This window comes from Carettochelys insculpta, chromosome 6, assembly GCF_033958435.1.
Source record: "Carettochelys insculpta isolate YL-2023 chromosome 6, ASM3395843v1, whole genome shotgun sequence".
Classification (NCBI taxonomy): domain Eukaryota; kingdom Metazoa; phylum Chordata; order Testudines; family Carettochelyidae; genus Carettochelys; species Carettochelys insculpta.
Window position 1 is genome coordinate 27,678,097 of NC_134142.1, and position 141,904 is coordinate 27,820,000.

General features: G+C 41.8%; 1 protein-coding gene across 4 annotated transcripts; it reads right to left on the reverse strand.

The window, feature by feature from the left end:
* Positions 1-54,336: 54,336 nt before the first annotated feature.
* On the reverse strand, positions 54,337-113,941 carry VRK1 (VRK serine/threonine kinase 1). Of its 4 annotated transcripts, XM_074996554.1 has the most exons (15): positions 109,384-109,420; positions 108,087-108,117; positions 106,106-106,267; positions 102,723-102,778; positions 95,207-95,276; positions 94,353-94,440; positions 89,453-89,561; positions 89,213-89,305; positions 88,051-88,183; positions 86,459-86,579; positions 81,060-81,118; positions 79,005-79,183; positions 67,197-67,308; positions 66,482-66,557; positions 54,337-55,741 (listed from the first exon to the last, which is right to left on the reverse strand). In XM_074996554.1, exons 1-15 carry the CDS (start codon positions 109,393-109,395, stop codon positions 55,654-55,656), a joined length of 1,389 nt encoding a protein of 462 aa, XP_074852655.1. In that variant the 5' UTR covers positions 109,396-109,420; the 3' UTR covers positions 54,337-55,653. The 4 variants fall into 4 exon arrangements, with proteins under 4 accessions (XP_074852655.1, XP_074852654.1, XP_074852651.1 ...); XM_074996553.1 differs by lacking the exons at positions 66,482-66,557; positions 109,384-109,420 and adding an exon at positions 113,853-113,941; XM_074996550.1 differs by lacking the exon at positions 66,482-66,557 and having other exon boundaries at positions 109,384-109,489.
* Positions 113,942-141,904: the final 27,963 nt, after the last annotated feature.

Consider the following 141,904-nt stretch of genomic DNA (forward strand, 5'->3'; position numbering starts at 1 on the left):
ATATGTATTTCTCCTGAGTAAGGACAGAGGAACTGAGAAAAAATATCAGGATTTTGTCCTTAAAGTAGAATTCAGTTTTTTAGAAGCAAACACAAAGAGGATTCAACCATTCTTACATCACCAAAACAGGATTTTTGGAAAAAATCTGGTAGAGTTCCCAACTAGGGAGATGAACTCATTTCAATTAAGTGTGAATCCCTCTGAACTTTTGGGCCTTTAGTAACTGAACTTGAATCAAATCTTATTCAAGAGCTTCAAAATTATCAGAGAAATTAGAGTGTTGTTTCGGGTTTTCCTCATTCCCCATTACCTCTAGGACTGGCACCAGAAATGCCAATACCACAAAACAGAATATTTTCATAGAATTTCTACCCATAAGTGAAAAAGTCAGAAATTGCACAGGAGAAAGTCTGCTGTTGTGAAATGAGTCCACTTTTTCAAGTTCACATGGGACAGACTGATTAGGTCAGCATCTCAATACTTTTCTATTTCTCTGAACTGAATGCTTAACTCCACACCTTGCAGTGCTTGTTTAAGTTTAGATGAGTTAAATGTGTCACGCAGGGGTACACAATGGAGTGATGGAAATAATGCCAAAGCTATGATATAATTTCTCTATTTCATTCATTTGCATTCAGACAGATGTGAATACTTCTGAGCCCAACATCCACCGTAATCTTTTCCCGAGACCTTTGCGTAAAGGAAACTATTGATTTTGGCTGTTGGCATTTTTACAGTCCCATTACAAAGCACTAAAAAAAAGAGATCACTAGAGAAACATTTCATATAATGTCACAAACTCCTTTTTATGAGACGAATATTTCAAACACCCATTAATTCTTGCAATATTCTAATTTAGGCCCTTTGATTAAAAAAATAAATGAAATAGGGGCATTCCCCATCTACAAAATCTTCAGAAAATAAATCTGTCTCAGCCAGAATCTACTCAGAATCTGCTCCATGAATCAGTGGTTAAAGTAAATCTGTGCACAACTGTGGGCTTCTTAAGGCATACCTTATGTGGAAATGAAGAAGGTAACACACAAGATCAGAGCTGCTGCTGGTTGCACTGGCACGGGACACATCTTATTAATCTTTCAGGTTTAAAAACTTAATGTGCTATTTGAGAGAGGAGGAGGAGGATACAAATAATAAATAATACCAATAATCGGTGGGAGTTTGAGGCTTTGATTTTTAGCAGCAATTAGCCATTTTGGTTGCCAAAACACCCAATGGTGGCCTGATTTCCAGAAGCAGGGGTGCTGTCTCAATATCTGGCATTTTTAATTTGTCCCAGAGTTGGACACTCAAAAACTGAGATATTCAAAATCACAAGGGAATAGCTTTTGAACAACGTGGCTGTATCAGAGCAGTAGATGAAGACTCAGCACTCACAGGTCCCACTCACAGCTTTCCCTCAGACTTTGGACAAGCCACTTAGGTCAAGATTTTCAAAAATGCCTCAGTATTTTGTGCCCTTCTTCCCCCACCGCAGTGGGGCTTGCCTTTCAGAAACTACCAAAGACCCATCCTCTGTCCCAGTGAATCGCTTTAAATATTCTAATCAGGAACCCAAAAAAATTATACCTTGGTTTCAATATCTCTGCATCAGATTCTGATATCCTAATTCATGTTTTATAGCACCTTACTTCAGGTGTTGTCACACTGATGTTGGTGGGACTTCTGGAGTAAGGTGCTACCCAGTGTAGTGGTATCAGAATTCATCCTTGTGTGTCTATACTTTCCACTTAATAAAATGGACTCAGTGGCTATCAGCCCTCACAGAAGTATTGGATATCTAACTCATGTGCTTTAAAATAATAGACCAAATATATTACATGTTATCCAAATACTGACTGATGTTTATCAAGAACAGTTCTAGATTTTTACCCACATTATCAGCAATCATTAGTTTGGAGCAACCATTTCAAGTGGGTCTGAAAACTATTTCTATCTGAAATGAGTTTTCATTGTTGGTTACTTTACTGTCTCAGCCTCTTTTAAGCCTCATTGTAATTATTAATAATTACACAATAGCTCACATCTTTACAAAGTCCGTCCAAAACTACCTTTTTGGTGGCCACAAATAGTTTGCACACCTCCCTAGGAACCGAGGAATTTGGAACTACATAACATCTATTCCTGCTTTTGCTAAACAGCAGGATTAGCAATGGGGAAATTGTCTTTGGTGTTCCTTTCTTCTCAACTGTTTCAGTGGCACACCCAGCATTGCATTGAGTCCCGGGAGTAACCTTGGGCAGTAATCTCACATGGCATCTGATCATAGATTGCCACATTTCTCTTGGCCACCCAAAGTCGCTTTGCCACCAAGTGGTCTCCCCAAATCACAGGAAGATCCAGAATCTCCTGGTGTGTCCATTTCGGAGCTCTCTTGTGACACTGGGAAGTACTAGGCAGATCACTACCCTGAGTGCTCATGATGGCAGTAGATGGCTAACAATGCAATGGCTATCAAGGCGGTGCAATGCGATGGGCAAAAGGGATTTTTCATAATGGGTGCCCTTTATATTTGCAGGGCTGGGGACTGCTGAAATCAATTCAAATTCAAATTCAATCATAACTTTGCAGGCTTACTGTGACCTTCTTCCTAAGCACCTGGGTGGCAAGCAGTGTGCAACGAAGTGGCCATTCATGGAGAGTCACCGTGTAGCTTTGTGGGATACATACGGAACATTACTGGAAGCTAATAAATTCTAATTAAGGACATGGTGCTTTCATACTAGCCTTGAATAGAGGTTTTAAATTTTAAATTGATGGTATACTCATCCCACAATATTGATATTTTGTTATTGCCATTAGGGCTCAATAAATCAAGATAATAGTATTAACTGTGAAGACAGTGACATTTTAATATCAAGCTAACTCCTTGAAATTCGATTTTATCTCATAGTGTAGACACAGTTACAGAGTCTAGATATAAAACTTCACCATTTTTTAAGATTTTGTGGTGGTGAAAAAAAGTGGCAGGCAAGCATTTATGATGGAGAAAAGGTAAGTGATAAAGTGCACCTTTAACATAATGACAGTAATTCAGTCCCAGACAGTGAATGCTATTAGCCCCCCTTAAAAGACTAGAAAAAGTCATAATTGAAATGACAATTATGAATAGTCCTCATGTAGTGAAAATTATTTTGAAACAAAAATCTTTTGTGCTGTGTGCATATTTACCGTACTTCAGTACAGTTCCACTCTCCTGTTTCTGAGCAAATATACAAGTATTTCTTCCTATCCATTTTGCTGGTAGAGCTGCTCTCTCCATTCACATACAGTAGATGATGATTCCATCCTTGATTAAAACAAAAACATTTGACTATTTAGATATGCAGCTCAGTCTTTTGCGGCTGACTTGATACCAGAGAGACAGGCAATCTCACAAAAAAGGTTAGTTGGATCGGTTAGTCACAGAATTCCACATAACCCCCATAGAATTCAGTGCATTTACACTGTTTCATCATAGCTCTAACAAGGAAGCTACTGCAAGTTTCCAACAGCACAGACATTTTACAAAGGACAATGAGTTACAGCAGACACTCTTGTAGCTGGCAGCCAATATATGGTAGGTAGCCTTTCATAGTGACACAAATTGCACAGAACACAGAAGGTCTGTACATACTGAAGTCACTAATAATAATGTTGGCTTGGAATTTTGAAAGTGTCTAAGTGAATTGGGCACCCAAAACCCATTAAAATGCAAAAAGCATTGAAGCCTCTCATTTTCTCATGCTGTTTTGAAAATTCTGGGTTTTTTTCTTGTTTGTTTGTTTGTTTGCTTGCTTGTTGGTTTTTTTCCTAATCAAGCATTCCCCAAGTAAGGCATTCCAATTGCACAGCTCAGGCAAAATGGGACACAACCCACACTCACTTATTCCTAAAAGCAGTCCAAGAGAAACAAGCAAAAGGATTGGGTGGGGGAGGGAAGTGAAGGAAACAATAAATGAGATCCCAATAAATCCTGAAATAAAAATCCCTTGGTGAGCTGAGCTGGATGATAAGTGTAAGGCCCAGTCCCCAATGCTCATGACAGCAAAAGCACCTCTGAACTAAAATGTAGCACATAGTATAAATGTGAGAGGTATCCAAGGACAAGTACCCAGCAGAACAGAGAAAAACATCATGGTCTGAAATTGTAACAACCTCAGAGGAGTAGCCATATTGGTCTGTAGCTTCACTAAAAATAAGCAGTCCTGTAACAATCTGAAAATCTGAAGAAGTGGGTCAGAGCCACAAAAGCTCATTACCTAATAAATAAATTTGTTGGTCTTCTAGGTGTTACAGGACTGCTTGTTTTTTGTCAAAATATAACCAGAGCCTAAAATGTTTAAGAGCTTTAAAAAAAAGCAACAAGACTAATTTAAGGTGCCGCTCAGGTCTAGCACCATAATTTACATATGGCTTTCAGGTCCTTGGGGATTAATGATATTATAGAAGGGTAATTTGAAACACTGGAAATCCAGTGTGTTCCAGTGGTCAGGGAACAGGCCTTTGAGTCAGGAAGCCTGCATGCTAATCCAGGCTCTGCCATTAGCTAGCTTTATAACCTGGGGCAAGTCCTGTAGTGCCTAATCCAATTCCCTTTGAAGTCAACGGAAAGGCAGACTCCTTTGGGACTCTAATGGAAGCTGGATCAGGCACTTAATCTCTGTCTCAGTTGCCCTTTCTTTAGATTTGTCATAATGATACTTACCACCCTACTCTGGAAAATTCTTTGAGGTTTACTTGTGAAAATTGCTATGTAAATGTTGTGAAATGTTCTGGTTTAGCTCAGAATTTTGTACTTTCTATTCTCAGCTGATTTCAAAGTGGAGAATTAATCAAGATCCTTTGAGAAAAGCCCTGAGAAATTTCCTAAGGCCAGAAGCTAGTTTACCTGTCATATCTGGCAATGGACTAGGAATATGTTATGCCTTTGCTGTGGGTTTGTAATTAGAACCAGAGAGAATGCGTGTGCAGGTATATATAGAAACATAGAAAGAGAGCAAGAGAGAGATAAACTTGCTTTATTGCAGAGCTTTATTAATATGAACTACCAAAAGTGGCTTTCAAATGGTTATTTCTTCTTCCACCTGACCTAGTTCTAATAATTTGCCATTCAAAAGATGCAGAACTTAGATCTTTGCAGGAAGTTGTTACAATTCACTGTGAACAGTGGCCTAAAAGGGTTGCCATATGTAGTCAGATACATTAGCACAGTAGGGAGATGTGATCTTTTCTAAGGCTATTATTCTAATCATTTTATCTAGTCCCTTGTCCATACATAATATGCACTGGCACAAAATTAATTTAATGCTCTTTTTTAAAAAATAAAATCCCTGCTACTGTACAAAAAGCCTCTGATAAAGCAGGATGTATTGAACATGTGCTTTTAGGAAGTCCTTCATTCCTTGTTAAATGCACAATGCAACTGCATCAGAATGGTCTAGATAACTAATTTTTTCTTTATCTGTGGCAATATACGCTAATAGTTGGAAGGCAAATGGGGGTAGATAGCTCTAACTTCCAATATTTATAATTACTGTGAAACAATTGCATATTTTATATATGGTCTACATCTGACAAGCTCTCCCTCCATCCCCCTTCTTAGGGCCCAATCCTGCAAACTACTCAACACAAAGTTTATTGGGCAGCACTAGGATCAATCTTTGAAGAATGAAGTCTTACTGAATATTGAAGTCTTAGACTGAAAAGCTGTCCAGGGTGAGGATCAGGTTCTCCTGTGTTCAGGTCTGCCAATGGGGGGAGGGGGCAAAATGGGCAATTGTCCAAGGTCCTTGGGTGATTTAAAAGGCCCCAGAGACCCCTTTGCTCTGTGCCATGCTTGGAAGCAGTCAGCACTCCATGTGGCCCGTAAGGGGTGTCTTCTCACACTGCCCTCACCCTGAGTGCCGACTCTGAAGCTACTATTGGCTGGGAACTGTGGCCAATGGGAGCTGAGGGGGAGGTGTCTGAAAGCAGTAACATGTGGAGACCTCTCCCCACCTAAAATCTACTTCCAGAGAGGTGTGCCAATTGCTTTTGGGAGCCACTCAAGGGAAGTGATACCCTTTCTCACCTCCTCCTGCATCTCAGTCCCCTGCCCTGGCCTAGACCCTACACTGTTACCTCCTCTTACACCCCAACCCTCCATCCAAGCCCAAAGCCTGCACCCGATATGCAAACACCCTCTCAGAGTCTGACAGTCTCACCTCTCCCATACCTAGCCCCCCTCCAATACCCTGCACCCTCACCCCTTCTATATCCAAACTCCCTCTCAAGGTCTGTATCTTCACCCCCCGCCCCACTCCATCCTGGGGAAAATGAGTGGAGGGATCCAGTGATGGAGTGATGGAAGATGCAGTGAGTAGGGGCGGTGCCTTGGAGAAGAGAACAGGACATAGTCTCAGAGAAGGGACAGGGCAAGGATCTTTGCTTGGCATGATCAGAGAGTTGGCAACCCTACCACCACTGGTATGTGCAAACTCAGGCGCAGTACCACCCAAATGTCAGGCAACCCACATCCACGCAGGCGTAGCTTGTATATTCATGGGACTCACTGATTGTTCTGACCTGGGGCCCAGAATTGCTGTCAGTAGTCCTACACGTGTTTGTGTACTACACAGTACAGTGGAGCCCATCATCATCAACCATGGGCTCAGTGCCCATTGGTGTCTGATGTCTCCCTCACTATTTCCTTCTATCTTTCCCTGTCCAGTGCAGAGTCGCTTAGTTTCTGTTGATTAGCTCTGTACCAATCTACTATATCGTCTACCCATTCTCTGTCAGGTCTTCCTCTTCTACTCAAACCGTCCACAGTGCTGAATGCCAGGATCTTGACTTTTCATTCGTCGTTCATTCTGCAGATGTGCTCGAATAGCTGTAACTTCCATTGTATAATCTTCTGCAGTAGGTTCTATTTTGGCTGTATCTTCCTATGTAATTCCTCACTGGTGATCTTCTACATCCATCCTATTCTCAGGATCTTTCTATAATAACACTCCTTTAGAATGCCAACATCCTTCTCTTCAAATATTTCATTATCACCCATGTCTCACATCCGTACAACAGGCAGCTGAATACACACATTTTCAAGATGCTCAGATTGGTTCCTAAGCTAATCACTTTGCTCTTCCAGATCTTATACATCACTTTCAAACTTGCTCTTGCTTTTGCTATTCTAGTCGCTATTTCCTTCTTACAGTCTAGATCATACTTTATGTTGTTCCCCAGATATGTGAACTTCTTTACATTCTCTAGATCAATCCCATCTACACTGATCTTCCTTCCTATTTCCTTATCTCTAAATACTATTGTTTTTGTTTTATCAATATTCATAACGAGTCTGTACTGCTTCCCTTTAGCACCTGCACCATTTTCGCTAGCTTCTCCTCATCTTCCTCAATGGTAACTATATCATCCACAAACCTCAAGTTAATTATTTTCCCGTGCACAGATATCCTTTCTACCTCTTCCTTGATCTTGGCCATCACTCTCTCTAGATGCATGATGAAGATACTCACCGATATCGGATCTCCTTGTACCATACCTCTACTCGTTCTAAACCAACTTACCAACTCCCCGCACACTCTCACAGCTGCTTCCGCATTGTCATTGATACAATTCAACAACCGTATCAGTCTGCTATCCACTCTGCACGACTCCAACAACACTGAAGTCACTTTCTGATCTATACTGTCAAATGCCTTCTGAAAATCAACAAAGCAAGTGTAGATGTTTTTCATTGAGCTTTCTCCGCTATCAATCTTAGTGCCAATATCTGCTGTATGGTACCTCTATCTTTCCTGAACTTGCTTGCTCATCCACAAGATCTTTTTCTATCTGCAATGTGAGTCTCTCCATCAGTATTATCAGCAGTACCTTGCCTAGATAATTCATTAGGGCAGTTGTTCTGTAATTCTTGCACTCCAAAGTACTTCCTTTCTTGTGTATAGTCAGTAGCACAGATCTTGTCCATTCCTTAGGTGCAATCCCTTCTTTCCATGCTGTATTACAGAGTCGGTGTATTTCCTGAATCATACTTTCTCTGCCGAATTTGATGATCTCTCCCATGATTTTATTTCCAGGGCTCTTATTCTTCTTTAGTCGTTTCACTGCTCCTTCTACTTCCTCCTTCAAAATATCAGTCTTGCTCTCAATGCTCAGGACAGATATCTCTTTCAATTCTTCAGTCAGGCTCTTTGAGACACTTGGGGCCAACTGTGCTTTGTATAGATCGATGCAACTTCTTGTCCATCATTGCACAATCTTCTCCTTGTTCATGAGCATCTCTTCGTTCTCATCTTTGCTCCTCATTGGCTTCAGCTGCCACTTCCTATTAATATTCCTAATCACCTTATACACCTCCCTGGTCTTACATTCAACATAATACCTCACTATATCTTCATAACAATGGAGCCCAGATCTCAACAACAAAATAATAATTAACATTTTAAAAGCATGAACTGGACATTATGGCCTAAATCTACTTTTATTTATGGCTGGAGTAACAGAATTTGGCCACATTTCAGTCTTTTTATTTTATATTGTTAAGTATAGCAAAGGAGCATAAAGCACAGTATTTTGCCACTCTGAAACATAGCCATACAGCATTTAAAGAGCAGATTAATAGATATCCTTATGCAGGGCCATCCTTAGGCATACACAATAGTGTAGGAAACAACTAAATAGGGGGCACCGGGTTGTCCTGTGCTGTGTTTTCTTGAAACCACCACCCGCCACGGGCAGCACCAGCCCAATCAGACTCAATTCCTCAGCCCTCCCCACCTTTGCTCTACCTCCCAGTCCCATCAGACCTAATCCCCCAGCCCTCTGCTCTGCCTCCAACCCTGTCAGCCCCGGGCCCCCAGACCTCGGTCCCCAATCCTCCACACACACTCCCTGACAATGCACAGCTACAGCCAAATGATGACCCTCACTTTGCCTGCTCCCCCAACAATATCCCAGCCCTCCTTCTGCCCACCCCTGCACAGCTCCTGCCCTCAGACCCCAGAGCCAGGGGCAGGAGGGTGCAGGTGCTCAGATACATAGCACACAACAAATCTTAAGGATGGCTCTACCCATATGAATAGACTCTGAATCAAAGGATTTACGTATTCTGAGCTTATACCACTCAAGAATGAAAAGCTAGTGAACACTACTACCTAGCACTAATACAGTGTTTTAAATATCCAAGGCTCTGTACAAATATTTAACTAATTAATTCAGACAATCCTGAGATGTAAATATTAGCCCCATTTTACAGATGGGGAAAGTGAGGTGCACAGGAAATGAGAGAGGGCCTGGGGCCCAATCAAATACTCATAGACATAAGTGCAGTGGAATACACCCTTACACATCAGACACAAAATATTTTATCAGTTACGGAAGTGAAAATTTAAGGTTTTATTCTTGCGGCTAGGAAAAAAGAGACCTGAATGAAGGATACAGATTAGTGCTGACAGTGTCTGTATAATTTGCTTCATCTCCGTGTCAGTTTCTCCATACGTAAAATAGAAAAGCCAAGGTTATGTCCACACTGCACTTTTGCCAGTAAAACTTTTGTTGAACAGGGCATTGAAAACTCAGCTTCAAAACAACAAATGTTTCACTGACAAAAAGCTTGGGTGTAGACACCATTTTGTCAGCAGGACACACTCTCCAACTCACAAAGCTACCACTCCTTGGCTATGTCTACACTACAGCAATCTGTCACCAGAAGTTACTGTTGGAAGACATCTTCCGAGAAAACTTCTGTCAACAGATTGCAGCCAGACAGCAAAGCAGATCAAAAAAGCAATCTCCTCTGTTGACAGAGAGTGGCCGGACTGCCTGACCACTCTCGACAGAGCATCCAAATGGAAGCACAGCAGACAGGGCTCCCCGGTGATCCGGAATCCCTGCCTTCCAACAGAGGGCCCCCCGGAGCGTCCACACAGCTTTTTTGTTGACAGATTCTGTTGAGAATGGCATTCTGTCTTGTGGGGGAGAGGCAGAAGGCTGTCTACAAAAAGGTCACATTGTGTTGATTTACTGTTGACAGAACACATTTCTAGTGTGAACACTGCGAGTTGTGCCGACAAAACACTCTAGCGTAGTCATAGCTCTTGTGGTTTTGTTGGCAGGAAAGAGCTCTCCTGCCACAAAAGTGCAGCTACACCATGTACCTTGCAGCATCACTGCTGTTGTGGCACAGCTGTGCCTCCATAAGGTGTGCTGGGTAGACAAGGTTTGACACTTCCTTCTACTTCACAGGAATGTTTCAAGCTAAGAGCAGGATTTTCAACAGCTTCTACGGGAATTAGGTGCCTAAATCCTATTGAAAGTTGATGGACAAGCATGCATAAAGTCATTAAGCCCTTTGAAAACCAGACTCTGAATGTTTATGAAGTGCTCAAAAATATAAAGTGATACAATAATTTTGTGTATTATTATTACATTACCTGCTCGATATTTTTTGCCAAAAGTGTTTCCAAATGAAATAGGAGATTTTGTCACAACTGATTTTTTTTCCCTGAGAAAATGTCAAATTTGACATTTTTTTAAAGCTTTTTTCTAGGGAAGGTTTTTATGAAATATTTCACTTCAGTTGAGAATGTTAAGGTTTTCCACTGCAAACTTCCAAAAATCAAAGTTTTCTGGACTTTTTGTTCTGCAAAAAATTTATGTATTTTGAATTTTTGTCTGGGCAAAATAAGTGTCTAAATTCTAGAACTTCCCCTGGGATAAAAATTCTGGTTTATAAGCAGCTTTAATCAGCACTTAGCTGCACACACCTATGTTTATCAGTTCAGTTAAAGATTTCATGTTAGAAAAAGTTTGGTTAGTCTTTGATATTTAGAATCCACTTCTTTAATTACCGCTTCTTCTGTATGTTACCTCTGTCCGAGATGTAGAGGTGCATATTAGTGACTTTAGAACAATAATGCTTCAAAGATAATAATTCATCTGCTGCTATCTGTATTGTGCATTAAAGTTCACAGTGATTAAACTTAATCAGAAAGATGCTTTCCTTACCATGTATCACAAGCTGACCTCAGTATAAAGATTTTACCTGCAAACCGTAAACAAACATTACATTCTATAGAATAGAGAATTATTTAATAAGATAATATGCTGATAGCAAAATAATTAACCCAAACAGTAATGAGGATTTGATGAGGTTTTTTTGCACAATTGAGGGAAGGACGCAAAAGCTTTATATTTGTAACCTACCTTGTGGCTAATGACCTCAGGTGGGAATATGAGAGTATTACATTTAAAAGCAAGAAACTCTAGAAATGAGTCCAAGTGGTTTTTTGCTGTTTTGCATTGTATGCTATGTAGAGAGACTGCCATCAGAACCATTTAGCCAACCCCCCAAACTTCAGTAGTTTTGACAAAGTAGGGCACAGCAAAAGGAAAAAACCAACACAAATTTCTAGTCCTATCTCTGATACTATTTTGAGTTAGCATTGCATGATTAAATCTATGTTAAAGGATGACCTGCTTGTTTAATTTAGCATTCACACTAGCTGTTCTCATAATTTTTTATTCAAGGGCACCAATCTTGCACGATGCAAAAACACCCAGTGTCTGTGCAGAAACCAACATCAAACAAGTCTGTCTACCTGTCTCCAACTGAAAGATCGGGGCCAAGTTTTGTTAAGGATAGCTTAGCCTGCTTTTCTTCCATTTAACTTTGTCTACACAAGAAATTGCATTTTCAGATTGATCCAACATCCTGGTAGCTTCTCTTCCTTAGGAGCAACTCACTGGTTGAAAATCACCATTAATGGCAAGTCAACTGTTATTGTTTTAAAAGTAACAGCGAAAACCACTTGCATAATTTTGCATTTGTATGCACTTAAGGAATGTCATTTTATTCAAAAATCAAACTAGATCCAATATATCAAACTAATCCTAATGATGTATTTTATACTATATGAACAAGTTAATATCAGTAAACTGACAAACTTGTCAATGAATGAAATTAATTTTTTTATGGTGCCACCTAGCTAAGCAGAATATTAATAGGAGTCTCTGGAATTAACAGGCTGCTCTGAGAGTTCTATAGTTGAGAGACAGTGAAATTATATCTAAGATCATGATTTAAAAAAAAGTATTATATCACAAGCAAACAAAGAAAATTGAGTATATTTAAATGCTGCAGCAAATCTTTTGTCAGTTTGTCTCCAAGACTCTTCATTGTTAAAGGCTAGAACTTCCAGAAGTTACTACTAATTTTGGATGTCTATCTTGAGACATCAAAGATCTGGTTTACTTAGCTGTTCAGCTCCTATTAACCTCCAAACCTCCTGACTGAGTGTTAGCCAGTGGCCGGGTAATGTGCGGTGAGGTATTCCCCTGGGTCCTAAACAACCCAGTTTTTTTTACTGTTAGAGCAGGGAGCTCCTAGCACTCTCACCTGTGGCCAGGCTGTGGTAACCAAACGGTTAAAGTTCTTTTTATTGTGCCGGCTGTGTTGGAATGACAAAAGGATAACAGCAGTCAGGCTTAGATCTTAAGTAGTTACAAGTTTATTTAAGCTACAGTTATAAGCGTGCGGTTACAAAAGGCTATTGTCTACTTCTTATATGCTAGCAAAGTACAGGTGTTAACAGGTTACATTACAATCCGATACAAAGATATCTGTTACCATCTAACACAATGATATCTTGATACAACGACATCTAGATACAGAGCTCTAATTCTTTAACTGTGCACAAAAAGAAAGGAGACCTTGCATGGGTATACCTTACTCTCTCTGCGTCTCTCGATACCAGCGTAGCCAAGCCGGATCGGTCACTCAATTCCGCGGAAAGACGAATACGAGGTTGGGCGTCCCCAGTTGCAGACCTTGGGAAGCAATCACCTGACCCGACCAGCAGGTAGTTGGTGGAATGCACTCAAAGTTAGAGTTCTGCTGGGCCCACCTTTATACCCCCTTAGGTTATGTATTCTCTTTCTTATCTATGGTGCCAGATCGTACTGGTCTGTCTTTTGTGACGCCAGTTTGTTACAAGGGCATTTTTTACTTAATTTGCACTTGTAAGACGGGAGATAAGCAATTTAGGAGTACAGGACATTCTTTTTGTGTGGGCGGAGACTTCCTCTTCTGGGATGGCTGTGTGGTCATCATATCCATCAATGCCAGCTGGGGTGATTTCCTGAGGTCCCCCCCCTTGTTGACAGTTAGCCTACTAGCCCTCTATCTGTACTTTCTGTTTCTCAGGGTCACGATAAGCTAGCACATCTGGGCCTCAATCAGAGGCATCAAAGACTGTGCTGTTAGCAGCTGTTTCCGTGCCCTGTGTGCTCCTCAGTGGGGGGGGGGCAGCGAGCAAGCTGGCTTGTAAGGGGGAGACTTTGTCTGGCTACACTGAGAACAGCAGAACTTTTACCATTACACAACCAAAAATAATCCAGTTACCTGATTGATAATTTAAAAACAAATATCACAGTTGTTCGATGTATTAAACAGCATGGGTAAAGCTATGTTTCATGAAACCCTGAAAAGAAGTAGTAACAGAGAGGAAGCCGTGCTAGTCTATACACTATCAAAACAAAAAGCAGTCAAGTAGCACTTTAAAGACTAGCAAAATAGTTTATTAGGTGAGCTTTCGTGGGACAGACCCACTTCTTCAGACCATAACCAGACCAGAAAAGAAGGAATAGGATCATAACTTAGCATAGCATTATACAACCTTAGTATTAGGTTTGGAGGGCGTAGAGGACATACACCTATGAAATCCTCACTCTTAAGTATGGGGAAAAGAAAGCAAATGCCGTTGAAGCACTGTTGGGGTGTTTTGCTGGTGAGATATTTGTTCTCATTCTGTTTTTGAAAAAGGATGAAATAAGTATAAAGGAAAACAAATTGTTTTTCCTTAATAACTTGGGTGTGAATTGTTTTCCTATTTACGTTCTGGACAACAAAGAATGGGATTTTCCAGAGAAAATACATTTTTATTTGCAGTTGCTTTTCTGCAGCTGAAATCAAGCAACAGGATTAGAAAGATCCTCTGGGACAGATGCTAAGGGCTGTGTTTTTCACCTTGGTCTTTTGGGCCATGCTCTTAATTGGAGCACAGTACCCCATTAATGATCACATCTCCTGGGATTTATATGACCATTTCAGCATTGCAGTTACTGCCTAATGGACTGCTGAACAGTAAAGAGTCCTTGTAGTCTTGTCCCAGAGGCCTCCCCTATTAAACATACAGCAGTCCTCAATTAACCTGATGTTTAAAAAATATAGTGGCATAATAGCTTTAAAGGCTATCTCCTTAGGAAGGTCCCGGGTCCAAACTGATATGAGTAAATTGTCCCCTAATGCAAACATGTCCATATGCAAAGACCAGCTTGCATGTAATACTAATAGTTGACTTCATGCACTGCTGTGACCAGGCTAACAGATTTCTATACCCACAAGTATCAGTTTCAAGGCATTAGAGTACTGAAATTGACCTTGATTGTACCACAGAGTTCAAATTATCTGCAATTTTAAAGAGAAACCACAATGAGTTCTTATGATGTTTGAGCCATTGCAATAGTAACAGAGTGCAGCCCTTCCCATGAGTCTGCAGGTCGGCTGCCAGATAAGCAGAGGATAAATTCCCTTATCTCAGCTACAGTGTGGAGAGATGGCACGGACACATTTTCATGTTCAAAAAAGATTTCTGAAGCTTGCACAACACATTTGTGTGACCCCAGGAGCTCTCCAGAAAGGATGGTGGGAAGGCCCAAAAAGCAGCTTTTATGGTCTGTTACATTCATACAGCTTCTACCCTTGAATCAGTTCTTAAGACCATATTTGGTCAGTCCTTAAGCCATTCAATCACAATACATTGGCTCTTTTCATCTCTCCTCAGCCAGTTCCTCCATCCCCCCATATCCCCAGTTACTTTTCTTGTTCTCTGAATTTTCATCAGTTTCCCAATACCTTTGCTTCAAAGCTTCCACAGAACCAAAAAGGTGTGGCCACATCAGGCCAATATTTATGGGTATAACTAGCTCCCAGCTCCATGATATGATTCCTCTGTATGCAAAGACCAACATTTCACTGGGCTTCTTTGCCACTCTCTCACATTGCAGTTTCCCATCTAGTTCAATGTCCGGTCTCACCTACTAGTACTGCCATGGTGCAAGGGTCTCCCCACTTAATACTGGGGGACTATGAGTAGGCTGAGTTTGTCATCTAATGAGATTATCCACTACAGGACTACATACTGGACTATCCCTTTAGGCCAATTAGCTAACCCACCGCAACACATGCATACAAGTGTATCACAGAGTCAGTTTCTGCCAGATAGGTGAGCGAAGAACCAAGAAGCGAGGTCTGCATTTGCAGATTGAAATATGACCCCCTCGTCACAGCAGCACACACATACAGACCTAATTCACATATGGGACTAGTCTATGGATGGAACGTGGGCCACCTGTGCAGGGGAGCGCAGAAATAAACGCCCTCCCATGCAGCCAGACTTACCTGTGAAGATGGTGTCGTGCAGTGATTTCACTGGCTTTGAAGTGTGCTGCACATGGATTTTCCCCAGCAGAACAGAGCCCTGAAAAATGTAGTTTGGGATCAGAGTCAAGATCTTATGGGTTAGGATAAATCTGTTTTCCTTGTTGCCCACTAATCCTAGCTCTGCTATTGTAGTGCCATTTGATCTTGGGGTAGCCCCATCACTGCTCTGCGCCTCAACTTCCCCCACTGTAAAACTCCTTTCCTCAAGAAATGTTTGAAAACCCCATATAAGAGCTAAGTACATGGGAGACCAGCAAATTCAGCACTATCACCAAGCACATTTCACAGTGAGACTGGAGCCACTCCAGGGAAGACAGACAGACAGACAGACACACACACACACACACACAGCTTCTGCAGCTGTGCCCCTTAGATCACTTTAGCAAATCCCACTGAGTAGAGAAAATGGCGTTTCACCCATTGTTGGAAATGCTCGAAAAATCTAAATGACCTCCCACTCAGCACTTTTAGAGAAAATGAATATTTGTGCTTTGTGTAGAAAATGTTAGTCGAAAATCAAAAATTTACTGACTTGGTTAAAAAAAAAGATTTTTTCAGGCAAAATATTTGATTACCTCGAACTATCCAACATTAAGCACAGAGGAAGACTAGCTTCTGTCTGAGGCTTTGGCCTAGCACTCAGGCAACCTGGATTCAATTCTACAGGCTTCCTCTATGATTTTTGGCAAGTTAACGCAATCTCTTTTTGCCAGTTTGCAGAATAGGCGTTATGTGGTACTAATGTGCATAAGGACTCTGGTCCTGGAGATGTATGGTGACATCAGAATATGTTTTTACATTCCAGCACAGTGAAGGAAAAGCTTGAAACCCATCCCAAGCATAGCTGTTGCAGAGTGCCCACCTGAGGCTGCAGAGAGCCTGAAACAATAGTTCTCAGTTGTGATCACCCCCATTCATCTTAGCAGTGTCTACACGTGCACACTACTTCGAAGTAGCGGCACTAACTTCGAAATAGCGCCCGTCACGGCTACACGTGTCGGGCACTATTTCATAGTTAACATCAACGTTAGGCGGCGAGACGTCGAAGCCACTAACCCCATGAGGGGATGGGAATAGCGCCCAACTTCGACGTTCAACGTTGAAGTAGGGACCGTGTAGTCATTGTGCGTCCCGCAACATCGAAATTGCGGGGTCCTCCATGGCGGCCATCAGCTGAGGGGTTGAGAGACGCTCTCTCCAGCCCCTCAGCTCAATGGTGGCCACGTGGAGCGGCCCCTTAAAGGTCCCCACCCCCTCCCTTCCTGTGCAGGAAGCTGAGAGAACGTGCAGGCGGCAGCCCAGACATGCAGCCAGCCTGCACGTCTCTGAGCGCCACAGACACGCACCCCAGCTGTGATGGCCGCATGGCAGCCCCCACAGCGCCCCCAGGGGACCCCCCCCCCAAGGGGAGCCAGGGCAGCCAGGGCTCCCAGGCTGGCAGCCAGGCCAGGAAGCGGCAGCGGGGCCCCTCCTGGACGGAAGCCGAGCTTCGTGATCTGCTGGGGCTCTGGAGCGAGGAGGAGGTGCTCCAGGTAATGGGGAGCAAGAGGCGGAACGCGGATGCGTTCGCTCGGCTGGCTGAGGGCCCGGCCGCCCAGGGTCGCCCTGCCCACACTCCGGATCATGTATGCAGTAAAGTGAAGGAGCTGCGGCAGGGTTACGCCTGGGCCCAGGATGCGGCTGGCCGATCTGGGGCCGCCCCCGTCACTTGCCCCTTTTACAGGGAGCGCACGGACATCCTGGGCCCCCGGCACACCTCCTCCCCTCTGGCCATGCTTGATACCTCGGCTGAGGAGCCCCAGCAGGCCCCGGAGCTGGAGTCCGCCCTGGAGGTAAGCCCCGCACCCCGGGGGACCCCCCCCTGGAGCCCACCCCCGGGGCACTGGAGCAGGAGGAGGAGGAGGAGGAGGGGGACTCCTCCTCTACTGACACTGGCCTGCACATCCTCCTGCCATCCCGGAGCAGCAGCCGGGTGTCCGCCCCCCGGGTGTACTCTGACCGTGGGAGTGGACCTACTGGTATGTACCCCCCCCGGTGTACACCCCCGGGGTTGGGGGGCGAGAGTAATAGATATGTGGCCAGGGCCCTCCACATTCCCAGATGGCCATGGCCCCAAGGACACCAGTGCCATGTCCCTCACAGGAGTGCATCAGCCCCTGCCCCCCCCCGCAGCACGACAGTGCCATGCCCCATCCCTGGGGCTGGGGGGAGCGGAACCTCTAGGGTCCCCCGGGAGGAGGGGGTGGGACTCCCCGCAGCAGCAGCAGCATGTGATGGAGTGGGGGGAGTGCAAATGTGAGTCTCAGGCTAGATATGAGCAACCAGCTGAATAGCTCCCAGTGGCTAAGGATGATCCTGGGGCTACAACTGGCAGGTTACACCTCTGCCCTGGACAAAGAGGAGGGAGGAGCCCAGCTGGCTTTGAATTGGGGGCCGCAGGTAGAGGCTAGGGGAAGGGAGAGCTGGAAGGCAGCCAGCCTGAGGAGGGGGAAAGCTACACCCCAGAGGAGCACCCCTCGGGGTCTTCTCCCCAGGACGGGTTGGAAGGACTGTGTCTGACTGCTGTACTGTCACTTCTGGGAGAAACTGGGCATCTGTTGCCTAAGAAACCTCTCCTGTCAGAGACCCTGCTGAGTGAAGTGAGAGTCACTCCTGCCGGGGGACGGGGTGCAGTGCAGGGGGACCCTTGAACCCCATCACAGCAGCATCTGACAGGGATGGGGAACCTGCATCACAGGGGTGGGGGGACAAGGGCCACGGCTCGGGGCCCACACTAACGCCTGTCTCCACTCTTCTTTCCCCCCTCCTGTGTTCCGCAGCTGCACCATCGGAAGGACTGGAGAGCGCCGGCGAGGCTTCAGTGGCCCTGGAGTCCCCTCCGGGGCCATCGCTCCAGGCCAGCCTCTCGGCGGAGGACCGACCGGCCCCATGGTGGGCAAGACGGCGGACCCAGCACCAGCCACCAGCGACAGACCCCCAGCTGCTGGCCCTCCACCGCCGGCAGGTGGAGGTCGCGGAGCAGCGCCTGCGGGTGGAGCAACGCCGCCTCCACCTCCAGGAGCGGGCGCTGGCCTGGCGCCAAGAGGCATGGGGGGCCTACATGGAGACATTCAACCACATAGTGGACTACCTGGCCCCCCATGCCACACCGGCCGCTGCTGCGCCCACCCTGACTGCTCCACCCGCCCCGCCACCCGCTGCTCCACTCGTCGCCGCGCCGTCCGCCGTCGCCCGGCCGAGGGAGACCTGGGGCCAGCTGACACTCGCCGGACGTATCTGCCAGTCTGCCCGGCCCCCAGCCAGCCCTGGACAGGGCTGTGGGCGAGGCGGGGCTCCCGGCCACCCATCCCCAGTGCCGGACTATAGGGGCATGGGGCCCAGGACGCGGCCCCCCCCTTGTATATAGTTGGTATTTATTTATTTGTGCCCCCCGTTTGCCCAGTCCCCCTCCCATGTAAATAGTTCTCCCCTTCCTTGTTATCCCTGGTTTTTTTTGTTAATATATATACGTACACTTTTCATATTTAAGTTAGTTAGAAGTTCCTGTATATAGTTTGTATTAGTTAGTTATAGAACAGAGTTGAAAGTAAACCAGTTTGATTTCACAAACAAGTGTCTGCTTTTATTTGTGCAGGAAAAGTGGGCGGGGGGTGTGCTGTTGGGTGCTCTGTGGTGTGGGCGTAGGGGCAGGGAGTGTTGTGGAGGATGCCGGGGGGCGCAGTGGGGGGCCTGGCAGCGTTCACCCCGCGGCCTCATCGAAGTGGGCCCGCAGGGCCTCCCGGAACCGGGTCCCTTCAGGGTCCACCTGGCGACTGGGGGCAGCAGGTGGCTGCACGTCGGCCCTGCCGGCCTCCACAGCCCAGCCCTGAAAAAAGGCCTCCCCCTTGCTCTCCACCAGATTGTGTAGGGCGCTGCATGCACCCACAATCTGGGGGATGTTGGTGGAGCCCGCATCCAGGCGGGTGAGGAGACATCTCCAGCGCCCTTTGAGGCGGCCAAATGAGCGCTCCACCACCTGGCGTGTGTGGTTCAGGCGCTGGTTGAAGCGCTCCTGGCTGGCAGACAGATGGCCTGTTTACGGGTGCATGAGCCAGTGCTGGAGGGGGTATGCCGCATCTGCGATGATGCAGAGGGGCATGGTGGTGTCCCCCACAGGGCTCTCCCGCTGGAGGATGTAGGTCCCCACCTCCAGCCAGCGGCACAGGCCCGAGTTCCGGAAAACCCGGGCGTCGTGGGTGCTGCCAGGCCAGCCCACATAAATGTCCTGGAAATGGCCCCGGCTGTCCACCAAGGCCTGGAGGACCACTGAGTGGTAGCCCTTCCGGTTTATGTAGCGTCCTCCACTGTGCACCGGGGCGCGGATGGGGATGTGAGTCCCATCGAGAGCCCCGAAGCAATTGGGGAAGCCCAGGGTGGCAAAGCCCGCGATGGTGGCATCCGGGTCCCCCAGCCTCACGAGCCTGTGGAGGAGCATGGCGTTGATGGCGCGCACGACCTGCAGGGGAAGCACATGGGAGAACACCAATGAGGGGTGAGCAGGTTGTGTGTGGCCCTCCCCTGCCAGGGCCCCCCTGCCCTCCCCTCCCCTGCCCAGGCCCCCCTGCCCTGCCAGGGCTGCCTCCCCCCCTCCCCCCATGGGCCCTCTTACCTCCATGAGGACAGCCCCGACGGTGGCCTTGCCGATGCCAAACTGCTGTCCCATGGATCGGTAGCTGTCTGGAGTGGCCAGCTTCCAGACAGAGATGCTGACCCATTTCTCCACTGGGAGGGCACGCCGCATGGCGGTGTCCTGGTGCCTGAGTGCGGGGGTGAGCCACTGGCACATCTCCATAAATGTCTGCCACTCATTCTAAAGTTCCTGAGCCAGCGGTCGTTGTCCCACTCCCCAAGCACCAGCCGCTCCCACCAGTCGGTGCTGGTGGGGTAGCTCCACAGCCGCCGGCGTGTGAGGCGGGGGGGGGTCGGGGTGCTGCAGGGTTGAGGGTTGAGTCCTCCTCCCCTGCGGGCCGCTCCTCCTCCTGTGTGGCAAGGAGGTGCTCAGCTGCCTCCCGCATGGCATGGAGCAGGGCGAGCCCTGCTCCTGCAGGGGCGGCTGGGTGGACCTCTGGCTGCTGCTGCTGCTGCTGCTGCTGCTGCTGCTGCTGCTGCTGGGGGTCCATGACCGTGTCGCCCGAAGTCTGCGTGCCTATGGCTCTGCAGACCGCCTGCTGTGCAGGCTGAGTGTGTCTGGAAGGGGCCCTTTAAGGGAGCGGCTAGCTGTTGCCCCAGAAGCGCTAGCCCGCCCTGTGACCCTGTCTGCAGCTGTGCCTGGCACCCCTATTTCGATGTGTGCTACTTTGGCGTGTAGACATTCCCTCAATGTGCCTATTTCGATGTGGTGCTGTGCAACGTCGATGTTGAACATCGACGTTGCCAGCCCTGGAGGATGTGTAGACATTATTCACATCGAAATAGGCTACTTCAATGTAGGCTTCACGTGTAGACGTAGCTCTTCAGGGGTTAACTCTGAAACCTACTGCTCTGAGGTGCCTCTACTGACAGCATGCCCTCAAAGCACTCCAGGGTTCAGTGTCACCATTCCTATTCCAGTTTTGCTGAGAGGGTGTCAGCAGTGCCTGCCTGAAAACAAGTAGTTCTGGAGCTGTGAAGGAAAAGGCACACATTTACAAAGGAGAAGTGCTAATGACTCCTCCACCAACCCAGAAAACGGCTCCAAACGGTGGTTTGAGAGTTCCATCTCATGGCAGAGCAGCCATTTTAGGGATTGCGTAGGGCCTATGGGTGTTTTAATGTAGACCTGCTCTAGGTTTTTGGTCTGCGAACTGGGCAAAATAGTCAGTTGTTAGTGTAGGGTGCAGAGTAAAGAGTAGGGTGAAACATTAAAGCTGGGTGTACACTACAAAGTTCTGTCTACAGAAGTCACTGTTGACAGAGTTTTGCCAATAGAACATGTCCACAGCTAATAGGGGCACCCTGTCAATGCCCTCTGTTGACAGAGAGCGGCCAAACTGCGCAGCCTTCTGTCGACAGAACAGCCACCTGGAAGCTCTGAAACAGGGCTGCCAGGTGAATGGAAGCCTTCTTCATTGACAAAGGTTCCCCCAGCAGCAGCTATACTGTTTTTGCGTCTGCAGAATCAGTCTGCAGAGGCACTATGCCTCAGACTTTCAAGACATAACTCTGCTGGGAAAAAGCTTATGTTCTGTTGAGAATCTGTCAACAGAACACATTTGTAGTGCGGACGCTCCCTAGTTTTGTCGACAGAAGCCTCTTCTGTCGAGGAAACTCTGTAGTGTAAACATAGCTAAACTGATGAGGAAAAGCTGTGTGGAACCACTGCCATCTTGACTGGGAAGAGGAGTTCTTGTTTTTAGCAGCAGGAGATACCTTATGCACTTACTCCTTCCATTACACTAACCTTTGCTAATACTTCCTTTGTCCTTTTGGTTATATTGTGAGCTTCTCTTACTAAGCTGTACTGAATGCTGATCTCTGCTGGGGGCCTCCATCCAAGGTATTTACACATTTTTCCTTTACTATAATATCTGAGTACCTCAATCTTTCATGTATTTATCCTGATAGTTTGCTTCTCCATCCTCTTGGGGTGCTAAATGACTTATCCAGGGTCACAAGGGAAGACTGGCACAGCAAGACTTTGAATTCTGCTTTACAAAGCACTAGGGGGTAAGTCCACACAGCAAAGTTATTTCAAAACAATAGCCATTATTTTGAAATAACTATCCTAGCCTGTACACAATGCAGCTGCTATTTCAAAATAATTTCGAAATAGCAGCTGGTTTATTTTGAAATAGTTAAACTTTATTCTATGAGGAATAGCACCTATTTCAAAACAGTTATTTCATAATGGGTGCTGGTAAAATAGGGAATAGAGCCTATTTTGAAATAAGCTATAGTGCCACCAGTGGCTCTGTTTTGAGTGTAGATGCTGCATATGTAAGTAGCTAAGTTAATTTTTCTGTGTAGTGGTGTGATTTTGAAATAGGCTATTCTGGAATAGCCTATTACAAAGTACGGCTGCTATGTAGACATACCCTAGCCTGGCACTCAAATCACTGGACACATTCTTCATCCAGCAGCTACTGTAATATAAACAACAAACAGGAATGCCTGTCAAACAATAAACAGAAAAAAGTTGCTCCTCCTGACTCTTGAAACCCCAATGGAGCTGCTAATGAGACATCAAAGAATAATGGTACAATTCAGAATCAAAGAATACAATCATGCAGATTTCCTCTCAGAGGGTTTAGATAGTCAACATATGTTGCTTTCCCTCAGAGAAAGGCTTTTATTATTAAACAATTTTATTATTACAGATTTTAAATAAAATTCAATAAATACAAGGAGAAAACAGCAAAAGATCTGTACTGTGCAAAGCCACCATTCCCATCCTCAGGATTTACAGCATGGAAAAACGTTTAAAAAAAATCAAGTGTACAAATTATCTGATGTTCCTTGTATGATATCCTGACAGTTATGTTAATGCTGTTAAAAGACATATAGGAGATTTTGTAGGTAATGTTGCTGGGTCACAGATTATTAGGGAGACTAGGCGGGTGAGGTAATATGGTTTGAGTCAATAAACCAACACCATAATACAGATAATACTTCATGGTACTTTATGTTAACTGTAGCCAGTCTCCTCAAATAGAACATGATTTTCTCAAAGCCATGGGACAGGCCACTCAGTTCTGTCCGTAAAGGCTTGTCATGTTACACACTAACAGGCCTGCCTGCAAGCCTAAAGGCCTTAAAGAGCAGCTTGCAGGCCTCAGGGAGCAAGAGCGGGAACTTTCATTCCTGTAGGACAGCCAAGTTCCCATCCCTGTGTTACAGCCTTAAACACTGCAGACATAAACACAAGATAGCCATATCAGCCCTCACACCTGTGTTTAGACATTGGAACCGAGAGAAACAAGTGACCAGGGCAGCACTGGCTTCAGCCCCGTGAGAACGTTAAAAGTCGTGTTGAGCCAGTGTACACACACACCCAGTAAACAGCCAAGGGATAAACATCACTGTAAGGTCCTGCTCCTAGCTGAGTTGCAATGGGAACTCTCCGCATCAGGGGTGCCTCAGTCGTTCCCCCCAGCTGGAGCAATGCCCGCTGCAGCCCTGATGTGAGGCACTCCAGGACTGGAACTCCCCATAGCAGAAAAGGGACATAAGCCTGCCAAAATGCCTCTTTGTCCAGTCCCATACATTTCTGCTGTACGTCTTTGCTTGCTAATGCGTACCTTGTGAATAATTTGTAGTAATTTGGAATAGATAAGCTTAATAAGGTACATTATCCCTAATCGGCCCTGTGTTGAAGTGAATCCCATGATTCTGTCCATCCTTGGCCTGTGAGTTTACAAGGCTGTTTGAGAGGTTTGTTTTTTATTTATTTATTTATTGTATGCTTGAAAATTTACTGGGGCTTGGGTCAAAAATCATGGCCTTGAAAATTCCTTTCTGGCAAATGTAACTGAAGCTAGAATCTCAGCTTCAATGCAGTGTCTTCTAGACCAATCAATCACTTTCAATTTTCTTATTTTTCTCAGAAGAATTACCTGATTATGAAAAGATGGGTTAATGCCCTGGCCTTTCACCTCTGAACTGAGGTTCAGACCTGGCTTTCTAAAGATCACGGGTGAAATGACTGGATAATTATTTGTCAGTGCCACAAAGCTAGTATACTATTAGCTATTTTAATATGATTGATAGTTACTGATCAAGATGGACCCTGGATTAGAATCTTACATGCAAACTCAAGTACACAGACAGATTGTATGAATTTGAACAATGGTTGTCCGCACTTCAGTAGACTATTTCCTGATACAACTTTCCTCTAATAGGAAGTAAAAAATGTTTGCTTAGAATATCGCACCGAAAGATCTATTTATAAAAAAAATCAAGGAGAGAAAACAATTTTCTTAAACGAGATGTCCATTCAACAGTACAAATGTTATATTTACATTGATTTCACTATTAAAATTTATTCCATTTAATGGGTTTTAAGAATTACTCTATAAACAGAATATGATTTTCATATAAAAGGGATGGTATATTTTTAAAATCAAGCCTGTAAAAACTCATCCATCAGTGGTTTATGAACCTGGAGTACACTGGTGCTTCAAGTACTCAATTAATGTCAGGCAATATGGATTTCAATCTGGTTTGAAATATATTTAAACAAATGAAGTAGATACAAATGTTTCCACTTTGGATATTTAGCTCTGGCTGGCCATTTTCTACCCCATTTATAATAAGAATTAATTTGAATGTAATTTATCTAAAGCAAAATATGTTTCCTAATTTTTGCATGTCACCATTACGTATAAATAATACATATCGTAGTGCACTTAATTGAAAATGCATGGTATTAAAATGCCAGGTTCCATCCTGCAAAAATAAAAACATTATTCTAAAGAACAACAGTATACTGGGGGAAGAATCTTTTAAAAAAAAAACAAACAAAAAAAAACTCTTTACGTGCAAATATCTCTCCCCTTTATGTTACATTAGATTTGTGTTCGAATGCAATTAGTCTCCCTCAGTCCAGTATTTCAGTTCAAATTACAAAATTCTCTCATCTGACTGTCACATTTCATGCTGAAGTCCAATTCTGCAGCGGAGTGACATGTCAAGGGTGACAGTGACAAATTGTCAATAAGTAAGGAATAACACAAGACAGGGTGTGCGGTCATAATGAGACCTATGCACGCCTGGAGAGTGTTGGGAGGCATGAGGCTGAAGGGCGAGTGCTCTCAGCGTTCCTAGATCTCATTAAGACTGTGCTTGCACTGGAATGGGAGTTTAGACATTACAAAAAAGATATCTGAATGAAGAAAAACACAGGATCAGGTTTTATTTTTATTTATTTACAGTAAGTTAGGTCCAAGTTTTTCAAGCTGGAGAAAGGGAGCGTTTTTCTCCTCACGTTTTATGTTGCCACCTACCCCCATTTAAGTTCTTTCTACACAAAATCAATAGCAATAGCAAGATCACTACTGACCATGGTGGAGTGTCTGGTCTCTCTCATTCTGGATTAACTTCACTTTGGGAATGTTACTCTCTCTCTCTGTAGGGGCAAAAAGATTTTATTTTTTTTAATTTTTCATGTTCTGTTGTGTTGTTTGGGGTCACGTTTAAGGGTAGAAGGGGACGTGTCTGCAAGGTGAGTGGTGTTCTCATGGTAGAAAAGCTTTAAACTTCACCTTTAGGATTTAGTTCCTTACAATTTTAAACACAGTGGCTACGTCTACACGTGCACCCAACTTCGAAATAGCTTATTTCGATGTTGCGACATCGAAATAGGCTATTTCGATGAATAACGTCTACACGTCCTCCAGGGCTGGCAACGTCGATGTTCAACTTCGACGTTGCTCAGCCCAACATCGAAATAGGCACAGCGAGGGAACGTCTACACGCCAAAGTAGCACACATCGAAATAAGGGAGCCAGGCACAGCTGCAGACAGGGTCACGGGGCGGACTCAACAGCAAGTCGCTCCCTTAAAGGGCCCCTCCCAGACACACTTTCATTAAACAGTGCAAGATACACAGAGCCAACAACTAGTTGCAGACCCTGTATATGCAGCACGGACCCCCAGCTGCAGCAGCAGCAGCCAGAAGCCCTGGGCTAAGGGCTGCTGCCCACGGTGACCACAGAGCCCCGCAAGGGCTGGAGAGAGAGTATCTCTCAACCCCCCAGCTGATGGCCGCCATGGAGGACCCCGCTATTTCGATGTTGCGGGACGCGGATCGTCTACACGTCCCTACTTCGATGTTGAACGTCGAAGTAGGGCGCTATTCCCATCCCCTCATGGGGTTAGCGACTTCGACGTCTCGCCGCCTAACTTCGATTTCAACTTCGAAATAGCGCCCGACGCGTGTAGACGTGACGGGCGCTATTTCGAAGTTAGTGCCGCTACTTCGAAGTAGCGTGCACGTGTAGACGCAGCTAGTATGTTTTATTCGTCATAAAACAATTCATTGCAAACACACTTCTAAAACCTGGGGAGACTGTTGCTAAGTGGGCAGTTTTAGGAAGAAAGTCAGTCTTGTGGTTAAGGGAGCAGAAAGGCAAATAAACATTCAATTCCAGCAGAGCCTTTTGAAATCAGGTTAAGGAGGAAAAAATGGAAAGGGATGCTCTGGAGTTCATTAGAAGGCTTCAGGCTGTATATCTAATTGACCTGGGTAGCTCTGAGCTAGTATAGGGATAGCTGCTTTACAAAATCCCGAGTCAGAAGTGTGTTCAAATCCTGATTCTGCCACAGATTTCCTGACTACACTTGGGTAAGTCACTTAAGCTTTCCTTGCCTGTTTCCCCATCTGTAAAATAATAATATTGCTACCTTTTGTTGTATTGTGCATTAATATTTGTGGCTGTTTAGCCAGTTCAGGCTCCTGGAAAGGCTCCTCCCCTTCTGGGTCAGTGGGTGGCCATCCCACCCTGCTGCCATGAGTCCCAACAACCCCCAAGCCGCCAATTCAGGGCGGGGTTCCCACCTTGCTGCAGGTGGAGGAGAGACAACAGTTCAAAACCCTCCTGCCTTACTTCAGGCAGGTGCTGAGGGAAATTAGCTCAGATCAGGACCTAGCCTGAGGTCCAGGCAATAGCAAGTCCACAGTCTTTGGCGGCCCACAGCCCTAGCTCAGGGAAGGGTGGCACATGTCTGAAAAGGAGCCCAGGCCCTGGTGCAAGGTGGGGCAACAAACAATGGTCTTACACCAGTCCATGCCCTAGCTCAGGGAGGGACAGCAAACCACAATTTCACGGCAGCCCAGCAGACACTCTGCCCATGCTGACAGAGAGGGGGAGACTGCCCTCCCGGAAAGTGAATGGCAGCAGGGGGGGTGAGGGCTCACCTGCTCCACCCCATCCTGGCCCAGGGGCCCTGGTTGCAGCAGTAGAGCCTGCTGGGTGGGTCAGCAGGGAAATCCAAACCACAACATGCTGCCCAAGGACCTTTAATGGTCTTCTTACCCCCTGGGCCACTCCCAGTCTCCCTCTCCCCCCACCCCCAGCACATACCCAAAGTCCACCTGACTTTTCAGGTCTCACAGGATATCAGGTCCAGCTGGCCCATTCCAGGCCTGCACAGCCTCTCAGTCCCACTTCCTCAGGCTGGCTCGGGGTACAGGCTGTGGCAGATACTCCAATCAGTTCCCAGGGTCCAGCTGGTCTCCTCTGTCTCACAGGTCATGCTGGGGTACAGAGGGTGCCAGGACCAGCAGGGATCCAGGCAGCCCAATCCAGGCCTCAGCCTTCCTCAGCCAGTCCTCCACCTTCCAGGCTGGAAGCCCAGAGCCATCCTCTGGCTTCCCTGGAGGTTCAGCCCCAACTGAGTCTTCAGCCTGCGCTTTTAGAGGCCTGGCCCCACCTCCTGACTTCCAGTCAAGTGACTGGGAGGGGCCAGGCTCTATACAAATGACTGACAGAAGGGGTCCTCCTCTTCTGGGTAGTAGGGTGGCCATCCTGCCCCACTACAGGCTGGAAGAGGCTGGCAAGAAGAATACAAATATAAAGCACTATTAACCCTATACATTTTGACTCATGAAGAGTTTGTCACCTAACTGAACAACTGCAAATTTGTTAAATTTTTTGTCAAACAGAAAAACAAAAAAACCTCCATGATTTTTCAGCTCCTTTTTGATCATAAGTAAGAGGAAGACTTCCCTCTCTTCCTCTCACCCAAGCAAATGCAGGGTGTTTATTTTGCTTTGCAAAACAGGAAAGCACTACGACATTTTCGTCATTGTCCTGTTAACCCCATCCATGAAAATTCTGGACAGGGCCCAGAAATTCATATCCTATGTTGTCACTTAAAATTTTTTTCAGGAGACTTTCATACTTTTCAAGCCAGTAAAATCAGACTAATTTAGTGGAGTGGGGTGGAAGGCAGCTCCCAAAACCAAAGCGAACAGGACTCATGCCTGGTGGAATGCCAGGAAGGAAAGATGCTGCCAGTTAAACAAAATTAAGGAGGCAAGTGATCTACTTAGTCTAAATACATTTTATACCTCCATAGCACCTGCCATCTGAAGCCCTCCCAGCACTTTACCAAAACCAATGAATTAAACTTCCCTTATCCGCCACATGGCAGGTTATTCTTAGCCACTGAGCATACAGAGGTACAGGAAAATTAAATGACTCATTCAAGTCTGTAGCAGAGGAGGAACCAAAATGCACAAATCTCCCAGACCTGGTGGTTTTCCCACCCCTTAGCGTTTCTAGATATGCAGAACTCATTTTTCTAAATACTCATCTCAAGGGTGTGTGGAATCAAACATAGCCCCAAAATCCTTTCAATGCTGATTCAGAATAAAAGGAATTTACAGATATCTGAGCCATGTAATTATTTACCAGAATCAGGAGAATTTAGAGGAAATGTACTTGGGAAATATCTAGAGCCTATCAGATTGGCATAAGGCCCCTGATTGTTGACTCAACCCTTTTATTTATGAAAACAAGTTACATGGTGGCATTTTACTTCCTGCCAGCATAGCGGAATGTGCTCTTACCTCTCATTCAGCACCTAGCCAACCATATAGGTCAGTGCCAGCCATCGGCCTCAGTTATCCAATTCAGACGGTTAAGTCACGGGCCTGCTGGATCATGGCACAACCTCTGTGCCTGGAGCTATAAAACTTGAAGACGCTTCTCTCTGCAATACATGAACTAGGCAAGTATGTACATTTAAATTACTGAATGCTTTTGAGGGATAGTTCCAGACCATATTATTTGTGGTTATTGCTCTGGTGATGGAGCCATGCAGGAGGCTTTAAAACCAGAATGACACCTGGCTTGTAGCATTTATAGGACTGGCCCATTTCATATATGGCACTCTAAGGCTGTGTAAGCACCTTTGAAGTTGAGCATCTACACACATCCTACTTTGAAGTAGGTCACTACCCCATTCCTGGGAATGAAGGACTTTGAAGTTAACTGTGAAGTAAGGGAAAACGTGTGTAGACTCTCTGCTGGCTACTTTGAAGTAGTGCCTAACTTGAAGTTAACTTTGAAGTTAGTTCCTAGTGGAGAGAGACTATACGTGTCCTACAGAAATATGTGTCACTGATGGGGTGATCACTGAAACAAACAGGGATGTAAATACAGTGTTGGAAGTTCTTATGCTTTGGAAACTTACCTATTTTAATTTTAGACTTCCTTGATGGCTGTATGGGCCCTTCACAGCCATGGCCTCTGAATATGCTAGAACAAGAGGTTTTTTTTTGTCATAGAACTATTTATACAATACTATTTTGCGGCGATACCTAGTCAAGAGAAAGGCTTCGGGAGTAAATCTCGAGGAAAAATCCAGAGATGGAGCCCCGAAGGCAGTTTGAGGTTGTGCTCAATCTCACTCTGGCAGCTCCTGCGACGACATCGGTGCCAAGCTCTACTGGCTTGCGCCTTTCCCTTGGATTACATCAGTGGCATGGAGAGGGGGAACCTGCTGCTGGGAATCCGCTGGTTCTTCAAACTTACTTGCCCAGGCCTGCGCCCTGGAGACAACACTCCGGCATCGCTTTCTGAGCGGTGACACAACATGGGAAGCAGCAGTTACCGGTATTAAGCCACTGCACTCGATTGGCGTAGAGTGAGGCACCAGGGGTTGCTTCTGACGGTGGGAGAGGTCTTCGGATCTCATTGGGCAACTACTGCCCGCCTCAAGCTGGGCAGCCCCCAGCCAAGTAGGTGCTGCCTCGCCACGGTCCACTTGCTCCACTGGGTGTGGGGGGCTTAGGGAATCACCGACAGGTGGATTGTTAACCTTACACCAGGCAAAACAAACAAGCAACAAAATAATCCAGCCTTCAGGCTGGGCACATGGAATGTAAGGACCATGACTCCAGGCCTTACAGAAGACCTACAGAGCATTAGTAACCCCCGGAAGACAGCAATCATTAACAATGAGCTGAGAAGACTGCGGATGGACATCGTGGCCCTCCAGGAAACAAGGCTATCATCCTCTGGATGTCTCAGGGAGAAGGACTTTTCCTTTATCTGGCACAGGAAGCCTCCAGAAGAGACCAGGGAACATGGTGTTGGCTTCACAATCAGAAACAGCCTAGTTGGCTCAGTCATACCACCAAATGTGGGAACTGAGAGAATGCTGAAAATCCAGCTTCAAACACCAGTGGGCATGGTCAACATCTTCAGTGTCTATGCGCCTACTTTAACTTCTGCTCAGGAAGTTAAGGACAAGTTCTATGATGAACTTAGCATTGCCATCAGTGAGGTACCTTCCCATGAGCCACTGTCCATCCTTGGCAACTTCAACGCCAGAGTTGGCAATGACCACCACAGCTGGCCATCCTGTCTGGGACAGTTTGGAACAGGGAAGATGAATGAAAACGGACAGCACCTCCTTGAACTCTGCTCCCAACATGACCTCTGTGTAACCAATACCTTCTTCAACATCAAACCCCAGCACAAAGTTTCGTGGCAACACCCAAGATTGAAACATTGGCACCAGCTTGACCTCGTCCTCACCAAACGCAGCCGTTTAGGTAATGTCAGGGTGACATGTAGCTTCCACAGCGCAGACTGTGACACTGACCACTTGCTCGTGTGTAGTAAGGTGCACATCCAGCAGCAAAGATTCTTTCGCTCCAAAAAGGAAGGGAGGCCGCACATTGACACTGGCAAGACTCGTGACGCTTCAAAAGTATGTGAGTTTGTGCAAGCACTTGAAGAGGCCTTGCCCCGCCTGGACAACACTGATATCAGCAAGAGATGGGAACAACTACAGGACACTATCTATAATACTGCGATATCTACCTTTGGGAAGAAGACAGTCAAGTCTGCTGATTGGTTTGAAGCCCACACAGAAGTGCTGACACCCCTGATTGAGAAGAAGAGACAGGCACTAGCTGCATACAGGTCCTCTCCCAGTGAGGTGAACCTGCAGCACTCCGGTCTGCTTGGAATCAAGTGCAGCAGGTTGCTCAGCGGTGTGCCAACGATTACTGGCTCCAACTCTGCTCCAAGATTCAGCAGGCCGCGGACACTGGTAATATGCGAGGAATGTATGACGGGATCAAGCAGGCCATCGGTCCATCACAAAGAAAGACTGCCCCACTTAAGTCGGCCACAGGCGAGGTCTTGAAGGACAGAACCAAGCAGATGGAACACTGGGTGGAACACTACTCACAGCTGTACGCCAGAGAGACCGTAGTTAGAGAGAGAGCCCTGAATGCCATCAAGCCTCTGCCCACCATGACTGAACTCGATGCTGAGCCCACCTTGGAGGAACTCAGCGATGCACTAAAAGCACTGTCTTCTGGAAAAGCCCCAGGGAAAGACAGTATTCCCTCAGAAATCCTCAAATGTGCCAATGGTACCCTAGTTTCAGAGCTGCATGGAATACTTTGCCAATGCTGGAGAGAAGGCAGTGTACCGCAAGATATGAGGGATGCTAACATCGTTACTGTCTACAAGAACAAGGGTGACAAAAGCGATTGTAACAACTATCATGGCATCTCCCTGCTCAGTACCATGGGGAAGCTATTTGCACGTGTTGTTCTGAAGAGGCTCAATGTTCTTGCGGCGAGAGTCTACCCTGAGTCTCAGTGTGGGTTCAGAGCTGAACGGTCCACCATAGACATGGTTTTCTCTGTTAGGCAACTACAAGAAAAGCGCAGGGAGCAGAATAAACCTCTGTATATTGCCTTCATCGACCTGACCAAGGCATTTGACCTCGTCAGCAGAAAAGGTCTGTTCGCAATTCTGGCTAAGATCAGCTGTCCCCCAACTCTGCTCAGCAGTATTAGGGCCTTCCATGAAGGCATGAAGGGGACCGTCGTATACGATGGATCCACATCCGAACCCTTTGAGATTTCGGTGGAGTGAAGCAGGGGTGTGTGCTGGCTCCAACACTGTTCGGCATCTTCTTTGCAGTTTTTGCTCAAATATGTGTTTAGAACTGCTACAGAGGGCATCTCTCTCCACACGAGAATGGACGGCAACCTCTTCAAACTGTCGAGGCTTAGAGCGAAGACCAGGGTGCTTACGAAGTGTCTAAGGGAGTTCCTTTTTGCTGACAATGCAGCTATTGCTGCTCACACTCAGCAGGAACTGCAGTCACTCATAACTCGCTTTGCGGATGCATGTATGGAATTTGGCCTCACAATCAGCTTAAAGACGACCCAGGTGATGGGCCAAAACGTGGGTAATGAGCCATCTATCAACGTGCTAGACTACAAACTGGAAGTCATCCATGAGTTCGTGTACCTAGGCTCAATGATCTCGGACAACTTGTCACTTGATAGCGAGATCAACAAGCGCATTGGAAAAGCCACCACAAAGCTCTCCAGGCTGATGAAGAGCATATGGGCTAACAATAAGCTCACTGTACCCACCAAGGTGCAGGTCTACACAGCCTGTGTTTTGAGCACACTGCTGTACGCCAGTGAAACATGGACTTTGTGTTCAAAACTAGAGCAGCGGCTCAATACATTCCACATGCGCTGCCTTAGGCGCATACTCGGTATCTCATGGCAGGACAAGGTCCCCAGTAGCGCAGTGCTTGAGAGGGTGGGCACTGCCTCCAAGTTCACCCTTCTCAAACAGAGGCGTATGCGCTGGGTGGGCCATGTCTCACGCATGACGGATGGCCGAATACCGAAGGACCTCCTCTTCGGTGAACTGGCGTCTGGAAAGAGGCCGAAAGGGTGACCTAAATTGTTCTACAAGGACACGTGCAAGCATGACCTCAGCGCGCTCTCTATCAGTGTGAACACCTGGCATTCGCTCGCCTCAGACAGGCATGCCTGGAAACAGGGAGTGAAGGAAGCTCTTGTTATGTATGAAACTACCTTGGTGAAGGAAGCAGAAGACAGGAGAGCCCTCAGGAAGATCCGTGCCCATGATACCAGAGCAACATCTGCCTACTGCTGCTCACAGTGCGGAAAGGACTGCCACTCCCGGATTGGATTGCACAGCCACAGGAGACGCTGCTCGAATCAGTCCAACTGGGGCGCAAACCCATGATCCCTCGGGATCGAAGGATGCCTACTACTATTTAAGTGAATAAAGAAGCTTTGAGCTCAGTGTTTCACAGGCAACCTGGAAGTTAATTTGATTTTTTCTATTATTTGTAAGATGATAGCCCCAGCTGGATGGCCCAGCTAAAATTAGAGCCCCATTGCTATGCAAACGAACAGTGAAAGAATATTCATGCCTCAAAGAGCTTGCAATCTGAAAAAAAAAAAAAGACATGACAAACAAGGGAGATGGGAAAGAATTTTCCCAAAGTTATGTTGAGCAGTGCCACAGTGAAATTCCAGGAGATTTCCAGTATAATGCACAAGCCACTAGGCCATAGTGCCTCCTGTTCTGAGGGGCAGAATATTGTTCTCGACACCATAGCCAGCCTTTACATTTGCCAAGACATGATGTGGTATCCATAGCAATCGTGAGCAGATGCTGCATCCCAGTAAGCAGGGATGGGCATCAGGAACAAAGCCCAAATTCTGTGTTTGGCTCTGGCATTTAGGTTCAGTTTGTACTGAAAGAAGAGACAGAAGCAAAGTTTGGTTACTCAATGTAACTTTCAAAACATCCAAGTCCATGTCCATTTTAGTAGCAAACTACTGATTACTACCCTGAGCATGGCCTTTCAACTGGTTGTGTGCTCAATTTATAGTAATTGCAGCCGACATTTTTCTGGTTTGCTTGTGAGAATGTTATATGCGCCAATACTGTAAATCAGATTAATTCATGCAGCAACTTAAAAGAATTTAATAAAGCTTAAGCACATTTTCATAAACCTAATGCCTCTTTCAACAATAGTAACACACATGTAAGCCAGACTTATTTTCAGCTATTCATTTGTCCTCGGCCTAGGGCCTTGACCTAAACTGACACTTGGCTGGCAAATATCTAACCCCTTTGAGACCTAATATAAAGCCCTTGTCACTCAACAGGTGAGTCAGTGCTCAAAGACGCACTTTCCCTTCTTGCAGATACATAAATAATCAATATGTTCATTGAGTCTTTGTAGCATAGTCCCTCCAAATAACCTACACTTACACTGTTTTTATTTCATTCCTTTTCCAGAAGCGTCTAGCATTAAGTTTGGTATGTGTGGAATAGTTTGTATAATTGAAACTTCCTGCAGATTTTTCAATCTAGACACTGATGATTGGTATTAAGGAATTAGTAGGAGGTTTTGTGTGGTAGACTCTTAGAACCATAGGGTTAAACACAATCACAAGTGTGACATCTAGCCCCTGCTAAGATTCAGGACCTGAGGGGAGATGATAAAGCTTGAACATGAACTCGCATCACTTCTTGTCTATCATCTGTCCCATACTTGTGGACTAGAGTCCATTCCGCTTTTCCTTGTGCCACCTCACTAGTGTAAGCTACATGGAAAGCTGTCCTAAGGGTGAGGGAGAGACCATACTGAGGTGGAAGAGACGCAGCTGATGGTACACAACTCCATCTGATCATGAGCTGGATAGCAGTCATGTGGAACTGCTGCATCCACTATCATTTAAAGCAGCCCATAGGCTTTTTTTCAACTATGCTGTTGGCCAGCCCATGATCAAGGCAGCATGAAGGTGCTCTAAGCCACCTTTCACCCCATTCTCCTCAGCTCTCTAAAGAACAAAAATTTCCCAGCTGGTTTCCTAAGAAGGGGGTTATGCACAAAAGGAGCGAGAAGAAAGAGAAAAAAAAACAAAAAAACAAATCCAGAAAAATTTCATGAGACAGATAGGTCCTCTTCTGGCAAAGCTGAAGCTGATTCTGCAGCCCTTGCACAGCACAGACGATTCAAGCCTTTGGCTAAAACATGAGATTACCTGCCTAAGTGCTTCAGTTAAGGGCTCATGGCCAGACCTCTTAAGTTCCTTTCTTCAGTACTTTTCACCTGGTGCAGGCTAAGGGCTCCTTTTGCTTCAAAACCTCAGCATACTACATCCATGCTGTGTGTCATATGGGAAACAGCAGCCGATTTTGTTAGTGCATTCTATAAAGAGTTCAGTTAGAATTTTCTAACACAGAAAGTGGGTTTTCCCCTCCTCTGCCAGTTAAAAATAAAAACAAAAAGCAACAACTGAAGGGCTTGTGCTAACGGTTTCCAAAAAAAGAAAAAAAATATTTACCTATGAAAAGGACGGAGGTCAAATATGGAGCATTTAACCTCAAAGGCAAATATCTGGGGACATTATCTGTGAGTGAAAACAAGGTGTTCAGAAAGAAACCATTTCACAACTGGAACTTTATCTGACTCTATTAATCACCTCCTATAACAACTATCTAATATTCTCAAGTATTGGAAGCTATGCAAGGAAAATAGAAACAAAAGGAGAAATGATTAAAATGAATGGGCTAGTCATAAAAATATAAATTATACAGTCTATCACAATTCTGGAAATCAACTCCCACCCCTCCAAAAATAATTTACATTGAAATACTACATCACAGCATCTGTCTTGTTACCATTTTAAACTTCTAAAGCATGTAGGGATAAATAAATCTCCAATTTTTTAAGCCAGCAGAACAGTAGCAAAGATGCTGACTTCCAAGCCGTTCATTATAGAAATTAATTCATTTGACAGCTGAGTGGAGACTGACTGTTACCTTTAAACTTGAACTTTGACTTGACCTAATCCCATATCAAATGATAACAGTTTACCATCTGTCCTTGGTCAGCACAGTGGAATACTTCAAAGGGTAGATTTAATAGCATATAGCTTGGCCTTGACATACAGACTGTATCTGTTCTTACTTAAAGAACAATAAAACCTCATATTTAATTTCTTTTTAACAGATGGAAGGCTGGTGTCTTATTCCATTCTGTCACCCCATCTGGATGCCTTGAAAGTAATACTAAGAAAAACGTGGGGTGAACCCACCAAAAGCTCAGTTCAAGTCCAATTACAATGAGGGAAGAAAGAAAATAGACTGATATCTATCCGGTGTCACAGCAAATTGACTGCCTTGAACCTTGGCTCCTGATGCTAATGACTTTTCATGATAAAATTGGTGAGGTACAGAGCAAGCTTTCCAAGTAGCACAGGTGCTTCCCCCATTTGGAATAAACATTCTTTTCAGGCAGTTTATATGGTACAAAGCAAAACTCTTCAAGTCTAAACTTCACAGGACTCACACATTCGGCTATTCTTTTTCATGTGTCACCTTCTTGCATTCATAGAGCAGGAAAGACCAGTGTAAGGAAAGACCAACTGTTTTGCTTTTCTGAATTAGCTCCTCATTAAAATGAAAATGAAAACCCTAATAAAAAAAACCAAATGCTTTAACATAAGAAAGACTTTGTCAACTCAAAACACTGTGAATGCATGTATTTTATGGTAGGAAGGGGCTATTAATATCTGCTAGTTTTCAGCTCTTACATAGGTTGAAGAGCTTCATCCAGTATTTCCTGAAGTGGAGGAAAGTTACTTTTCACTACCATACAAGTGAACACTATGGGGTTCAATAACGTTTGAATTATAGAAAATAGTTTAGAGCTATTCAGTCTCAATATACATCAATGATTTCATCTGCATGTTGTCTAGTTAGACAACTAAAGAGAAATGAGGCCAGCCATTAAAAGGGAGTGCACCATTCACCATGTTTCCCTTCCCTAAACAGTAATGAACTATTAAAACAGAGAAACAAAGCAGTGTGTCTCCTGCTTGCAGCTTCGGTCACTAGAAAATGAATCCTTCAAAAACAGAAACATTGATTCCACAACCAGATATTGATGTCTGCTACATGGCTGATCTCACAGCTAAAAAATGACAGAACGAGAGTGAGAGAGGGAGAGAACGCTGGGGAAGAAGAAAATGTGAACACACAATAGCAACTCTCAAAAAACAGTCACTAGGAATGTTCTGGTTTCTGACCCATGGTTGTTCTGCTACAGCTTCCTAAACAGTCTCTACAGTAGCTATTAAGTCCCTGCCAGAATATGAATGCTCAAAAACACACAGAGGATTTTATTCACAATGGAGGTTGATGTGCAATATGGCATTAACGAAATGGAATGCGAAATTTGGCAAACCCATACTCCTGAAACTAATGCACCCACAAAAGGATAAGGTGGTTGCTACTGGCCAAAGGAATTCTCCATTCGGGTCAAGAGAGACCTGCTTATTTGGTACTGAAAGATCAGGCTTTGACTCCCAGCTCCTGGTGAGTATGAGTGAAATTTATAAAGTCATATTGTCAATTGGTTTCTTTACAATATGACATTGTGCATGTTATCACTACCTTGTGAATCACAAACTAAATGTGAGTGAACAGTGTTGCAATAAATAAATAAATAAATAAATAATTCCCAGAATGGCACATGCTATTAGTCGGAATGTCATAAGAGTAATCCTTCAGCTGTACTCTGCTGTGTCCTGTTCTGGGTAGCACCTTTCAGGAAAGATGCTGACAAATTGGAGAAAGTCTGACGTAGAGTCAGAAAAATTATTTAAGTTCTAGAATGGGGAAAGATTGGGGAAGACGGATTTTGTTTAATCTGGAGAAGACAGAGGGGCTATACCAGTTTTCAAGCCTATACAAAGGTTGGTACAAAGAGGAGGGAGAAAAATAGTTCTCAACTAATTGAGGTTAGGACAATATGCAATGGTCTTAAATTATACAGACTGTGGGGAGGGGACCTGCTAATTGCAGGGATGAAAAGTGGGCTTGATGTAAAAAGTTTGTTCACCCATGACCTAGACCATCCCTGAAAGGTGTTTGTCCAACCTTTTCCTAAAAGCCTCCAATAATGGGGACTCTACAACCTCCCTTGGAAGCCTATTCCAGAGCTTTTCATAATATCTAACCTACACTTCCCTTGCTGCAGATTAAAGTCCATTACTACGTACCTGTTACTAATGCTTTTCATAAAATTTTTATGGGGAAAATATTCTAAAGAGTTGTTTATTTCACAAAATTCTGAAATTCCTTTTCAGGAAACTTTGTTTTGAAATTTTTCATTTTTACATTTCATGACATGTAAGTAACAATCAAAGTTGACACTGTTTGAACACAAATAGGAGACAATCTAGAAAAAGAGATTTCATACGTACTAAGTAGAAGTCGCCCTTCATTTTTTAATTAAATAAAAATAGGATATCTCAACTTTTGTCATAGTACCCATTATTACTTCTGATGCAAAAATATAAACATAAAAATGTAAAACCCACATTATAAATCCAAATAAAATTTAAAAATTCCAAACAAAAATGTCCAAACCAGAATTTTTTCAGAATTTTCTTTCTGAATAGAAATTTTAAAATCTATTTATTTTCATCCCAATATGAAAAATATTTGAAGTGCTGAGATGTCCTGAGACACATGGAAATTCCAAGTTTGACCCAACGCTGCTGCGGATGCTTATTTCTGAGGCTAGTAGGGGTAGACATCAGCATAGATGTTTGTATACTTGTTCCTCCAGCAGGAGGAGGTTTGGCTCTGGCAGCACCAGGAATATTTACAAGCAGCCTTAGAATGTGAGTTCATAAGGAGAAAATATAAAAATAGAAATTGAACAGGTTATAACATCAGGAAGATGAGTGTAAATCTAGGGACCCAAGTCAGACTGACTCAATAGCTAGGCTCGGAATCAGGAGAATAGCCTCTTGGAAGTTGGCATATACACTTGGTTAGGGTGGGAAGGAGGAGGTGCTCAGATAATTGGAGCCATGTAATGCTAACACACTTCACAATCTACAGACATTCATAAACAAATGCCTGAAGTACATATTTCTCTTTAAATGGGAAGAGTGTCACAAATGAGGAGCTTTAGAACAGAGCAGGAAAAGAACCACTTGACATTCAAATCAAGAGGAGAAAGTGGGGATGGCTAGGCAACACTCTGAGAAACCTATCATCCAGCATAGTCCATCAAGCTCTCAAATGGAATCCACAAGGAAAATGCAAAAGAGGAAGACCTTAGATAATGTAGAGAAGATCTACTGAGATTGAAGGACATCATCTGGGGTATTCCTGGAGTCAGCTAGAAGTTTTCTCCGAAGACAGAGTGAAGTGGAGACTTGTAGATGACCTATGCTCCACTTGGAGCACAAGGGTTTAAGTAGTAGTAGTAGTGCTAACAGGAGTACCCTCTTGCTTCCACTTTAAACTCCCCACTACAAATGAAATCCAACTTCCAACATAAAGCTAGTTCTGCCTTAAACCAGTTCAGCCTTCCCTCCCTGGGAGGCCAGGAGTGGGAAGGGAAGAGGGATTTGCATGATGCCATGTTCACAATATTCAACAAGTAAATGTGTATCTTTTACATTTTTGCCCATTTTTTAAAAATTGAGGTTTTTGGATTTATCCTGTCTTTTCGTGAGAGGAATTCTCTAGCCTGGCATTTTTCGTATGCAGACACATTGTTCTATAGGTTTTCAGTTTTCCACAGTTTAACAGGCTTCAGCTGTATCTTAGCCAGAGCTGTGATGCAATTTCAAGTTTTAGTTATGGATTTAGTTAGTTAGCAATTTGGGCACCAGAACAGTGGCAAGTTTCAACTGCCCTTGAGGTCTTATGGACAATGTTAATCAAGAGTCATGAATATGAACTAGAGAAATCTTTGTGTGTATGTGAGAAATCAGTCTTCCTCTGTTATGTTGTTGAATGGAAAAGCAGACCATCACTGCCTTGAACCTTGCTGCAGAGTCGACATGGAAGCCACAGAACACAACAAAGGAGATTCAAATGTTCTTCCATTGTATGTTCTTGGCTCACCCCCAACATACCTGTCAGATCTGCCAACAAAACACTTGTTCTGAAACCTTCTGGTCTTAACCACCTCAACCTACCACATTCTCTCAAACCCCAAAAAGTAGATTTCATGGTATACAAAATATTTGGCTTCAAAAGGGAAATATAGTATACAGTGGAGTGTTTTCATATAAGATGCGTATTAAAGATTAAGGAAAAAATCACAATAATAAATTCTGTCCAATAAGTTCAACTTTATTCTATTCAGATGTCAAGAAATAGAAATAGAAAGATGGAATACTCTACCATGAACAGTAGTTATTTATGCTGATTACACCCTACACTGGACCAGGGAATATGTGCTTATAGGAGATTATGTATAACATTGAGTGCTAGATGTTGTAGTTTGCTTTCCTAGCAATGCTGCTACATATATTTGAAGCTATTTTCCTCTCAACTAATTCTCCTTCCCCTCTCCCCCGACAATTTGAGGAAAATGTTGGTTTTCTTTTACCTAGAAAGTGAAATTAAGCTGTTTGGTTAGAATTACAAAACAGCTCTCGCTTAAACCCAATTTACATAAACAACTGAAGATTATTGTGCATTTATGCACTATTATACTATGGTTTTTTTTATTTTAGTAATGTATTTCCTATCAGTATATATATATATACACACACACACACACACACTCTTATTATTCTCCTAAAAATGATAAATTTGTTGTAGTCACAATACTATTTGAGAATACATAAATTGAAAAATTACTGCTCAGGTATCACCAGACCAACTATTTTTTTCCATTGAAACAGGCATCCTCTTTAAAAGAAAACGCTATATCAGTTCATTTTATTGCATGGTGTGGAATACAAGGAGTGAGAACATGGTAGGAAATTAAACACTAATTTGCTTTTATCCACAGATCTCAAAACACTTCACAAAGGTGGACTGGTATCATTTATCCCCCAGAATGGGGAAACTGAGGCACAGAGCTTCCATTACAGAGCAAGGAACAGAACGCATGTGAGTTCCTGTTCCCAGCCCACTATCCAGAGCACAGCTCCATGTATTGGAAAGTTGCCCTTTTAAAAGTGTCCCAAATAAGATGGACAAAGTCCACCTTCATCAATATTAGTGTGGTTCCTTGGATTTTGAGGTAATAGTTTGACCTGGTCTACTCAATTCTGTAGGTAAATAAAGAACATATCTCCACAGTTTATGCTATATTAACCTGAAGGAGAAGTGGAAAGCTCTCCAAAGCACTGAGGCACAGGCCACGAACCATACCAGCAACATGTTGTAGTGTAGACGAGGTCACAGTCAGAGATTTATCCTTTTTCCCCATACTTCCAGGCAATTCCATTTAACACTCAAAAAAGGGTGCTGAACTAGCCGTCAAATGCATGTAGACTGCTCAGCACATATATGGTTGCAAGCTTTATAAGGATAATTCTAATTCCTAGTCCAGCACAGTACTAGTTGCTGAGCCTGCTAGGAGACTTGAACCAGCACATATCTGGTTAAATTTTCACATGCCATGGATGAAAAAGTTTGAAGAATTAAAAAATTGGAATCCTCCCTGTACCCCACACTCAACTACAGAAAGCCTCTAACTCTAGGTTATAGAGCTAAGCTACCCTGTTGTATTCCACTGGTCAACCACTGGAAACCAATGCCACTTGTAAATAATTAAGTCTGCCACTGAACACAAGAACTATTGAATTTCAGGGTTTGTGTGGTGCACCAGGACAGAACATATGTAATGGCTAGAGCCAGAGATAGTCCTCTGCTGATTTTATTTCCATTTTAGCATTTGATTTTGGACAAATCACAGCCTTTCTGTACCTTAGTTTACCCACCATAAAATGGTGATAGCACCTAACTTGCGAGCATAATAAGAGGCTTAATATTTGTACAGATTGTTGGATGAAATAGGGATTAGATTTAGAGTATATTTCTGAGACCTGAGTGTTCTGCATCCATAATAGCCAATGACCAGAGTGTCCATAAATAATGTTAAAAATCAAATCTAGAATACATTTATGCACAGCCTTTATGCAGAAATCCTCTGTCACCTATTTTACAAAGCAGTTTATGGCAATATTTAGATCCTTTACAATATTATTTTCAATATGAAGACTAACTACTAGAGATAATTTCATCCTTGTTCCCTGTAGTTTCTAACAGGAATACATACATGCACATTTTTGCATGGGATGATATAACAAGGGTCTTCTGTGGACTCTTGTGAGTGCGCCAATTTAGGGTGAATTGCTTAGAGACAGAGCTATTTACAGCCCCAGACTGGGGTCCTCCACTATAAAGCACACAAAACAGTCACAAAGGGCACTTCATATGTTCTGTAGAGGTGAACAAGTGCTGCTGGGACTATTTGTATAAATCATGAATGGTCTCACTAGATTTGAGCAGCATCCCATATAGAAGACAGTAAGGAGGAAAGGCAAAATTGAGTAAGCAAATTGCTTCCCAACAAAGTATGACAAAGCAAGTTCTTCTTTGCCTATAGGGATAAAAGTGCTGCAATTTTGTTTTTTTAATGAGACCAAATTGGCTTTTTCCTTTGGCATGAGATAGAAAAACCCGACAGGCTAAGAGAACAGCCCTTAGCCCTCCAATATGGATATGTAGAAGTAGATTACTTGTCAACCACAAACCTTGGGTTCAAAGAGAGGCACAGATGAGTGTCACCATTGTCAAGGAATACTGAGAGCACACAAAGGGGACATTAAATGGGTTGGCCTAACAGTCTAGAAAAGTAAGTATTCCAGAGGTCTCACTGAATAGTGTTCAGATGGTAACCACCTGGCATATAAAGAATCCAACCAACTCTGAAGAATTCTGAGTTGTCTGGCATGCTGGGTATACGCGTGTATGAGTGCATATGCCCCCAGAGCCTTATACAGTTTTGAGCTGTTGCGTCTGGGTAAATTTTTGAGACCTGCCACAAGAGATTGGATGCAATATTCCAAAAAGTTCATACAGAAAGCTCTGGTCTGAGCAGTATGCCTATTAAAACTTGTCTGCCGAACTGGGCAAAGGATAGATTTGTGCGAATCATTAGCTGATCTAGCGCAACGAAGACTGACTAAAGCTGCATCTACATGAGAAACTCTGTTTTTAATACATTTGAATATTTAACCTCAATATTATGAATTTGAATTAAGTGTCCACGAAGGTTCTTGAAATTCGACTCACCTTTTTCCGTATCAAATCTCCGTGCCCCCATTGCCCTGCACAAGTTCAACAGTGTGAGCAGTACATTGTGGGTACCAATTGCTTGTGGGTGTTTTGTGTTTTAATGTTGAGCTAACACCTTGAAATTTCATTTTATCTCATAGCGTACACGCAGCCTACGTCTACACTGGAGAGTACCTAAGTCCTGAACTGGCCATTGATTGATTAATCAATCAATCATCCAATTAAGGGTAGACTTGTACTTCCAGTCTCCTCAGGACAGCCTTTGCTTCAGCCCCTCCCAGACCCCTCATCCACACTTTAAAGCCCGCACTCCAACCCTGTGTCCCAGCCCTGAGCTCCTCCCACATCCCCATCCCCACCTCAGAGCCAGAACCCAAACTCCTCCACACTCTTAGAAAGTGGAAACAGGACTTGGGTCTACTCTGGGCACCACCAAAAATTATTCAAACCTGCCACCTTTAAGGAGACTGCATCATTAGAAGAGGAAGAAGAGGCCAGTACAGGCTTGCTGCTCCACACACCCGTCCAAGGACACAGAATTGGAATGCCTTGTGTAGGACTTAGAAACTGGGTAAGAAGTCTCTGGGTTCCAGAAAAGGCCACTAGACTAGTGGCGGGCCACAGTGGCATCCTGACCACATGCTCAATGATATTTTCTGTGGAGGGCCTTCAGAAATTAGTGTCTTAATGGAGAGTAGTAAAACCAGCTCTGAGTCTGGAAACATAAAAGAATCTCCAATTCAGAGAACAAAATTTCTGTTGGCTGACCACAGAGTCACTGATCATCATGGTGACAGAGACTAGTCCCAAGCTGGAGAAGAAAGCAGTGCAGCCAACATTGCTAGTTTCCCTTGCAATGGTAGACAGTCCTGAAGTCTAAGGGAATGGAGGTGTCCTGCAATCAGTCAAAGAACCAACAAAAATAAAGCACACAATGTAAAAAGTGGCATACTTCTGCCTTCTGATTTTATTCCACATTTAACTGCTTAACTATTCACATAAAATGTATCTCTTCATTTTCTCATTGCATTTTCTTTAGGAACAGCTGAAAGTAATATATTTGATTCATTAGGTTTGAGAACATTGTTTTAATATACTCAATTTAGTTGACTTCGGTCTCTTTCAATTACACTTCCAGAAAGAACAGGTGAAAAATAACCTCTTTATACCATTTAGTGTTCTGCTGATTAATTCTCTTCTCCTAATGCTTCCTTAGTTCTTTCAGGCTATGGAGGATAGAATGGTATTATTTAAGGCATTTTTAAAGGGCCTCAGTTTTAGCTGGGAAATTCTTCTCTTTCATATCTACATCACACCATTGAAATATGAGGATTAATGATAAAAACATAGAATTTAGGTACATAGAGTGGGTTCAACCACAACTTTGAAATTGGTCTTAATTTTAAACATACTCCATCTAGCAAGAAATTACAAACACAGAGCACTGTTATGCAAATAACATAAAGAAGTTTAAAGATCCAATCATCTACCACTCAGTATTCCATGTAGAAGTCTTGCATATGTCACCCATCCACTTGTGCATTATTACCACAATGAAGAAATGACCATAGGGGAAGAATGAGTCTTACTTCCTGTAGGAAGAACTGTGCCTCCTTCCAAGACATCTTCTGGCTTCCTCAGAAACAGTGAAAGTCAACTTATAACCATTGTGTGGTCTCAGAATATATGCACAGGCCTACAATGTTTCTTGAGACCTGTCAGAGGTGAATTGTAGATGCGAATTCTGGTCAGGTCTTCAGTGTAATGACATCCTGGTGAAAGATGACTTTTAGGCAATAGCTCTGATTGAGACATCCTGAGTACTAAGCTACATAATCAAACATAAAAACAAAAAGCAGTCAAGTAGCACTTTAAAGACTAACAAAACAATCTGTTAGGTGAGCTTTCGTGGGACAGACCCACTTCTTCAGACCATAGCCATACCAGAACAGAACAGAACCAAACATGTTACTTTGATGGAGAGGAACTAGAAAGTAGATGTTACAAGCTCATGTGGGCTGATCGGTGAAATATTGAAGAACTCAGTTAAAACTCCAAAGCCAGTTTCTGACCTATGTGCAATTGATTATACTATCTTCACCCAAAATCTGTGAGGGAGGTGGGGTGTGTTGAGAGTTGTGGGGATGAAGTGATAGCTAAACAGTCTTAGCCAGTTTACATTTAGTTACCTGAAGACAATGTATTTATTATTAGGAACAAATTTTGCCAGGAAGAGACCTACATATCATATAGGGCATGTCTATCCTTACCATAAGTTTGATGCTCCAAAGGTTGATCTTCTAGGGTTTGGCTTAGTGTGGCTGCCAAAATGCACTAAATCGAACATTCCAGGTGTCCCTGTCAATGCCAGTATTCCTCACAGTCACAAGAAGTAAGGAAAGTTGATGGGAGCTGTTGACCTCCTGCTATGGGGATGGCAGAGAAAGTCGACCTAAGAGGTACATTGACTCCAGCTATGCTATTCTGTTCTGTGTATTTTAGGTTGACTTTAATCCACTACTGTAGACCTGCTCATCGTCAAGAGGAGTGGTAAGACTGCAGTAGCTGACTGCAGAATTTAGTGCTCTATCACAGAATTAAACCCTTAAGGACATTCAGACCTCAGTGGTTCAGGAACCAAATTAATACACAGGATTAACAAAAACAGACCCCTAATAGTGTGAATTCATTGTTTCATTTTATCGATCTCTCACAGTAAAATGGCTGCCAGATATTGTTTATCAACTACAATTGTTTTTAACATAGTAAAAGCATTCTGATTGATTAATAATTAAATCACAGTGTTTTAAAATCATGTGCTATAAGGAGCCACAGGAGCCACATTAAAGAGCCACTTGCAACTTCCAAACCTCAGTCTGAGTATCACTGATTTAACTTTTTCTTTTTAAGAAACTCAAATATCTGATAAGTTGGGAGTCCATTGTACACAGGTGCTCAACTCCAAGGTACTCCCTCAGATATACATATATGAGAACACCAACAGAACCAGTAGTTTAATAGCCCAATGCTAAATACCCTCAACATTATGAAAATTGGGGTGCAGTTCTGATTTTTGCAGCTAGCCTACATCTCTATAAGGGAGTAGGCAAAATCCCTCAATATGTCCACCACCCAACTTTGAGCTTTATTGGAGGAAAAAGTTAATAGCACCCAACCTCTGACATGTACTGTTTGGATTCTGCCTTCATCTGTGTGATAAAATATATGCCTAGACCCTGCATACTATTGTAATAAATTTTGTACAAGGCATATCTGGTGAGGTATTTAAAAACTCGTAATTTGCTGATCAATATCATCTTGGCAAAATGCATGCAGCAGTGTTATAGGTGAAGTTATAAACACAAGCTGAAATCATGACTACAAGAATATTTTCCAGATACAGCTGGGGAATGGCCAAACCAGTTCCTCAGGGAAAGCTGACACCTTACAGGGGCACTTTGCAGTCCCAGTCAAGAAAAAGACACCATTTTGCTATAGTACCGCACAAATGTACCAGAAGACCATCACTATCCTAAGGAGTTTATAACATAAAGTACATACAAGAGATGGGAAGAGGAAGGTACAATCAAATATATAATCTTATATTCGTTTAGATTTCCAGATATTTTCCAATAAAGAATAAATTACATCCATTTTCCAATAAAGCTTGTTCTTGGGGGCAGGAGGTGGGGAGAGAGACAGACAAAACTACCCTCATTTGAATCACCATTTGCTTCCTCCCTAGTGACTGCCTTAGCCAATAGGCTTTTCCAAGGTGGGACACACTGTGTCCCTTATTGTGAGTGAGAAAGACACGGACAAACAAGCCTCGGGCTCAGGGTGCCCACATGGGAACAGGGACACCTGGATTCCAGTCACTCTACAGTTGAACATTTATCTACACTATTTAATGGTATGCTGGGCTAAGGCACTTTATGAGCATATTATCTCCTACATACAGTTAGGTGATTTTTTTTTGGACAAAACTTTTTGCACTAAAAATGCTGATTCAGGCTGACAGAAAATATTTCATGAATTCATATTGATTTTGGGAAACTGTTTTCATTGAAAAGAAAATTGGAAATATTAAAGTTCATTTTGACAGAAAACTGGTTTTTGGCTGCATTCACAAGGGCTACATCTACACTAAAGCAGTCTTTTGACAGAATTTACTATTGGAAGATATCTTCCAACAAAACTTCTGTTGACAGATCATGTCCACACACAAAAGTAGATCACTATGTCAATCTGCTCTCTTGACAGCAGCTGGACTGCCCGGCCACTCTCTTGACAGAATGGCCATCCAGAAGCACAGCAGAAAGGGCTGCCAGGTGTCCCAGAAGTTATGTGCTAAGAGAGAATTTCCCCTCTCCTCCCTCAAGCATCCACACAGCTTTGTTGTCAAGATTTTGTCAAGGAAGCTGCTCTTCCTCACAGGGGAGAGGCAGAAGGCTGTAAACAAAAGTGCTGAGCTCTGTCGACAAAACACATTTTTAGTGTGGATGCTGGTTGTTTGGTTTACTGGTAGCTATGTAAACTACAGAATAAAAAATGTTTCTGGTCAACTAAAAACTCTCAGAAATTTAAGTAAAACCAGGGTTTTGTTGACAAAACACTCTAGTGTAAATGTAGCTAAGGGTATTCAGGCATCATTTGCAGAACTACAGCTATGATGGTGGTCTAGTATAACATTGCTAACTCTGTGGAGCAGCTCAGTATGAACTATAGAACTGCTATTTTTACAAGCCTAAACAAGGTCTAGGAAGTAGGATGAAAGTTTACCTAACCATCCAGGCCAACTGTCTATTCAAATGCTTGCTTTATTACTCACGCTCCCCCCCAAAAAAATTGTGCTATCACTCAACTTTAACACCTATCTGAACACCTATCTGAAAATTCTTTGTGCCTCACTGCAAGAAAAAAAAAAAAAAAAGAGTACAGTTTTGAAAATGTCAGCCATTTCCTGTCATGACCACAGCACAGAATTGCTTATTACCCTTACAGGTCAATGTTTCATGTGGTAGAAATTACTAAAAACTGCATCATGGAGTTCAGCTTACTGCTGTACTATGTACAAGACTAATTTACAGTCTTGCATTGAAAGGGGCCTAGGGGAGGAAGGTTAATTAAATATCCATTTGTTCTTAGGACTCTGCTGTTGAACAAAAATGTGATGGTGGATCTATTGGGTGTTTCTACAAGAGGAGGATACTTTTGTTCCTGTAGTTTCCTATCACGCTAGAAAGTTACTAAAATATTTAAAGTTTCTGTATGCCCCCAAAAATATGCAGAATTCTCAATGTAAACAGGAAAATGTGAATTTATCAAGATCACCATGCATTCTTTGATCTGTATGGTTCTGTATGCCCTGAAAGGAAAGTTTTACCTTTATGGCAAATTCTGGTGAATACAGAATTCTTAGTTTTCAGCACCACTGAATTCCCAGCACTGCATTTGACACAAACAGCAGCTACATATGCTCAGTACTTCTGAAAATCAAGCTCAGAATTCCTTTCAAAAGACCCACACTTCCTGTAAGGACAATATAATGTCAGGGCTGTCATCTGATAAATCAGAAGGCCAATTCCTTTAAATTATAATTTTGGAAGAGATAATAAAAGCAGAATGGCAACCCCGTAAAAGGAACTGGAGAATACATGAATAGGGAATGAATTATAGCAAGGTAACTGGATAAATTTAACCACATAGCCTTGGCTCAAAGTCCCTAGCCCTGAGTGAGGATTCACACCAGCATTTCCCACATTCCAGATTTATGTCCATAATCCAGAGATTAGGGCATTCAAGGGGTACCACCACCACCACCACCACCCGCCTTTGGTTTGTTAAGGGGAACTTAAATCCTCTTGTGAATATAGCCCTTTGTTTCCAGACTTCCTTGTTTTTTAAAAAAAATTAAAAATGCCTGAAATCAAAACAAATCATTAAGCCCAAACAAAATTGAGTTATTTTCACACCTTTTCTGCTAAATATCTCAGTTTAAATCTGCATTGTAATATCTATCACTGGTGCTACTAGGGCGTATTGGTGGTAAAGAATGGGTCTCATTCTTGCCAGCATAGATTCCACCTTAAAGTTCAGAACACAACCCTTTTAGGACAGATAGGTAGGGATGCAGTATTAAGAAAAGGTTCTTTCATAATGGCATTTATGTTTTCAGGCAGTGATTTGGTTTACTAGTAAAACTTTTGTTCAGGTTTAGCTAAGGTAGGAGGCTAAATGCTGGATGTACACTATTGCTTTCAAGAACATCCAGCATACCACTACTCTACCAGCAGAAGACAGGAAAGTACCTTTCGATTTTCAAGACATAGGTCATGCATTCTTTGTGGTGTAAAGCAATTTCTCTAAATATTCTGCAGTGCAATTCATTAATTTCCAAAACTGCATGACATAGTATGCTCTCTGAATAAGGCGAAGTACTTTCTACGTCAGGGCTGATTTGTCTTTTAAATGTATCATTCCTGGATTTGTCTCAGATTATAGTGAAGAAACAGGTTCCACTGAATGAACATATTAATCCCTAGTATTTTTGCTTAGTTTGTAATTGTAGCAGTGAACTCACTTAAACAATTCTCAATACAGATTATTATTGTTCAATGTCTGATCTAGAGTAGACTCACAAATGGAATTAAGGTTCTGAGTTGAGTTTGTAAAATACCTTCTTTTTGCTTGTACTGTGCTTCACTACTGTCTTATTATATTCTCATTACCTTCTCTTCTTGCATTACTTATTAAAAATTGGTCACAACACCTGAGGTCTGCAGAACTGGAATTGCTCACCTTCCAAAGACAGGAACAGGAGATAACTATGCCAGGCAAAGCCATTTCCATCAAAGACAACGTAATCTGAAATTCCCTTCCCTTCTATATATTTATCAGAGTCCACCTGGAGCACGCATTACAATGCTCAAGACTTGCATAGCATGTTCCAGAACTCCCTGGAAGTTAAATGCAAGAATTTGGGCTTTTTATTTTCCTTTCCAGTTCCTCTGGAATTTGTAGATCCTGTTGTCCATTTTGAAAATTCTTAAGTATTTTTGAATGTTGGTCATAAACCTTAATGTGCTTGGTTGCATAAAAGATTTCAGCATTTGGCTTGATGAATTGCATGGGTACAGATTGTTTTCTGGTGAAAGGAAACAGTTCTTGGCAGACACAAGACAACAAATGGGCAACGAGCACAGCTGGTGATGTCAAACTTAAGTTGTAAAGAGAAGAAAACCCTCATCTATTTAGTGGCATCCAATAAAGTTTTTTGTTTTCTTCTGAAGAGATAAGAGCAGTGTTCCCTATAAGCAGAAGGCTTGAGTGGCTGCCAAGAAGAAATTCAGGTGCTGCCCAGCTGATTACCAGTAGGGACACAGACATCCACAGCCAGCAGCATGGGTTTCTACGGTGGTGTACATCTGCACATGCCTTCGGTGCACATAAGATGGATGTAAAAAATTAGAAGGAGCCCTGAACAACAGCCTACTTCACATCCTTCGGAGCTCAGTTTAATTCACAGTGAAGGCACAGTTCCTGTTTAGGACCTCGAGTCAGGATTAAAAAAAAAAATACTGGTTTATTGCAGAATGCCACCACTGTGACAAAGTACAAAATGGAGTAAAAGGTTGACTCCAAGCTCCATCATATGAGGAACTTTCAACTGAAGTGAGAGAAAGTCCACCCTCGAACACATCAAGAACAGATAAGCAGCATGAGGAATTGTACCGAGCTGCATATAATTCCCCAAGCGGCCTGGGATGATCACTGGTGCTCAAACAATCCAGCCACACCACCAACACTGTCGTCTGAGGGAGAAAGTGGTCCAGAGGCAGAAGCAGCCATCCACGGACTCCTCCACAGATGGCTAGTTAATCCTAGCCACAACAGCTGAAAGTACCCAGTGCAGACTGAAGAATCAGCCTAAATGGTTGTACAGAAATAGGGTTAACAGGACCCTATGATGTCATGAGGGGGCAACTCCAAGGTACACAAGAATGAAACTGATGAAGGTAATACTCAGGGAAAATCTTTCCAATGGCGGTGTACATAGCACACACACACACCTACATCGGAATGGACACAAGCATGCACTAAGAATAGTTAGAGCCTTCTGCTTAGCTGCAAAAGTGCCAATGGAATACAACCTCCTGTAAAAGCAAAACTTAAATACTGGTTACTAACCCAGCATTATCCATGCATGGTATTTTGAGAGAAGTGTGCCAATCACTGGTAAACTCAGTGTTAAGTTATAGCGGGACCAACACCTTAATTTCACGTTAGCCCAACTGTCCTTCCAGTTTTTTTTTTTTAGTGGTGATGTCAAAGAAAGCAGGTACTTGTTACAGAATAATCCAAAAACTGTTAATCTCCTACAATTTTCTAAAATCACAAATTATGAACTTGATAAACCAAGAGTCTTTTCATTGATGCCACAGTGGATAAAAATCTACAAAGATGCAACATTACATTGCTAAGGAAGGTGATGTATCCAGCAGTGATCTGCAGAATAAAAATAAGATTTATTGATTAAGAATAGTAGGCCTCTGTGCTGACATGCCTACCTTCTTTTGTGTCTGTCTGTCTGCCTGTCAGTTTTACAAACTAAGCAAGATCACAATTTGGCCAGAAGGTGCTTCAGATGGTTTTGCTAATAACTATGATCAGCTGAACTTTTGGGGAAAAAATTATAATTTCATGTATGTGCTTTTTTACAGAACTGTCAAATCTTAGCTACCTCCTCATAAATACCTGTCTAACCAAGACAAAAACTTTTTATTTATTTAAGTTGTCTTAAAAGTATTCTGTAAAAATCAGCCTGTTTCCCAAACTAACTTTGGTCATTTTTGTGCATTTCCTTGACTAGAAAGAAGAACATGCTTCCTCAGAAAATTCATTGAAAGCTGGCATTGCTTCTACTGCAAACATGTAAGTGCTAACCACCATATATTGGCTTTTGTTTTAATAGCCTTTTAACCAACTTTGTTAATGGACTGAATGCAATTTAGATATGGAACTTGGCTAAAACATAGCTTCAATTGGCTATTAAAATTTAAGAGCCAACTAAGATAGCTAATTACAAAAAAGCTCCAGTGATAATGCTAAGCAGAATTAGTAATAGCAAATGACAGTCTGTCTAGTCTTATTCCCAAAGGGAAAGAAACTCTTAACTGAGAAGTCAACCAGACAATGTGCAGAAAACCTAATTGCATTACTGGTGTTATGGCATCCCAAATCTGGCAGCTCACTGGGACAAAACAGTGAATAAAGTCTGTCTAACTCTACTCACAAAAGCAACTAACTTTTTTTTTTCCTCTCTCTCCCCCCTGCCCAAAAAAACACCACACCAGCTGTAGCAGATGCTAGGAATTACTTCATTCTGAGATGTTGGCGCTTACGGGGAAATATGCCTGTAAAATAGCCAGGAAAATGGTAAGACCATCAAGCCAGTACCATCTTAAAAAAATCCTGCATCCATCCTGCATTAGATTGTCCCTCCAAATATTTTATATTACCAGTAATAATAATAAATCTGTTAAATGTTCAGCACAAAAGCATTATGTGCTTCATTATCGATATCTTCATTACACCATCAGTTGAAGTGCGGACTAGTTCTCCTGTGAAGATTTATCATGTATGGTGGCCACTTTGAAACGTAGGTAGTGGAGTCTTTAACATTCCCTGCTCAAGTGTCTCCCTGCTGTGCCTGTAAATGTCAGTCCAGTTTTTTCACGGCTGTGCGCACAGATTAGAAACAGCAGGAGAGCTTGGGAGTATGACTACAATACCAGTAAGGACACTTGTCTTCATGGCACTGCTCAAGTGATTCTTGGAATGTAGGACCCTGCTGTTTTCTAATATTTACACACAACTGGAGTCATCAAGAGCAGTTAAATGCGGTCTAAAGGCGGCTCGCTTCCTTTGTGTTACGGGTTTTACATTCAAATGGGATGTCAACAAAAACTACCCTCCCACTCTCTCAATTAAGGAGTATATTTTTCATACCTTTTTTACCATCCAAGTGTAACTACCACACTATTTCATCACAATCTTCTACTTACCTATCTGTTAGTGTTGCCCACACATTAAGCATCTTGTAAGTTCACAAGCTGCACCTAGGGAGAGTCTTGACCTCTGACTGTGATTTTACAGTCTGGTCACAAAAAAGCTAGTCAAGAGCAGAGATACTGAGCAGAGGAGTTTGCCACCTTCACTTCCTAGAATGCTTTGAAAAAGCCAACTTACCTCAGAGACCATTCTTTTTTATTACCAAGAAAGTAGCAGAAATTAAACTATATTCATAAAATATCTTTGTGAATTTAGATTTAGTCTTGGTTTTTATCAAATAAAAAGCACCAGTTTTGATCACTGGTAAGAGAGGAAATTCACAAGGTATGGAATTCATTCAATTTTTAAAAAATATTCAATAATCAATAAAGAATAAAAACATAAATAAAGCCAGCTTTGCATATAGAAAGAGCAACAGAGATTAAAATTTATATTCATTTGTCTCTAATATTTCTCTGGAGGGATTCTGAGTGCTGTGCTTTTAAATTATACTTTAGCTTTCTTTTTAACTTTGGATAGTAAACTTTAACTCGAAGAAAGATTGAAATGCAAGGCTGCCCCAGCCTCTTGCCTTCATTCTAGAAAAATTCTCACTAGACATTGAGGGGGAAAATATGAACTAGCCAAAGCACCATCACATGGTGATACTATACTTGAAGCTCTCTAGCTGCTTCCGTAATTCCTATGCACAGCAGAGTCCTAGGAAAGCCACACATTTATTTCTTCCCTCACACACGGAAAATGCCATAAATGAGAAATCTGTGTTATATCTTACCATTTCAAATAACTTCCCTGTTTTAAAAGAAAATTGGGTGCAAAACCTAATCAATGAATACCTGGCACTTTGTATATTAATACAGATTTATTCCAGTACGTGGGATAGCTGAACAACTACTTTATACAAGCATTTAAATCAGCAAGAATAAATTAGAGATATACAGTATTGTATTTCATTTGTTCACAACTAATGCTTAAACAGTTTATCAAACTCTGCACACCACTATTTCCATCTTGAGAACTATATCTGTCCCAAATTAATTATCTAAGTGCAAAGAAGTGTTAATTTTCAGCATCATGCATGCTTATTTATTCCACTTTTCCAAAAAATGCCTGTCAGGGCAAAGACTTACTATGAAGAAATTCAGAATAAAATGCTTTTTTTTTTTTTTTATGGAATTTCAAATGAAAATATCACCTTGCCTATCAGGAAAGGTAAAACACCATTCTGAGGTGATAAATATAAGAGCCAATTCTTTATTGGAAAATGGTGTCCAAGTAGATGAAGAATGAATTTGTACCCTTTCTTGCTTCTACATGATATAAAAAGAAAGCCTGAGGTATGTGTGGTTCCTGAGTATAGAGGAGGTTACATCAGAAATTCTGATCTCGTCTACTCACTCTCCTGGAAGACAATGAACAACAGGAGAACAGATACAAATACCATTCAAATGAAACTTGATTAACTAAAACTCAGCTATATTATAAATTTTAGACATGTCTGAAAAGGGTGTTCAGCAGTGCACACCAACTGAATGCAATTTACCTGTAAGACGCAACAGCTAACATGATTACTGGAAACAATATTCAGATTGTTAAATTTTGTTATGTAAGCCAGGCTTGAGCTGGGAAGTGACTTTTATTCATTGTTTAAATCTGTATTCTCTAACCCTTGTTTAATTCAAACACTTAAATACCTGGAAGAAACATCTACACAATGATTTAAAAAATCCCTTTCTCTCCCTTCTAGTTAATGATAAGTCAATAATTCATGACTCCAAAATGTCTTCATGAAAAATAAGGGAAGACCAGATGCGAGAGGGCTATCTTTAAGTTAACAAGCAAAAACAGAAAAAAAAATTGAATACAATTTCAAGTCTTCTTGCCATATCACAAGGGGGGCTGGGAAGCACAATACTTTCTTCTCTTCAGGTTCCTTCAAAAGCATGGAAAACTAAGCAAATACAACAATCTCACATCAAAATGTGAAAACTTCTGCACTTATGGGTAGTAAATTGTACATGAAGTACACAAATACACTTTAATAAAATATTTATTCAAGATAAGGTACAAACTGCAGCATAGTAATTTTTCAAATTCTGTAAAAATAAACAAGGAAGCAAAGATCTGAGTGCTACAATAGCAGAATAAAGCAAAGCACAGAAGAAAAGTACATTATTCTGGTTCATCTACTTCTGGACTCTCTTCCTGGTTCTTGTGCCTTTCGGTGATCTCTTCTTCTGTGTTTTGGTGGCTTCTGAATCTGCAGTTTTAAAAATTGAATGCAATTAAAGTATCTTAACATCACAAAATAAAGGTAGCAGAGAAGATTTATGAGAAGAGTTTTACATTATGAGCATTTTAAAAGGGTAAAACCCCCAATTAGTTTGAATCTACACTTCAGAAATGTTCCCAATCCCAGTCTGTGGGAATCCTGGATAATCTCTTTAAAAATAAACATAGTTAAGTAGGACTCCCATACTTACTCCCTGACTGTATCAGTTGCTTTGCAAAACTTTGGTAACAGCAAAAGTAACAAACACTCTCAGCCAAAAAAGATTTACATTTCCTGAAAAAAATCTTTAGTTTCAGTCTTCTCTAAGATCTATCTTAAATGACAAAACAACCCACAGTGTTTTCTCAGGCAGAGGCTCCAACTCCTGTTGGAAGTAAAGCAGAAAGCAAACTGGGCAACCTGTCTGCCAGGTGTAAAAAGGAGCAGAACTTGATGCAAAATCATTTGATAACTTTCTTCCTGTTGGAGAGGTCAGAAACCACATGCTCATGTGCGCCAGTGGTAGCCAGATGACAGGAAAATAAAAATAGGCTACCTTTTTTCAAAAATGCAGAGACCAAACACAATCTATTTTATTTCAGTTCCTCAGTTTCTACTAAAGCCTTTTCTAACATGATCCTGCTCTCTCTTTCTCTAGAATTGCTACAAGAAATTAACTATATACCTCTGGGCCTTTTTAAAAAAAAATAGAATTACCCACTTCATTTCTCTGATTGCTTACTGTTGTATCTATGACTAATCTATGTCAAGCTGTACTTGTGTTCATTGTAAATTATTTTAAAAGAGTGGCTGATCAATCACCAGAAGCAGCTAGCATTTTGAAGTTAAGGTAACTTTGTACATGATTTAACCAAATGGAATTCCGTATTAGATCAGAGCAGTAGCCATCTACTTCTGTATCCTGTCCGCTAACCACCAGTACCACTCGCTTTAGAAGTAGGTACAAGAAACTATGTCATGGGAAACTATGGAACTACCCACTCATATGAACCTTTCTTTCCGAAACCCACTCAGTTAAAATCTGATTTAAATTCTTTGAAGAGTTTCTATCACTTTCAAACGTTACAAAAATACATATATCTTATACATCTTATTATCTTGTGGCAATGATTTACATAGGACCACTGGTCTGTAAAAACACTTCCTTTTATTGGTTATCACCTTTTGGTTCCACTGCGATTCTTTTTACTGTTGTATTGTGATTAAGGGTACACAGCAGTGCCTGAATCACCACTCCCAAGGAGGCAGGAATAAATAAACTAATCTTCACCTTCTCAGTGGCAGATACTAAAATCTGAGCCAGATTTAGCTGAGCAGCTTCCTTCACTTGCAACACTTCATTATTCTAGGCTATGATACAAAGGTATCCTGAAATACTAATGCCTCATCTTTTCATGGTGCCCAAAATAGCCCTGCATGATTGTGGTTAGCCAGAGGACCACTTATCATGGATGTGGCTAAGTTTCCTGTGATTGCACGGACACCAGTCCTGCCTCAGTGTTCTGTGTTATTTAGCCATAATTTATCCCTAAATGTCTTCTAAAAGGCCAGTAAGCAGTGGAAGTGTTCGTAATTCACTAAACAATACTGATCTCCCATAGTCTGACAAATTCTTTCATTTGGCACTGGTCAGGTCCCAACAGTGCCAGATGAAAGAGGTTCAATCTGGAGGTTAAACTGAGCATGCCTGGGACATGAAATCTTTTAAGAGATGGCATTTTGTCGTAGAAAAAAAAAACAGATGTGCATATCACCACACATTCTGTTCTGACACAGGGGTAGCAAGTATTGAGTGCACCAGAGAATTTTAAGGAGCCCTAAGACATATTCATGGTGTTGGTATGGAATGGGCAATTCCAGCAACAATCTTCAAGACTGAAGACTGAGATTGGGCTGATCTTATGGTGGGGGGTGGAGCGTGGGAGAAACTAAAGGAGACTATCAATATCCTTTTCCCTAGGTCTCCTGTTGGGGATCCTTTATCTTGGACCATTTCCCCTACCACGGAAAAATGGAAGAAAGCAGAAGAAAAGAATGTGAGACCCCCGTGGCTTTTATTTTCATTTATATATTTGGGAAGAGAAACAGAGAGGGGAAGAGAAGGCAGTGGCAACAGAACCACAAAGAGAAGGCTCGAATTCAGGCAGCAAAGATTCAGACAGCTGAAGCAAAAGCAGCACTGGATCCAAAAACCGCACCAGAATAAAACATACAACCAAGGCTGACCAGCTGCAATCAAATCAAAAGGGTAGAAGGAATGAACATCTGTAGTAGACTCATTTTTCCTCTAAAGAGAGGGAGTGCAAGAGTTATATTCTCCCTTGATTGTTCTCCCAAAAAAATTTCCTTCAAGGACAGTCTGCACAATTAATATAGAAAGCGCTGCAGTGTGATGTTTTGTCAAGATTCTTGAGACACTAGAAACCTGTAGAATCAAAGAAGGATCAAGCGACTATATTAAGTCTTGCTTGTCTCTTGTGGCGATCTAATGTTTTTCACTAATTAAAACGGGAAAAGTGAGAACTGGATTAAATAGAGTGAGATGATGAATTCCATGATTTCACGAGGAAAATGGCAAAGAAAAACTAAAGGACTGAGGACTGGACTCTGCTTTTATATTCTCTGTTTTTTACTGTTCTTTGATTCTGTGCTCCTTGGTAGGTGACACCATAACACGAATAGTCTGGAATTTTTCATAAGGTGAGGATATTATAGGAAAAGCATGGTTCCATAGTTCTACACTGCATATGCCAAAGGACTGAGGTTGGGGTTTCAAATGTTTTATTACAAAATTAAATACAAATATTGAGTTGCTTAAATCAAGCTATTTTTACAAACTGTGAAAAAATAATTTCAATTATTTGATTGACTACAGCCCAACAACCAATTCTGCTTCCTCATATACCTCAATAAACACACAAGCTGTGTCTTCACTACCACCCTAATTTTCACTTGGTCAATTTCATCAAGAAAATTACATGGGAAAATAGTGCATGGATCACTGAAGCACTTAACTTACAATGAAATGAAACCTTTTCAAGATTTTACTGGGCAATATATTTAAATAAAATTTGTTTCTGATGGAATCCACCGATTAATGGAAGGGTTGATTTTTTCTTCTTTTTTTAATGTAAAGACGCTATGGGCTTGTCTACACTACCTCCCTACTTCGAAGGGAGGATGGTAAAATAGGGTGTTGGGAGTTTATTAATGAAGCATTGCAGTGCCTATGCAGCACTTCATTAAGCAAACCCTCCCCCCACGGCAACTCCAAAGTTTTAAACTTCGAAATGCCGGCTCACATCTAGCTGCAGCTAACCTGCCAGTACTTCAAAGTACCGGCAGGTTAGTTGCAGCTAGATGTGAGCCCGCACTTCGAAGCTTAAAACTCTGGAGTTGCCACGGAGTGGAAATTTGCTTCATGAAGTGCTGCATAGGCACTGCAATGCTTCATTAATAAACTCTCAACACCCTATTTTACCATCCTCCCTTCGAAGTAGGGAGGTAGTGTAGACAAGCCCATAGCGTCTTTACATTAAAAAAAGAAAAAAAAATTCAACCCTTCCATTAATCGGTGGATTCCATCAGAAACAAATTTTATTTAAATATATTGCCCAGTAAAATCTTGAAAAGGTTTCATTTCATTGTAAGTTAAGTGCTTCAGTGATCCATGCACTATTTTCCCCTCTTTCATCCCCAGCAGTAAATTTCACTTCCAGGTCCTTAAACCCAGGTTTAGACTGCAAGTACTGAAACACCCACTCAGCATCCTGCAATATATCCTTCAGCCACAAGACAACTATGGCTTAATAAAAAAGAGATCATTATCTATAATTATGAAACAATTCAGCTGAGTGTGAAAAACTGTATTAAACAAAATACAGACTAATGGAATATTTTTCCCAGAAGTCTTGCACTGTGTTACACGATCAGATCATATGCAGAAATGATCCTTATTAATTTTGAATAGAAGGCAAATACAAAAAGGTTTCCACATATTATTAGGTCTAACAAAATTAGCTATTTTCTCTGGTCTAAATTAAACTGAGTTAAGCCATTACTATCTCAGAGAGCACTCAGAATAGGAGTACTGATAGTAAACATTTTCCCAAACAGAGCATAAAGAGACTTTGGTACTTCATACACTTGAAACAAGCCACTGACTATTTTTTTTCTATAACTGTGTATAGAGACCAGTTCTCAATAACTATATTTAAACTTTTAAATTGGGTATGGAAGACATTAACCAGTTAAAAACGTACAAATATTTTATAATGACTGAAGACAAAACACTTTTTCCCCCCTTACAAGGGTCTTTAGCATGACACCTTTTATACCAGGCCTCCCCTCCCCCTCACCTTCAAACCACTCTTTAAATGCCTCAGATAAATTCGGTTCAGGACACAAAAGAAAAAGAATTTGTTTTCTACCACATATAAATACAGTCAGTGCAGAATACAGCTGATGGCTTGTTAGCAGGTATTTCTTGCATGGAACATAATATTCCTGTGCTCTGCAACTTGCACTGGCTTTCTATTAATTTCCAAATATAATAAGAACGTCCTGCTTTTGACCTATAAAGCAGAATTGACTGAGGCACTACAGATTATAATTCCAAAGGATTAACTGTGAGGATGATGGAGACAGGGCATTCAGGTTTAAAATCCCTTGACTGTAAACTTTGCTTTCAGTTTCATTTTGCCTAAACTAAAATGTACAGACTTTCAGGCGGGGCTGTAAGACCATTTATTTCACAAAAGAGTAGTGTAATTTTCTTGATGAAATTGACCAAGTGAAAATTAGGAAACTTTTTACACAGCAGAGAACTAAAATGATTAGAGAAAATAAAATATGGTTGAAAACAAAATTTTAAATCCTGATCTTTAACATCCTCTTAATGGTTACCACGCCAAAATATGAAGTTTCTAACACCGACTATATTGTGATATTACTGATTGTTCCTTTATTTTTTTTTCCATTTAATGCAGGTCCAAGAACCAGATGACAACTGCTATCTTCCCTATAGTAACCGTGTTTACAGATGTTGCAGGTCAGCCTGAATCCCACTGTAGGTGCTATGTGCCTTTCATACATGAGCTTGGCTTCTTTTCTAGTCCCCCAGGGCACTATATGCACTGTGTCACCTTCTGGTCCTGTAGGATAGCATAAAGGGTGAAGTGGTCACAACCTTCTCTTCACTCCTCTTGCAACTCAAAGCCCATGACTGCTGAGGACTCCACAAAGCAAGGATGGGCTGTCAGATCCACACTCACTACAACATCTCAAGAACCAGTTACTATAAACGGTAAGCAAGCATTTTTCCAATGTGTGTCACCAGTAAATCCCACTTGAGGTGACTGGCAATCAATAGCTGGTTGTTAGCCTTTGCAGTGAAACTGCATGGCCTGAGCAGCAGCAAGAGACTGCCACAAAAAGACGTGGAGACAGTTAAAGGTTTATTCCTGTCAATGTAACATTGAAAATAAGTCCAGAATGTGTATCTTCAGCCCTTGCATGGAATGATCCGTTGAAAAGAACACAAATTATCTGACCAGTTAAGTGGAACTCAAACCATCCTGACAAAGAGTTTTGCTTGAGACCTCAGTATACATATGGAACAAATTAGAGAAGGGTTCTGCCATGAACGATTTCCAGAAAGTCTTTGACAAGGTCCCTCACGAAAGGCTCTTAAGTAAAGTAAGCTGTCATAGGATAAGAGTGCAGATCCTCTCATGGATTAATAATTGGTTAAGAAATATAAAACATAGGGTAGGAATAAATGGCCAGTTTTCAGAATGGAGTGGGGTAACTAGCAATGTTCCAAAGGAATCTGTACTGGGCCCATTCCAATTCAACATATTTACAAATGATCTGAAGAAAGGGGTAAACAGTAAGACGCCAACATTTGCCGATGATACTAAATGACTCAAAATAGTCAAATCCAAAGCACACTGTGAAGAGCTCTGAAAAGGTCTCACAAAACTAGGTGACTGGGCATCAAAATGGCAGACAAATTTTAATGTTGATAAATGTGAAGTAAAGCATAATGGAAAACAATCACAACTACACATATAAAATGATAGTGATTAAATGAGCTGTTGCCACTCAAGAGAGAGTTCTTGGAGTCATTATGGATAGTTCTCAGAAAACATCTAGCAGTCAAAAAGCACACAATGTCAGGAATAATTAAAAAAGGGATAGACAATAAGACAGAAAATGTCTTATCTCAATATATTAGAAACTCTTTCATATCCAGCAGCCCTGGGAGGTTGCTGGATACTTAGATATTCTGGATAACAGAGAGGTACCTGGCAATGCATAACACTGAAGAAAAACAAGATCAGATATTAAGAACAAAAAAAAAAAGTACGCAGACTATTTTATTTAGCAACAACGGTAGTATTGTATGTGATAAACATACTGTATTTGCTATATCTATTTATATTTACAGAAGACCCCCAACTTACACGACTTTGACTTACACATGCCTTGCAATAACACGAGTCAAAACCATGAGTGGTAAGGAGCTGGGAACCAGATGCACTGTTCAGTTTCCTGGCTTCTGGGAATGGCAGGGAGCCGGGAACCAGGTGGACACCTGGTTCCCGGCTTCCTACCACTTGAAACTGATCAGTGCAGCAGTGCTGGTCAGTTCCTCAGTTCCCGCAAATGGAGGGGAGCTGGGAGCCAGGCTGCCACCTGGTCCCTGGCTCCCTACCACTCATGAAAGCGGGGAGACAAGCGCAGCCAGGACACAACAGCAGCAGGGGCCCTCCCACACCCGGTCCTGACTTGCACATGGTTGCCCAGGAACGCAACTTATGCATAAGTCAGGGGTCTACTATACTTTCAATATACTGTACTTATGGAAAATGTAACTAAAATTTACTTATGGTTAAAATGCTGGTTATCTGAGAAGTTGCAGATAATAGAATGTCAGATATGAGGCAGTTTACTGTAAATCCATGGTATACCCATGTCTTGAATACTGCATACAGCTGTGGTCACTCATCTCAAAAAGATACCCTGGCATTGGAAAGCGTTCAGAAAAGGGTAACAAAAATTATTAGGGGTGTGAAACTGTTGCCATATGAGGAAAGATTAAAAAGACTGGAACTTTTCATCTTAGAAAAGAAACTAAGGAGATAGAGGTCTATAAAATCATGAGTGGTGTGGAGAAAGTAAATAAGAAGAAGTTATTTACTTTTTCCTGTAACACAAGAACCAAATGAAATGAATAGTTAGCAAGTTAAAAACCAACAAAAGGAAGTACTTCTTCACACAGTGCACCATCAACCTGTGGAACTCCTTTCCAGAGGATGTTGTGATGACCAGGACTTTAACAAGGATCAAAAAAGAACTAGATAAATTCATGGAGGATAGGTCCATCAATGGCTTTTAGCCAGGACTGGCAAGAATGGTGCCCCTAGCCTCTGTTTGTCACAAACTGGGAATGGGCAAAAAAGGATGGGGCACTTGGTTACTTGTTCTGTTCATTCCCTCTGCAGTAGCTGGCATTGGCCACTTCGGAAGACAGAATATGGAGCTTGATGGACCCCTATGGCCATTGTTACATTCTACTTTGCTGAGTGCAGTATGTACTCACTACTTAGGAGGGAAATTCTTGACAGTATTAAGCATCTGTGAATGATTGTATTCTCTTGGGATCACTGTCCCACATCCAAGGTTTCAGCTATCCTTGAGGAGCACGTCTTGGAAGGCACTAGTGTCATCAACAGCTGCTGTAGAGGCTGCAGTGACTGTTTTATAAGGAGAACACAGACTTCTTTAGTGGGAAGGACAGTCTCCACTTGCTAATGAGGGACTTTCTCCACTTCTGGTGAGAAGCATGGTCAATGATGATTGAAATTATGATTGAAACTGACACCCTTTCTTGGAAATGTGAGACCTGGGTCGTTAACACATAGGAAGGTGTACCTTAGTACACCGCCAAGATGGAAAATTTAGGGTACTGGCCAGAATGCCATTGACTTGTCCAAAACCAGTCACACAAGTCCCCAGAGTGGAATATTTCCAGAACTTCATCTCAGATTCTTTCCTTACATGATGTCAGGGTGAAGGAGTGAGTTGTAGGTGAACAGAAATACCTCTCTGGGAACAGTGACCCTGATCAGGTAAATTCAGTGCCAGGACCTCTAGTGAGCTGCCTGACATGGTAGTAAGGAGACAGCAGTACCTCCACAGCCTAAGTCAGTACCCATACTACTTCTGGTGACAAAATCAGCACAAGTAACTCTATATCTTGCATACTTGCCTCTTGTATGCTTTTCATAGTCAATATCATGCTCCCTGCTCTCAACATCAAGGAAAGCTTCAAAAATGAGTGTTTGGAGGAATATTTGAAAAGTTCTCCTGAAGGATGAGCCCATTAAATACACTGACCTGCATTTGCATTTGGTGCAAGTCTACTGCTTGGCACTTTGTGAAGCAGATAACATGGGTCTCCTTTCCTGGAATCTGTACCAAAGCACTCAGTGCAGAGGTCATTGATCCCAGAGTGCAGGTGTCAGGGTAGTCAGTTTCAGTCTTAATGCCATTGGCCTTGGTGCCCTTTTTGATGACTTCTTGATGAAACAAGTGGTCAAGTGCCTGTTTCTACAGCACTTGCTGTGGATAATCTCTCTATTCAGACTCCCTCTCCAGAGTCAGACATGATTTTCATGGAATGCTCAAAGAAGTGTAACTTGAGCCTTCTCTCTCAATTTTCAAGTGTGGGATAAAAAGAAATGACAGACTGAGCATCTGTTGGGGATGTGTTCCTTCTCAAAGCAGGAAAGTCATCTGCTATGCCTGCTGAATAAGGGCAAAAGACCATTTCACAGTGGCCAGAGTTTAAATCCAATGGAGTTTTGAGTATCCCATGAGTAACAGCATAAAACGCCTGAAAGCTCAGTAGAATCATCCCTGGCTTATGTTTTAACATTTTTTGGAACATCCAAATCAATTAGAAACACAGAATTGAAGAGAGTTTTCTTCAGAAAATCATTTAAGTGAGTTCAAAGATCAAGGAAGAATAGCAGGTCAGACATTTGCCCAGTTCTGTCTTCCTGGCATGCATGGTAAGAATGAACTGAGTAAGTTTCACAGCCGTTCCATCCTTTAACCCCTCATATAAGACCATGAAGTTATATGAGACACATATGGCCCTGACACACTGTGACTCATAAAAGATTCCACGTTCATACGCGTAGGACAAATGCACTTACAGAGAGATGCAAACTGATACAAACTAAGAATAATTATTTAATACTTAACTCAAATTTCAGAAGTTAAAACAACAAGGATATACATCAATCGTAAAAGACACCGTGTCCATGTCTACACTAGCCAAAAACTTCAAAATGGCCATGCAAATGGCCATTTCGAAGTTTACTAATGAAGCACTGAAATACATATTCAGCGCCTCATTAGCATGCGCACGGCCGCAGCACTTCGAAATTGATGCGGCTCATCCAGACGGGGCTCCTTTTCGAAAGGACCCTGCCTACTTCGAAGTCCCCTTATTCCCATCTGCTCATAGGAACAAGGGGACTTTGAAGTTGCTGGGGTCCTTTCAAAAAGGAGCCCCATCTGGACAAGCCGCGCGGTGACAAGCCGCGTCAATTTCAAAGTGCCACGGCCACCCGCATGCTAATGAGATGCTGAATATGTATTTCAGCACTTCATTAGTAAACTTCAAAATGGCCATTTGCATGGCCATTTCGAAGTTTCTGGCTAGTGTAGACATAGTCCATGGGTATTTTAGCTATGAAGAACCAAGAAGAGGGTTTTCAGATTAGGAACAGGTTTAGGCCAATACCTGAGATCCAGTTAGTGACCAAACCACAGCTAATGTACAGATTTGGTGGTCACAAAAATCATTAAGCTTTGTGTTATATGGTCTTAATTAAAATCTATTTAAATTAGTGAATAAAATTAATAATTAAATTGAATCCCTCTGTTGAATGCAGAAAATGTAATCTAGTTAACCACCTTCCAGCCAATGAAGGTCTGAAAAATATTAAAAATAAACTGAAGTCAACAATACCGAAATATTCATAAGAAATGTGCACAAATCATTTTTTCATGAGCCCATTTCTCTATTACATGATCAGCCGAAACACAAACGGACATGTCAAACTTGGGTACAAAACTAGTCTGACTACTGTATTTCATGTCAAACTACCTAGCTGTTTATACCTGTCTGAATTTATAAATTACAAACAATTCTACTAGAAAGTGTTGCATCATTTTTTCCATCTTCCTTCCTTCCCATATGGATTTCCAATAACAGCCTTGCTTGCTAAAAATTCAAGAGCATCTGACTTCCATTATTTTGTTATTTTTGTAATGCTTAATGGATACTGCTTTGCACTTTTATTTGAAAAGCAAAATCTGAAACAAAAATTCTTTAGACTAATTTACTTTTTTCAGTTAACTGATTTTTTTCCCCTCATCTGTGTGAGGGATGGACAGCATAGGCTAAAGCCAGAAATAGCATGAACACATACTACACAAGTTATCCCGGACAGCTCTATCTGTGAATCTTAATCTTGTTTAGCGTAACCCCATTGTACAAGGTTTTCTCCCCTACACCACTAAGAAAAGCAATTATGCTGAACTGTACTAAATTATTTTAAATTCAATTTTCATAATTTTCTATCCTTAAAGCTATCCTTTCCTTTCCTTTCCTTTAAATCCACTCACTGTTGTAAACTGCTGCTGCTGCTAGCCTCTGGCTGTAACATGCTGTGATGAATTGGTCCTGAAGAGTCAGTGTTTCCTGACAGGCAATTGGACAAGACAAGGGAAGAGAAAAATGAAAACAAAGTGGAGAAAGACCAATGGCAAAAGGGGGGCAGGAAACAGCTACTAATGTTTATCAGTGACAGAGAGATAGCCGTGCTAGTCTGTATTCTATCAAAACAAAAAAGCAGTCATGTAGCACTTTGAAGACTAACAAAATAATTTATTTGGTGATGAGCTTTTGTGGGACAGACCCACTCCTTCAGATCATAGCCATACCAGAACAGACTCAATATATAAAGCACAGAGGTCCAAAATGTGTTGATTTGTCAACCTTGTCAACCTTGATAACAATCTTTAGACCACTGTGCTTTATATATATGGAGTCTCTTTTGATATGGCTATGATCTGTCCCACAAAAGCTCATCACCTAATAAATTATTTTGTTAGTTTTTTAAGTGCTACATGACTGCTTTCTTGTTTCAATGTTTATCAGCTAATAGTCCCATCAGCCATAGTGAACATGTTCATATGCTAGTTATACGTAAGACAGATGGCTTTAAGAAAGTGGATATTTAGCTATCTGCTGTAGAAGCCAAAAATCTAAAGGTAGGATTAATTCTTAGCAGTAGGAGATGAATAGCACTGACTAATAGAAGAATGCCTTTTGACTTACTACAATGAGCAGATCTCTTCTTTCGTGGACTTTCCGTACCTTCCATGTCTGTTCCAGTGCTTTCCTCTGTTGTGGCTGCTGCTGCTGCTGCCGCCACCGCCCTTCTTTTTTTCTGTAACACAGTAAAGAAAAATGGTTGAGACAACAGCAGAAATTTCAAGTAGACTGGATAAATAAGGTAGAAGTGCATGCACTCTCTCTCATTCACACCATGATTCTCAGTCATCTAAATTAATTTTTCCCAAAGTCTCCATTACACCTAATCTGAACATTCACTATACCTTTTTTGCAGAATGCAACTAACACAAAAACATTAATCTAAAAGATAGAAACAGTACTGATTACAATATACAATTTTAAACATTTCAGTTTTATCTTTTGCAAAAAGCTATTTGCTCATATTTTAGGATAATTCTTATTTTAAATTAAAACATTCCACATTTCAAAAATCACAGCCTAATTTTAGTAATAATTTACATTATCGCAGTAACAGAGAGGTGTAGTGTTAGTCTGTACTCCAGTAAAACAAAACAGCAGATGATCAACTTTAATATCCTAAAATACAAAAACAAAACAGCAGTCATATAGCACTTTAAAGACTAGCAAAATGACTCATTAGGTGATGAGCTTTCATGGGACAGACCCACTTCTTCAAATCAATAGAATTTGTCCAGACAGTTATATTGCACAAAGGTCCAAAACAACTTTATTACTATCCTAAAATATAGGAAACTCTCTAACCTAACACTAAAATTAATTACATTTCAGCAATTAGAATATACCCTAGCAAGTCAAACTTTCGCTGAATCCGTGTTTTTGCTCAAAGATTTTTTTTGTACAGCTAAAGGGTATCTAACACCCACAGACAGCACATTATTTTCTCCTAATGACAACTACAGGTTCTCTTCCAAAGAGAAAGCTGAAGTTTATTCAAGACATGTTATCTTAAAATTTCTGAATGTACACAACTGTTATCTACATATTATAATTAATCCCACTGTTGCAAAGTATCTTTAAGATGATTATGGACTATTTTTTTTTTAAAACACAGTTTTGTAAAGGATGTGCTGGCCCACATACATAACTTTGCTAAACACTTGTAAAGTATAAATTACTTTTTAGTAATCCAATAAGAATGTAATGCTTTACTAAAATATTTTTAGAAGTCTTAGAACTTCACATTGCTCATAAGAGAAGGGGTGAGCACATTACATCTTTCCTTTCCAAAGTGTTGCTTCATGATTATCATCTAAACCCTGCTGGGCTGAACAGATTGGTTCGATAATTACATACAATAACTGCAGTGGGCAGGTAACCCTCAGCTGGCACAGGGCAGCTCCCCTGTGAGAACTTCCATATGCAAACTGCACTGATGGAGTGCATTAGGTACATCTTTCCAAACGGTGCACAGGCCTGATTAACGCCAGCCAAGACTCCAAGGTTAGCATGTCAGCAGATTTGTGATGCATTAGGCAGGAATAAACACAGACACTTTTGTTCGTTCTGACCAAAATTAAGGAGGAAGATTTCAACACTGTATTGTCTTTATACAGCAGATGATGCATTCCTCCTGATCATACTGTGAAAGATTTTAAACGCTCATAGTAAAAACATATATCAATTACCTTCTACACAACCACAAAGTATGTTTATCTTGTTTCAGAGATTATTTAATAAAAAAGGTTCTCAGTATTGATGCAGGTAAATCGCATGGCAACAGAAAATCAGGCAATATTCATCTCACAAAGGCAACACCTGTGTGTTTGAAAGAGAATGTGAGAAGGAAGTCAGAATCACTGTAACCCATATTTGTTTATTTTCCAACCGTCATGGTGTGCTGCCTGTATCCTTTTTGTTGTTCTCCAAAGTTTCTGCTCTATATAGTAGGACTGATCTGACGATGGGAGTTAAATAACCTGATCTTAGTCTGAGTTCTTATCTGCTTAGAAGTCCAGATATTTTTCCATGAGAATAAAAGCTGTTCCTGCTTTCTCAGTCCTCACTCTCACATCAACATTGGTGCTCCCCTCTTCATTGATAATGATGCCCAGGTATGAGAAGACCTCAACTTCTTCCAGCACCCTGCTGCCAACTATGACTGGCTCTGTGCTACTGATGTTGATTTTCAAGATATTAGTTTCTCCCTTGTGGATGTTCAAGTGAACTGTAGCTGAGATGTGGGCAAGGTCTGATTTTTCTTGCATCTGTTGGTGGTTGTGGGACAGAAGTGCCAGATCATCAGCGAAGTCCAGGTCGCCCAGATGGGTCCACAGGATCCCCTTTTTTTCCCCCCCACAGCTGTTGTTGGCTTCATGACCTCGTCTATCACCAGGAGAAAAAGAGGAATGATGACAACAAGCACATCACCAGACTCTGGTCTTCAGTTCAAAACTCCTTGTGAATTGTCCCCGCATGGTGAACTGTGAAGGTCATTCCTTCATAAGAGTTCTTAAAGAGGCTGATTAACTTGATTGGTATGCCACAATGGTGGAGCAGTTGTCAGAGGGTTTCCCTGTGTACCCTGTTGAAGGCTCAGTCAATGAAGCTGATGTAAAGTAGCGAAACCCTATGATTTGTTGACCTATTATGTCGAAATCCGATTTGCTGGTCTCTCAGCTCTGCATCTACTGTGTTTTCCATTCTTTCCAGGTAGATTCTGTTGAACATCTTTCCTGGCATTGACAGAAGTGTGATTCCTTTATAGTTCTTACAGCTGCTTAAGCTGCCCTTCTTCGGGATGTTGAAGAGGTGGCCTTCCTTCCAGTCTGTTGGTATATCCTCTTCTTCCCATATCTTCTCAAATATAATAATTCCCCATTTATTATTTTGTTTTCTGCTTGTGTAGACTCTAATTTCCCTGAGCATTTCATAGTCACCATTGCCATTCTGGTCAGGTGGATGTTAATATATTCCTTCATTAGCAAAGTTCAATTCATTTAAAATTTTCACATCATTTTACTATACTTATAAAAATCAAAACAAAATACAATTCCCGTGTATTTTGTACCTTGGTATCATGTCTTATTAAATATCCTAATTTCACCCAGTTTCCAAGATGCCTATTGTATAAATATCCTGATTTAAAGCCAAACAAGCTAGTTCACACACTTGATTTAAAATTCTAGTCTTTGTATATAAGCACTTGCACATTTTGTCAAGTTACTTGCCTTCATGTATTATGTTTAAATGAGAATTGTGTGACTGTTGCTCACTAGCTCCTGCCTGTACTTTATAACTGAATTTCTTAAACTGTATACAAGGATACAGAGCTGCCCCCTTCAATAAATTCATCTAGGGATGTCTTCACCTAAAGCGTTGGTTTCCTCTGAAATTGTTGGTTTTCCCTTAGCCACTAATTTAAAAAGAACAAACATTCTAAAAACATTTTAATGTTATGTTCCAGCAGCATTATTCTGTTTTGGTTAAAATAGAACCCACCAATCCTTCCTGCACAGGCTCCCCATATGACAAAACTAACCCTCGCTCTCCATCCCGCAAGCCTTCTGGAGTGGTGCAAGACAGCTCCTTGGGAGTAGGAGTGGCACTGTCCCTTCTATTCCTTCCTGTATACTGAACCCAGAAATTAAAAGATAAGGCTTTCTGGCACAAAATATTACTGCAACAGAAAGTACGCTTAGCCAAACAGATCAGAGATGAGTGGTGCTATAACTATGTGCTAAGACTGCAGTGCAGAGTGCGCACCTAGCCCTGTGGAGTCAGTGGGCAGGTTCTTTACAACTCTCCCCTTATTCCTGAAGGGCCTCCTCTCTGAGCTAGACCAGGACAGAATTGCAATGCTGTGCTGCTGTGTGTGGCTAGTGTCCAGCTGGCAGAGCAAGGAAATGATGGCAGAAGAGCAGAATAATGGCATATCACTTTGGGCCATGTCAATGATTTTGGACCAACCTGGGGTTGGCTAGCAAAAGAACAGGTCACATTTAGTAAAAAGATAGGAGCCACTGAGCTATGAGACCTTTATTCTGCTCTAGTTGTAAACAACAGAATCACTGTAAATGAATAAAAGCTAGGGATATTAAACTGTTAGCCAGTAAACCCTCCTTTGCCAGTGAATTCCAGCACCAGCAAGCCAGAGCAGCCCCAGCTGTAGAGGGGTTGGTAGGAATGGCAGTGGGAGCCCATGGCGGGATCCCTTGACTGTTTGCAGGGGGACTGGGTGACAAGCAGGCCCCAATTTAAAACAATTAACCAGTCAATAGCTAGTGTTTACCCATTTAATTGACTTAATATCCCTAACTAGGCCTACGGCATGCAACCAGAAGAAAACACACAAAAAATAAACCGCAATGCATGCAAACAAAAATACCTATAAGTTAAGTAATACCAACACCTTGGGCATGGTAATGATTGAACACGGCTTAAGGAAAATACCTTACGTTTTAAAAACCTAGGGCCTGGTTCAACAGGGGATAAATACAGGCTGCTGTGATAGACAAGGACACAAGATTCAGAAGGTCACAAATGTCGGCTCTGCAGCAGGCCAACTTAATACAGCAAAGTCAGCCAACCAGCAGAAACGGATATTGTTCAGCATAAAGACCCAAACCTTATTGATTCACAGGGGAAGAAAAACGTATGTTAATGAGCTCTCCTTCCTGTTCCTCAGTTCTTTGCACTTGATTCAGCACAAATATGAGCTACGAAACTATGATCATGCAATTTTTAACCATGGCACTAGTTCCCATGAAAAATTGTAACTTGGGTTGGCCTACACTGCCGCATAAGTCAATGTAAGTTATGCTGCTCAGGAACATGAACAGAAAATCACCCTCCTGAAACAGCTTATAATGACCTAATGCAGTGCTTCCATTGCATTATGGTAAGAAGGCACCTCCCACCAATTATACACTTTCCACCTCTCATGGAGGGAGTACCTGAATAAACGGTAGAGCGCACTGCCAACCAATTTATCAGGTTTTCACCAAAGACGATAAATAAATACAGCTACAATCAATGCCTGGGTAGACAAGCCCTTAGAAAAGCTCAGAGTATTACTTTAGAGGACTTCAACTTCCTGTAGCTTTTGATTTTGTTGCATGCTTTCTGCAGGATAACTTTAACGTATGAATGTTTTGGAGAATGTTGGGGATAACTTCTTGGTACAAGTGCTGAAGGAACCGACCAGGGGCCATGCGCAACTTGACCTGCTGCTCATAAACAGGGAAGAACTAGTAGGAGCAATAGAAGTGGGTGGAAACCTGGGCTGCAGCGACCATAAGATCATAGATTTCAGGATACAGACAAAAGGAAGAAGAATGAGCAGTAACATACAGACCCTTGATTTCAGAAGAGCAGACTTCGACTCCCTGAGAGAACTGATGAGCAGGATCCCTTGGGAAATGAAGATGAAGGGGAAAAGAGTTCAAGAGAACTGACAGTATTTTAAAGAAGTCTTACTGAAAGCACAGGAACAAACCATCCCTCTGCATAGTAAGAAATGGAACATGGTAGGCAACCAGCTTGGCTTAACGGGCAAATCCTTAGTCAACTTAAACTCAAAAAAGGATGCATACAAGAAATGGAAATGTAGACAGTTAACTCAGGAGGAGTATAAACATGCGGCTGGAGAATGCCAGGGAGTAATCAGGAAAACGAAAGCACAGCTGGAACTACAGCTGGCAAGGGATGTGAAGAGTAACAAGAAGGGTTTCTACAGGCATGTTAACAATAAACGGGTTGTCAGAGAAAGTATGGGGCCATTACTGGATGAGAGAGGTAACCCAGGCTACCTCTCCACTAGCCCCAAACTTCAAAATGGCTACGCAAATGGTCATTTCGAAGTTTACTAATGAAGCACTGAAATGCACATTCAGCGCTTCATTAGCATGCGGGCGGCCGCGGCGCTTCGAAATTGACACGGCTCGCCTCCGTGCAACTCGTCCGGACGGGGCTCCTTTTCGAAAGGACCCCACCTACTTCGAAGTCCCCTTATTCCCATGAGCAGATGGGAATAAGGGGACTTCGAAGTAGCCAGGGTCCTTTCAAAACGGAGCCCCGTCGGGACGAGCCGCGTGGCAGCAAGCTGTGTCAATTTCGAAGCGCCACGGCCGCCCGCATGCTAATGAAGCGCTGATTGTGCATTTCAGCGCTTCATTAGTAAACTTTGAAATGGCCATTTGCGTGGCCATTTCGAAGATTGGGGCTAGTGTAGACACGGCCCTAGTGACAGATGATGTTGGAAAAGCTGAAATACTCGTTGCTTTTTTTGCCTCAGTCTTCATGGACAAAGTCAACTCCCACACGACGGTCCTAGACAATGCAGTATGGGAAGGTGGAGGGCAGCCATCTGTGGGAAAGGAACAAGTTCTGAGCTATCTAGAAAAACTAGATGTACACAAAGCCATGGGTCTCGATTTAATGCAACCAAGGGTACTGAGGGAATTGGCAGATATCATTGCTGAACCTTTGGCCATTATCTTTGAAGACTCTCAGAGATCTGGGGAGATGCCAGATGACTGGAAAAAAAGCAAACGTAGTGCCCATCTTTACAAAAGGAAAGAAGGACAGTCCAGGGAACTATAGATTGGTCAGCCTTACTGCAATCCCTGGGAAAATAATGGAGGGGATCATCAAGGAATCCATTTTGGAGCACTTGGAAGAGTGGAAGTGATCAAAAGTAGCCAACATGGATTCACCAGGGGCAAGTCCTTCCTGCCTGACCAATCTGATTAGCTTCTATGACGAGGTAACAGGCTCTGTGGACATGGGGAAGTCAGTGGATGTGATATACTTTGACTTCAGCAAAGCTTTTGATACAGTCTCCCACAACATTCTTGCCCATAAGTTAAGGAAATATGGAATGGATTCTTGGACTATAAAATGGAGAGAAAGCTGGCCTGATGGTCAGGCCCAATGGGTAGTGGTCAATGGCTCAGTATCTGGATGGAAGTCAGTTTCAAGCGGAGTGCCGCAAGGCTCGGTTGTGGGGCCAGTGTTGTTCAACATCTTTATTAATGACCTGGATGAGGGACTGGATTGCACCCTCAACAAATTTGCAGATGACACAAAACTAGGGGGAGAGGTAGATATGCTGGAGGGTAGAGAGAGAATCCAGAGGGACCTGGATAAATTGGAGAACTGGGCCAAAACAAATCTGATGTGGTTCAACAAGGAGAAGTGCAGAGTCCTGCACCTGGGGTGGAAGAATCCCAAGCACTGATATAGGCTGGGGACCACCTGGCTCAGCAGCAGTACAACAGAAAGGGACCTGGGGTTATGGTGGATGAAAGGCTGGATATGAGTAAACAGTGTGCCCTTGTAGCCAAGAAGGCTAACGGCATACTAAGATGCATTAGGAGGAACACTTCAAGCAGATCTAGAGAAGTAGTTGTTCCCCTCTATTCAGCACTGGTGAGGCCACATCTGGAATATTGTGTCCAGTTTTGGGCCCCTCAGTATAAAAAGGATGTGGATGTACTGGAGCAGGTTCAGCGGAGGGCAACAAAAATGTTGGGGCTGGACCACAAGAATTATGAGGACAGGCTGAGAGATTTGGGGTTGTTTAGTTTACAGAACAGAAGACTTAGGGGTGATTTAATAGCAGCCTTCAACTTCCTGAAGGGGAGTTCTAAAAAGGAGGGTGAGAAACTGTTCTCAGTGGTGACAGATGGCAGAACAAGGAGTAATGGGCTGAAGCTGAAGAGGGAGAGATGTACGTTAGCTATTAGGAAAACTACTTCACCAGGAGGGTGGTGAAGCATTGGAATGCGTTGCCTAGAGAGGTGGGGGATTCTCCATCCCTTGAGGTTTTTAAGTCCCGGCTTGACAAGGTCCTGGCTGGGATGACTTAGTGGGGGGTTGATCCTGCTTGAAGCAGGGGGCTGGACTAGATGACCTCCAGAGGTCCCTTCCAACCCTATGATTCTATGAATGACTGATGAGTTACCATCAAACATCAGGGAGACAGAGGGCGCTCCACTGCCCAACGTGGCAGTACATTAATCAATTTGCCCATAGGTGTTGAGGTCTCAGGGCAATGGTTCCCAACCTTTTCAGTTACACAGCTTAAGTCAAGGAGACAATTCCAAAGCACACCCACTTTTTTCAGCTGAATCAATTGCTCAGAAACGTCAATTTACTATGGTTATGGTCTAGAGAGGTTTGCAAAATGGCAGTATACATGGCAAGCTAAACAAGGATCCAGTGGGATGTTGAGTAATCGAGTAACCCCCTCAACCTAGCACACCTCAGCCCTTGTAGGACCCTGCCTAAGGGGCCTCATAGTATAGCAGCACTTCCCTTCCTGAAGCCCTCAGCTGCTCACCCCAAGAGCACCACCTCACCAGCACAGCCCACCTAGTGGCAGTGCCAGTTATCTGAGAGTACTGGTTAGTTAATACTGGTTAAGAGAGAGTTTACTGTATAACACTGTAGCTAAAAGACTAATCCCACATAGATCACACACAAGCAGCTGCATACTGATAACAAGAAATCAGTATTTACCTTTAGGGGCAACATGCTAGAATTCTTTCTTGAAATGTGTGAATTATAAAAATCTCTTCCACGGTGAAGTTTGATTTTACATTTTACTAGCAGGAAAAAGCTCTGTGCAAGTGATGCGCCCAACAAAGTTTGATATGTGAGAAAATTTAGAGTTCAGTCTACTTAAAGACTAGTACCTCTGGAGGGATTAGATTTTCGTCAGTAAACATCTATTTCATCATACACATAAACCAACAGAACATATTTCAATTGATAATCTAGATGTACATATGAGCAAAGAAAAATGCTGCATAAGAACTTAAGTTTGATTTAGAGTTATTTAGGCCTGGTATACACTAGGAGTTTATGTCAAACTTAGCTGCACTAGGTCCATTTTCTCAAGAATGAGCCCATACCACCAAGCCTGTTCCACCGACTTTAAGGGCTGTTAAGGGTGATTTAAGTACTCCTGCTTTTCACAATGAGTAAAGCTAAATTTGACCTTTCATGATTAACTTTAGAGTAGTACAGATGCAGTACTGCGAAAAACAGACATTCTTGGCTTCACTGAGGTGTCCCACAGTGCCCCAAAATGACTGCTCTAGCCAGTGCTTTCATCTCTATTGCCCTCCAGGTACACATAGGAAAATGGCCCAGAAAAGTCAGCACACCTCACCATTAATGCCAAGAAAATGGAGTATGCAGGAGATCCTGGACCCAACTGCTGGGGATGTGGGGGCAGGGGGAATGAATCTGTGCTGGCAGAACTACAGAGCAGAAGAAATGCTGATATCTATGTCAAGATCACACATCGTTGTGGAAAAAGGATGCACCACGGATGCCCAGCAGTGTCATGTGAAAGTCAAAGAGCTCAGCTAGGCATATCAGAAGACAAGAGAAAAAACACACAAACATGCTGCCTCTATGAGCAAATGCATGGGCTTCTGGCGGGGGTTGGGGGGCTAACCATTGTTCCAAAGTTGTCCATGGATACCTCCCAAGAGATTCTTCAGGCAGCCTTAGACAAAAGTGGGGAAGACACAGTTAATGAAGAAGAGGAGAATTGTCAGCAGGCAAAACAGAGCAGCAGAACTCACTGACAGCCAGGACTTTTACTTAACTTTGAAGCCAATTTCCTCCTCCCAGGATGCATTGCTGCCAGACCCTAATGGCAGGGAGGGCACTTCTAGAGAGTTCAAATTTTTAATCATCCTATACGCGTGTTAAAGGCAATTGCGTGTGATCTGTGGCAGCCATTCTATCTGTCTATCTGGAGATGGAGCAAGAACCCTCCTGGCACATCTCAGTAACGGTCTCACGGAGGTACTCTCATCCACTTCACAAGGTTTCTGGGGCTATTCTGCCTTATTCCATCCTCCATGGTATGACACCCTTCTACGCCAAGCCAGCAGTAAGTGATCTGACATCACTGCAGCACAAGTTGCAGGGTTCTGTGCCTTATTTCATGTGATTGGTAGAAGATTAATATCATGCATGGCAACCTGGATGAAGCAGGGGAAGCTATGTAACTGATACCACTGAGGTATTACTATGTTGCATGTGGGGAGGGGAGGAGGGAGGATGACAGGGTTTACAGGCCAGCACATGATACAGAGGACACCTCATTAAGAGCAACATAACGACTGTCATTTTGCTGTTTGGTCATTCACAAACCTGTTTTAAAAGCCTCTCTGATTAGCAGTACCCTCGATGCGCTCTCTTTTTTTCCCCTAGTGTCTGGCTACTCATAATTAGTGGGACAGGTGATATACTTCAACCCTCCATGCTGGAGTGAAATTTCCCCCCATCCTTACTTTCACAGATATTATGAAGCACACACCAGACTGACACAGAGTGGAATGGGGCTTTTGCTGAGGTCTAACAGCGTCAATAAATGCCAAAGTCTTGCCTTGAAACAGCCAAAAGTACATTCTATCACCATTCTCCACTTGCTCAGTCTGTAGTTCAACTGCTCCTTTCTGAGGTTCAGGGTGCATGTTTCATACATGTCTGTGCCCATATCCTCCTCATTCTTCCTTGCTTCAGTGGCTCCTGGCTAGGCTGTGAACACACCATGGCATAATGTGCAAGGTGTGGCAAGAACTGTGAACAACACAGTTCGCAGCTGAATGGGATCCATGCTTACTTGCTACGGCTGTTGCATGAATAACCAGGGGGAAAAAAAGGGCACAAAAAAAAAAAAAAAAAAACACTGCTTGCCATTGCTTTCAAGCAGGAGTTGGAGAACATAAGTGTACTACGGCAGGCTGACAACACATATCCAAAACCACCCGCTATACTGTTTTTGTCCCATAAGACACTGGGAACATAATCCAGAATGAAAAGGGATAGTAGAAATTGTGGGATAGCTACCCAAATGGGATTGCTGTCAAAGCTGCCCACCATCATTGGAATGCACTCCATCAAACTCATACACAGAGTGGGGACATGCACCACTGACTTCACAAAATTGAGTGCTAAATAATCAACGAATAACTCGGACCTAATCTCATAGTATAGACATACCCTTATCTTGTATTTTCTGACATGACTCTCTCAATTTCAATTTTAAAGGTTTAAAGCTAACTTGCTAAGTCTCAAAATCTACTGTAACCAAATATTGTATGCCACCTCCACAATTTCCCAACCATGAACTGGTTAAGTAAAAAATACTTGAAAACAAGCTTTTCATCCACTAAAATAATAAAAAATAAAAATCTGCCAAGCCAAAATAAAATGATTAATATACCCCATAGAGTACTACAATAATTGTAGATAAAGAGCATCTTTTTGTTCAGTGCCACCTAGTAGAGTAGGGCCCTAGTCCATGACAGTGTCTCCTAACTGTTACTATAAATAATATTGTACACAATACCTGAATTCCAGTAGCAAACTTATGACATAAAAGTTCATTTAAAAGTATTTAGGACAAGTTATGTAAAGAAAGAAAGAAAGCTGAAATGAAACCAAAAGGCTAACTAGATTTCTCATCTTATCTCACACTTTGGCTCATCTGGAATTTTTAGACTCTTGGAAAAAACAGAAGTGTAAATTAACTGAAATGTTCATCTGTTCAAATGTCATTACAACTAAATATACACTCTGTTTCTCAAGGTATTTACTGTGTAAGTATACCTGCTAGCATCATTTTACATTAAAATCTTTCAGAGTAATTAGTTAAATTAAAATTAGTACATTTGTCTGTTTTATAGCATATTTCATAAGCAAACAAACATTTGAGACTAACTTTCCTTTTTCCTTACCTGCCTATTTAGGCTAACTGTGACATCCCTTTTCATATAATGTAATTCTTTTATTTAGTTTAACAAGATTCATTAAAAAATTTTTTTAAAATTAAAAAGAAGAAACCTTTTGTACAGGTTTGGTTCGCAAGTCTCCATTCTTTGAAAAACTGAAGTCCAGTAGTCCATCATCCTTTTCCCCAATAGCCTTAAGACCCTGCAAAAGTATTTCTCGGAAATGCTGATAAAGAGGTTTCTCTTCATAGCTCAATAACTTCACCTTTTCCATGTACTTGGCTATTTCACCTGAGGGAATGGTACATAAAATTAATTTCTATTTAAAATAGTTTGTAGTATGTTTTACCTAAAAATGTGACAAAATTATGTATATACCCTTTTGGGGTTCTTTGAGATGGATATTTAAACATAATTATAGCTACTTAATATGGCATGTTTTAGAAAGATGAAAAAGTCATACCAGAAGTCATAAACAAATGATCACAGCAGCACTTTTCTAGATTCATTACAATGAAGAAAATATTCTGCCTTTAAAAACTATTTTGAATATGCTTATCTTCTCAACAGTGAGCCTTTTATTCAACTGGTATTTCTTCCCTGCATTTAAGATCATCTACTATGTATGAATTAAGAACCTGAGCCCAGAACTTTGCCAGGTATGTCAAGGAGACACTAATTTCCATTTATTTTATTTTAATCAAAGGCAAACAATATTCATCATTTCACCTTTAAAACTATAGTTCCTAAAATAGTAAAGCAGAAAATAATCCTGAATGGACAATTAGGCTTGGGTGACCAAAGAGAATTTTTCCATTTCTAATTTCTGCAATAAAGCATTTATAGTTAATTTCAGAATTTTGAAAATCTACTAACCAATTCTCACATCGCAAGTTATAAGCTTTCCCAGACAAGTGCTTCTTCAAAATCTAAATTGATAAAAATTATGTTCTAGCCTTTACATTAGTAAAGATATATCTCCAAATAGGAAATAAGCGCAATCCAGTGTAATGCTGTCTTCCAATCTGCAGACTAAACTAGTGATTGCTGCTGTTCACATCTTTCCTAGAGCAGAAAGAAATCTACAAGGCAGGCAAGTTTTAACTACTGCTATTCAGAACAGTTTTATTTTATGCTGCTCGGGAAGGCAGCGGAGTTAGGTACTGGCCCTAGTCGCTGGAGAAAACTTTGAGTACATCAGCACTGCAGCTGGGAGGTACAATATGGTAGACAGACTCACGTTAGCATGCTAAAAAAGTAGCAGTGAGGTGCAACCCAGCCCACCATCTGTATCTGAGCTTGGGTGGCCAGCCCAAGCCACTGCAAGTGCTGCAACATCCATATTGCTATTTTTAAGCACACTAGGTCAAGCTCAACTAGCATGAGTCTGTCCACCAATACTGGGAAACACATCTAGCTGCAAGTGCAGTCATAATCAAAGAGGCAATAGAAGGAACAAAATATCAGGGAAACAGATCAACCGCATGCTGACAGCCTGATGCCAACTCAGTCTTTCCAAGCAGCTGAATTGTCATCTGTCTGTGTTTGTATTCAACACAATACAGAAGAAATTACTACACGTACCCAAAGTAGTTACTACCACTTGAAAATGGGAATTTCAGATATGCTATGCATATATTCCTGTGCTTAACTGAATAATCTACCTAAACCCCTTTTCAAATTAGTCATAGTGTGGCAGAGGCAGCCTATCAGGTGTCTTTAAAGAATGAATCGTTAATGCGTTATTTCAATGTGCTTTACTGTTTTTGTGAGACTAAGGATTAAATGTTTGCCCAACGGAGTAAAACCTTAAGTACATGCTGAACATCTCTAGTCCAGCACTCTCATTTTGCAACATTAGTAATCCAGTGTAGTTTTAGTTAGTTGGATGGCCATTTGTCATGGGTGTGGCCAAGTTTCCTGTGATCCCATACAGTTGTTTATAGCCATCAGTCCTGGCTTTCAGTGTTCTATGCTATTATTTAGCAGTAATTTGCCCCTAAATGTCTTCTTAGAGCCCAGTAAGCAGCTGAAGTGTTTGTAATGCTGCTAGACAATATGGACCTTCTGTGGTTCAGAAAATTCTCAGCTGGCACCAGTCAAGGCTGTGAGGGTGCCAGATTAGAGAGAGTCTACCTTTACTAATGTTTAAAAATGCTCTTCCTACCTGGTTTTTCTGTCTCAGGAAAGCACTTGTTCATCAAATCAGTTATATTTTCACTATATCTGAGGGGAAAAAAAAAGTGTTTAGAATAGGTTAGATTACAGATTAATAACAAATGGGAAACAGCTTGTTCATAATTGATCTGTTTCCTTGAAAACACAGTTTTAAAACGTTAAAAATTAACAGAAAATTGCAAATACTGTCATGTAAATAAAAAAGTTTTAATATCATCTAATCTTCTCTTACAGTCCTTTTGTTTCCAATCTGTTACCTTTTACTCATCTAGTGTTATGCAAGGCTCAGTTTTGTTTCTATGTAAATGGCTCATTGCATAACACTGGCGGCAGTCAAGGGGATACTCATCTACTTTTGTAAAGCGCTTTGAGATCTTTGAATAAAAAGTGCAACTTAGGCACTTTAAATTCTACAAAATTCTTGTGATCACCTGCTCTTCAATTGACCAGACAAGAAACTTCCTCTGCAGGACCAGCTGAATCTCTGCTGAAGGAAACAGAACTGCAGTACTGTACTGGTCCTGAGAAACTGATTTGATAAGCTAAGAAATAGACTTCAAACCTGAGTGAGAGAAACAAAATATAAAAATTCAGACCCTATATAAAATTGAAGGTCTTATATTTTGAATGAGTTTCACCTTGAGTCTCTTTAAAGTAAGATAAAACTTTTAAAAGCCAATCTCTGTAACCTATAGCCCAGTTCCAGGTATTATAAATTGTCTTGTTTGAGAAAATAGTGACTTCATAAATTGTTTATATTTCACGAAAAATATGTAAGTTTTAAAATCAGTTACTTTGATAAAATTTTTCGTAAACTGATGTCAAAAGAAATTTTGCTCATGCCAGCTTCCTCAAGTGGTTATACGTCCACCATATTTTACACTTTTGGGTAGGTAGCAAACTTTCAGTCCTACTGGTATGTAAAACCCCAGATATTTTCAGAACTACTAGTTGAAAAAAGGTCATTTCCAGAATTGACACAAGTTAATAAACTAATTCAAACCCCATTGGATGACATTCCTTCATGGCTGCAAAACAGGTCTTACACATGATTTATCCAAAGACTTTGGAGGGAGATGATGAAGTTTTCAAACTATAATAATTAAGGAGAAGTCCAAGAAACCATCAAGGCTTATGCACCACACAAGAACAGAATTCTAAGGAGGAAACAAATGGCTTGGAGCTGTGTGCCAGTTGCTAGGTAAGTATTATATGGGTAGCCATGTTAGCTGTGTTGCATTTGATGAAGAGGGCCTTTGCCCACAAAAGTTTACGCTCCAACAAATCTGTTAGTCTATAAGGTGCCACAGGACTTTTCATTATTATTACAGACACAAACTAACACAAACTACCCTTCTGATACTTGTCACCATGCAAGGCACTGAATTTAGCCATGTAAGGTGTAAATCCATCAACCTCATGAAAAAAAACTGCACAGATACAGCCAGCAATCTTCCTCTCCAAGTGCAAATGGATGGACGTCATACCAAATGGACTGAAGATGAAAAATCCATTGCAATCAACGTATTACACAGACTATGGTGAGAGGCTGTGCCATACACTTTCAAAGAAGCTGAGGAACCACCTGATCAGCATACTGTACAACAAACAGGAAAACATCAGAAAAAAGGCTCTTGAGAGTCTCATAATAAATCAACCTTCCACACAAATTTTCACATGGCTGGACTTCACTAAAACAAGACAGTTAGATATTTTCATTTCGTACTGAGTTTTAAAGCCAGTTCTATGTCCCACATTTGATTGACTTTTGTTTATAATTCCCCAACTAAAAGAATTCAGACAGGTACACTCCTATAATTCTCTTTAAAATTTGTAAGGACCATACCTAGAACTTTGATGATTTAACTCATTTTATGACAATTCCAATCCGATGTGGAGACTAATTCAATGATGGCTGTGCTTTACTTTTACTTCAGTTTAATAATAGTGGAGTAGCTTTGCTGATGTTTACTTTGGGGACTATAAAGTATTTTAATAAAATTCATAAAAAGGCACATTTCTTTCAATAAGCAAAATGACCTCAGAACCTTTGTGGACGTGGGTGGATATTTCATGTAAAAGCCTTTGGCTTCCAAACCAGTTTGTTCAAATTACATACAGGTAGAAAACTGTGACTCAGGTGGCATTCCATTTTAGTCCCTCATACACAAATTCCTTTTTCCATCCAGGCCAGGACAATTTTTGCTTTAGCCACTGCTTCTCAGAGCTACACCTCCTACTACTCTCTTTACTGCTACCTCTTACCAGATATGCAACTGGTAGAGGAGAGCTGCTCTGAATAATGACTGCCAGGTAGTGGTAGCAAAAGCGGTACTGCAGGTACCCGATAGAACTTACGCTCTGCAAAGAAGAACAGTAAGCACAGGAAATGAGAGGATGATCCAGTGATTAGGGAACTAAATATGGATGTCCTTTGTGTAGGCCAGCAGTGTCCAATAGGAATTCAAAGCTTACCACACTTGCAGTTGTCATCTTTCCATATTAGACACATTATACAAAACTTTATTAAAAAATAAATACCTTCTGGCCTTTGAATGTGCATGAAACCATAGCTACGTCTACACTAGAGCACTACTTCAAAAGAGAGAAACGGAAAAACGCTCTTTTGACGCGTAGCATCTATACATGGGTCGGCGCTGGCACCGTCGATGAGTGCCATCAAAAGGGCCACACTGCATGTCGAAAGGGGCCGCCCTGTGACATGGAAAGAGAGCATCTACATTCATCAACGGCCTCTTTTGAAAGAAGGGACCAGAAAAGGCTGTGGACAGGGTCGCATGGCAGCCAAGCCCTTCCCAAATACTCTCAGCCTGCACAGCACAAGGCCTGTGGAGCTGCTGCAAGCCCTGCAGACACAGTGACCACAGGAAGAGCGACGGAGCAGCAGCAGCTCAACGCCCCATTGGCTGCCACCAGTAGAGCAGGTGCCCTGCAAGCTGCAGCCCGTGGCCACCCAGCTAATCCTGGCAGGGAAGCGCAGCGCCCGCTCCCCCCAGGACAGAAGGGGATGCCTCAGACCATCAGGCCCTTCCAGCCCCCGGCTCCTGCGTGATACACTGGCTCCTACCAGCCCCCGCTTCCTGTGTGCTCTGCCAGCTTTGGAGCCACCCCACCAGTTCTGAGTGGTGGGAGCTACTGGTCATGGGGGAGTGGGACAACAACCGGTGGCTCCAGAATGTCCGATGCAGAGGCAGACCTTCCTGGAGCTCTGCTAGTGGCTGACCCCTGCCCTGAGACACCAGCACACCTGGATGTGACATGCCCTCCCTGTGGAGAAGATGGTCGCAATAGCTGTCTAGCCACTTCAGAGAACTACTGCTCTGTGAGACGCCAATTTGGTGTGGGCAAGGCCACAGCTGGGGCTGTCATGATGGAGGTAAGGGGGGGCAGGCATGGACCCAATGGGGGTCAGGGACCCGGAGTGGGGGGCCCAGGGCAGTGGGAGGCCGGGAGCGGTGAGGCCAAGGTGGGGACCTGGGCACATCCCGCACACCCTCATGGATGCCTATGTCCCCTCCCCACAGGTGGTCTGCGCACTAAGCTCCATGCTCTTCCACAGGGTCATCAGCATCCAGGACCTGGATGTGGCCATCATCATGGGCTTTGCCACACTGGAGTTCCCGAACTGCTTTGGGGCCTCGATGGGACCCACATCCCCACCCATGCCCCGGAGCACAGAGGAGAGTAATTCATTAACCGGAGTCAGGAGTATGGGCAGGGTTACCCTGGGTGGTCAGGCCCTTGGCAGCCAGGCGAAGGTGGCCATATTCTGGCACTTGCTCCCCATAACCCGGAGCACTTTCTCTTCATTCCAGAGCCCCAGCGGGTCCTGGAGCTCAGCCTCATTCCAGGAGGGGCCATGTTTCTTCTGCCACTGGCTGGACCCTTGTGAGCCCTGGGGTCAGTCAGAGGGTGCGCCCTGGGACTGCTCCCGTACCTGGTTGCTGTCCACCTACAGCAGAGTGCTGCTGGTGGTCGTTCTGAGGCATGCAGGGGCACCACATGTGATGCCTGCTGCCTGCACGCTCTCAGCGTCCCCCCACAGGGTTTCCTGGTTTGCATGGCTTTAAAAGCTGCTGCACGCACAGACCATAGAGCCACGAAGGAGCTGGGCAGCATGCTTCCGTGTCCCACGGCAGACCCCGCTCTTTCGAAGCTGCAGGACATGAAGCGTCTACACATGTCCTTTTACAAAGCTGGACATCAAAGTAGTGCCCTATTCTTATTTTCTGGTTGGACTAGCAGTTTCAATGTCTGCGGTGCCTAACGTCCATTTTATCTTCGAAGTAGTGCACAGTGTGTGCAGATGGGCTGCGGACTACTACCTGCTCTTTCAAAGTAGCAGGCTAGTGTAGACACTGCTCATGAGATGATGCAATAATCACAGACAAAAGTATGGCAACACGATTCATTGCAGCAAAAAAAGGCTAACCATGGAAAGGCTTTGAACCCCACGTAACATGTAACAACCCCCCCACCCGACACACACACAGAGTTGTCCGTCCCCCCCTGAGACAGTTGGGATTGGCATGGCTCCAGCTGTTCCCTGTGAGTAGTATGCGGACAGCGGCAGTGCCCCCACGTTAGAGGGCATGATACCAAACCTCCATCCTTGCCATGCCCTGCAGCGTTCCTTTCAGTGCAGGCAGCTTCAGTGCCCTCAGGGGACGGTGTGCAAATGCACATTGGTATGTCCATTTCGCAGCTACTAACGACTAATTATGATGTAACTTGTGTCAGTCAATAGCAGCGCACTCACGAGTCACAACATCCATTCTGTTGCACCTGTGCTAACAGTCTTGACTATGTGTGACAAATTATTGTTTCTTATGAGTTAGGTATGCATGTATTCAGCACAATGCAGTGTCCTATTCACCACATGTGGTGAGTACAAAATATATTGGACGCCATGGGTGTAGGCTAGTTCGTCTCTGTGCTTCAGTTCCTCAGCTATAAAATAGTGGTGGACTGCTCTGTCTACCTCACAAGGGTGCTTTCAGGATAAATACATTAAAATTGTGAGGTGTTCAGAGTAACAGGCGATAATATAAATATACTTAAGGGATCTTAAGAAAGACAGGATGTTGACAAGTACAAAAGTTAAGAGCATGTAATTAGAGAATTGTGGGATGGGAACAAAAGCAAAAGCAAGTGAATGTACTCAAGGATAATCAAAGGGGAGGCTGAAGGGGATATAACCTACAGTTTTGAAGTTCATTATAACTTTGGAATCTCCATTCCAGACAACTATAGTATTACCCAGCCCCTCACAAAAGAGAAAGCATTGTTTATGAGTACTCACTATTGCTACACAGAAATATTTCTTTCCCAGGTTCAGTTTCAAATAAGAAAACATAAGTTCCTTACCTAATTTTTGAATCTCTGACATAGTTGGGATCTTTTAAATTGTCCTCCCATGGTAGATGGCCACTGAGCCAATGAATCATACAGTAACCTAGAATTTCCAAGTCACCACGTCTTGATGGAGCTACAAATATATTATATACGTCTATATAAAATATATACACACATTTAAAGTTAAAGATTGCAAACACAGTAAGGTAATTGGAAGCTAGTGTTAACAGTAATTAAACTCAAAGCATGCTATAGTTATTTCAGACGGAAGCAAGAAGGAAAAGAAACAAGAAGTATTGCTCAAATGGCTGGAAGACTCAAAGGAATTTGAAATTAATCTTTTTCTTCCATTTACAGATGATATGACATGCTGCAGTTCTCTCAATTTTTGAAGCATTTTAATTCTTCAAACTGAAAACACTTTACATCCCCTTTCCCCAAAAACAGGGAACAGAGCTGAAATCTGAGCTATTCAAAGTATTATTGCACAAATGGAAATATTTCAGATACGCTGAATACTGAAATGTTGCTGAAAATCTGGATGCTAACGAGATGAAATAAATTTGCTTTCAAGTATTCCACAAGATAATGACTGAAGTGTAATTTAACGTAGCAACAGAAAAATCCCCTGTCAGGCATGATAGTCAAATTTTAGCCCAGGTGAGAGTTTACATCCAAGTAGATTTTAAATTAAAACTTGTGCAAGACATCAAACACTTTTCTAAAAATTCAAACTTAACATTTCAATTGCCTTTTTACTGCAAAACTATACTCTGAAGTGTTCCTGGTCCCTGTTCCCTGGGTATGGGAAACAGGGAATGGATAACTTGATTGCCTGGTCTATTCGCACCTTCTGAAGCACCTGGTATTTGCCATTGTCAGAAAGAAATATACTGAGCTAGATGGGCCAATGTTCTGACCTGTCCTGGACCTTCTTACGTTCTTCATCTGCTAATTCTAGAATATTATCAAAACAAGAAAAACTGGGTCTGGCAAGATTTGCTCTTTAAAAAGTCATGATACTATTTCGTATTTTTCACTTTGTTTTATTGTTTGCAATGGACACAGATTAACCTTAAGGATGGTAATTCAATTCAAACATGATTTAAGGCTTGCTGTGACCAGATATGGGAGGAGTATGTTTCAGAATGTATTTGGGGACCATTAACTCCCTCAAATAGCTCTGTATTTTTCCCTCATCAGATTCACACCAGAATCATTATCATGTACTTGTTCACTTACACTGTTAGTATCAATTTAATACATGTCTCAGACTAACAGATGCACAAGATAACTAAGAGATTTGATGGGTTTCTAATATGCTGGAGACCTAATCCTGTGAAAATGAGAAATACAAATACAAATGGTTTCCAACACTACATGAAAGTAACAGCTAAGAAAATTAGTAAATACTCTAATTCTATTTCTTAGCAAATTTCAGAATAAAACATAGCTGAAGTCTGCTACAAAGTTGGAACATTTATGTTTCTAAACAGTGTTCAGACTCCACAGTAATCTATTCTAAAAAATGTACAGTTAAATATTTGTGATTAAAATATAAACAGTTTTGTGTGGAATAAAGTGAAAAAGTTTTGATTACTTACCTACACCCTTATGTGCATCAATACTAGTATATTCAATTGTACCATCATGACATCTTTTTGGGTCTTCTTTATATTTTTTGTGCACACCTTCTGGACAGTATCGATATGCAAGACCATAATCAACCAAGTACACCTATTAAACCCACATATCACAGAGATCAAAGAACTATTCATGGAGAAGAATTCATATAAAACTAAATACTAGGGACATCTCAGAACTTTAAAACAAAAACAGGAAAGGTCAGATCTTTGGATTAAAAAGCTCTTGTTCACTCTTTATCATGAGACACAGTTATACAATTTTGAAAAGGGCAGTAAGTTTTCAGTCACTCAATGCACTATGTGAAAAATGACAACCAGTTTTAGAAATCATGTACTAATGATCTAGTGGCATTTCCAAGTAAAATGTTCAGTTCTGATCTAGAAGCTTGCTGGATTACGTAGTGTACCAGAAAACCGCGAGAAGCTCATAGTATTCATAGCAGAAATAAGAATGTATTTAGTGTATTGCATTTCTTGAGTATTCATATAAAGCTAGCATTGCTGTAGTAGCACCACAAAAGAACAGATGTCAGATATTACTCTTTATTATGACCATGCTACTTTTAAATAAACTGGCTTTAGTTTCTCTATTTTGTGGGGTAAACCATGTGGACAAAAAAAATCTGCAGAATTATGGAAATTAAATGTATCTTTTCCAAACATTAAGATGTTTAAAATCAGAAAATGAAATATATTTCTGTAAATCAACTGATATGAATAATCAACATGTTAAGAGACCAAATTTTCCAAGTAACAGAACACTTGTATTTGATGGATCCTTGAACAAAGGGAAAAAAAGTGACAAAACAGACAGGCAAACATAATTCACTGGTGTACTATATAATTTTAAGCTTCCACCCCCAAATAGCTATTTGAAATTCATTTTGTATCACAAGCACTCCTCCTGAATATTATTTAGGACAGAATAGCCAACTTGATAGACTGCCAGCAAATTGCATCAAAAATGTAGAATATTAAATATAAATGTCAACAAGAAATATCACTGTATACACTCTTAAAAATAAGACTTCTGCTAAGGTTCGCAGGTTCAAAGCATCTCAGTTTGTTGTCAAACAACAGGATTAAAATGGGAGAAATGAAGCAGAGATATCACAAATACCTGATTAAGATTCTTGTAGCTCAGGAGAAGGTTTGAGGCCTTGATGTCTCCATGCACATATTCATGCTCATGGATATATTCCAGAATATCAAGCTAACAAAACACAAGATAGATGAACATCAGTGTAGTACCCAACTCCAGCCAGCAGAGGACCACTACTCAGCACAAACTGCCTTTTAGCAAAAGGCTACATTAGGAAGATGGATTTTAAAAAATGTTTGAGGAATTACTATTACTTACTAGTCTCAAGCTTAATTGTAACACCGTTTTGTGGGCAAACTGCTTTGCATTTTCTTCATAAATTTTCTGAAGATCTTTCCCAAATCGGTCCATTACCATGAACCTATAACTGAAATTCAAATTATGGAACAAAAGTTACTGAACTAACGTTTGTACAGTAAAACTCTCTAATCCCGCACTCTCTTGTCTGGCAACATCCATGGTTTGGCATGATTTTAGTTAGCCACGTATCTACTTACCATAGGTGTGGCCAAGTTTCCCGTGGTCCCATAAAGTATATTTACAGTCACCAGTCCTGGCTCTCCATGTTCTGCTCTGTAATTTACCTCTAATTTTTTGCCTAAGTATCTTCTAAAAGCCCAGGATGCTGTGGAAGTGCTGGTTATGTTGCTAGACAATACTCACCTCCCGTGGTCCAGCAAATTCTCTCTTTTGGCACCAGTCAGGTCCAGAGGGTGCTGGACTAGAAAGGTTCACCCTGTATTTTAACCCATTGCATTAAATACTGAATACAAGAATTTTATTTTTAGAATACAAATCATCTATGCATCTAACAAATTTATAAACACTAGAATTTTTTTATACCACACTTTAATTCTATTTGTTTTGTTTGTTTTATATTACCTAAATAAAAGATCATCCATCAAAGATGTGTTCTTGAGACCCAGGTAGCTATGTAGTATAAAGAGCACCCAGGAAAGCATCATGGTGTTTCACTTGCAACAGGAAAGAGCAAATATTAATTGCCTTTTTAAAACCTGGGGTTTTTTTTGGTTATTGTTTTACAAGTCTTTTAGATTTTAAGTGGTTAATTTTCTTAGTTGACTGTTAAAAAATAACATTACTAAGATAGAAGGCTCATTTACATCTGCTGACATGGAACTCCCTGTCAAATAAGTTTACTACTCATCTCCAAAGTCACCACTGTGTGACTTTTGTGTAAGTGATCATTCCCATAAAAGCCCAGCACTTGAAACATTATGAATAGGGCTGTTGATTAATCAGAATCAACTCATAAAAATTAAACATGATTAAAAAATTAAATCAATTACCTGCACTGTTACAGAATGTATCAAATATTTTGGACATTTTCCTACATTTTGAAATGTAGCGATTACTATTACAACACAAAATACAAAGTGTACAGTGCTCACTATATTTTTATCACAAATCTGCATTGTAAAAATTACAAACAAAAGAAATAGTATTTTCAATTCACCTCATACAATAATTCAATCTTTACTGTGAAAATGTAATTTACAAATGTAGATTGGGGGGTGTTACATAACTGCCCTCAAAAACTAAACAATGTAAACCTTTAGAGCAGAAGTTCTCAGCCTTTTTCTTTCTGATCCTTCCCCAATGTGCTATAAAAACACCATGGCACACCTGTTCCACGATAACTGTGTTTCTCCATATAAAAGCCAGGCCAGCATTAGGATATAGAAAGCAGTGCAAAGCTAAGTTGCTCAGGCTTCGGTTTCTAACCCAGGTAGCAGGGCTTGGAGCCTTGGGCTTCAGCAAGTTCCTGCTTGGCAGACCTGCAAAATTTACTCATGTCCCATTGCAGGTCCCAGGCTACTACATAAGAACATGATAGCCATAATGGGTCAGAACAGAGGTCCATCTGAGGTAATCATCAATTGTTCCGTCCCCAGGCACCCATTCCCAACAGAGGCTAGGGACACCATGCCTACCCATACTTGCCAATAGTCATGGCCCAATTCTCTCTGAATTTAGCTAGCTCTTTTTTTAACCCTGTTAATGTCCTGCTCTTCCCAACATCCTCTGGAAAGGAGTTTCACAGATTGAGTTGCACTGTGTGAAGAAAAACTTCCTTTTGTTTGTTTTAAACCTGCTATGTATTAATTTCCTTTGGTGACCTCTAGTTCTTGTGTTATGGAAACAAGTAAACAACTACTCCTTATTTACTCTTGTTACACCAGTTATGATTTTATAGATCCCTCTATTATATCCCCCGCTTTCCTTCTCTTTTCTAAGTTCAAAAGCCTCAGTCTTTTTTACCGTGTCCTCAGATGACAGCCATTTCGAACCCCTGGTCATTTTATTGCCCCTTTTCTGAACTTTTTCCAATGCCAAGATGATTTTCTTTTTTCTTTTGCACAATGAGGTGACCACATCTGTATGCAGTATTCAAGATGTGGGAATACAATGGATTTATATAGAGATAATATCTGTCTTATTCTCTCTCCCTTTTTTAATAATTCCTAACATTGTATTTTCTTTTTTGACTGCTGCTGCACGCTGATTGTATGTTTTCAGAGATCTATCCACAATAACTCCAAGAGCTCTCTTGAGTACTAATAGCTAATTTAAATACCACCATTTTACAAGTATATTTGGTATTCTGTTTTCCAATGTGCATACTTTGCATTCATCAACATTAAAAGTTATCTGGCATTCTGTTGCTACGCCACCTAGTTTTGTGAGATCCTTTTGAAGCTCGTCAGTCTGCTGTGGACCTAAATATCTTTATCAGTTTAGCATCATCTGCAACTTTTGCCACCTCAGTGTTTACTATCCCCCCCCCCGATTATTTTTAAATATGCTGAATAGGATTGGTCCCAGTAGACTCCTGTTAAGATACCACTTGTTACCCCTCTCCATTCTGAACGTTGACCATTTATTCCTATCTTTTGTTTCTTTTCTATTTAAATAATTATCAGTCTATGAGAGGACCTCCCCTCTTATCCCATGACTGCTTACCTTACTTAAAAGCCTTTGATGAGAGATCTTGTCAAAAACTTTTTGGAAAGTAAGAACACTATAACCACTGAATCCCCCTTACCCACACATTTGTTGACCCCATGAAAGAATTCTAGTAGATTAGCGAGGCAGTTTCCCTTTACAAAATCTATGTTAACTTTACAGAAAACTGGCTGAGATTCACTGCTTTACAGCCAATAATCTGCTCAGTCCTATTTCTTGGTCAGCCAATCGCTGAGACAAACAAGTTTGATTATAATTTCCATTAAATAATGCTTCCTGATTCCTGTTCACAATGTCACCTGAAAAGTGAGAACAGGCATTTGCACGGCACTTTTGTTGTTGGTGTTGAAATTTATTTAACATGCCTGATATACTAAACATTTGTATGACCTTTCATGCGTCAGTCACCATTTCAGAGAACTTGTTTTTTAATTGCTTGATTAATCTTTTTAATCATCTGACAGCCCTAATTATGAACAGTCTGCAAAACTCATTTGCATTGAAACCATTACATTTTTATCAAATTACACTTTCTTTTGCATCTCAACATCACCTGAATTGAAGTTTTTTACATTGGACTACTAAATGACTTAAGGTCCCTTCAGATAGATATGGAACTTCTTGCACTTCAGGCCATATGTAATAATTGCCCTATGAACTGACCTAGCCAGAGAAAGTTAGCACTGCTGTGCAAAGGTCTAAATGATTCCTGATTCTGTAAGTTGCACAGCTACTTATCTCAGATCTCTCTCTTCCTACACTACCTTTCCTGCTGATGTCATCTAGCTTGCTGTAGTAACTACTACTGTTTTGCAAAGTTAGTCAGCCTCAGCCCTCCTTCATTAACTCTCAGCAATGTCCCTATTTATCATTCCAAAAATTATACAACTAAGCTTTTGCTGAAGGCAAGATTACAGATGGATTTTTTTGGGATGGTGGGAAAGGGAGTCTGTCCATGATCACTATTTGTAGAGAGACAAGATAAACCAAAGTAGAAGGGGTCCTTTCTTGTCTCTTCAACTCAACTGGCATGGATAAAGAAGTAGAACGATAATATACTGCTTGATGAGCCTCCTCTTGACATGCAGAACTGCAATGTACGCGTGACCCCAATATGATAGTTTCCTGGTTGATTTCCTCTACTTTTTCTTGTAATTCTAACAGGGGTTACTAGGAAGAAAAATCAGGAAGATACAGCAGTTGTGCAGTATATCCCATATCATTTCCCATGAACTGAGCAATTGGCTGAACAAAAATTAGGAGTAACTTAGACTTTAGGCTCTAAAGTTCTCTGTGGTTTACATTGTTGTAGCTGCTCCTTTGGGATGGGTATACTTTTGGGCAACCATATAAAAAAAAAGATTTGGTACTTTCCTAAATGCCTCTATGGGTATTGGTATCAGCTGAAAATTGCCAGTACACAAAATCACTGAAGCTGCTACACCTTCCCACATCCAGAATACACCCAAAGCATTGATGTAAGGGAAGGGCAGGCATACATAACTGATTCTGTGCCATTATAGATCAAAAATAAATGCATTTAAAGTCAGTATATCCATGACTTAATGGATTCTTAAACCTCACATGCAATAGTACAGAAACCCTAGCCAAAAACTTTGTGGAGATAAAAGTAAGGATTAGCTTGCCTAAACCAGCTCACAGTTTAAGACTTTCTATTCAAAGAGTAAAATTAGCTGATAAAAAGGCTAAGTGTAGATAAAAAGTGTACGGCTGTCTAAAAGGCTAATTCTACACGCATTTTCAGGAAAATTAAAATTCTGTAACTTAGCTCGTAATGGTCAATGATTTATGAATTAACAGCTGGACTCTCATATGGATACATTTCTCAAGACTGAAAGGCAACTCCTAACACACAATTATAAATGTTGATTACAGTATATACATTCCTACTAACATTATGTCAGCTAAATGAATAATGAAAAAAATGGCTCAAAATACACAGAAAAATTATAGAAATAATAACATGACTCAGAATCAGTATAAATGTGTATATTCTGTATAGATATGCCATTAGGCATATGCAACTTATCAGTGTTAATGCAAGAAACTCTCATTGATTTAAAATTCATGCTCATGTATTAAAATTCAAAAAAGTAGTAATGGTTGTAGGTGAAGAAATCTTACGTCCTAAATACAAGATGTATTTTACCTGTTTCCATTATTTTGATGCAAGCCCGAGCCCCAGTACCTGGGTACACCTAAGTACTTCAGTTTATGGGAACTAGTCCATTTCTGAACTAAAAATATAAATACAAAACAGGTTATGAACTTGTACTGCAGGAGTATTGTGGAACAGATTACAACATTGAAAATGTATGCATGTAAGATCTAATCATTATCCGATCAGAATACGTATGAACCAAGTACACCAGATAACAGGTAGACTCTTCTAACTCTGGCAATGAAACATCTCTGAACATCAACGGATATTTGATAAACTAACAATAAACTATCTCGATACTAATACAGCTACGACTACTAAACACCAAAAATACAACTGCAAGACTATAGCCTATGACAACAAATTCAGATTTTTTTCTAAATAATGCCTCAGCTATATTTAAGATATTTCAAATTACTAATTTTTTCTCCTAATCTCATTAAAACCTTGTGTGGCTGTAAACAATAAGGAAATCCAGTTTGTTCCTATGATATTACAGGCTGACCCTCAAAGATCTATGACCATTAAGTGTAAGAAATAGGACAAGAGCATCGGTTCTACTTCAGTAACTTATTTATAAACAATTATCTTCACTAATTATCCATTAAGAAAAAATTCTGTCACTGTAAAAAGAAACATCCATTTATGATTAAGGAATACAATTAAGAAATGTAAATGAATGTAAAAAGGTCATTTTTTAAATGTTGATCTTAACAGACTCTCTTGATGAGTCAACTAACATATTTAACATTAAAGTCTACCACGTACTCTTTATTTTATTAAAATCTCAACAAAATTATATGGAGAAACAGCCTTTTCATGCATTCTGATAGACTGCTTACTTTGCTCTGGTTTAGCAGCTCGCATGTAGAACTTTAATTCAGTAAAAAGAGGTCCATTCTGGCTGGGTTCCTATAAAACAAAATTAGTCAGCTTTAACTGCTTTAGCTATTAAAAATTATAGCTCTACACTCACATACCAACATATCACACTCTACCACTCAACTCTGGATAGTTTGATACTTCCCGAAGAATCCATTCCCTGTATACTAAAAACAGCTTTAAACAACAGAGACTGTTCAGAAAGTACTTAGTGTAAGGCAGTGTTTCCCAAATGGTGTTCTGCTGAGAAAAACAAACAAAACAAACAAAAAAAAAAGAAAGTTCAGTGAGAAAATTCCATTACAATAGCTGACTCTTCTACAGCTCTCTGCCCTGCTCCTGCTGAAACAGTAGAACTAAATTTAATTGCTTTAATGGCTGGCAGGCTGTTGGGAGGGATCCATCCACTAAACTCAGTTCCATTATTTCAGTGGCAGCAGGGAGCTGCAGAGAGCCCCTCACTTGCCCCGCTACCTGAGTGGCCACACACCTCCGGTGGGTGTGGCTTGGCTGACCCCTGCCAGCAGAACACCTCCACACCAGCCTTCCTTTTGCTGGGCGCACATGACCACCCATCTTAGGCTCCCCAGCCAGCACCATGGATGGGTCAGTCCCTGGGGCTGATGCAGGTTAAATACAGGGCTGGGGGAGAGATGGGATGCGGGGGCAGAACCTAGAAATGGGGTTCCACAAAATTCTTTCACATTTAGAAGGGTCCCATAGTCAAATAAAATTGGGAAACACTTATTTAACGAATATCAGGAAAGTGGCCCATTCACTCCACCACATCCCGCAAAGTCTTGCGGTCCTTGGTAGTTAAAATTCTATGTCCTTAAAAGATAATGCCAGTTAGTATTAACTCTTTCAATTTAATAATATATTTACGTATATGTCCACACTGGTGTGTCCGCTGCACGTATAAGCATGTCCAAACTAGCTCATCAAAACAGTGTGCCTGTGACAGCACAGGCAGTGAAACAGATGAACGACCAAAGTCTCTCCCAGGATCCTCAGAATAAACTTAGATGACCAGCCCATTCTGCTGCAACTACACTGTAATTTTTAAGTGAACTAGCTCAAATATTCCTATAGGTACTCTCAACCTAACTCCATTTCAATGTAGCTTTTTTACCTTTGCTTGTAATTATTACACATTGCATACATGAAAATTACCCTAGAAACCCAAAGAGGATATCAAGTATGATTTTATTAATGACTTGAAGATATGAAGTATGAATCAAATCATTTTTAATTGCAACTTTTAAGGACAGATTCAATGGTACACCAGAAAAGGGCAAATAACCAGAGTGCACTGCTCAGTTAACCTGGGTTTACATTAGTAACAAAGAGGAAGCCGTGCTAGTCTATACACTATCAAAACAAACAGTAGCCAAGTAGCACTTTAAAGACTAGCAAAATGGAAACCATTGTGCTAGTCTTTAAAGTGCTACTTGACTAGTTTTTGTTTTGGGTTTACATTGGCTTTGTATCACCAGCGCAGCACAAAGCAGATAATCACAGAAACGTAGAGCTAGCAAGGACTTCAAGATGTCAGTCATCTAGTCTAGCCTCTTGAATTGAAGCAGGACAAAGTGCACCCAGACCATTTCTGATGGATGTCTTAAGAACAGGTTGAACAATCTCCAATAATGGGGATTCCCCAGCATTCTTTGGGAGCCTATTTACAGATATTAGCTAACCTTATTAGAATTTTTACCTTATCTAACCAAATCTAATATTATGAGGACAATCTTGCTGCAAACTGAGCCCACTACTTCTAGCTTCAGCAGACATGGAGAACAATTGATCACAGTTCTCTTTTTAAGAGCTGTTACTATATCTGAAGACTGCTGCTGGGTCTCCAACCTCAGACTTCCTTTTCTCAAGACTAAACTGTGATGGACTCTTCCCATGCTTTATGGAAAATGGGGTATAAATATAAATATGCATAATTAAGAGATGCTTTGGACAAGATATGGATTGTAACCTACAATTTTCAATGATATAATCTGCTGGATCTGTAAATCCTATTTGTGTGCATGTATCATTTTTGTAGCTGAAGTTGTAAGTGTTGTCTACATATTTGTGTTCTAAATGTCTGTGTCTGTGAAGACCTCAACAGAAGGTATGCCTACCCCAGTGTTTCTCAATTTTATTTGGCCACGGAACCCTTTTAAACCTGAACAAATTTTATGGAACCCCTAGTAACAGTCATATGGCTTAACCCCTCTCAGCCCCAGGTCCCCCACCCTCACGATTAACACACCTCAGCCCCAAACTGGCCCCTGGGACCAATCCATCCACCCAAGAGAGGCCCCCAGCCTAATCCCACCTGAACAAACTCTGCCCAAGTTAGCTCCTCCTGTTACCTCACTCAACATGGCAGACAAACCCACCTTAGACACTGCTGCTTCTCTGACTCTAGTCCCAAGGGGCTGATTTCATTGGCCACCCTAGGGCAACATGAAAGGCCAGTGGCAGCCAATGAAAGGTCATGGAACCACAGGACCCATCTGGTTGCCTTTCCAGATAGCCATTAGCTCCCATTACCCCAACCTCATCACTACTTTGTAAGTGAGGGGCTCTCTGAGGCTCCCTCTTTCTTTTTTCTTCAGCCTGCCTTGGAAATTACTGGACATGCCCCAAGACAGACAGACTACTTTACTGGTGACCCAGGTCAGGATAAGATCATTTCTGGCCTGAAGATTTCATCTGATATAAAGGCTGCTGTTTAGGTTAAGAACTCACTAGTAACTAGATTTTTAGGAGAACTGAATTAGCTACACATTCTCTCTTCTGGCAAATTGTTTTGATCTGCCTGTTTTCCTAGAACCACTTAAAATCCTACTATTTTGCTTATTAACTGTTCTGTTCATAATCAAGCCCAGGGTAAATTAACTGGGGAGGGATATCACTGTGCACATCTCCCTTTCACTAGCAAAGGCGACCTACCTAATGAGCCTTCCTTGTGCAAGTCATTTGCACAGAGAGAGACAGATTTATTTGAGATTAAGATCCCTTCTGGGGGTTGATTTCCTGGGCGCTGTGCCCTACAACTGGATCCACCCAGAGCTGTATTCAAACAGCGTCTGCATTGTTCTATGGGGGGGGAGGGGGGTAATCCTAACTCTGTGCCCTGGGTGGGGAAAAACCAGAGGATCTGGGTCATCAGGACAAGGTGGTGGGGAACCCCAGAAAGCATGAAGGTGGGTGTCAGTGGCACAATCAGTATACCAGGGAACATCCCAAAGGACCTTCTGTGACCCCACCCCCCCATCACATAAATATGTTTTGGATTTTTTTTTGTTTGTTTGTTTTAAATATCTTTTCCTAATAGGTCAGGTTTTCTAAACTTTTTATATTTGTTTTCTCCAGATTCTCTCCAATTGTCTACATCTTTCTAAAAAATCTGGCACCCACAATTGGATACATACACCAACTGAGGCCTCACGCAGTACCAAGGAGGGCAAGGACATTATCTTCCACTCCTACACACACCACTCTTTGTAATGCACTCCAGAATTGTACTAGCCTTTTTTATATCAATAACTCATTCCATTTGTGATCTACTATAACCCCCAGATCCTTCTCAGTAGTACTAAAACCCAGCAAGTTATTCACCATTTTGTAGTTCTACATTCCATGTTTCCTTCCTAACTGTAGTACTGCATTATCTTTATTGATCTTCACCTTGTTGTGTTCAGTTCAGTTTTCAAATCTGTCAATGTCCTTCTAAATTTTAATCCTATACTCCAAAGGGTTTGCAGTCTCCCCCAGCTTCCAGTCACCCCCAAGTTTTTAAGCACACACTCCCCTCTGTTATCAAAGTCATTCATGATAATACTGAATAGTACCGGAGCCAATATATGGGTCCTCATGGGTGCTCCACTAAATGGGCCTCTAGATGCTTAAAAACATTTGTTCCGGTATCTTTTCAGGTTCTGAAATTAAATTTTCCAGGTCCTCTCCGCTTCCCTTTTTTAAAGATGGATATGTTTGTCCTTCTACAGCCCTCCAGGACCTCACATATTCTCCAGGGCTACATCTACGCTAGAGGTATCTTCCAACAAAACTTTTGTCGACAGAAATTGGCCAGACACTTTCTCAACAGAATGGCTGTCAGGAACACTGCAGGTGGAGTCACGTGGCCAGCAAGCTTCCAGTAGCTCCAACAAGATGAGCCCTTAAAGGGTCTCCTCGATACTCGTTCCCTCCCCATGCTGAGGCTTACCTACCTTGCTGAGGGACAGCACAGCTGCTACAGCAAGGCCCACATTCTTGCTGAGAGACACACTAACACTTTCCAGTTGCCCATGGTGCCAGAGCAGCCCCCAGGGAGCTTGCTTGTGCTGGCCCCACCTAGAGGCGCTTCAGCTTGTGCTGCACCTCATCATGGCCATCTTCCTCCTGCTTCTCAGGCAGGACAACCCAGGCACCACCTTTCAGGAGCATGCCCTTGACGCTGCACAGGCCTACCTGTGCCTGCCCCACTGGGTGAACAGGCAGGTCTGGAAGCACAGCACCAGTTCCAACTGGTGGGACCAGCTCATCATAGGGCAGTGGGACAACAAGCAGTGGCTCCAGAACTTTCACATGCGGAAGGACACCTTTCTGGAGCTCTGTGCCTGGCTTGCCTCCTCTCCCTCTGTACCCAGCTACAGCCTGCCATCCCCTTGGTGAAGTGGGTCCCCACCACCTTCAAGAAGCTCACCATCCCCAACAGCCACTGCTCCATGGGAAACCAGTTTAGTGTGGGCAAGTCAACCATTGGGGTTGTCCTCATGGAGGCAAACACTTCCAGGCTGCAGGTACTACACAGGGGGTGTCCCGCCAAAGGGGGACCCTCTGGGAGCAGGGTCATAGGTGTGAAGGAGGGAATCCCTATCCCTGGGGGCTGTGCTGTCCCACCCTTGCACAGCCCTGCTGCCGGGGAAGGGGGAGGCAGACTCACAGGGGGAGGGTCTGAAGGGAAAGGGAGAGGGGAGGAGGCAGGAGAGTCGCCCAGGGTCCAGGGGCTCCCTCCCTCAGTTCCTGATGTGTGTTTGGTCCCCTCTCCATGCAGGTCATGACAGCCATCAACACCCTCCTGCTGCAGAGCACTGTCCATCTCACAGAAGCGGAGGCGGCTGTGGCCGGATTTGCTGCCCTGGTGCTCCCCTACTGCTTCATGGCGATCAGCAGGATCCATATCCCCATCCAGGCCCCAGACTACAGTGTGGCCAAGCTCATCAAAAGAAAAGGATATTACTGTATCACAGTGCAGGCCCTGTTCAGCCAAGGGGAACAGTTCATCAATGTGTATGTCAGGTGGTCAGACTGGGCACACAATGCACAGATACTCTGCAACTCCAGCCTGTGCTGGTGGATGGAGGCAAGCACCTTCGTCCCCTGCCAAGATCTGGCAATCAGGGACGTGAACCTGCCACTCTGCATTGTGGGGGATGCCAGCTACCCGCTCATGCCCTGGCTCATGAAACCATACATCGGGCAGCTGGACCCAAGCCAGGAACTGTTTAAAGCCTGGCTCAATCAGGCACAGATACAGGGTGAGTGTGCCCTTGGCCACCTGAAAGCCTGCTTCAGGCGCCTCCGCAACTGGCTGGATGTGAGGGAACACAACATCCCCCAATGTTGCCAAGTTGTGGCATCGTTCTGTTCCCTCCACTGTGGCATTTCCCAATATTTTTTTCTCTTTGCTGAGAGCTACCCTGGCTCCTAGCGCATTAGAAAACAGGCCCTTACTAGAAGTTGCATTGTAGTGCTTGCAAGGTGGGGGGGTAAGCAATAAGTCGTGGATCATTCATGCACATAACACTTATCTGTGGAACAGAAAGTCTGAATTCATAGACTGCAAGAGCAGAAAGAAGGTTACTAATTGCTTGACAAGTAGGTGCCAACTGTATAAAGATCTGGGGAGCTAAGTACTTCATACTGGTGCAAAGACATCCTGAATACATAAGAATAAAAGGAGGTGAATAACTTTCAGGGAACTTAGCAATAGAGGTACTATAAAACAGACTAAAGCAGCAATTCTATTATTAAAAGCACAACAAAAATCTGTTACAATACCTTGTATTTAAAGCAAAATTCCTCTCGACAGCAAATGATCATTTCCAACAATAGGCTCAGAACCAATTGTCAAAAAAAAGTGTATTTTATAGTTCATATGATGTGACACTGTTCATTTCTAAAGTGAAGTACTGAGCAAAGCAGACTGTTTATTCTAAATTAATTTAATCTTGACATTAGAATAAAAAATCCACTAACATTTTTCACAGAGGGCCAATTATTGTAGTGCATTTCACTGCTGCCGTACAAATGAGAAGCTAGAGGAAAAAGTAGGAGAATAAACCCTCATGTTTCAGAATCAGACATAGGAACAAACAAGTTCACACTACCAAATTGTTGCACATCTTTCCATTAAAAGGTCATACGCATTTCTATCAAACATCTGGTCCCGGCCAGTGCCATGGACAAGATACTTTAGTTAATGCGCCACTGATGTGATCTAGTATGGCCATTCCTATGTTCCCAGTTTTGCAAGGTGCTCTTGGAGCTACTTTTCAAAATCAGAACCAAAGTGTGGCTCAAATTAGGAGCCCATATTCAAAGTAATCAAAGGTAACCTGCTTCACAAGGCTGAGAACATGTTAAATGGGAATAAGTTAAAATATATATGTTACTACGAAGTCTAGCCAATAGTTGCAAGAATTTACCATCATTAACTACTGTATCACCTATTTTCTCCACTTCAAGCAACTAAAAACAATTGAACATATACTTTTTCTCTGGTTTGTGCTGGTGACTTTCAGATATGCCATCATACTTCTGTTCTAGACCATTCATCTAGATTCAGGTCTCCAACTCTCTTGATATCCTGCCATTAAACTTAAATTTTAAATAACCAAAACTAAAATTTCTGATATTTCCACTGTACTACTCACTTCTCCCTCCATTCTGTCACTTTTAAGAACACCATCATTCTGCAGATCATTCAGAACCATAACTACTAGATCATTTTCCATTCTCTCTCATCAACTGTCCTACATACCCAGACTGTGTTCACTTCTTACCACTACTTTCCATCCAATATTTTCAATTCTAAATTTTTCCATCCAGACAGCCAAAACTCTAGTTCAAATTCTAGCATCTCATCTTGTTATGGAAACCTAATCTTCTCTAGTGTCCATAGGACATAAATGTGACTGACTTTTTCTCATCGTCTCTTCATGTAGCACTTTGTGTGTTTAGAATATAATCTGTCTGCATATAAAATGTCTTACAAGTTTATACAGGACCTAATACAATGGGGTCTTGATCCTCACTGGGGCATTACCACAATTGTTATTTAATGTACATTAATGAAGCTCACACTACATAATGGTATTTATTCTTTCAAAGGAGATGTTTCATGTTAGATATGCTATACAAGAGAAGTCATTTGATATTCACAAATAAATTCAGAATTTCTCTTACCACTTTTACAACATAGGGTGCATCACTGCCAACCGATTTTGAAGAATTAACATCAGCTGTTAAAATACGAAATGTTTATCAGTAGAATGAGAGGCAACACATACAGCTTCTACTTGTTATGTTATTTGGTTAGCTATTCTGCAAAACAATTAAATATTAATATGAGTATAAATTGTTCAGTAGCGTGGTGGCAGAATTATGCAGAAAACCAAGTTAAATTTGTCTTGATTTCTCCCAATACAGACATTTACTAAATGATAAAAGAGTCCCCATCGCCATGCCATTCAACAGTACCTGCACCAGTGAATTAAAGGTAATACCTAATTTATAGTGTGGCGTACACACAGGAGGCAGGTTACCTTTTTATAAAGATGCCATGTATATCCAAAGAATATTTTTCTATTATCTACCAGCTCTCAGTTTGTCTGACTGAATTTTTAGAAACTTCACAGGAGAGGTGAAGGGGAAGTCCATGGGAGGCAGTTATAAAATACAAGATAAACAGGGAGCCAGGACATCTATCTATGCTAATAGCTTCTCAGAGCCTCTCTCTAGACTACAGGGTTTTGTCAAAGAAACGGCTGTTTTGTAGACAAAACCCAGAGCGTCCAGATTGCCAAGTGCATTCTGTCGACAGTAAGTCAACAGAACACAGTGATTTTGTCAACAGCCGCACCATGCTTGCCACGAGTTAAGAATGCCACTGTCAACGGAGATGGGAGGGGCCAGGGGGCACCTTTTGTTAACAGAAAAGGCCTCCAAGATGCCGTGCAACCCTGCCTGCTTTGGTTCTGGGTGGCCATTTTGCTGACAGAGCAGCCAGGCTGTCTGGCCACGTACAGAGCAGATCACTCTTTTGATACGCACTCTGGTCTGGACAGGGTCTGTCAACAGTTTTGTCACAAGTTCTGTAACATCTTTCACCACAAACTTCTGCTGACAAGCCCCTGAAGTCTAGACATAGACAGAGGGAGCAAAAGTTAGTCTTGCAGAAAAAAAGCAACTAACTGATATGCACAAGCGTGTAACAGAAACAGAAGGCTACATATTGAATGGGCAAAAACGTGCAGCACTCGTAGGCTAGATGTGCCACTTGGCACCTGCCTTCTCTTCAAGGCAATGGTTAATTCTCTTCTACTGTCACCGGTTCATTTTAGGGGCTCTATTGCTTACCAAGTGATTTTATAGTCAATAACTGACTACATGCCACAGAATTCAAAGCAATCACGTCACAAAAATCAGGAGCAGAGGCAGGACTCTTTTGTCATACACTTGACTGAAGGTAACATGGAGTCAAAAGGGCCCTTGGTTAGAGCATTCCTCTAAAGTTCCATCCACTCGGCATTGGTGTGTAGAATGATAGCTATGAGAGGGGGACCTTCATGCTGCCTATTTATTTAGGAAACATATACAAATAGTGCCCGACTTACGAACTGGTTACATTCCAAACACCTGGTTATAACTCGATTTGGTTGTAAGTCAAAAATACCCTTATACTGTAATCCCTCAAGGCAGGCGAGGGGTGCATTCCATGCAACCTTTACATACCTTTAATTTTGCACGAGTTGGGGAGGGCTGGGCTTGGGGCCCTGGGAGGGGGCAGCGGGGGTTAAGCCTGGGGTGGGTTAGGGCAGCAGGGGCAGTGGGAGGGTGCAGTTGAGCTGGGACTTACAGGGGTTGGGGTGGGATGGTGGGGGCTGAGCCTGGCCAGGGGGTTGGAGCTGGAGTGCCGGGCGCAGGTTGAAGCCGGAGCCTATGTGCCAGGGAGTGTGAGCTGGGGCCATGGGAGATTGGGTGGGTTGAATGGAGTGAACCGGGGGAGGGGCCTTAGAGCTTCATGTGCCTGCAGTGGCTGACAGCTAGAGCCCCATACGCGCTGGCAACTGACAGCCCAGCATGTGCTGAGGGAGAGAAAGTCAGCTGGGGATTTGTGTGGGGGGGTGGAGGTAGGCTGAACTGGCAGGGTAGAAATCGAGCCCCTGTGCACGCCAGCGGCGGCTGACAGCCGGAGCCCCAAACATTGGGTGGGAGGGTGAGCTGGGACTGTGGCGGGAGGGAGAGTTGCGCCGGGTGCAGAGGTTGAACAGGGGATGCAATGGTGCAGAGTGGTTGCATGGAAGGGGATTGCAGCTGGAGCCCCATGCACGGGCTGGGGGGTAGGCTGGGGCCATGAGGGGTTTGAACCAGGCGGGGGGAGGGGTTGAACGGGGTGCACTGGGGCAAGGTGCTTGAGTGGACAGCAGGTTGGAGACCTGTGCGTGCTAAGCAAACCACATGGGGGAAGTGAGCTGGGGCCACACAACGGTTGGGTCCAGGTGGGGAAGGGGGGTGGAGCCGGGTCCGCAGGTGTTGGAGGGGAGCCCCAGGCGTGCAGCTGGAGCCCCCCCAACTGAGGGAGGTGAGCTGGGGTGCACAGGAAGTGTGAGCTGGAGGTTGGTCGTAAGCACGAATGGTCCTAAGTCGATGTTTTCATAAGTCAGGGACCACCTGGTATTTAAGAATTAGGTGCTATATTAAATAAAAATGCACTATTTTTCACACATTTTCTCATAGCCAGATAGATAGCACTATAAAATAAATATCAGGAGAGTGAAATTCTAGAATTTCATAGATATTGCACAGAAATCGGTTCTGTAATATCAAGCACTCGACCCATGGTCAAATGCAATCCAGCACAGAAGTGGAAAGCTGTCGTCTGTTGTCTGGCCAACATGCTATATTAAATGACTTAATAGTCTCAATTTAGTATTTAGGTGCCAAGTATCCTCACAACAAATAATACCAACAAAACCTAAACCAGAGATCAAACTGGCATGGAACTGAACTATCAGCTCATACCTAGACAAAGTCAGATCCTGCAAATTCAGAGCTGGCATGTCACGGCAGGGCAGTGGGGAATACCTAAAGTGTCAGTGCCCACACCAACAATCTGGCATCTCGCAGTAGCACTAAATTTAAATTAAAAGTGCATAAACAATTTAAGATGCTAAGCTAATTAAATGAGAAAGGGGGCTGTATGAAATCAGTCTACAAACATTTGAGGAATATTATGAAGATGATTTATATGGGGATAAAGAATGTCACTTCAGCTAAGAAAAAATATGATCTCATCTAAATTAGGGTTAGAATAAAAACAAAAAGGGGTTTCTAAACACAGCTTATTGATGACTATATTTTCAATGCCCTCTAATAACTATTTTTAATCTACATCCCTCCATTCTTCAAGAAAGAACAACACTAAACTGCAGCTCTAAACACACTGCTGTTAGTCTGAAGACAGTCTTCAACTAAGGATCCTAACTTGGAGTGGGAAGAGGCAGAGGAAAAGCAGTATTTCATGACCTTCATTTTAAAAAGATGCAGTTAGGTTCACAGAAGCTTACCAAGATACAGACATCCAAAGCCACCTTGTCCTATAAGCATGCCTAATTTCCACTCTTTTTTTGATGTGTCTGTTAACACCTCTCCAGGAGCAAACTCTTCCGCGAGCTTCCTCTTCATAGGCCCTTTTTTTCCAGATGTCTTCTTTATATATGGCATTTTCACTATAAGAAGTAAATGCCAGGATTATAAACTGAGCACACTTTTCCATAACCACTTTATACTCCATATGCCAGCTTTCAGGCTCTCTTTTGCTCATGACAGACTCCAGAAAGCAATGATGGGTTGTTTAAACTGCCAAATTGTTACTTTGTAAGAAATTTGCAAGGTTATCCCATTGGCATGAACCCCAGGTGAAAAGCAGCGCATATTTCTTGAGAGATCAGAAAAAAACTTCTCATCTGATTATAAATGTCTGATAAAAAGTAAAACAAGAAGCTTCAAAACAAAAGATTTTGTATCCAGTGTATTCACCTCTCCCCCAGCTTAATGTTATCTGCAAATGTCTCAAGAGTGCAATCTATCCCCTCATCCAGGTCATTAATAAAGATGATGAATAAAATCAGCTCCAGAAATGACCCTTGGGGCACACAGAGGCCGTACCTAACATAGCAAGTTCTTTTGAAATATTTTTTGGAAGAAGGGGCTCTTTCAAAATATCTTGTGCAGTGTCTACACACACAAAGCATTCTTTCAAAATTAAATTGAAAGGATGCAGTGCTCCTTCTGAAAGCTTTCTTCTGCTCCTGTTTCAGGAAGAACATCTTCTTTCAAAAGTTTCACGGGCCTTTATTTTATTCCTATTTTATTTTATTTTATTTTTTTTAAAGAACAGTCCTCATGATGCCTGAATTTTTAGACACCTGGCCCATTCGTTTGAAAGAGCGAGGTCTGTGTGGATGCTCTCTTTCAAAAGAGCAGATCACTTTTGATCTGCTTTTTTGTGGGTTGACGCACTCTTTCAAAAGAAGTTTTTTCGGAAGAGATCTTCTGGAAGGACTCCTTCCAAAAGATCCCTGTAGTGTAGATGTAGCCATACTATTTGCCAGGAAGTAGAAAGTAACAACTGCGAAGATGATAAATAACTAGGGAGAAACTGCCATCTCTTTCCCTTCTCCCTTCTCTTCTGGTGGGCTTGTGCAGGTGGACACTGGTTGCCATTCGGCTGGGTGCCATTTAATTTAAAGGGATATTGGGGCTATTGCTCACTCCCCTATTTCTATGGGAGGACATGGGGGCAAAAAACTGAAGAAAAAGGTTCCGAATATGCAGTAAAGAGATCATAACTAGCCAGTGAGTGGAGAAGGGTGAGAGAGTGAACTTGGCAAGTCCAAAGAAAGGCAAATCCAGAGTGGTGATTACATAGGAGCACTGGGGGACTAACACTGAGGGAAGCAGGGCTTGAAGCAATTGCTTGAATTGCCTTTTTCTATGCCCTTCTGTCCACCTCTCTGGCACCTCAGTGTCCTTTTTCAATGTTCCAATTTTTACCATCCATGGGTGGAATAAATTTTGTTATTTACACCATCGCATGTGCGGATGTGCACCAGCAATAGAAACACATGCTGTCCACTGTAGGGCGCTGTGGGCACTCTGCTAATCAGCTAGGCAGCACCTGAATCCCTCCTGAGAAGCTGCCCAAGCACTCAGCATAGAGGGAACGCTGCTCCTTTTCCCTTGCATTTTACTTCTTTGGTCGTGACCTCTGTTGCCTACTCATCAGCTTCCCCTTCTGGGTGCAAGGCACTTTTGGGGACTCCCTCCAGTTTCATCCATTCCAGAAATCAGAGGGCTGTGCAACTGTAGCAGCAGCCCCATGCACCACACCCACTCCCTGCAGCAATCTGACCTGAACAGCCACCTGCTTCCCCTAAACAGCATGGTGCCATGCCAGAGCCTGCAAGACTCCTGGAAGACAGGACAACAGATATGTTCCCACCTGCTACAAATACCACTTCCTGACCAATGAGACCTGTCCCTTACCTAAAAAGTCTGTAGCCAGGAAATGGGTCACCTAGAGGAAACAAAAAAATGTTAATAAAAATGATTCCAGCGTCCCACGCTCAAACTTAGAAGAAGCAATATACAGTAAACTCTTTCATATCCAGCATTCTATCATCCAGAACTCTCCAATAACCAGCATTATAACCATAAGTAAGTTTTAGTTACATTTTTTCTTTAGTGTTATGCTTTTCTAGTTATAGTCCTCTATTTTCCATAGTATTTGAATATCTGGCAACCTCCCGGTCCCTGGGCTGCCAGATATGAAAGAGTTTACTGTACTGTTCTACTCTTCAGGAACCTCCTAAAAGTGCAAAATCTCATAACAGAATTATAGTTGAACTCATAGCAGATAAAGACACACCACCAGCAGAACAAACTTGAAATCACAACCTCAAGAGAAGGGTTCTTCTAAAATTATTTCTAACAAGTCATTCAATACTATTACTCACACCTATCACATCTGAACAAAAAGCAGTCAAGCAGCACTTTAAAGACTAGCAAAATGGTTTATTAAGTGAGCTTTCGTGGGACAGACCCACTTCTTCAGACCATAGCCAGACCAGAACAGACTCAATATTTGAGGCTGTTCTGGTCTGCCTATGGTCTGAAGAAGTGGGTCTGTCCCACGAAAGCTCACCTAATAAACCATTTTGCTAGTCTTTAAAGTGCTACTTGACTGCTTTTTCTTTTGATAGTGTACAGACTAGCACGACTTCCTCTTTGTTACTATCACATCTGAAGTTTCTAGTATCCAAAATGCATTTTCAGACTCAATTGCTTTTCAATATTTCAACGTATTACTGTAAGACCGTATGTATGTATGGTTGTATATTCATTCCAGACAGCTTTGAGGCACCTCATCTTAATTTATAAAACAAAAGTTTAGCCATAATTTACATACAGTCCTCCTGAGGAGTTTCATATTCATAAGTAAATATTAATTCCATGAGATCATAAAATGCTTTATAAAAAGAAACCCCTTCATCATTTATCCCCAGGGAGAAATACTGCAGCTATTTTACAATATGGTACCAACAGACTATACAGGACAGGAAGGGAAGATTATAACAAAATGAAAGTATAAAAGGGGTGTTTAGGTATAATCAACTCACTCAAACTAAAAGTTTGAAAGAATACCTGCATTAAAATTACTCTTCTTCCACAATATATACGAAGGACAAATCATCAATTTTACCTCACAAACAAAACAGCACAATACCCACTACCACCATACCAGGGCATATGCTTAATACAAATTTAGACGACTTCAAATTACCTGCGGCATCATAGCTTGTTTTGGCTTCTGAAGTTTCCTACAAGGTGCTCAGGCTCACACATCCATAAAGTAATTTTGAGCCCCACAGATTGAGCGCTGAGCCCACAACAGCCAGAGCATGGGTTTTTTTTTTATTATTATTTCAGTGTAAAAAAAAATAACTTTTGCAAGGAAAGATAGTCTATCCCCTGCAGATGCTCAAGTCTCTCGATATTAAGTCTTATCAACTGCACCAGTTTGGGCTTGTCCATGCTACCTCCCTACTTTGAAGGAAGGATGGTAAGTAGGGTGTTGGGAGTTCCTTAATGAAGTGCTACAGTACATATGCAGCACTTCTTTAAGCAAATTCCGCCTGCTGTCCCCCTAGCAACCCCAAAGTTTTAAATTTCAAAGTGCTGGCTCGCGTGTACCGGGAGTAAAGGGACTTCAAAGTACCCCGGGCACTTCGAAGTACTGGTGGGTTAGCCACAGCTAACACTTTGAAGTTTAACACTTCAAAGTTGCTGCGGGGGAAGAAGTTGCAACGCTGCATTAATCAACTCCCAACACCCTACTTACTATCCTCCCTTCAAAGTAGGGAGGTAGTGTAGACACAGCCTTTGTGTGTTACACTGCCACCACCTCACCCTAATCAGTTAATGGAAATGCACTGAAAGCTGTGTTATCCTGGCACTTTACCAACTAAAAAAACTCTATTCATCAACATTTACATTGTCTTCCAATACAAATCTCTAATCTTAACAAAAGAAAGCAGCCATGTAGCACTTTAAAGACTAGTCTTTAAAGGCTTAAGTGCTAGATGACTATTTTTTTTTGTTTTAAGATACAGACTAACATGGCTACCTTTCTGTCACAAATCTGTAATCAGAACTAGTACACTGCCCATCTTATGCAGTTGCACATTCTGCACTCTATTTTTATGCAAGAGGCAGAAGACAAATGAGCAAGCCGATCTCAGAGATTTATTCAAAAAAGCAGCTTTCCGGCTTGTCATAGCATCGTTACAGATTCAGCCCATTCTCCAACACCTTCTACACCTACAGTAAAAACTGGATGTTGAAAATGATGACCTTGAAGCATTTCAAGATCCTGATCTGCTTTCTCATTCAAAGAAAGACTAAATTATATTCAGTAACTTTTAACATTTTACTCATCTGAGTGTATGCCATGTGCTGTCCAGAGCGTCATAACATAAAACTTACTGTATAGAAAACTACCTCTATACACTTAAATGCTTCAAGAAACCATCCACTATTCAGTAGAGTACCATTGATGGATTGGTGATCCCCTATATATTAGTTATATATTTTATTTAATTATATTCTAGTTCTTTGCAAATGGTATTCCATTGGTAAGTATACCTCTTAGAGCTTGTCTAATGTTTGGGAGTAAGGGCACTTCGAAACGCCCATGGCTACACGGCTTGCTGATGCTTCAAAGTTCGCAACTTTGAAGTTCGCATGGCGAGAATTGGGCTAATGAGGTGCTGCATATGCAGCACAGCACCTCATTGCTATTCTCTTTTCAGGCTCGTTTACATCCCCCCTTCCAAAGAGGGGGCTAACTAGTGTAGACAAGCCCATGGTTAACTAGAATTTTTGACTATATGGCACCACTCCTTTTCTCCAACAAGCCACAAAACAAAACTCTCTCTTTTCTATCTAACTGTATTTTCAAGTTTAATTGAATCTGTGCTCAGAAACTGCCCTGAAATCCTTGGATGTAGGATGCTATGTAGATGTCAAATATTATACTCTCTCAACTACTAAAAAGATTTGACTCCGCTTACTAACAGGAACATATGTTTAAGTCACAAGGCTAAACCACTAGAGCCGTGTGCTCAGAACTTGAACAAACTGAATACTTTAGATTTTGCTCCTAAAAAATAGAAAAATTACAATAAAAATAGAGGTGTTGTTACGTGAACTCTTCCCCAAAACCTCCTTAGTGAATACAAGGTCACTGCTTCTCCAAATACTATGCTTGAGGTGTGCATACAATTTAGCAATTGAGACTTGCCATAAATGACCCTTTTTACAAATACAATCTGAAAAAGTAATCCAGTTACTGTTGTTGTACGCTTAAATAAGTTTGAATAGACAATTCTCAGATTGTTTTCTTTCATTCTCAGTAAAAGTCAAAAGAATATAAATCAAATTCCCTTTAGCAAGTATTTCCGTATGGGGCCATTCAGAATGGCTATACTGCTGAATTCCTTCCTGATCTGGTTCTTTTCTTAATCTCTACAAAAATATCATTGTTGTATTTGATTATCTCAATAAGATGTCTTTTTTATTTTTCATCATAGAGAATATAGTGGTGCTGACCTGTGATCCTTTTAGTCAATAGGCAGTTCCAGTTAAACATTAACTCTCCACCTCATTAATACTGCTTATTCATACCAGAACTCTCCACATCTTCCAGCAAAGAAAAAAATTCCTTCATCCTCGCTACAAAAAACTTTTTTTAAAGTTCCAAAATATTTTCAACTGTGTACAGATTTAAGATTTGTTTATTTTATTGAAAACAATGGACATCATATTGCACAATTCTGAAAGGCATTCATATTTCAGATATTTGCAGAATTAAAACAGGTAATTTCTACAGGAATTAAAGGTCTAATTTATGCAAGAAAATCTTTTTCCTCCCTCAGGCCTTCTGTTACATGTTTAGAATAACGTTGCTCATCTGAAATTAACTGAGGTTATTAAAAATCAATGGGCAAAGTAATTGCCTTAGTTACAGCTATTTAAAAGTTCTTGCCTTTCAGTATTTATATTCAAGCTCGACAGAGTGAACCTGTAGTGAACCTGAATCGGTAGTTGTTTTTTTTTTAATATTTTATATTGTTTTATCAAGACAGCAGAAGGCTAGGGAAACTGGACACAGGCCTCTTTTCCTACAGGGGAAAGTCATTTCTGAATCCCTCAATGGAGCACACATCTGCCAAGTCTAGTTCTTTTAGAAACAACCTCCATGATTCTGAATTAATATTAAATCAGTTTAAACTATCTATTCCAGCCATAATTGACACTTTGAACTTCAATGAGTTTTAAAGTCTCCCTCAACTTTTGGATTTTCATCCATATAATACTCATACTGATAAATCCCTTCCTATATTATCTGCAAAGCCATACCAGATATAATCTCAAAAACGCTATCTCTCTGAACCAGCACCAAACAGCTACAAAATAAAAAGTGTCCATAAGAAAGGTATTTATGGTGATTATGTAGCACGTGTGAGAACTGCTGTTTCAATTATCGTTTGGGGTCTCCTATGACCTGGGAAATGAATGCTGATTCTCCCCAGGAAATAGGTGGTGGAATAAAAGTCTGTGGCAATGATGTGAACAGGGGAAACTTAATCAGAAACAACACTAAGTCTCCAGCTATCACAAATATCTTTATGACCTGCAGACTCAAAATTCCCTTAAGAATGATAGAGAACATAAGGCATGCCTGGAGGTGTTCTCCCTGGAAATCCATGGGGACAAATTTGGCGCCTACACCTGAACAATTTGACAGTGCTCCTTCTTTCTTCTTTTAAATCCATGGGCAGAATAAATTTTGTTATGTGCACCAAGGTGTGTGTGGATGTGCACCATCAACAGAAACACATGCTACCCACTGGGCAGGTAACTGCAGACCCTCTGCTGATCAGGTGGGCATCATACTAAGCTCTCCTGAACAGCCACCCAAGCACTCAGTTTACAGTGAGCACTGCAAGTCGACTATTATAAAATGGTTAAAACAACAAAAAAAAAAAGAAAAAAGCCAATTTATCTCCACTGTCTCAACTGCAATAGGATGGAGCCGCCCAAGCCTAACTCATTTAGGCACGATTTTAAGGATACATTTTTAATACGGTAAAACTTATTTTCTCTCCCATCTTCATCCTCTTAAGTGCTGAATTGTTGGGTGCCACGGGTCACCGCCTTGTTATTTCTGAAACAGACTAACACGGCCATTTCTCTGATGGATCTGAAGTTGTCCCTACCCTCACCCACTCCCCCTGAGGCTCCTCCGCACGAGGAGAAAGAGCTTCGCTCGGACCTACACCCCCCGGGCCGGCAAGCGCCGTTGGCGGGAGAAGGAGGCTCAGAAAAGGATCACCGCGGTGTTGGGGCCCCTCTGCTGTGCAGGCCCCGCCCGAGGAGAAGGGTCGGGAATGAAGCGCCACACCCTTCAGTGAATCTCCCCGGCTGGAAATGGGCCGGCGGGGGTGAGCCAGCCACGCAACCCTCGGGGAAGGGGTGAGCCCCGCGCCGAGACAGCCGCGACAGGCCCCCGGGGAAGGCGAGGGAGGCTGCTCCTCGGCGGATCGCGCGTGGGACCAAACTGCCTCCTCCCGCGAGGTCGAAGCTCTCAACACTGCCTCCCCAGACCCTTTCCCGGGCCGGAGGCCGATGAAGACGGAGGTTGCGGACTCAGCCGACTACATCCACCTCCAAAACCCCAGCTTCAAATACCTCCTAGGTCTCAGCAACTCTCTCTGCACCCTCCGAAATTCCCGCACTGCCCGAACCCTCAGGCAGCCCGCCCGACTACGCACATCCCACCATCACCCTCGCCTATTGGCTATTTACCCCGCAGAGCCCGCGCACCTCAGCAGCCACCGTCGCTCTTCTCCCGCCCCGAGCGCGATGCAACCTGGGAGTTGTAGTTATGGGGGGGGTAGCCTTGCTGCGCAAGGCTGCAGTACCCTGGATCAGACGAATCACGAGCTGCCGGCGTGGCTGCACTAGCATCCCCCTTTCCAAAAGGGGATGCTAATGAGCCACTTCGGCAGATGCTAATGAGGCGCTATCATGCATATGCAGTGCCTCATTAGCATAATTGGGGCTGCGCGCCTTTCGAAAGGGCCGCTTTCTAAACGCAGGCCGCTGGTGTTGACAGGGGCCTTCACAAAGCTTCCCCTCTCCCCCCTCCCCCGATTTCGAGGCTCCTTCCAAAACCAATTGGAAGAAGGGGTTTTGGAAATCCTGGGGTCCTTTCAAAAGCCTCCTGTCTACAGCGGCGGCGTGTATTTCGAAATCGGCGATTTCGAAATGTGCGCGGCTGCCATTATGCTAATAAGGTACTGCATATGAATGGTAGCGCCTCAATAGCGTCTGCCGACGTGGCTCCTTAGCATCCCTCTTTCAAAAGAGGGTACGAGGGTAGCCACGGCTAAGGGCCACGAAGGCAGATGTAGTCAGCACCGCCCGTCCTGGCTTTGTAACTTCCGCCTTCGAAGGAGTAAAACGTTAGGAGGCAAGTGGAAAACGCAACCACGGAGGAGGCATCTGCAAAGTTGCCAGTTGCAGGAACTCGCAGATCATGGGAGTGGCTGGAAAACATGAGACATAACCCTAAATGGGAGAACAACAAGAAGTCCTGGAACACCTTATAGACTAACAGGTATTTTGGAGCATCTGCTTTCATGGGCAAGAACCTGCTTGAAGCTTCAGATACCTCCTGGGTCTCAACAGGAGGTATTTGGCCACAGAAGAAGATGCTCCAGAACAGCAGTTAGTCTATAAGGTGCCACAGGACTTCTGGTTGTTTTTGTAGATCCAGAGTAACACAGCTACCCTTCTGATACTTGTCACCTAAATGGGAGGTTTTCCAAGCTAGTGCTCTCGCCTTTATAGGTCACATTTTCAGATTTTCCACCAGAATCAGGGCTAGAAACTGTTTAAATGAAAACTGTCAAGAGTCTCGCATAATCATGTGATTGCTGGAGCCAGAGCTTTGAAAAATGCACCAGATACCAGGAACTATCTGCAAGAGCAGGCAGCACTGCTGTCCTCCTTCCTCTTACAAGGGCTTTTCAGCTGTAATGTGCAAATAGTGAAAAATTCATCCCTAAGATATGTTAAAACTGGACAGAGTTAAACAATGGCCTTATATCCTGGTTGGCCTGCAACCATGTGTGCCAGCTACCTCTGCACAGATGATTGCAGAAGTCACAGTGCTTGCAAAAGGATTATCCCCCAGCACACAGTCTTTGCCCATGAAGATGCATTACAGAGCAAGTCAATTTATGGCCATTGGGCAGTCTGGAGAGAGAAGCAAGGCAGCTGCCAAATTACCACTGGGGACTTAGGCAACAAGAAACAAGTTAGGCCACCCACCAGCACTGCCCTAACCTATGTCAAAGTCAAATGCAAGCCTTTCTCCTCCCATGCCAACACCAGACTCTAGCATAGGGGTCAGCAATCTTTCCAAGACAGAGTGCCAAAATTTTACCTTTTGACTTCTATGTACAGTCCGAGTGCCAGTCATACTTTTTAAAGTCACTAATAGTCCTACTAAAAACAGATTCATTAATAAATGAATTAAGATGCAGAGCTTTACCATTTAGTTGGTGGCTGGTAGCATTAGCTAGTCTTTTGTTAATCCACAGGCTCCCATGCAAATGAAAATCAGCTTGCATGCCACTCTTGGTGCCCGTTCTGGGGGTTGCTGACCCCTGTTCTAGTATGTGGAAGAATTTCACAATGTAATTGGATAGAAGATAATCTTAACAAGTCTTTTTATCGTCTTTGGTTTTAGGGCTACAACCACCTCTAGCAGTTTCACAAATAAATCATTATGATAATTTATTTCACTTGTTTGATATGCTGAGGAATTTTTCATTCAACCTTAAAATCAGTCTGTGTTAGGTTGGAAATGTTCTGTTAAAAATACAAATTCTACACAATATTTTTTCATACATCAAATCACTTTGTAGAATTAATGATAGAGTTACAAAAGGAGATAAAGTGATAAACTGCAAAGGAAACATTTTGTTTGCTCCTTACGGACCTTTTAGAGGGGCAGAGAAGATTGTCCTCCTTGCCCCATATTGGTTTTGTACAAATCAAACCCTCATCACATGAAAGCTCTGATCCAGTTGTCAGCCGATAACACTACATTTCATTCTTTTGTTGTCAAAGACAAATCAAATCACACCCACGCTTGCTCCTACCAATCTGTGAACTTGGAAGAGATACACAGTAGGAAGATCAGAATTCAAGGAAAGCCAGAAGGGAAGGAAAAAACTGCTTTGGGGCAATTGGGGGTTCAACTCAGTGATCCTTATACAGAGATAATTTGATGGACACTTTTTTTAACAAGCTCAGTTCTTAGGGATGCCAAAGATTACAATGTGTTAAAACTGGTCAAACTCATAAGCCCATCTTTGTGGTACCTAAACACCTATTCCATATAAAAACCTAGGCCATGAGTCAGCAACCTGCAGCTCCGAGCACTGTTGCCACTGACTCCACTTGCAGCTCTGCAGGCTGCTACCGCTTAAACAAAGCCCACCATTAAAACTGGATGTAGTTTTTTTGTTTAAGCGGCAGCAGCCTCTGGAGCTGCAAGTGGAATCAGCAGTGGAAGGAAACCCCAGAAGAGAAAGGTGGTGGGGCAGGGAGCTGCCCACACGCTGCAGACAGTGGAACTCTAAGGCTGCAGGAGAGCTGGAGGAGGCGCGGCCAAGCCTGCCCTGTCGGAGCCGCACTGAGAAGGAGGCAGCTCTGGAGGAGCAGCACGCGGAGCTCCTTGTCTCAGGCAGGTAAATCCTGTGGATGTGGGGTGGGTTTGTGGCTGAGAGGGGTTAAGCCTGGGGATGTGGGGGTGGGTTTGTGGGATGGGAGTAAAGCTTGGGGATAGGAGGGTGGATTCAGGGGCTGAGGCGGGTTAAGTCTGGAGAGTGGAGTAACAACTTTAACTGGTACAAATTGTGTGTGCGCATCTCTTAAAATAGAGGTGTCTAAAAGTATGGTTTGACATCATTTATTGAGGACTGTCTTGTATTCACATGTATTGCATCTCTTGAAGTATTGGTTTCGTAAATGAATTTGAAAAAATGGCTCTTCTTGCTATTTCGGTTGCAGACCCCGGACCTAGGCTGACCCTACCCCTCCACTGTGCTCATATGATGTATTTTGCTGCTTTTCAAGAACCTGTGGTGCTTTGAATTCTATACCTTACAGACTGCTCAGCAAGCTCACAGAAAAATCAGAAAGTATAGAAAGCAGAAGGTGCTATGCACTGTCGCACTTTGCCCATAAGCTCATTCTTACTGTGATGATGGAGAGGTGCAAGGCCAAGTCTCAATGGCTACCTCTATACGAGCCCAAATCTTCTAAATGGCCATGCAAATGGCCATTTCGAAGATAACTAATGAGGCACTGAAATACATATTCAGCTCCTCATTAGCATGCCGGCAGCCATGGCACTTCGAATTTGCCATGGCTTGCTGCCGTGGGGCTCGTCCAGACGGGGCTCCTTTTCAAAAGGACCCCGGCAACTTCAAAATCCCCTTATTCCTATCTGCTGCTCATTTGCATGGCCATTTCGAAGATCTTGGCTTGTGTAGACACAGCCAATGAGTGGTGACTCCAAATCCTCTTTATTCTGAAATTGAAAGGTGTGGACGCCTCTAATGCAAATTGTGGTAAATCTCTATTTTTCCCATAACTAAATTCAAGAAAGTTCTTGAGAAATGTGTGGTCCTATGGTCTAAGCACAGGATTGCAAGCTGGCAAGTCCTTTGGACTCCTGTCACCTGGGACCATCTTTTAAATTTTCTGCCTCACTTTTCCTCACGCAGGCAACTGTCAATATTCCCTGTAATCTGAGCTCTTGGGTGTCTGTCCAAGAAAGATTAAAGTGCCACCCAGATTATTATTAGAGTCCCCACAGACCCCTAACAGTGGATAGCATGTGTTTCTATTGGTGGTGCACATCCATACATGCCGTGGTGCACATGACAAAATTTATTCTGCCCATGGATAGAAAAAATTAGAGGAAACACTGGCAACAGGTCTTACATCCCTCACAGGGATGCTGCAATAATAGCCATGCAGTGATATAAAGAAAATTAATATGATGTTGATTCATGCTTAAAATGACTCAGCACATATAGAATTACCATCCTGGTTAAAAAAATAGAGCTTTGAGGTGCGAGTCAGGCTTATGAAAAGACATATATACAACTGGGTCCATAGCGATTCTTAACTGCCAAATGCAACACAGCACTCCCATCTACACCCAGGTGTTTTCTGTTAAGTGTGCTGTTATTTTGGGTATGTTTGCATTGCACAGTTTATGCTAGTCTGTGTACACACACATGCAGACTCAGGTGTTGTAGCTCACCTGTGAGCATACAAACCACATTTCCAGACATACTGCTTTCATTCATATCTGAAATGGGTTTTATCTGAGCTAGCAATTACTGCACTTTTTTCTACATTTTCCCCTCACATTTCCATTTTACACTGTTTCCCCTAGTGGAAAGAATGTATAAAAAAATTGAATAGTTGGGCTTTTTAATTTTTAAGCCTACAGTTAGGCTTGACAGAATTCAATAGGGATTTAATTATAATTCTGACAGGTAATATCAATGTTTATTTTAAAGCTTTTTAGATTTATCTATTTAAATTTTCACAACTGTACAAAATCATGTTTTAAATAAAAAGATACATGTTTAAATTTCCAGTTGTTGGAAGTGCTAGGGAGTCAGACTATTTAATTATAATATACCTTGATGTTCAAAAAGCTATAAAGCTCTATAACTGTAAAACACAAATTGCCGTGACACAAAATATACAATGTAAACATCCTTAAAGCCAACTAAGAATAAATCCTGCTTGAGAACATACTACAATAGACCCCCAGCTTATGTGGAGGTTGCCTTCCTACACAAGTCAACTTTTGCGTTACTTGTGGGACAGCTTTGTCCACATACCTTCTCTGGAAATACCGTCACTGGACCTAACCAGGTTACTCACAGAATCACAGGCACTTTCTCATGCTCTGCTACTAACATCATATATGCCATCATGTGCCAACAATGCCCAGATGCTTTGTATATTGGACAGACTTCTAACTCCCTTAGACAAAGGGTCAACGGGCACAAAACAGACATCAAAACACTCCAGATCCACAAAGCAGTTAGTCAACATTTTAATGGAATGGGGCATTCTGTCAATGACCTCAAGGTATGTGTGTTACTGAAGAGACATTATCGCACCGTTTTAGAGAGAGAAGTGGACGAGCCGACTTTTATATTCAAATTCGGCACATTAACACATGGTTTAAATCGTGATGGGAACTTTCTGAGTCACTATAGGGGCTCATCTGCATACTTGGCTCAATCTAATTCTTGATCTTCCCCCCCCGACCCCTCCACTCTCTGATTTGCTCACCTTGATTATCTTTTTCTGATTTGTCCTCCTTGCTTACTGTTTTTGGTTCTCTGTGTCTTAGATATTGAGTCTGTTCTGGTCTGGCTATGGTCTGAAGAAGTGGGTCTGTCCCACGAAAGCTCACCTAGTAAACTATTTTGCTAGTCTTTAAAGTGCTACTTGACTGCTTTTTGTTTTGATACCTTTATCCCAGGATTTAAAGAAAGATTTTTCCTGCAAAGGAAAGTGAATGGTGAAAAGAAATAATTTGTATTTCTCTAGCAACACCTACACAAGCTTCTCCATACAGTTTACAAATAATGACTTAAGCTTCAACATTCTGCTGAAGCAGGCAGACATTATCCCCATTTTACAGATGAAGAAACTGAGGCACAGAAACCATAAGATATTTGCAAAAGATCTCAGAGGAAGTCTGTGGCAGAACAGAGAAGATGACTAGTTTCCTGACTACCAATCCTATATTCTGATTACAAGACCATTCTACTAGTGCACCTCTAAGCATATTTAGTTTACAATTAAGATGCTAAGAAAGGAAGAGACAAAGCTCTTATAAGTGTTTAAAAATGTTCTGCAAGACCTCATCTCACTACAAATTAAATGAGTGTTTCAAATGCTTTCTTATGGGGTCATTTTTTTTCTCTCCTAGGTGGCCTAGGAGAAGCAAAACTGGGGGCAGTGTCCCCAAATCTGCAGAAGGGGAGCTGCATCTCTGTAGCATACTTTTCTCGTTCGAACACTGAAAGCTCTCTGTATGAGATTTGCAAACTTCTGATTCCACAGGTCACGGAATGTGTTGTGAGAATCAGGAAATAAAAGAACTTCAGTAACACTCTCCCACAGAATCTGCTCTCCCAGAAGAAATCCATGCAGAAGTTCAGACTGGTAGAACTGTAACCAATTCCTTCCAGAGAGGTAGCTCCTCTCAAAGAGAAGGGCAGACAGCAAGGGCCACAGCAAGCTACAGTATGGCTCTGACAGTAGCCCTACTCCAAGCCCCCAACGTTAGTATTAATGCCAGTTTTGCCTTGATACTGACTTTAGCTATTCTTAATTGGCTTCTTTTTAGAATCTGCTTAGAAGAGAGATTATATAGCAAACACTGTATCCAAAACTGTTTCTTATTCTGATCAGAAGGAATGTCTCTCCAAATATAGCCAGTCATCTAGGCTCAATTTACAACATTGAAAAAAGTTAACACCTAAATTCCTTTTTGTTACTTCTCAAATAGCGTATTAAAAACTGCACATGGATGCTAAAAAGCAGACTGTTTATTACAATTAAGTAACACTTCCTGGAAACCAAAGGTAAAAAGCTGAGTAAAGACAGGGACCTGTCAAAAGTCAGTTTGATAAATTAAAAATAGTCTCTGAATATTTCTGTCTTCAATTTTAGACTAAAGCTATTCCAAAATCATAGTCCTTAGTGAACTGTTAACTTTTTCCATTCTTCCACCCAAAGAAAAATAGACAGTTTGAAATGCCCAGCAATCTCCAGAAATAGAGCAGAAAACTGAATAATTTTTGCTCACAAAAATTTAAAATGAGTCAATTTTTTGGTACAGGGGATTGTCCTTTTCCAGTGATTTGGTATACTACTTCAAAAATATGGTTTTACTTCTTATAAAAACTGTGTAAAACAGTAAAATGATTAAGTCTAATGATGTAACAAAATTATTTTTAAATGGTTGGGCTAAAAGAAATGCATTTGACTTCTGGAGATGTGAAAAAAATACTAAACAGAGCATTAAAACATTCTGGAAGCTCAGCATGGATGTGTCAATATTTAAATGGTGGATGAAATTCACCCTACAGCTTCTGGGGCTGACGTGCTGTGCAGTGCTTGTGTAACATGCACTGAGGTGAACCTCTTCCAGGTGAGAAATTAAGTGGGAAGAGTATTCCTAACGAGAGAGGACCAACCTCACTAACTTGAGTGAAATTACATAGGGTGACTGAAATCAGAGTAGGGCTCAGGATACATAAAGGAAGTGAATAAGGAAGGTGAAAGAATGATTGGGGTGATGGAGGAAGAACATTACCACATTACTACTATGCTGGTGTGGTAAAGCTGCTAAAGAAAGACCATTTGAAAACTTATGGTTTACCTGTTTGTGATGCTAACAGACAGGTGACTTAAAAGTTGTTATAAATTCATTTTAACTAACAAGGCTAGAGTCTGTTTGAAGTGCACAAAGTTAATCCAAATTAAAGGGCTTTCATGAGTTTTCATTTAAAAGAGATATATGTTTACTTTGGTTGCAGTCTAAAATTTATATGGGTGGCAACAGTGTCTACTTTCATTTACTCACCTTAAGGTGAAGTGTTTTCATTCACCTTATTAAGGACATGTTTTTATAGGGTGCATACCATATCCAACAGATGTGTTATAGTTTAAAAAAAACAAATACTCGGGTCTTACTATAATGGTACAAAAACTTCTGTTTATCATCAAACATTTCATATATCCCATTGCCCATGAAAGAATTATTATCTATCCTGTTGCAGTGAAACACTTTTTCCCATAATGGAATTTTACTCAGGAAATTTATTTTTGTATTAAAAGGTTCCACTTTATAATGTCTATGGTTCAATCAGTGATCTAAAAGGCACTTATATGCTTTGAACAAGATACATAAAAAGCTTTTATTGCAAAAGCTTTGCTGTATCTACCAATTTTACCATTGATCTCTTTCCATGTAAGGCAGTTCTGGAAGCTGCCCATGATGTATAAAATCACATGGTGGCTTTTGATCTCCAGCTGGTGATTAAAGCACATTATGGGAGGTTTGAAATTTTCTTGTGGCCATTAGCATATCTCTAAACAGTTCTCTATTAAATGGCAGCAGTGTTTTAATACATGTTATTTAAACAAGAAACCAGGAATCTATAAACTTAGTATTTACTGTGTTTTGTAGCTTTGAGGACACAGATCTCTTAAATGAAGTGAGTTTGGTTTTAGTGGAACACTGATCAGATTATGGCTTGTTGGGGTAACCAGTCTCAAGCAAAACACAATGAAAAGTAAAGATATATATTTACTTTTAAACCTTCATTTGAGACAAACAAGCAGAGCCCCAGGCATTTAAGGACCTTATGTAAACAAACTGGTGCCTCACTTCTGCACCACCTTCTACTTTTAACGATCTCACCAAACCGTCTAAGGTGAGGGGGCTATCCTGGTTTTGCCATAGTGGGTTTTACAGTACAGATCTTATTTCTCGGCCTCAAATTAGAATCTTATTCTTTCTCCATTTTAAAAAAATGTCTCTATGCACCTTCCCCTCCATTTCTTTTGCAATTCCTTTTAGTAAATCAGAGCCCACCTCATTTATACTATATTTCTACTTCATTATGTTTATTATATTGTGTTTATTATTGTTTACTGTTCATTTTACAGTATCAGTTTAAGTGCTAGGTGGTCCACAGATACATAGGAAGACATTGTCCCAGATGAAGAGCTCCAAGCCTTTTTCTGATTTCTCTCCAACCTTCCCCACTCCCACGCCTACCGTCAACCCCCTGCCCAAAATGTAAAGGAATGCTTCTGTTTACTCATTTTATAGGCATGGCAACAAAAGTAATGTCTGAAAGAGAGGAGGGTATTGGCCTGGAAAGGATGTTCCAGTTGTAGAGAACAACATAAGGAAAAGTACAGCTGCCACTGTGTGAGATATAGGTAAACAGAACATTAAGGCTTGCAGTCATAGGGAGATAGAGGAAGGCAGACAGTAAGAGACATCTTTGGTTTGATCCTGTATTATACAATACCTCTAGCGTTGTGGCATTATAGATATCGGTGTCCAAGAAATCTCATACTCACATCTCAGTATCAAAGTGCCTGATAAAAGCAAGGAGGAAAAAGCAGTACTCCAGACAGACAAATCTATGTAAAGTAACTTTTCCTCTATCATTTATGTCAAAGGAGAACCCTAAAATGAACAAGGCACTACTACACAGATGCAGGACGCAATAGTTCCTGTCCCAAAGAGCTTAAAATCCAAGAAAAAAGGCAGATGGAAGGTAAGCAGATGAAGCATAAATGCCAAATACAATATACAATCAAATAGCATGTTTGGCAGAGCTGCTGCACCATATAAACTTTCTAGTTATTGAAAAAGTCAACTTCCATTTAAGAAATACCTCATATTTCTCAGAGAATGGAAAAAACATACACCTTAACAGCAAAAATTTTACCCTATTGCTATTGGAATCCCCATGTTACTGGCCCCTGGCAGACTAGCTCAAACTGCCTGGAGAAAAGCAACCCTCCTTGCTACTCTCAGTACTCAAACCTAACAAGCAGTCCATCGCATTACACTGTTTTACAGCATTCTTCTGGTGTTCATGGTCATGCTATTTTACATAAAATTTACATGCCATGTGAATAAAAATCTACCATTTACATAAAAATTGTCTCCCTCTCTCTCCCAAATGGCACCACTTTTTTCTAAGAAACTGTATGTAGCCCCACCAGTAGGTGGCCCATTGGTTACAATAACTTCAACCGAAGAGTTAGACATGCTAAACAAAATTTAACAAAAATGCAGTTAATTACCACTGACATTCTCTCCTTCATTACACAAGCACACCCTGAGTTTAATCACATGCATTATTGTAATCAACCTGTCAATCACATTTTGAAATATTTCATTTTTGACATAATTACAGTGGAATCCCTGCAGCCCATCTAAATCATGGATATGGCAAGACTGATACAGTATTGTGTTGCAAAATGCGATCTGACAAAAAAAATTGATGCTTCTGCACGGAAATTAAAGAAACATTGAACTACTGATGGCTTTGTCCTGCTTTGTCTGCATTAGGTAGACTGTCAAGAGTTAATATAATGGCTGCCCACTCACTGAAGAGCATGCTTATTGCTGTCATTGTTTAAATGCCTCAACATTGCACATGTCAATTTGTTAAAAGGCATCTGTGGCTATCATTTGTTTAATTGACAAGATTTGTGTGGGAATATGCTGCTTTAAATGGACCTGGTTTATAGCCCAGCAGATGAAGGAAAAAATTAATGAACCAAGCAGCAAGGAAGTGGGATGTTGGGTAAGAAATTGGCCAAGGAAGGGAACTCTTCTGAGGTGGTCCTTGTATTGAAAAACTGGACATTGTACTGGAATAGACAGATCAGAGGATTGCAAATGGCTTGTGCTCTGTATGAAACTCACTTATGTGCTGATTATACTTTCAGGAATACTAGTTTGTTTTGGAGTCCAGTAAAATACCTTATTTATGTTTAAAATTATACTTTCAAACACATGAATTATATGGAGATGTGGGAGGCACTCGATGAAAGATATCCATCTGTTAAGAATTGGAAACTTTTTATTTTAATACAGAATTACATATCTCTGGCTGGGAGGCTGTGGCGGGGGGCGCTCTGTGAAAAGAGTCTCTTGTCCCAGTCCATTTTCTATGTAGACATATCTACCTTGCCAAAAACACCTATCGCAATGGGCATTGGTCATCACACTTATTGGCTGACTCAGCAATGAGGCCAGGGACAGTTCAGATTGAAGAATGAAAAATTCTAAAATCAGGGTAGCAGAACACCAAGGGTTGCTTGCAAAGGTTTTCTATAAGAACAAAAGATTTCAGTTTGCAGCATTGTCGGTCATAGCACTTTTCACATGAACAATGCAATTCACTTTAATAAACCAATTTATCTAGGTCCTTCCAAAGAAATATTTCAACAAAATCATTTGATTTAATCGTGTCAATAATTTCATTTCTTATGTAAGGCCAAATTATCCTTTCGCTTATATTTTTTTCTTGAAAATGTTACGTGACTGTAGTGCTAGACTGACAATCCTCTGTCAAGCCAAGGAATAGGCATAAAACTTGGCAGGCCTTCCTGATGCCATCCTTTATGTGGAGAGACCTCTTGTAGTTGTGATCAATTTCCTGTCCACATCTATTGCACTCTTAGCCTCGCAGGTGAGACTGCTAATACGCAGAAGCCCCTTGTTGCCAATTATAGTGGTAGCTTTTATAATGTGGGCATTTCATTTTTAACTAAAACTGATGTTGGCACAATTCAAAAAACTAATGTGTGGGGTTTTTTTGACAATTTCCTCACCTCCTAAGAACCCTATTTGTAAGAGCTGTTATTGCTAGTTGAGTTTCCACACCCTGCATGCAGACATCTGCTTGAGGCATTTAATGAATTAATACATGAATAACAAATAAGGAAACAAGGACCAGTCAACTTTGCTCTTTGCCACAGTGTGACTGCTGATGACTGAATGTGCATGTAGAGATTTGGATGGTGTCTACGCTGGGAAATGAGTGATTTTGAGATAGGCGTACCGAACTGCTCCATCTCCCACCCTCCCTCCCACATTTGTAGAAAATAATTGCCCTTCGGTGGTATGCAAGGTAAAGAGTTCGATATGCTTTATGCCCAAGTATGCTACATACCTGGCAGAATGGGTATACTCTTCTGGGCACACTTTGTTACACAAGATGTCAAACTCTGTTGACTTTGTCCACACCCACTTTAGAGGGGAAAGGAGGAAGCACTTTGATACCCACTATTAAAATAGTTAATTTTCTTGTCAAGGACAGAGGCCCTAGAGGGCATTAAAATTGCTAAGCCCACCAAAATAAAATAAATAAAGTGAGTGCTGCAGTTTTTATGACAAAATGCTCACTGGCAATACAATAAAACTGTTCACTAAACATTTTTCATTCTTCATGGAATATCAACATACTGAATTTAATATCATTCCTATCTGTGCTCCTTCAACTGCTAATAATCAAATTGCAGCCATCAACCTTTTCATTTAAAAATACTTGCTCCAAAAAGTAAGCACAACCATTTCAGACAATTTTGTAGTGATCTTGGAATGGAATGTAAGCTTTAAAATGTAGAATTTGTAAGACTGCCACTTTGTAAACATATTATAATGTATATCGGTCTATTTTGGTGAGCAGCGGAATAATAATGTACTTTAAAAACAGTTTGAAATGTATCTTCTAACATATAAAGCAGTGACGATGACTAATATGAGAATATGGCATTTCACTGCAAACCTAATGAAGGCTTCTGAAAACCACAGTCTCTCATCACCACACTGACTACACTGACTGTAATATAGTGAATAGAACATTCACTGTGAGAGGCTATATGTGTAAAGTATTCCCTGTCTCCTGAGAAAAGTAACTTAACCAGGCTTTTCAGCCTGTAGTTGTTGTGTAAAAGTATATTTTTCCAATTTCATGACTTTTATATAACTTTTTCTTGCCAATTTCTATAGTAATTATATTCTTTACCCTTGACCCATGTAAATTCTGCTCTTACTTCGGGTTTTTTGGGCGTTTTGATAATGGCCATTAAAATACTACCGATATTTTAATGGCTATTTTATCAGTAAAGCCCTCAAATTAGTGTTTGCAGTGCAAAGATTCTGATAGCTTCACAAGACTCAAGAGGAAATAATTTCTTGTAAAAAGATTAGATTACCTCACTGACTAGGGGTATTTTAAACAAAACATTTTAATCATTTAAAGCTGACAACTCTTTCTAAAAGCTTGGCGCTTACTAACAATTTTTATGTGTATGTTTCATGGGCAGTATTTTAAGCTCTGTTCAGCATTCTTCTCTGGACAGGTGCAGAATATTGTTCCTTTGAAAGTCTGAGGTATTGTGGTCATATTTCCAGGAGTGAGGGAGCTGCCTATCTTAGGTCAAGAGGAAAGAAGGGAGTAGATATGTGTCCATGTGGCTAGCTCTAGCAGTGCCTGTTTGGCTGGGCATAGCTGAAAACAATTCAAAGTGTTTCCTAGGACTTTTTTTGAAACAAGCCTGGGGTCTGAGGGCCACTAAACCTCCCAGCAACTGGCCTCTGCTGTGTATGCAGAAACATTTTAAAGTTATTTTTGATGTCATATCTTCATTACATACAGAATGGGGAGAGACTGTCTAGGAATGACTACAGCGGAAAGGGATCTAGGGATTATAGTGGACCACAAGCTAAATATGAGTCAACAGTGTGATGCTGTTGCAAAAGAAACAAACATGATTCTGGGATGCATTAACAGGTGTGTTGTGAACAAGACACGAGAAGCCATTCTTCTGCTCTACTCTGCGCTGGTTAGGCCTCAACTGGAGTATTGTGTCCAGTTCTGGGCACCGCACTTCAAAAAAGATGTGGAGAAACTAGAGAGGGTCCAGAAAAGAGCGACAAGAATGATTAAAGGTCTAGAGAATGTGACCTATGAAAAAAGGTTGCAAAAATTGGGCTTGTTTAGTTTGGAAAAGAGAAGATTGAGGGGAGACATGATAGTGGTTTTCAGGCATCTAAAAGGGAGTCATAAAGAGGAAGGAGAAAACTTGTTCTTCTTGGCCTCTGAGGATAGAACAAGAGGCAACGGGCTTAAACTGCAGGTTTAGGTTGGACATTAGGAAAAAGTTCCTCACTGTCAGGGCGGTCAAACAGTGGAATAAATTGCCAAGGGAGGTTGTGGAATCTCCATCACTGGAGATATTTAAGAACAGGTTAGATAGACGTCTGTCAGGGATGGCTTAGATGAGGCGTGTCCAACCCGCAGCCCACGGGCCGCAAGAGGCCCTGGACAGCTAGTAATGCGGCCCCACAAGATCGTAAACTTTTAACATTATTATGTGATTTATGTATTTTAACTATATTATACATTTTATATGCGGCCCAAGACAATTCCTCTTCACTCAATGCGGCCCAGGCAAGCCAAAAGGTTGGACACCTATGGTTTAGATAGTACTTGGTCCTGCCATTGGGGCAGGGGGCTGGACTCGATGGCCTCTCGAGGTCCCTTCCAGTCATAGTGTTCTATGATTCTATGATTACCAGAACCTCAAAATGAAGAGTTTTCACAAAATACATACAATTTTTTTTCATTTCTCAGTAGAGCAGAATGTGCAACTCAGTTCGGTTTTCCAAAAAGAGTTATCATTCCGTTGATGGTAAGCCACTGAACTGAGGATCTAAAGACATTTCTCATTGTTTGCATTACATGTCATTTAGCAAATTACTTCCTATGCACCATGTTGGGTTCAAGTAATTTTTTTTTCAAATTAGCAACATGGCTTAAAGATATAAAACATGATTCTCCATTAAGCTGACTTTTGTGTGGTCATTTTTACCAAGACAAAGTGAATACAAAGTGAGTGTCACCATTGGTTTAATAATATTTTACTTCAGTTATTACCTGTTGTAAATTTCTTCTCAAGATGCAGGGTATCATTTGTGAAAAATGCAAAAAAGGTAAGAGTAAGCACACAAATTCCAAATTTATGAAGCATAAAAATCCAGAAAAACATACAAAGTGCAAAAGCAACACTGTAAATACATATGAAAAACGCTCACAAAACTCACGAGAGAGGCTCCCCGAAACAGCCAAAAGAGATCTACCTAACGTAAGTTAGTATTTGTATTACCACAGGGCAGAGGGGCCCTAGTCAGAGATCAGGAGTCAGCTCTGCACTGTACAAACTAGAATGCCAAGGAGGGGAATGGGTGGGTCCGAAGTCTCTTCAGCACCTAAGTGAAAGAAAAGGTAGGCAGAAGGAGTGGACAGCTGACGAATCAGTCTGGTGGCAGGCAGACAAGTTTACACATAGTCTCCCTGGGTTTGAGATCCCCCAGTGGGAAGCAGTAGAGCAGAGAGATGACACAGCATAAAGATGGAAAGGAAAGCAGATCCACAATTACTGAAGACAAGAGCTGATCAACTGGCGAGCTTCTTTCAGTCTCTGGAGGGGAAGAGATTTGTGCAACCAGGAAAAGGAGGCAATATCTGTCCCAAGGACTTTCTATTACTCCCACTGCAACAGCTAAGCCCCTACCAGCTGAGGAAGATCAGAAGGAGACTGAGGCACCCAAGAAAGGTAGGCATCAAATTGATTTGGCACATGTGGGGACCAGGCAGCACCTACCAAACACGGCACCAATTAAATCCACCTCTTGCTATTGTGATGTTTTAGTTCTTTGCACATTGTGTTCCTTATGCATTGAATGATAAATGGCTATTTTTTTTTAGAAAGTTAAGGTGTGAATTTGTAGTCTATGAAAATAAACTAAGATAGGTATATTGCAGGTGGGAATTATGCTGGCTGCCACACCATTCTGCCAATGTACTTCAAGCTTGACTTACAATTCCCTGCTACAACATTTCAGTGTCATCTCTCTCTGCAGGGTGGCAAATAGATGATGCTGAACCTGTGTAATGGAATGAAATCTATTCTATGAATGTTTCATATTGTTACTATTCAGTTCCAACATGATATTAGCACAATGCACTACAAAAGCTCCAAGAACATTCTTTACGATGCAGGGCACTAATGCTTAGTATTTTCATTATGCATTCAACAGGAGACTCCCTGCACATGGAATCTCATATCATTACACAGTATGTATGCTGAATCCTGACAAGAAGGTGACACCATAACGATCCAGCTCACATTGTTCTAGGTCTGTGAACCTGAAGGGCCTGTTAATGGAAAGAAAAGGAAGGGTGGTGGTTTTTTTTTATATTTCCGACCTAAAACCAAAGGGACTGGATGGCTCAAGGAGATAAAAACTCTCCTATTGTAGGTCACAGGATTAAACCGAACAAGAACAATTAAACTGTTCTTATTCCAGAAGCCACATGGAACTAGTCTGGAATAACTGTGTAGACAAACCTTAGCTGGCAGTGACTCAAGGCTGTTCCCTATGTCAAGAGGCAAGACACTGCAGAGCAGCATTACTGTTGCTTAATGTTGTACCTACTTTCTGAAGAGAGAACTTCATTATGCAGGGTGGTCAGTAAGACTATCATAAAGAGTAAATTCACAGGAGAGGGAAGGTTGAACTTTGTAACAATCCTATGGCCATCTAGGACTTCCTTGAGCAATTAAGAGCTTCATACCAATGCCAGGAGAGAATGCAGATGTCTGCCTGAAGCATAGTCTCCTAACGTTCTGGGACTACAGGAGAATCTCAATTAGCAGGCTAGCTAGGGGGAACATTGTAATAAGCAGGCCATTGTGTGTTTATATTAAAACACAAGAAAATCAATGAAAAGTGGGTTAAACAGAATACACTGAAGTTGGTCCAAGAGAAGAGAATGTTGAAGATCAGAAAGGATGTTTCCAAGAGGGCAGAATAGCAATATAGATTGAAATTCAACGAGGCAACGAAAGAAGCCAGAAAGGATAAGGTGGAATGGTTAGAGGAGCAGTCTGAAGATACAGAGAGATATTACAGTGAGTGTAAGACCAGGAAGGTATGTAAGATAATTGGGAATATTAATAGGGAGTGGCAGCTGAAGCAGATGGCGATCAAAGATGAGAACGATGAGGTGCTCATAAGGAGAAGGTTGTGCAGTGATGGATGAGATATTGCACCAATCTGTACAAAGCACAGTTGGACCCAAGTGTCTCAGAGGGAGTGATCGAAGAACTGAAAGAGATATCTCTGCCGAGCATTGAGAGTGAGAGTGATATTTCGAAAGAGGAAATAGAAAGAGCACTGAAATGACTAAAGAACAACAAGAGCCCTGGAAATGATACGATCATGGGAGAGGTGATCAAATACGGTGGAGAAAGCATGATTCAGGAAATTCACTGACTGTGTAATATAGCATGGAAAGAAGGGAAGGCACCTAAGGAGTGGACAAGATCCATGCTAATGACAATACACAAAAAAGAAACTGTGTTGGAGTGCAAAAACTACAGAACAATTGCCGTAACAAGTCATCTAGGCAAGGTGCTGATGATGATACTGACGGAGAGACTGAGATCGCAGATAGAACATCTAGCGGACAAGCAAATGGAATCCAAGAAAGATAGGAAGTACCATACAGCAGATAGCAGCACAAAGATTGATAGTGGAGAAAGCTCAACAAAAGAACAAGAACATGTACAATTGTTTCATCGATTTTCAGAAGGCATTTGACAGTATAGATCAGAAAATGACTTGGAAGGTGTTGGAGTCATACCGAGTGGATAGCAGACCAATATGGCTGTTGAAGGATATCAACAACAATACGGAGGCAGTGGTGAGAACATGCAGAGTTGGGAAGTTGGTTTGGAATGAGTAGAGGTACGAGACAAGGAGATCTGATATCACCGAGTATCTTCATCATGCACCTAGAGAGAGCAATGGACAAGATCAAGGAGGAGGTAGAATGGATATCTGTGTACAGGATGAGAATCAACAACTTGACGTTTGCGGATGATATAGTTATCATTGAAGAAGATGAAGAGAAGATGTCAAGAACAGTGCAGGTGCTAAACGAGGAAGGGAAGCAGTGCAGACATCAATAAAACAAAAACAATGGTATTTGGAGATAAGGAAATAGGAAAGAAGACCAGTGTAGACGGGATCAAACTAGAGAACTTAGAGAAGGTCACATATCTGGGGAGCAACATAATGTATGAAGGAAATAGCAAAGAGAACAGTGAAAGCAAGAGTGAGTTTGAAGGTGATGGATAAGATCTGGAAAAGCAAAGCAAGCTGAGCGTCTTGAAAACGAGTATTCAGCTGCCTATTGTACAGAAGTGAGACATGGGTGATAATGAAAGAGTCAAAGAGAAGGATATTGGCATTCATGAGGAATTGTTATAGAAAGAGCCTGAAAATAAGATAGATGCAGAAGGTCACTAACGAGGAATTATATCAGAAGATACAGCCGAAAGAGAACCTACTGCAGAAGGCTATGCAATGGAACTTACAAACTATTCAGGCATATCTGCACAATGAACAAAAAATCAAGACCCTGGTATTTGGCATAATGGATGGTTTGAATAGGAGAGGCAGACCCCACAGAGAATCATATGGTAGATTGGTGCAGAGCTAGTCTACAGAAATTAAGCGACTCCACACTGGACAGGGAAAGATGGAAGGAAATAGCGAGGGAGGCATCAGATACCAACAGGTGCTGAGCCCATGGCTGTCGATGATGATGACCCACTCCTGTCCCTTATATAAAAGATTCACATCAATATTTTGCATTATAAAACACTATTGGTCAATTGACCAGAGCACTAGTACTTTCTGAACTTTCTTAATCTTAAAGGGTGTCTTATGACTCTGCTGTACAAGAAAGAAACAAGCTTTTCACTCACAGTGATGATTTCAGGCAACATCCTGGCCCATTTAGCTTACTTAAATTAATTCCCCTCTCTTCAAAAGGTAAGAAAATTAATATTCTGCACTTCTCATTGCCTTAGTTATTGTACCATGCTTCCTAATGCCTCTGAGGTTCACTTCTGCCGGAATCAAAAGTGCTTTATTCACTGCACAAACATTGGTTTTTCACTTCTTAACTTCACTTTGCAATCTTCTGACCCGATGTTAAATGGAGGGGTCTCCTGTTCACTCATTCATTGTTATCACTCTACAAAGAGACTTTAACATATTACAAAGGGAGACATCTGAATTTGAGTTCATTCTCAAGTTTCAGAAATCTAGTGTTTATCTTCATATCTGTATTGTATCTTGTGTTAGTCTGTATCTTCACAAAACAAACAAGCAGTCCTGTAGCACTTTAGAGACTAACACAATAATTTCTTACATGATGAGCTTTCGTGGGAGAGACCCACTTCTTCAGATCTGGAAAATTCTGATAAAGTTTCTGAGACTTATCTCTATAGTGTTCTTTATGGGCCTCTGATTCTCCTCATGTCTTCTTGCAGCACAGTTGAAAACACAACAAGCGAATGGAAACAATATGGATGCAAGCTGGTCAAGTGACATTAAAATTAAGGAACTGGTGACTATGGATGAAATTACAACAAAGGACAGGTCAGAGGCATTTATGATTAATACAAGCTCACTAAAGCCACAGTTGTGCAAGTGGCTCCACGCTGGCCGACTCCTGTAGTCACCCAGTTCCCTATTAGCCTTAACAGGAAACTCTCTATATTGGCTATGTCTACACAACAGCCTAAACTCGAAATAAGCTACACAATTTGCACTATGCAATGTATCCTGAAATAGCTCCTGCTGTGTAGACATAGCTGTTGAGTCCCTCTCACGATTGAAACCCAAATGATATTACAAGATAAGCAATGAGCAGTTGCCTATTCATCCATAGGCATTTTGAAAGTGCCGATCAGAGAGGCAGATAGGATCTGTATCCAAAACCAGTTTTAAGCCCTGGGTTTCAATACAAGATACCAAATGGAAATCAGGGTGTAGGTTGTCACTCTTTCTTTAACACACTCCATTGAGTCTAGGTATTTCTAGACATCTGATAGGTGGTATCCTATAGTATTCTGTGACTCCCAAAGTCCATCTCGTGACAGTTTGAATTAAGTCTGGGGTATCTGCTTTCCCTGTAGGTCACCTTATTTTCATGCAAGTTCCTATCCTGCCACTTTAAAGCATCTGCTCAGATAGAACAGAAAGGCTACATCTACACTTACAAAAAACTTCAAAATGACCATGCTAACGGCCAAATGGAAGAATACTAATGAGGTGCTGAAATGAATATTCAGCGCCTCGTTAGCACACCACCACCCGCAGCACTTTGAAAGTGCCACGATACGCTCGCCGGAGGCTCATCTACACGGGGGTCCTTTTCGACAGGACCCTGCCAACATCAAAATCTCCTTATCCCCTTTCAAAGAGGACCCCTGTGTAGAGGAGCCGCAGGCAAGCAAACCGCGGCACTTTTCAAGTGCCATGGCCAGTGGCGTGATAATGAAGGGCTGAATATTCATTTCAGTGCCTCATTAGTATTATTCGATTTGGCCATTAACATGGCCATTTTGAAGTTTTTTGTAAGCGTAGACACGGCCTAAGAGATACATCTCCCTAAACACACACACACACAAAACACACCACAAGCAGAGATGTAACAAATGAGAGTTTGAACAGGCTAAGAACTGACAAGGTAGTTCAATTTCAAGTGAATGAAGTGTTGTGAGAGTGAGGATATTGGCTCGTTCCAATCTTTGTATGGGCAAGGAAGAGACAGCTAGCACAAAACAGGGAGCACCTCAGGAGACACGCCTACAGACAGTCTGTCACCCGCTGCCTTTAACATTCCATTTCAAAGTTTAATTAGATATTAATTTCAGAATGCTTCAATAAGATTAACCCCTTTGAGAGGCCTCAGTGTGCATCTGCCTTCCACAGGCAAATCTACAACAGCATCACTATCCCATTCCCTGAGAAAGAAAATTTAGACCATGACCAGAAAAGAAATATGTTCTGATTACAAACAAGTCTATTTCCTAGCAAAATAAAATACCTTTGATGCCAAGAATGACTTCATCGCTGCTATACTGGAAGAAATATTAAATCCTTCACTTTTTAAACACATAAGCACATAACAATAATACTTGATACTCAGATAAGCGGGGGAAGGAAATTTTTGAATCAGTTATAAAACATAGCATCTTACCTTAGACAAAGACAAAAACAAAGTTCAGGTGCTCTAGTAGATCTTCCTGATGGAGGGAAGCTAAGTTTGTCTTTGGGGAACGGTGTACCTTAAAAAAAAAAATCCACTGCAAAAAGCTCCCCTTAGGGGCACGTGTTTCTTGATTTTCCATTTTATATAGGGGAACCTCCAGGAAGGATTAGAGTTACTGTCCTACCACAACACAACTTGGCCCACCTTTTCTTGGAGAGGTGATATAAGAGGCATGTATCCAGGCAAAGTGTTGTTTCTTGGGCTAGGAGGTAACTGTTAAAATAAAAAAAAGAGTTAGTGTATGGCAAAAGGTTAGTTATTGTCTTCTTTCTCCTCAATGTGCTAGCAATGTTTTAGTGGTCTTCTGAATTTGCTAATAGTTAATATTGATGATAGCCAATTGGGAGTTCTTAAAACAACTTCATTTATAAACCTTAATTCTGGATATTTTTTGGCTTACACACTCCAGGAGCATCTTTCATTCTGAAGAACCTTTTTACTTCAAGGGCTAAATTAGAGCCTTATGCTGAGAGCAATCCTAGATGCTGTTCAAGGAGAGTAGGATTCGCAGACTCTAGCCCTAATTAACTGAGCATTTTAGCCTTATGGTAAGTGTTAATAGCCCAATTTTACAAGCAGGTAAAATTTAAGACTATAGAGTGAAATTAATCTTGGCCTCCCATTGAATTCTATGGAGCCAGGATTTCCTCTATAGTGACTATTGCTGTGATGATCTTTGTGGGTAGCCCCCTTTCTATTAATTGAAGTGGAGCTTCCTATGGATGCAGTGGTCTGCCCAGATAATTGTGGAACTGGAGTCAGAATGGTTTGTTTAAGTTGGCAGTGTGGATAATGGAGCCCAGAAGTTCTGTTTTCTCGTCAGATGCCTAACTACTACGGTGAGAAAATTCCGTGGGGGCCAGTGGCCATGTGCCCGCCCCCAGTCCTCCTCTGCCCCAAGTCCCTCTCCTCCCTACCCACTTCTTTCTCTGGAAGCACCGCACCACTTCCAGTGACTATGAGGGTAGTTCCTTCCTGACCCAAAACGGCATGGCTAAAAAGCAGCATGAACTGTTCTATCTCGCAATGCAGGAGAGTTGGGATTACTACCTCTGTGCTCACCAGAAGCAGCAAAACACTGAACAATGAGTGTAGTGGGGTGGATGTTGGATGGGGCATGTGACCCCTTGTGCATGCCCGTGTGTTGCCCCTGGTTCTGGGCCTGCGCTGGCTAGTGCACAGCAATATGCCAGCTGCATTGCTGAGCCTGCTCTTTCAGTATGGCCTGGGCTTCCACAGGCCCTGTTTAAGTAGGACCCTGACCCTACCGCTATTAAGTTCTGGCCTAGAAGCCTAAGTACTAGACCAACCCTCCTCACCTACACTAGTATCTTTCCACACTACCTATGGCTAATGCTTTCCGCTGATGCTTTGAAGGAAGTTAACAACCATCCATAATGCCCTCACCCAACAGCACAGTGCTGTGTCATGAATGAGGAAATCCATTCTGATCCTGGTGTCATCTTAAAAGCCAAAGCACACTCCTGCAAGAAGGCAGAGAGACTTAACCCTTGTGACACATGCCTAAGGCCTGGGCTGTGCTAGGGGTCAAAGTTGATCCCAGATACACAATTCTAGCCACACCATTTGAGTAGCTAGAATCAACATATCAGGATCGACTTTCTTCCCTGGTATAAATCGGCCCTCTTCAGGCTCATGCCGACCCCCTTGTTGATGTCCAAGGCCAGCGAGATCGCTTTTGCCGCATCTTCACACAAGTGGCAAAATTGATCCCTGGAAGATAGATCGCGGTGCACAAACCCCTGGGTAATATAGACATACCAGAAGCAAAAAGTGGTGGTTAAGGAGCAACAGGCTAGGAGCAGCTGCCTGAGGATGGAAGGCAGGATAGCAGGCAGCCTGAGAGTTGGGGCTATGAGACCTGAGAGCTGGACTGAGGCAGTGGTAAGTACAGCAGGAAGATACAGGGATGCATCCTACAGATCATATGGCACTCCTGAGGAGTTACTCCTGGGTGTTTTTACACTCCTGGATTGAATGGGCCCCAGGGATTGGGATGGTATCTGTTGGGTTTATCATTTTACTTTATTGTTATAAATATCACAGTGCAGAGGGTACTTTCAATTTTCGTACAGGTTGAACCTCTCTAATCCTGCACCTTCAGGATTTGACTGGTTCTGGATGAGAGAATTTGCCAGGCCACAGGAGATCATATTGTCTAGCAGCATTACCAACACTTCCACTGTTTACTGGATTCTTAGAAGACATTTAGTTGGTAAATTACAGCTAAATAACAGCACAGAACACTGAAAGTCAGGACTGGTGGCTGGAAACAAACTTTATGGGAATCACAGGAAACATGGCCACACCTTCAGTAAGTGGTCTTCTAGTTAATTAAAATCATGTCAGATTACAGAGTTAGCTGTAATTTACCCCTAAATGTCTTTTAAGAGCCCAGTAAGCAGTGCAAGTGTTGGTAATGCTGCTAGACAACAGTGACCTCCTGTGGTCCAGCAAAATTCTCTCATTCGGCACCAGTCAGGTCCCTAGGGAGATGGATTAGAGAGGTTCATTCTGTAGTAAGACTATTAAACCCGGAGGCCAACAGTTTACTTGTGAAATTCCTAGTGTGAAGAAAGCCACCAAGTAGCTGAAATCTTGCAGTGTCAATTGTGTGTCATAACACAACGCACAAATGAGAATGTGCGTGCTATGTATTGTAAGCAATATGTAGCCACCTAGCCCGTCCCAGCTGTCACTGTGCTGTATGCTGAGGCTAGTCAGAGCTTTGCCGCAACAGTTGTAGCAGAACTCAATTGCCTCTGCATCAAAAGCACTAAACTGTGAACGAAAGGAGAATTGATCCAGTAGGGGTCATTGGCATGTGTATACCAAACATGGCTTCACAACACACCTTGCAACCAGGCACTCTCTTCCACCCCGACAAAGCTCCACTGACCTCAGCCATACCCCACAAGGGCAAAGTGGTTTCATCCATGTTCAGCCAATTGTAAGATCAGAGCTCAAGCCATCAGCCAACAGCCATATCTTATATTTGTAATAACTCCAATGCCACTTTCTTTTACGGGTCCTCCACTGTTTAGTGCTCACGCTTCATTCATCTTGTTTTATATGTCAAATGTATGCTCCTCGGCATGGGGAAATGCCTGTCTCATTTGCTCTCAGGGTACCCTTTGTGTCTCAGTGTACAGAAAGGCCGTGGCTACACTAGCCTCTGCCTTTCAGAAGGGGGATGCTAATGAACCACTTCGGCAGATGCTAATAAGGCACTGTCATGAATATGCAGTGCCTCATTAGCATAATGGCAGCCACATGCGTTTTGAAAGTGCCACTTTTGATACGCATGCTGCTCGTGTAGACAGGGGCCTTTCGACAGGACCCCCGGACTTCAGAAGTCCCTTCTCCCCAAAAACAAATGGGAAGAAGGGGCTTTCAGACTCCGGGGGGGGTCCTTCCGAAAGGCCACTGTCTACACGAGCAGCGTGCGTTTTGAAAGAGGCACTTTCAAAACACACACAGCCACCATTATGCTAATGAGGTGCTGCATATTTATGGCAGCACCTCATTAGCATCTGCCAAAGTGGCTCATTAGCATCCCTCTTCCGAAAGGCGGGGGCTAGTGTAGCTAAGGCCAAATGGCATTAAGCAGGCTAACAGACCCTATGCTCTGTTCCGCACCCGAGCTGCCAGCTGTAAGTAACAGGACCCAATTAACAGGAAAAGGAGGTGGTGTATGTGAAGGGAGTAAAAAGAGGCCTGTTAGCATTAGGAAAGCTAAGCCCTTGTGGCAGCAGGTCCTGCTGGGAAACTGAATCCATCTCTAAACTGTAAGGCAGTCTGGCAGCCTAACTGGGCCTTAGTGAAAATGAGAATAAGGCCCCGAGTCTGGGGGACTGCGTGTTCCTGTCTGTTTCACAGAGGGATGTACACACAATAAATAATCACTCCCAGAAATGGGCTATTACCAACATTCCCTTCGTGTTCTCATTCAGCGCAGTTGAATCCATCCCCACACTTTCTGAAGTCAAGGCGAGTTCACACATTGGAAACACCCTTGTTTCTGGTGCAGGAACACGAAGGCGTAATTAGTCTGGAAGCAACGTAAAATCGTCACATTTATGCACAAAGTGACCCCTGGACTTTGGCTCACAGCAGCGAACACTGCATGTGGAGCCCTCTGCGTTTGCAGGAGGAGCTTGAATCACCAGAGAGGAGACAGCATGGCTCTTTGCAAGGTGCAGAAAAGTCACGTGCTTTGCACAGAACTGAAAGAAACAACACAGAGAAGAGTGATTATAAAACATGCTCTTGCATTTGCACCTGGCCTTTCCCTTCAGCTTTGTTTCTTGTTCAGAATAGTGCAATTGAGGTGGGGTTATGGAAAGAGGGACACTTTCCCACCTTCAGCACTAGAGGGCGCACCAGGGTCATTCAGCTTCTCGGCTATGCAAAAAGAACAGTTAATACGAGATGCTGCAAAAATAAGGCCGGTTGAATGATCGGCGGTTTAGAGAGGAGAGGCATTTTAAATGAATGGCACATTATCCAAAAGACTTTGTTTGGCGTGTGCTTTATATATTGGAAATGGTGGTACTTGGAGAACTAGCATAGAGGCTCCCTCTCTTTTGCTGAGGAAGAAGAACGCAAGACAAACTTTGAGAATGAAATTGGCTTTGGGATGATGCTGTTAAGACCTTGTTTGTGAGTGTTTAACACACACGTGCACACACAGGCCTTGGGGAATTACCCAACAGTGAAACTGACACTCCATCTGCTTACCAGGAAAGCCAACATAGTGTTAATAAGCATACAGGATGCACAGACCATATTGGACTTTAAACTGGAAATAAATTATCTTTTTAAATTTTGGTGGAACACAAAGAAGCTTTTACAACTAAAGAAATGAGCGATGTGTGCTTGAAACGATTCTGGTGTTGCAAATTGCTAGGCTCTTATTGTGGAGCTGATGAAAATAAATGAAGCTCTACGCTGTTGGGCTTCCTCCCCCCCCCCACTTCTAATAAATGAAATGAAAAAGCACCATTATTGTGCCACCTGCTTCTAATTCCAAACTGTGGTAACTTAATTCTGAAATTGTTTGTTAGCGATGTAATATCCCAGCCATTAAAAATACCAAGAGGCCATTAAGTTCTTTAAACATTGCACTGGATAGAAAAGGTGCTGCTATCGTCAGATTTTATTTCAGCTTTTCTAGGGGAGAAAGGTGTTCAAAATTGTGCACGTGCCCACTGAAAAAATCTGTTAGTTTAATACACAGAAAATCAAGGAAGTAAAGACATATGAGATGTGCATAGATTTATTTAAGCATTTCTTGAAAAGTAAGCCCTGCTGCTCTATGTTTATGTTTTTATTATTAACCTATGAAAGTCTGTATTCACATGACATTTAATAAGAGACATGAAAATAATATGCAGTATTTGAGAAGCAAATATACAGAACAAGTGTGCATGCTTGCATGTGAATAATGATGTACTTCTAGGGTGCTCATCATCATGATATACAGTGTGTATGGAGGGGAGATTTTATATCTATATCTATATATATAAATCATGTATACTATATATTATCAGGGTTATGATTCTTTATTTTAAGCATGATAGGTGTCAGTTCATATGCTCTGCATTTATCTGTTTCACAAGTTATTCTTTTAAAACAATGTTGAAGACAGGCTAAAGGGTGTGCTTTCTTATTTCCTCTTAAGTAAAAAAGTCATTAATTTTGGCATCTAAATTTCAGGATTTCTTTTTTTTTTAATTACAGGGGAAACATTTGATATCAGTGGGACAGACCTGTAAAAGATTTCAGCATAGGTTTAAGGAGAACAGTTTTTGCACAGTATTAGTCATCACTGGACAGAACGCAATCTTGTCCTTCAAATTTACTTCTACTGCTTTATGGGAACACAAAGATGAGAAAAGGGTTAATATAACTGTCTCTGGTTCCAAATCCACAGTGACAAGTTTCATCACATTGCATTGCTAAAATATATATGGAAATAAATAGGCATTCCTTAGCTCATGAAATCAAATTTTCAATATTTTATTGTTTCCTCATCCCAGCACTATTTTCAAACATTGCTGGGCCCCACGAGTGTCTGACAGGAACACACACAGAAGGTGCTTAGCATTTGTTGCCGTAGTTATTACTCTACATTTCTTTCAAAATCTTACACAGTTGCTAACCTATTTCTAACTCTGAAGCCAGAAGTTAAGCCAAGCAGCCTCAGAACAAATTCCATTTAAAAAATATTTCTGAGGTTTACATTGGCACATGGAGATGTCCCGTTAGCTGTAAAATCTGTCTTTATCAAACAAGGACATATTCCAATATAAATTTGAACAATTTCAATACTTTCAGTTAGTCTGAAAAATACATATGTAAATATCAATTAAGAGGCTTGTTGATAAAAGGCAAAAAGCTTAACAAAAAGCTAGCAGTGAATTAACTGTAATAGAAAGAGAATACTTGTGAATGAAGCTTAACATGTGCTCTTTAAGTAACCAAAAAAAAAAAAGATTGAAACAACGAATATGGTGTTTCTGTGTATTAAGTGGAGGTGGGTTAACTGTTTGCAATAAGCAATTTATCTGAAGAATATAATCCTTTCTGGGGTTCATAAATGATCTATAAACAAACTTTAATTTCTGTGGGGTATTTTTGGGATTCACATTATTAGATGTTTTGCTTATGTGAACATACTTATACTTTTTGATTGCTTCCCACTATTTGCTCCTGCTGAGGATTCCATTATGTGGTAGCTGCAATTCACTATAAGCCTGATCCAAAGCCTTCTGAAGTCACTGAGAGTCTTTGGAGCAAGCTCTGTTCCTGCTCTGATTGGTTATGTAAGTCATGTGCTATTTTTCTGTACCCCCC

Coding starts and splice junctions, on each gene's coding strand:
- VRK1 (XM_074996554.1), bottom strand. Junction 102,779..106,105: donor CTTTGGATGTCTGTATCTTG/GTAAGCTTCTGT, acceptor GTATTTTAACAG/CTGATGTTAATTCTTCAAAA. Junction 89,306..89,452: donor TACAATTAAGCTTGAGACTA/GTAAGTAATAGT, acceptor GTGTTTTGTTAG/CTTGATATTCTGGAATATAT.